Raw genomic sequence first — 107,655 nt, forward strand, 5'->3', positions numbered from 1 at the left:
CACTGAGCGAAGTTACTTTTGGAAATGTGTAGTCCTTAAGTCCAAAGGTATGGTGCGCTCCTGGAATCCCAGTGCAGGCAAGGGGATTACAAGCTTCAGGTCAGCCTGGCTACATAGCAAGATCATGTCTCAAAGTACTGAAAAAAAAGCCATTCACAATAATAATTAAAAAACTATAAAGTAGCATAAGTTTTTTTTTTCCTCCAGTACTGGGGATTGGATTCAGCTCCTTGCTAGACAAACGCTGTACCACTAAGCTACACACCCAGGCCATTTTAATTTTTTTGTCAAACTTTGAGATGTTCTCATTAAGTTGCTCAGGCTGGCCTCAAACTTTTGATCCTCCTGCCTAAGCCTTCCGAATAGCTGGGATCATAGTACTGCACCACCATGCCTAAGTACCAGAGAATTTACTTAGTTAAGGACATATAATAGCGGGGCTGAGGATTTAGCTCAGTGGTGCCACTGCCTGTCCCGCAAGCGCAAGGTCCTGAGTTCGATCCCTGGTACCAAAAAAAAAAAAAAAAAAAAGAATATATAATAGCTTTAGGAAGTAAACTTAAAACTCAAAGTTACACACAAATGATCCAAATAAATTACAAGGCTCTCTGCTGCCTTGGGTAGAATGGCTGGATAACTGCATTAGTCAGCTGCTTCTGGGACAAATGGTGTGACACCCTTGAGCTGAAGCAGGAGTTTCCCTTGGCTCACGGTACCCAAAGGTTCAGGCCATGGTCACTAGCTGCAAGGTGGGAACAGTACTGTGGAAGGGTGAGGCAGAGTACGGCTGCTTACCTCATGGTGCCAGGAAGTAGACTGGGAAGAGCAGGAAGAGAGCCTCAGTGAGAGTGGAGAGGAGAAGGAGACAGATCTCATTTCCAAAGTCACCCTATGTTCCAGCCAGAGACACTGGCTAACCGCTAGGTGTCTCTCACTCCCGTCATCTGACAACCCGATTCGAAGTCAGGATCACTGACTATATTAGTTTTCCCTGTTAATCCACGCACTCAATGGAATCCCAAATCAAATCCACGAGGATCTTCTGAAAAATGTAAAAAGCCATTCCAGTCTTTATATAGAGAAATAAATCCCCACAGTTAACAAAGCTGACATAATAAAAGAATAAAGAGTGGGGCTTTCCTTGCCACATATTCAGACATACTTCAAGGCCACAGTAATCAAAAGAAAAAAAGTACAGGGGCCAGGGATTTAGCTCAGTGGTGCTGCTGCCTGCCTCACAAGCGCGAGGACCAGAGTTTGATCCCAGGTACCAAAAAAAAAAAAAAAAGACTATGGTACAGGGTTAAGAGCAGAGACTAATACAGACCCTGACTCATGTATGTAATCTAATATAGGCTGTTTATGCAGCATTTGCCAGAATCCCAGCACTCTGGAGGCTCAGGTGGGAGGATTGTTGACAGTTCAAGGTCAGCCTAGTCTACATACTAAGACTCTGTCTCAAAAAAAAAAAAAAAAAAAAAAGGGCCGGGGATTTAAGAATGAAGGGCTGTCGCTAGGGATGGAAGAAGGCCTCAAACTTCCTTTTTTGTTTTTTGGAAACAGGATCTTGCTATGTAGCCCAGGCTGGCCTTGAACTCATGGCAATCCTCCTGCCTCTGCCTCCCGAATGCTGGGATCACAGGTGTGCACGCCTGGCTCAAACAAAAATTCTAGAGAATGAACTATTGTTGCAAAACACTGATGATTTTGATTTCATAAAAATTAAGCATTTCCCAGTGATAGCTGCAGAACACCGAATATACTAAAACCATGGAATTGTATAATTTAAATGAATGAATTGTACAGTGTATGAATTATATAATAAAGCTACTTTAAAAAAATTGAAAAAAAAAGTAAGCATTTTTTCCCTCAGGACACTTATGAGTTGCAGAGGGGAAAATGGTAATTTATAGTGTTTGTCCCTGGCAGATGCCACCTTAACCAAGCAATTGAAGCAAGTGTCCCTGGAACTGGGACAAACTGCCCCAGTGCCCCTTGACAAAGCAGCCGGCCTCGGGGTCCTACGCGGAGTGCTCACCTGGTTCTCATCACTAGCAAGCGCCAGAGTGCCCCAGATTAGTAACCGTCCTATACTCGTCCACAATGTCAGGGTTGTGAAAGACAGGGGAAGAATGTTCCAAATAACGGGGGCCAGAGAGATGTGAGGATTAAATGCAATCCGGGGTTCTGGGGTGGATGTTCAACCAACAAAAAACATTTTTTGCCTTTTTCTATAAAGGAAACTAATGGTATAATTGGTCAAATTTGGATAAACTCTATAGGTTAGATACTACACTGTATCAATGTTTATTTATTTAGTTTTGGAGACAGAGTCTCCCTATGCAGCCCAGGCTGGCCTTGAACCCATGGCGATCCACCTCCCTCAGCCTCCCAAGTGCTGGGACTATAAGTGTGTGCCACCATGCCTAGTGAAAGGAATATTTTGTCTATAACTTACTCTCAAATGATTTAGTACTGGGCATGGTGGCACACGCCTGCAATCCCAGCACTCCAGGAGGCTGAGGCAGGAGGATCACAGTAAGTTGGAGCACAGCTTGGGCTACTTAGTAGGATCATGTCTTAAAAAAACAAAAAACTCAAATGGTTAAAAAAACCCCAATAACACCAACACACACACACACACACACACACACACACACACACACACACACACACAAAGCAAATAGGGCAAGGTGTCTGCATTTGGGGAATGTGGCTAAAGACAAAAGCAGAATTCTTTGTGGTAGTGTTTCTCTAAAACTAAATAACTAAAGTTATTTCAAAATAAATTGTTAAAATAATTAAGGATTTCTGTCCAGCAAAGGACACTGGACAAGGTTAATAGCTGGCACAGTAAGAGTAGGTATTTCCATACACATCATTTTCCAGCTTTGTCTTTGTGACTCTAGATAGGGTGTGCAACGGTGCATATGAAACTGACAACAATGGTTACTTTAGGGAGGGGTCTAGAATAGAGGAGGGGGATAATAACGTCTCTCTCTCAGAATCTTGCTATGTAGCCCAGGCTGGTCTTGAACTCCAGCCGATCCTCCTGCCTCAGCCTCCACAGTGCTAATTTTACAGGCCTGCCCCACCACACCTGGCTATATTAGCTCTCTTTGTTGGATTCTCTTCACTTGTTACACTAATGTGTTACTTTTATATTTAAAAAATTGAAACAATCCCAAACATACTGAAACACTAGAACCCAGAAGAGACTTTCCTTCAGAGCCACTTACAGGTAAGGGGCCTGTCTGATGCCCATCACCCCGAATGACCCCAGTGTGAGTGCCACAAAAGGGGCACCACCTACATAATCACCGCACCAGGCCCAAATGAGGAGAGCAACAATGAAGCACTGCTGCTAATCCCAACCCCTCGTTTTGCCTGGTACTTCAGTAATGCCCTTTATTTTATTTGTTTGTTTGTGGTAGTGAGGTTGATCTCAGGGTCTTTGCACTGAACTACATCCCAGCTGCTTTTACTTTTTATTCCTTTTTTTTTGGTACTGGGGATCAAACTTGGGACCTTGCACTTGCGCGGCAGGCGACAGAACCACTGAGCTAAATCCCCGGCCCTTACTTTTTATTTCCTGAGATAGGTTCTCCCTAAATTGCCCAGGCTGGGTTCAAATTTATGATCCTCCTGTCTCAGCCTCCTGAGTAGCTGAGATTATAGGTGTGTACCAGTGTGCCTGCCTCAATAATGTCCTTTAAATTTTTTTTGTTTGTTTTTTGTTTTTGGTACCAGGGATCGAACTCCGGTCCCTGCGCTTGTGCAGCAGGCGGCGGAAACCACTGAGCTAAATCCCCAGCCTGAATGTCCTTTAAATTAAAAAAAAAATTTCTGGGCATGGTGGCACATACCTGTGATCTCAGCACTGGGGAGGCTGAGGCAGGAGGATCTCAGTGAGTTCAAGGGCAGCCTGGGCTACACAGTGAGATTCTGTCTCAAAAAAACAAAATAACTACAATGACGACAAACCAACCAATCCATGCATAAAAATTTAAAAATCTGTATCTGTATCTTCAGTGCAGATTTCATTATGCTTTTTCTGGGTTGGGGGAGAGCAGCTCAAGTGTTAAGAGCACCTGCCTAGCATGCAGAAAGCCCTGGGTTCAATCCCCAGTAGCAGCAAAAAAAACCCAAACAATAACTTTGTTTTTTAAATTAAATCTTTCATCACTTTTTTAGCCTGGAATGATTAATCAGTCTTTTTTTTTACTTTTGTGACCTCGAGTTTTAAAATTTTTTGAGATAGGGTCTCACTCTGTAACCCAGGCTAGCCTTGAACTTGCAGTGATTCTCCTGCCTCAGCCTCCTCAGTGCTGAGGTTACAGGGATGTGCCACCACACCCGGCACAACCTGACCTTTTGAAAGAGCACATTGTGTTCATTTGTAGACTGCTCCTCAGCTGGGCTTGTCAGATTCTTTGCAATTAGAGCCTACGTCTGCCTCTTGGTAGGAGTACTGCAGACACAGTGCTGTGTTCTGTCTCCATCAGGTGACAAGGCGTCGGTCCATCCATCCCATTTCTGACTCTGTTCTCTCCAAGGTAGCATCTGGCAGGTCTCCGCGCTGTCGCCTTTCCCCTTCATGATTAATAAATGTCTGGGGTGGACACTTACAAAGTGTGCATTGCCTCGCTCAGTAAACAGCAGTGTGGACATGTGGTTGCTTATGACAGCCAGGACTGGAGCCCATCGCTGTCCTTGTCCCCACGGAAGCCCAAAGTGCCCCTGATCTGGACAGCAGGACCACTTCAAGCTGGCTTTTCTGTCCTTTCTCTCGCCCCTATCATTCCTTCCTTCAGTACTTCTGTGCTTTGTTTTGTAGAACTGGGGACTGAACCCAAGGCCTTCTCACTGAGCTACGTGCCAGCCCTTTAAAATTTATTTTGTGTTTATTTTGTGGCAGGGTCTAAGCTATTAAATTGTCCAGACTGGGTTTAAACTTGCAAACTTCCTGCCTCAGCCTCCTATAGGGCTGGGATTACAGGTGTCCAGTGCTGCTCTCAGCTACTTCTTTGCTATCTACTATAAGATTGTGGGTTCATCTTGCAATTTCTTTCTCAGCCTTAGAACCAGCCCTTTCCCTTGGCACCCTGGACCTTATAGTGTTTTGGAATTGAGATTTGGGGACAGGCTTGCCTATTGCTATTGGAAGGGCTGGGGTCACTTCTCCAGACCTCTTGAGAGACAGAGCTGGGACAGAGCCATATATGCTTTTTTTTTTTGGTACTGGGGATCAAACTTGGGACCTTGTGCTTGTGAGGCAGGCGGCAGAACCACTGAGCCAAATCCCCAGCCCTATGCTCTTAATACTTATTTCTGAATCTATCTCTTTGTGGGTTTTTGAGACAGGGTCTTGCTTTGTAGTTCAGGCTGGTCTTGAACTTGCTATGTGTACCAGGCTGGCCTTGAACTCATGGTGATCCTCCTGCCTCAGCCTCTAGAGGGGGGATTCCAGGTGCTTGCCACCATGCCCTGCAATTTCTATATCTGTCTCTTTGTATTAAAAGCCAAAATTCACATCAGCATCTCTGATTTTTATCCAGCACCACAGACTTCTAGCTTTTGCCCTTTCGGGTTTTTGTTTTTTCTTCTTCAACTGTGAGTTCTGGCTTTCCTGTTGTCCTGTGGTGGCCACCCTTGTCCACACTCAGAGCAGATGCCTCCTGTCCCTGCTGGGGCTCTCTCTGTCCTCAGGGGCTGTGCTCTGCCCCCATCCTCCCTGCTGCAGGATCACCCTGTGGTCAAATGTCCTACCCAGGCCATACATGACTTGCAATCCTCCCTCAGCTTCTCAGAGTGCTGGAATTACAGGCGTTCACCACCTGGCTATGATCAGCATTTATTTTGTACCTGCTGTATACAAAGCTTTTTTTTTTAAACCAGTGTTTTACGTACATTGTCTCATGTAATTGTTATGTCTGGTATAAGTTTTTTAATTCCCATATCACTAATTGAAAACTCAGAGGCACTACATAACTCAGGGTTGTGGAATTTTCTGAATCTAGATTGAGTTTCATCACTGGGAACAGAACAGGGGATTGAGAGGGAAAGTCTCAGCCTCAAGCACAGACATTTAGGAAGTGTCAAATCAAGCCAGGTGTGGGGACACACGCCCGGAATCCCAGCATGTGGGAGGCTGAGGCAGGAGGATTACAGAGTTTGAGGCCAGCCTGAACTACAAAGCAAGACCCAGTCTTAAAACAGCAAAAAAGAGGAAATGTCAAATCAGATGGAATGCTCCTCTTTCCACATATGCCTGACGGTCCAGGACCAACCGCTCCTGCTGTCCCGTCATGAGCACACCAGGGAGGGTCCTCAGTGACGGTGCTCAGACGGCTCCAGGGAGAAGCAGCCTGTGTCAAGTGGGAGCAGCAATCTGATTTTCCAGGGCGCTGACACCCAGATGGCATAGAGCAGGAAAGAACTTGGGCGAGGAAGCGCACTGAGGAGCATCTAGTCCTAAAGGGCGCTGTCTGTCTGTCTGTGTCTCTCCCAGGCTGACCTTGAACTTCGAGTCTCAAGAGACCTCCTGAGCGTTCCAAGTGCTGGGATAACAGCTGTGCACCACCAGGCCTGGCCCCACGCAAAATTTTTATGGAAATATAATAATCACTGAACAAATTAGGCTCGTGTTACACTCTCCAGACACCTGGTGGCGACTCCCAGGCAGGCAGCTCAGGTGTGGCCCGGGGTGGAGGTCGCCAGGTAGAGCGGTCCACACCGCCTCCCATGGGGGCCTCCCTGTGACCCCACTTCCAGCCCCAGCTAAGTCTCACAGGGTGGGCGGACCTGGGTCTCCAGCTACAGGCTAATACACACCTCACTGATTTGCTGTTCATTAACTCTTGTAAAATGCAAAGAACAAGGCTCTCTTCATAGGGCTCAGGAAATTATTACTGCTCAAGCTCGGAAACTTGTCTTACACAAGTGAAACTCAGATGAGATGTCACTTTATTAATTCAGCATCAGAAATGCAGCTGGCCTGAAAACCCATCTCTCCCGGTCAGGGCATCCTCTCAGGGTGTGGAAGGCCACCTAAGGAGCCAGGTGTGGTGGTGGTGGTGTACTCCCAACTCAGGAGGCTGAGGCAGGATCACAGTGGGTTCTGGACTACACAGCGAGACCTTATCTCAGAAAAACAGAAAGCCCTGGCATGGTCTGACAAGTATTCACTCTAATTTAGGGTTTCAAAGGCCTGTGTAAAGCAAAGCAAAACAGAAATCACTTCCAAACTATCCACTGGTCGAACACAAAGCCAGAAGCCTAGAATTACAGCACGTGACCTGTGCGTGTATCAGAAGGGGTGTAAGCTGCAGAAGGGCAGCCTCATGCAGAGGCCTGGCTCGCAGATGTGGAGGCAGGATGTGTGCGTGTCCCTGTGGGCAACTGTCTCGAGGGTGGCACAATGTTTAGTCAGGCTACCAGCCCCTGGACCCCTGTGAAATAACCCCTTGGATCTGTGGGACGTCACAGCTTACACTTCTTAGTCACTGTACACACAACCTTGTCTAATCAATCCTTCCAACTGCCCAAACAGGCAAGCCAGCCCTGTGGGAGCCAGGTGCGGTGGTGCACACCTGTGGTCCTAGCACTCGGGAGGCTGAGGCAGGAGGATTGTAACAAGTCTGAAGCTAGCCTGGGCTACACAGTAAGATGCTTTCTCAAAAAAAACAAAAACAAAAACAAAAACAAAAAACGGACAACCTGTGTGATGCCCATTTTATGGATGTGGACAAATTATTGAGGAAAGGTAGACATGCTGGCCCCTAGACCAGCTGGGCTGATGCTAATGAACGACTTTCTCAGCAGACTATGAGCTCTGTACCATTTATTCACTAGCACCTGGCCTGTCTCAGCCGCCGTGCCAGGGGCTCCTGCTTCCCACCTCTCCCAAGGGCAGCTCGTCCGAAGTTCCTGCCCATGCAGTTCACGAGGAGGATAAAGAGGTTCAAAGGCTACGGCTACTCAGCACTGCACTGCCCTCGAAAAGCCGTAGCCCAATGTGGTGGGCAGTGTAGTGTAGCTACAATGGCAGCCTTGAATCCCAACCCCACCACATCAAAAGCTGCATTTCCTCCTCTATAGCAAAATGGGGATTAGGTGGGAGTGGTGGTGCATGCCTGGAACTCCAGCACTTAGGAGGCAGAGGCAGGAGGCTTGCCAAGAGTTCAAGGTCAGCCTGAACTACATAGTGAGACCTTGTCAAAAAAAAAGGTTGGCTTCTAGTTTTGCAGCTCCGTGGCAGAAGAGATGTAAAGCGTGTGTGCGTGGCAGTGCAGGCCTACACTGCAGGACGCTGGTATGGATGAGGTGCAGAGGCTAAAACAGACCTGGCTTTTGGAGATGAGATTGGCAGGAAAGGGCTGTCTTGAGGGATGGGAAAGGGCCACGTAGCACAGCACCAAGGACTCCACCGGGCAGGGTGAAAGTGGTTCCTGGTGGCTCAGGTAGCATTGGCTGCTCAGCTGCTGACAGCGGGCCTCCAGGCCAACCTGGAGCTGGCCAGCCTGGGCAGCTTCACAGACACCTTTGGGTGGCAGGCTGGGCCCATGGGTCCCTATCTCGTCTGAACTGTTCCTTGGCACGTGACGTTACAATGGAGATTTGGACCTGCACAACCGCTGGCCAGTTTTCCCAAGGCAGCCCAGCTCTGCATCAGGCCCGAAGTCAGCCTTCGGGGGAGGGCAGCCCAGGCTGCAGGGCTTTCACAGCCTGGCTGCAGGGTTTCAGACAGACTCTCACAGTTCTAACCCGTTCCAGGTAAGATTCCGTTGCACTTTTTTGCTTCATTATGAGGTGCAGGCCATCTTTAACATCATAGTTCCTGCCAGGCATGGTGATACATGCCTGTAATCTTGGCTACTCAGGAAACTGAGGCAGGAGACTCTCCTGTTTGCGGCCAGCCTGGGTAACTTACTGAGATTCTGTTTTCTTAAATGGCTGAGGATGCAGCTCAGTGGTGGAACACTTGCCAGTGTGTGAGGCCTTGGGTCTAATCCTCAGTACCCCAGAACAGTGGGCTGCAGCTCCTATGTGGCTCCGGCGTGTTCACCTGTTTCTTCACCTGTCACGGCTGTGCCCGTGTTGCAGGCCAGGCCCACTTGTGGAGTTGGGACAGCTCTGCAGCTGTCTGGCCACTGTTCTCCCTCCTGACCCCAACTCCGTAAGGCTGCAGTTTGGTAACTGGCTCTTTGTCTCTACTCTCTCTCCTTTAAGATCATTCTCTGCTTTTTTTCAAATTTATCCTCCTGAGCTGGGATGGTGGCACATGCTAGAACCCTAGCCCCTGGGGAGGCCACTGAATGCTGCCTTGTATCCTGAAGAGTGCACTAGAACCCACTGGGGCTGCAGTCTCAGGGCGGGAGCTCTCAGAAGGCAGCCCAAGCTGCAGAAGCCCGCTTTCCTTCTGCCTGAGCTGTCCTGCACCTAGGGCCACTCTCCCATACACAGCTCTTCAAGTCAGATCTGTCATACAGCAATCACTTCCTGAATGCTTATTAGCTTGTGCTTTGGCAGCAAATCTTCACAAGTCTCAGAAAGAAACTGAGTAGGTGCCAGGCACGGTGAGGCAGGAGGCTGAGGCAGGAGGATCACTGTGGATTCCATGTCAAACTCAACATAGTGAGACTGTCTCAAAAACAAAACAAAACAAAAACCAAAAAAAGGGTCAGGGATATAGCTCCACCACAAAAACCAAAAATGAGCAAAAGGGTAAATGGTATGCTGTGGCTACCCCAGTTCTGTTGGTGGCCCCTTCTCTTACCAAGAAAAGCTGAGTTTCCTTTACACCCAACTCTAACTCCCATGCTCCTATAGGGGTCCATGAGCACAGACAGGCATAGGCCCCATGGTGGTGAGAACAACTAGGCCGAGAGCAACTGGAGGATGGCCGAGGGGGGACATGGCAGGTTTGGCCACAGCAGCACCACCTCCAGGAGGCTGGGGACTGTGAGGCCACCAGACCTGCTCTGTGGGCAACAGGGGCCCCATTTTTTCCCTCCATCACCCCTGACTAGGCTTCTCTCCTCAGCAGCTCAGAGGTAAGGTTCCTCAGTTGAGTTTTGTGACCGGAATCTCCAAGGGGCTGGCCAGTTGCTTCTTCTGACTCTGGTTCCTCCACTGTCATGAGAGGAAGGTCTCCATACTTCGTATAGCAACTAAATCCTCCAGAGGTAACATTTATAAATCATACTGGTAAAACCTTTTCTTTGTAGAAAGGGTATCACTATGCTGCCCAGGCTGGCCCCAAGCAGCAAACACCCTGCTTCAGCCTCCCAAGCAGCTGGGACCAGACAAGTGTGCCACTGCTCCTGGCTTCCTCTCTTAAGATGCTTAATCTGAAAAAAAGTGTTCTATTTCTTCTCTTTTTTTTTGTTCTGGGGATCGAACTTGGGTCCTTACGCTTGTTCAGCAGGCAGCGAAACCACTGAGCTAAATCCCCGGCCCTCTATTTCTTCTCTTTAGCCACTGTTCTCAATTCCCCTCTTCCCAGGGCTAGTGCTTAAAAGAAACACAAATGTGAAACCATTCAAGCAAAACAGGAACAAAGATGATTTCCCTTGAGTCCTAAGAGTCCAGAGAAGAGCGTGGGGGAGTCTGGGCCAGAGACCCCAGGAGAAAACGGGGAGCCATGTGTGAGGCCAGGCCCCAGAATCAGTTCAAACTTGGAAGCCGTAGGGGCTGAGACAGCAGAGCCCGACCTGTCAGCCTAGGCCAGTGGTGGCAAACTTACGGCATGCATGCCAGAGTGAACTGTCTGGATCACTGAAAGCTCTACCAGGTTCGCCATTGCTGGCCCAGGCCCAGCCCAGGCTGGGTTGATGATTTCTTTCTTTCTTTTTTTTTTTTTTTGGTACCGGGAATCGAACTCGGGACCTTTCGCTTGTGAGGCAGGAGGTGGAACCACTGAGCTAAATCCCGGCCCTCCAGGCTGGGTTAAACATCGCAGCAATACCGAGATGCTGTCCTTTCCTCGCTCTGCCCACCACAGTGCAGGCTGCTGCTCTCTCTGTGCCCCAGGCCTGGACGTCTCTGCGCAGGGTGAGGAGGTTCCATAGGGAAACAAATGCCCAGCAGAGCCTGAGCCTCAGTAGGTGGCCAGCGGCTGGCCAGGCAGCAGCCAGAGCAGGCAGATGAAGAAGTTTAATTTACATAGCAGCCACGTGGGGCCCAGCTGGGGTGGGTGGGGCTGAGCAGACTCTGAAACCCCAAAAGGTACCACTTCTTCCCCCTGGACACAGTCCTCATGGACCCTCGGATGAGGGCCCCTAATTGTGCACAGGATGCTCCAGTCGAAAAGAGCAGAGATTTGTGCAGAAGGCTGACCCAAGTCGGGGAAGGCCACAGCCGGCAGCCGGCAGCTCACTCGGTGTTCTGGGCACAGTCCCTACAGCCCACTAGGGCAGCCTAGAGAAAGCCCTCCCGGCGGAACTGCTCCTGGAGGAGGGCTCGGTACTGGTCAAAGCCCCCCTCGACCCTCGTGACATTGCCTCCTTCACACACCCACAGCTCGCGGCACACCAGCTGGATGAAGCGCTCATCATGGGACACCAGGATCACGCCGCCCTGAGACAGGAGAGCAGGAGCTGTCCGAGGCCTGTGGGGCGCCAAGGCTGGGGAGGAGCAGGGCAGAACAGGCCAGGGAGGACACTCACCCTGAAACTGTTGAGTGCGTGGCCCAGGGCCTCGATCGTCTCCATGTCCAGGTGGTTTGTGGGCTCGTCCAGGATGTAGAAGTTGGGGCTGGAAAGCAGCAGTGGGCATTGATGGGACGAGAGTGTGCAGATGAAAATGAACCTCTTTGGCACGAAGAGGACAGGGCAATCGGGGACTCACCAGGGCATGGTCATCTGAGCGAAAGCCACCCGGCTCTTCTGGCCTCCAGACAAGCTGGCAACAGGCCGCATGGCCAGCTCCCCCGAGACACCATAGCGGCCCAGCTGGTGGCGATACTCCTCCTCCGGCCGGCCTGCGAAGGTGCCAGTGTCTCTACATGCCATGTCCCGTCCCTGGGGTGGCTATTCCACACTGACCCCAGGGAGGCCTCCTGCTCAAGTTGCCCCTCACGCACCTGGGAACTTGCGTGCCAGCAGCTCCACAGCGCTGACGTTCAGATCCAACTGCTCCACATGGTGCTGGCTGAAGTAGCCAATCTTCAGATTCCTGTAGGTGGAAGCGGAAGCAGCAGTGGTGGCAGTGAGGGCTGCAGGAGGTGGGTGTGCGGGAGCATGCGCACGTGGCCCCCGCCTTACCTGTGGGCGTGTCTGATACCTCGGACAGGCGCCAGGTCCCCCATGAGCAGCTTCAGCATGGTGGACTTTCCCGTCCCATTCTCCCCAACCTGCAAGAAGCAGTAAGGGGAGTGTGTGTGTGGAGGATAAAGGGACAGACCAACCACCAAAACATGCCTAGGCGACTATGCAGATAAGCGAGCCAGAGATGCCCAGGGGCCAAGTGCTGGGGACTGACCTGTGCCCATTACCACGCAAGGCAGATGTTTCCTCCCTTTTAAGGAAGAAGAAAGTGCTTGGTAACCCGGCAGGGGATGGTACAGCCAGGACCCGAAGTCTCACCCCGAAACCAGGCTCCTGCCTCAACGCCACGTAACCGTGCCCAGTAAGGTTAAAGTGCTGCTCTAGTATCTACAAAGTGCCCACGGCAGGCTTCTCCTCTGAGGGTGGTCCTGTGGGCCCAGAGGACAGGCAGGGCAGTGTCAGGGCAGCACTCGCTCTCTGACCGACTCTTATTCCCGGGCCCCTCTTCCTCCTAGGACCCAGCATCAGCCCAAACCACACCCAGGAAACACACAGCAACCATACCACACATATGCGAGACTCTAGATCGGCAGAGACCGACAGGCGACTGAAGATGATATGCTCAGGATTGTAGTAGAAGTCCACCTCATCCAGCTGCAGAATTGGCGGTGAGAACTTCTCAAACCCATCTGGGAACCTGTGGGCGGTGTGGATGGGTCTGGATGTGGCCAGAACAAGGGCTTTCCCCACAGCCCCTGGCTCAGCACTTACTTTATCACCACCTCCAATTCCTTGTCCACTGGCTTTAGCTCCGGTCTGAGGGGAGAGATGGGGAGACTAGGTTTATGACTGCAAACAGAAATGATGGCCAGTCGAAGTCGGGTGGCTGCCTCAATGGTAGAGCCCTTGTTAGCATATGTGAGGCCCTGGGTTCCATCCCCAGCATCCCAACAAATAATGAAAATGAAAAAACTTAAAATCCTCTTGTGCGAGTAACATAAGCTCAAAGAGAAAACTTAGAAAAGGCTCGCTCATGCTCCTCCTATCCAGGTAATATTATCCTCCGAGTACACTGTTTTAGTTTACTACCTGCTGAAAAAGATAATCACCTTTCTTGTAGCGTGTTAAAAGTTTTATTCTTGCATGCTGGGAATGGAGACCAGGGCCTCATGCACGACAGGCAGGCACTCTCCTGCTGAGCTACTTCTGTGTAGCTTTTCACCTTCGGCTAATATACTGTGGCGTTCCCATGTCAGAGTTCCAAACTGTGTGAAGTTCATCTCCCTCCCAGGACTCCTAGAAGCTGCTTCAAGATTAAACCCCCAGGGCCGGGGATTTAGCTCAGTGGTTCCACTGCCGGCCTCGAAAGTACAAGGACCCGAGTTTGATCCCCGGTACCAAAAAAATTAAATAAATAAATATTAAACCCCTAATGTGCAATATCATTAGCCATTAAGGGAGGGCCAATTAATTGAAGCGACAAGATCTCACTGACTGTGAGTGACACATGGTAGAGCACACCTGTAATCCCAGCATCTGGGAGGCTGAGGCAGGAGGAATGCCGTGAGTTTGAGGCCAGCCCTGGGTTCCACAATGAGTTCAAGGCCAGCCTGGATGACATAGCAAGTCCTTGTCTCCAAAAAGAAAAAAGAAAACGTCTCACTGTGACCATTTCACACCCAAGCCGGACAGCTAAAACTTTAAAGCGTTAAGACCTAGTACTGACAAAGATGTGGAGAAAATGCAACTCTATACAGTACTCAGAGGAATGTAAAAATAGTGCCTTTATTTTTCTTCAGGTTGTTTTTTTTTTGGGGGGGGGTACTGGGGATCAAACTCGGGACCTTGAGCTTGCACAGCAGGCGCCCGAACCACTGAGCTAAATCCCCAGCCCCGTAGTGCCTTTACTTTTAAAAAGTAGTTTGGCAGAGCCTCAAAAAGTTAAATATGGGGCCAGGGATTTAGCTCAGCGCTGCCATTGCCTGCCTCGAAAGAGCAAGGGCCCAAGTTTGATCCCCAGTACCAAAAAAAAAAAGAAATTGCCATATATATCAGCAAATCCACGCTTAGGTGTGCACCCAGATGAAAAGAAAACATATGCCCATGCAAAAACTTGTACACAAATGTGCAGTGTTTTTTGGAGACAGGGTCTAGCTTTATAGTTCAGGCTGGCCTTGAACTGAAGGGCATCCTCCTCCCTCAGCCTTCTGAGTGTTGGGGTCACAGGTGTGCACCACCACGCAAGGCAAAAGCATTTTTCTTAACAAGTAAACTGGGAACAACCCAGGCTCATCATCTATGAATCAATGAACTAAATGCTACGTAGCCACACACTGGAATGGAACACACACAGCCACACACAGAATGATGTACTCAGGCGCGCCAGACGGACGACCCTGGGAACATGAGGTGAAAGAAGCCAGACACCAGAAGTCACACACTGCCGATTCCACTTCTATGCAAAGTTCACAGTAAGCAAACACACACAGCAGACTGGTGGCTGCCCAGGCAGGCTAACCTCCCAGGAACAGCACACAGTAGTCTGCTCTCTAAGGGAGGGGGGCATCAAAGCAGGCTGCTAGCCAGGGGGACCCGGAATGGGGTGGGGCAAGAGGTGGCCTGCAAATGCAGGAAGAAATGGCCAGGTGCTGCAGTGCACACCCATAATCCCAGCACTCCGGGAGGCAGAGGCAGGAGGATCATAAGTTTGAGCCCAGCTCAGGCAATTTAGTGAGATCCTGTCTCAAAATAAAAAATAAAGGCCAGGCCAGGCACAATGGCACACACTATACTTCTAGCACTTGGGACGCTGAGGCAGGAGGATCGCTGTGAGTTCCAGGCCAGCCTGGGCTACATAGTGAGCTCAAGGGTAGCCTGAACTGCAAAGCAAGTCCTTGTCTCAAAAAAAAAAAAAAACTTTCACAAAAAATAAAGGCTGAGTATGGTGGCGCACACCTGTAGTCTCAGCACTCGGAAAGCTGAGGCAAGAGGATCATGAGTTCAAGGCCAGCCTGAGCTACACAGTGAGACCTTGTCTCAAAAAGCGGGGGGTGGGCCGCTAGTGATGTAGCTCAGTGCAAAAGCCCTGGGTTCAATCCTCAGTACTCCCAAAGGAAGGGAAAGGGAAAGGGAAAAAGGGAAAAAGGGAAAGGGAAAGGGGGGAAAAAGAAAAAGGAAAGGAAAGGCAGAAGAAATAAAGAGAACAGGAAGAATCAGAGCCTGTCCAAGGGCTACTCACAGCCTCTCGAGCATCTTGAGTTTACTCTGCACTTGAGAGGCCCTGTTGGCATTGTAGCGGAAGCGGTCAATGAAAACCTGTGGGAGGAGGGAGGCCTTGGTCAGGCTCCGGCAGCACCCCAGCTCCGACACCCACAGATGGGATCCACAGCCCTGCCGGCCCCACACCTGGATGTGCTGGCGATACTGCTGTTGTGCTTCATACTCGCGCTGCTGATTGAGCAGCCGCTCCTGCTTGCTCTTGATGAAGGTCTCAAAGTCTCCCCGGTAACTGTCCAACCGCTGGCTGTGCAGGTGGATGATGTCTGTGGTGATGGCATTCAGGAAGTTGCGGTCGTGAGAGACGACTAGGATTGTGGAGGGCCATGTCTGAGGGGTCACAGGATGGGAGTCACTCCCAGGCCCTCAAGGATCTTGGAAGCTGACTTTCCCCAAACCCACTCCAAAGCCTTTCCTGGAACTTACCTGCAGATAATTCTCCAGCCACAGGATGGCCCTGATATCCAGCATGTTTGTGGGTTCTGGAGGAAGTAGGAGAGCTTGTGTTTGGGATTGAAGAGCCGGAGAACTCGGAAGAAGGCTAGACCCCCTCCCCATTTAAGAGCCAGGGTGCCCCACTTTAAACTCACCATCCAACAGCAGAAGGTCTGGCCTACAAGAAAGAACACGTAACATGGGTCTTAGGCCAGAGGCTCAATTTTGTGTTCCAAGGGCTATCCTGCACAGGGCTCCCTACACAGGCCCAGGAGACTCACCTAGCAAACAGGGCCCGGGCCAAGGCCAGTCTCATCCTCCAGCCTCCTGAGAACTCCCTACAGACAGACAGACAGACGGACACACCACATTAGGGGTGGGTGGTTCACCAGGGCAAACAAAAGCAGAGTCAGCAGTGTTCAGAGCCAAGATTGACCAGGGAGACTCACCGGGTGGGCTGCTGCTGCATTTTAGGGGTAAACCCAAGCCCAGCAAGAATGACTGATGCCCTAGGAGTAAAGAATTGAAAGATGCAGTTGGCACAGTTTACAGGATGGACAAGGGGAAATCTGACAAAGAGGAGGGAAATCTGAAATACCTGGCGGGTGCCTTGTCGGCCTCAATCTCCTCCAACTTGGCGTAGATTTCAGCCAGCTGTGCAGCTTCTGAGCCCTCTGCCCTGGGAAGGAGAAACAGCAACCAGGCTAAGTCGGAGCCATCTAGGAGGATGACCTATACCCCATAAAGATAGCAAGCAGGCCACTGGCTGCTTGTTGCCAGGACAAGAATAGAACACAGAAGGACTTGCCCAAGGAGCAAGGCCAAAGGGCACTCTGCTGATTACTAGGATGGCCATGTGAATCACGGGCTGTGAATGCATGATGGGCACCCTGTGAAGGACACTACTAGGCATTCCCCAACCCGGAGCCCGGAGCCTGGAGCCCGCACCTGCCCGCAGCAATCTGGGCACTGAGCTCCCGCTCCCGCCGCAGCAGGTCCTCTCGCACACTGTCGCTCTCTAGTACGCTCTGCAGGGCAAGAGTTTCATCCCCGGCAACCTCCTGCTCCACATGCAGCAGGGAGATGTGGGCTGGAACCCGCAGGCTCCGGGTGGCCAGCATCTTCAGCAAGGTCGTCTTCCCCAGCCCATTCCGCCCTACCAACCCATAGCGGCGGCCCCATGCCAGGTTCACATCTGCTCCAGCCAGCAGTATCCTGCAGGAGTGGCAGAAAGGAGACGCAATCACAGCAAGCTTAACAAAAGAATCCTAACACTGTTTTTATCTCTCCAAATCCTCCCTTAACTGGTCAAAGAAAAAGCTCCCCCCCACCCCCCGCCCCCGTTATTCCCTCACCTATCACCAAAAGACACATCAAAGTTCTCAATTCGCACATCATAGGACTTGTTCTTGCCAGATGATTCTAACCGATTCTCCTTTCTGCTACCTGCCTGGCTGGCTGATGCCTCTTCTAGGACTCTTAAAGGGAGAAATGGACAGATTTTAGTGCTCCCAGACCCTTCTCTCCTGGCAGTGACTGCTCTGTTCTCTGGTGAGCCCTTCTTCCTGAACTCACAGAGGGTTGCTGGTCTTCAGCGGGTCTTTCTCTGAGCGCTTCTCCTGTTTGGCCTTCAGTCGAGCCTCAGCCTTCTCCAGCTTCTTTGCATTCACTGTCTAAATGAGTTCCAAACACAACCATTTACTCTAGGGTGCCGGCTCAGAGAAAACAGCTCAAGTAAATCCTCACCACTTACCCGTGCCAGATAGATTCAGAGGTTCAGGGAGAGACACAAACCAGCAATCCCCTCCTCCCCAAAGATACTCCAACCTCCACCACAGATACATTCCCCTCCCTCTCTCCCTTCTCCTCACCGAGGACTGTTCCCTCTTTAGCAGCCCTGGAAGTCTCATGTCACAGTCTGAAAGTGATTTAAAAAACAGCCGTCACCTTCTCCCTGAGGAAAAGGAAACTAGGATTTTGACTAATAAGAACCAAGCGTACAGAGAGACATTTTAAAGAAAGTGTTACAATCCTGGGGATTGTAATCCCAACCCCCTCCCAAACAAACACAAAAAACCCCTCACATATAAGGATATAGAAGTTGAGGCACATGAACAACTTTTTTTTTGGTACCGGGAATTGAACTCTGGACCTTGTGCTTGCCAGGCAGGTGCAGCACCACTGAGCCACATCCCCTGCCCCTCACAAACCAGTCTTGCAAGTTGCAAAACCAGGGGTGGAGGGTATTAAGCTAAGTTTGTCCATCTCCAAGGCCCATATGCTTCCTACCATAATACTCAAGAACTCGAAAAATCCTCCACCCTTCTTCCCTTCATCATAGGCTCTTTGCTCTCGTAAACATGTCAACTGGCTCCTACAACCCTTGTCCCGAGCTGCAGGGGCAGGTGACTGGGCGTGGACGCTGAGGAATGGACGGAGTGCAGCTAGTTCAATCTCCACTCACTCTTACCATAGTTCTCCGCTATCTTTGACAATTGGATGGGGGCGTCCAGAAGAACCTGGCTGTGTCCCTGGCTCTGTGGCTCAGCCCTACGTGGGTAGGGACAGAAGGAACAGTTAGGACCCGAGGGAAAAGCTCTACGACCATCAGACTTTGTCCCCCACCATCGGCCCCTACTCCGGGCGCGTACAGGCGCAGAGTGTTGTACATGCGCTGGCACACGGCCCTGATGCTCGCGTCATCCTTGCTGTCCCCGGACACCTCCTGCAACAGTTCCCCCACGGCTTCCACCAGGTCATCCACAGATTCGAAGTCCGCACTGCCGCTGTGCAAGACGCCTGGGTCAGGAGTGGCGGGACGAGGAAGGTACCGGTTAGGGCGGACAAACAAGCACTTTCAGTGCCCGAACCGCGTAACGGCCCCTCGGGACAAGAGGTCACGCAGAGGAGAGGCCTGGCAGCGGTCCCCAGCCCGCCCTCTCGGAATCTTTGCACCCGACCTCCACTTAGGCCTCCACAGCCCGTAGATTAGGTTCGGCTCACCGGTCACGTAGTCGAAGACCTGCCCGTCAATTTCCGGGAACTCGCTCCGCAAGATCTCGGCGCAAGTCGCCATGTTCCAGTCAGGATCCCGTCCGCGCAATCGCCTTGAGACTTCGGCCGAGACCCGCCCCCTGCTCCCCGCCGCGAAGCTCGCTCCTCCTTCCAAAGCGCATGCGTATCGGTGACGTAAGAAAAGCGCGGAACCCGCCAGGCTGGGTGAACGCGGTTGGCCGAGCTAGGCGCAAGCGCCGATCAGTCTAGTCGGAACTGCTTCTTCTGCGCCTGCGCGACCCTTGTTCGGAGGCAAGATAAACCACAGGTGCGGTTCTCAGTGCCTCCTGGGCGGCGCAGATCCCGAGGCAGAGGGGTGGGGAGAGGGCACTGGAAGTTTATCAGGGCGCGGACGCGCGACGCCTTAATGGTCCCGCGGGTGGTAGCCCTTCCAGAGGCAGGCCGGTAGAGTACCATTGGCTTTGCAGGGTTTTAGGCGCTCACTGGAGGCCCATCTGCTGCAGCCCGCGGAGTGCTGTGCTGACTCACTGCAGCCCCTGAGCTCAGACGCCCGGGACTCAGGCCAGTGCTTCCTCTGGTTTTGTTCTGGTCCAGTTTCTGGTCTCAGCCCCCACCCCGCGCCACTTGGGCTGTCGTTTCACACTTTCATGCCAGCCAGCCAGGTACAGCCAATGCCGTGTAGTCCTTCCACCACGAAGAACGCAAACTCCCGCTGCCAGAGGCCACAAACCCAAATAGACATCTTGGCCTATGTATATTCCCTGTCTACCCCCAAAGCTACTTCTCTGCATCCCAAATTCCTGTCAGTAAAAGACCTTTCCCTAAATGACGCTGCTTTATTACATGACTATTCTTCCAACAGGTTCTAAAATTGGGGTCTAAAATTACATTGTTATCCTTTCAGATTAAGCATTGCCACAGCAAGGAACCAGTCCTACTATTTAAAATTGATCTTTTTGATATAGAGTCTTGCTATGTGCCAGGCTAGCCTGGAACTTGTGATCCTCCTGCCTCAGCCTCCCAAGTGCTGGGACTATAGGCATGCCCCACCACACTAGCTCCTGATAGTTAAAGTTTAAAAAGCTATTGGTGGGCCGGGGATTTAGCTCAGTGTTTTCGCTGCCTGGTGCATAAGCGCAAGGACCCGAGTTCAATCCCCGATACCAAAAAAACAAACAAAAAAGCGCTGTTGGCCCTCTAGATCTAATAACCATTTCACAGGAAATGCACGTAAAGAGGATGATGTTAAGTGACTTCAGAGGAATCCAACAGGCAAATTCTGATGAGGAAACTACACAACTCCAGGAACAAAATTTTAAGAGCTGAAGAGAAAGGTATGAATTAAGATGCATTAGCCACTCACAGCGGACCCTATTTGGACACAGGTTGCTGAAAACTTCGTAGGATTCCTGATTAAGGGAAAACAGTGGATTCAATGATAAGGAACTTGGCCCTAAACTGATCGTGCTGAAGTTGGTCGGTGGGACATGGGTGTTGTTATTCTGCTCCTGTTTATGTTTGAAATTTTCTAATAGGTTTGTCTTAAAGAGCTGAAACCAAGCAAGGGTAAATTGTCGAGGGCAAATCTGCTCTTTTATCTGTCCCAATGTACTCCCCTCAGGTCCTAGCTCACTACTACATTTTTCTCTGGAGATGTAGAAGTATCCACCAGAGGTTTTCTAAGCACCATGGGGGAAAATAAAATTTCCCTCTCCCCCAAGACTGGAGGAAGCCTGGCTAAATGGGAAAATAAACTGAGTTCAGCTTCTTAGGATGGCTGCAAGACCAAATGCCAAATGTAAACCTTGACTTATGGTAATTAAAAACTACAGTGGACCCCTGACTTACGAACTCCATTTGTTCACAAGGGCTGGTTGTAACTCATGTTGGTCAGTGAAGGCTCACATCCTTCAAAGTCTCTCTCCAGTTTACAGGCAGATCTCAGTGTCCTTAGAGACATTATCGTAGGATTTCTCAACCCCACACAGGAAAGGATGTTTTAATGTTCCTTCCAGAACTCTTTAAGGGTTAAGTCTGTATCTGAGACCATCTGGGAGCACAAGGAGCCAGCATTCAGGTCATAACTCAAGGCTTTGGTTGTAAGTTAAAACTAAAATTCTGGTCGTAAAGGGCCCACTGTACTTCCAAAGAGTGGGTTAGAGAAAGAATCAGCCCTCAGGAACTTGGGCTGGGTTGGGGCTGATTGCGCTTGAGGCTCTTTTCTTAGAGGACCCAGGAGACCTGGGTCAACACTTCTGAGAAGGGATTGGATGGCCTAAGAGGGGCCTAACTGGGACAAGATGAGAGAACTTGGACAGCTCTCATGATGGAAAATTCTACTCAAAGCAGGCCCCATAAGAAAGTTTTGGGAAGGCATCCCATTGGTTCCCCGCCCCTGCACCTTCTACATCAACACTTAGCCAGCAACTCCACTCTACAGTTTATTGGGTTTGTAACTGGACGAAGTCACACGTGTACAAAATGAAGCTCACACTATCCCAAAGCAGAGTAGGGACTGAGGACTGGGGATCTGTTACTGGCCTTTGGGGGGGGCTCTGAGGTGAGGGGCAGCCAACCCTCCCACTCCAGAGGTGTGGCCACAGGGGTGGGGAGGAGAGGGGCCCACCTGGCTTTGGTCCCAGAACTCAGAGCCTGGCACTGGGCCAGGACAGACGATAGATAGAAGGGCAGGAGCCCCAGAAACCACCCTGCCGAGGAGCCCAGGGACTGCTCTGCCAGTCCCGCTTTCGATGTGGTTGGTCCAGACCTAGACTTGGGGGCTGGTGCAAAGGGAAGGTAGCAAAGCAGGAGGGAGGAGACACTGATGCGTGGTGACCTGGGGGCACCTGGACCATGGAGGGTGGGTGGGGAGGTGGGCTAGCTGTTTGCTAGGCAGCTAGCAGCGGGTTTCATAAATGCCACTGCGGCCAATGTAGCGCACCCATTTGATGACGTCATGGTCGCTGTAGTTCAGCTTCGGTTCAAACACCTTCAAGTAGCGCACCTTGAGGCCAGAAGGCGCGAATGGCACCTGGGCAGGGGACAGCTCGTTAGGGATGTGACCTTCCTCCCACCGCTGCTCTGCTCTATCTCAATCTACTGCAGGTGTTTGGATAGCTAGGGTCCTGAAAGAAGCTGGGGAAGCGGGGGTGGTGGGGAGCCCTCTAGAAGGTTACTAAAGAAGCAAGTATAGGGCCAGGGATTTAGCTCAGTGGCACCGAGCCTGCCTCACAACCACAAGGTCATGAGTTTGATCCCCGGTAAACCCCCCCCCCCCCAAAAAAAGAAGCAGGTATATCCAAGAGTAACTAGCAATCATCCGGGGTTTAAAGTCAGGCCTGCCTGTGATGACTTGAATCAATTCCTTTAATCAGCAGGATGCAGCAACTAGAGAACTGCCTTAGAACATACTTATCTTGCTCAATATTATGGATTTGAAAAACAAGGTGGAGAAAATTGTATGTCTAACTGCTCAAGGCAAAGTCAGCTCTTTGCCCTGTCTGTAAGGAAACTTGCTATCTCACCTGGCATTCTACTTAAATTTTTCCATAGAACTGTTTTGTGGCAAGCCAAGAGAAGTCAAAGTGTTTCTCAGGGTGATCAGTAATTTCTCTTAAGAGGCTTGAAGGGAAAAGAAATGGGTCTGAATTAAAGTCACGCCCCTATTCTAGCCTCAGTGTCCTCATCTCTAAGGTGCAGAGCTCATGTGAGCTCTGTCTCAGATCTTTCCCAACATACCCTGCCCTGGTGCTAGGTCCCTCTTCTGCCGTACCTCAAAGTTCATGGAAATGGGGGGTCGAGCCCATTTCTTCTTGTCATTAGTGGGCAGAAGCTCAATCTCTGCGCTGATCTGTGATTCCTTCATGCCTGCCATGCGCTTGATCCTGGAAAGACAGCAAGTGCCTGTGGTGGTTTGGATGAATTTGGGGCCGAGAGGGGTTGTCCATTTCAAGCAGGGAGAGCCCAGGGGCTTCAGAGAGGTGCTAGCACATGGAAAATTAGTCAGGACCCTGAAAACCACCTGCTGTGGAACCTTAGGTCTGGTACTTACTCCTTTGGTACTCTGGGCTGCAGTTTCTGCTTAGATACATAGACAAGCTATCTCTTGGCCTGTGTCTGCTTCATAGATACATCACAAGGATGCATGTGTGAGCCCCAGTGCAGGCATGTATATGCACGCATGCACACACACATATCAAGGCTGACACGGAAGCACACTCCCCCTCCTGCCCTCCAACCCACACTAGGGGACAAAGGGTGGAGAAGGTACACTGTGACATCTTGAGCCCTGCCATGTCCCCCTAAAGGAAAACTCACTTCCACACAATGGCGTTCTCGCTGGCCTTGTACTTGGCCTTCCCCTTCATGCAGATCACCTGCACTCCACTTGTGTTCAGGGGGGTTGGGATCCTCACCTAGGAGTGACACATGGGAGCTGTCAAGGCCTGACACAAGCTGCCTTTATTCCTAGAGAGAAATTCTTCCTCCTCTCCAGTCCCTTCATCCTCACCTCAATCTTCTGAGCCAGCAGTGAGGGCTTGAAGTTAGATTTGATCACTACCTTGACCTCCAGTTTGGTGCGTCCTACTTCCCGTACAAGTGGAATCACCCGGAAAGGAAGGATGATGTCCTTGGTGGTACGATACCTTTGGGGGTGGAGAGCAAGGTTGGCAACACACAGCGGGTCCCACTCCCTCTCCCTGCCAGCAGCACCCCTGCCTCCTCACAGCCCAGAGGCACCTCATGAGCTCAAACTCCCCATCTGGTGGGATGAAGCTGATACTGCGTTCTGAGTCAAACTTGCTGAGTCGCACACACTGGTGGAAGGTGCAGTCATCAATGGCAATTGATTGCTTCCCGCTGTGGGCAGAATCAGAAGACCACTCTTGGTCAGTATGGGAACGGCAGGTGTCAAGCTGGGAGACCGCCCCACCCCAGGCTGGCATTGTGGGCTCTGGAAAGCTGCCAGAATGCAACTGTCTGACTTGGAGATCCCTGCCCCAGAGTTCAAGGTGAGGGAGTTTTACAAGCTCATCATTTCTTGAGATTCCTGCTGCATGCTATGCAGATGTTTCTGGCTCACTAGGCCGAGGCCATCAGTCTGTACAGATGAAGCTGTGGTCCTAGAGACTAAACAATGAAGCTTGCTCTCTGAGGACAGTAAGTGAATAACAATCCCCTCTTCCCTCAAATCGCTGACATCAAGTGCAACCAGCCAAGTACACACTTGGAAAAGGAAATCTGCAGTCACCACGGAAAAGCCAGAAGGAATCTGTGCTTCACCAAGGCCCAGTGAACACTCCAAGGCCCACCCACCAAATCCCCTCTGTCAGGCACCTCTTGCTTGTTTCATCAGCTGTGCCTTTGCCCTGCTTTTCAATGACAATCTTGTCATTCATCCCAAATTTGCACTCAGGCATGCCACTCAGGTAGCTCTTCATCACAACCCGGCCAGACACGTGGGCACTCAGCACCTGCCCTGGTGAAAGAAGAGATGAAAAACGAGCAGCTGGCTAAGCATGTGGCCACGGTCCTGCAAAGTCCCCGCCCCGGGTTCATGGGAGGACCCTCACCCTGTGGGGACATGAGCAGGTTCACGCTCTCCAGCACATCCAGGAAGAGCTCATTCCGGCGATACTTAATGCCCTCTCGCCGCCAGCCGATCTGCCCGGTCACCTGGCTGGTGATCTGGGACTGCTCTTCTTTTGTCTATATGGGGGTGGAGACAAACAGCAATGGCTTCCCTCTTCTGCCCCTAAACCATCCTGTCTCTCCCGCTCCACGCTTCTCCTTTCTCCCTTCTAGTCTCTCCCAGTAACCCTTCCTTCCCCTCAGGCCCCAAGGGGGCAGGGCCTGGAGAAAACAGCAAAGCTGCAAGGATAGAAGCAAAGAGAACAACTTACCTGATGCTGGAGACCAAAGGACCGATGACGTTCCCACAGGAAAAACAGCAGGGGAGAGAAAAGGAGAAGGCCATGAGGCCTGGATCATAAAGGAAGACCCAAGTGCTCTTCTGAGCAACAGGCAGAGCAGCCCACACCCCCTGCCCCCAGTGTAGAGGAAACTGCTTAAGCTATATTCCTGATAGGAGATGCTGAATCGGCTGCTTCCGGGGTGGGAGGGCCACACACGGAGAACAGGCCTGCAGTCATGGCAGGAGGCTCAAGCCAGCACTTCCTGCAGGGGACCTCATGAGTCAGCCTGGACAAGGCCAGGGGCCAGCTGGATGAAGGGAGGTTGGGCTCCACCCTGCCTATAGCCAGCCTGTAAAATTCAAGTACCTGACTCTTGATGCCTTGTTGGGTGATGAAGGTTTTCAGTGCACCTGTCTCTGAATTCTGGGGGTAGCCAAAGTCTAAGATCTCTGCAAAATAAAGAGAACCATCAGCCCTGAACAAAACTGAAGTTCTTTCATTCTAATCTTTCCCCTGGCCTGGACAGGTCTGGCCCGCACTGTGGGATTGTGAGATCTGCAGCATTTACTTTGTGATTTATACTTCGTAGGAAAACAGATCATTTATTTTTCTCACATAGAGAAATCACAGAGTCACATGGAAAGTGAGTGAGGCCAAGAGGTCCTGGGTCTTTTCTTTTTCTAGAAAATAGATGCTAGGAAAGTGGAAGGTCTCACACATCACAGAGGAACAAGAAAAGTGCACCCTGGGCTGGGGATTTAGTTCAGTGGCGCCGCACCTGCCTGGCAAGCGCAAGGTCTTAAGTTCAATTTCTGGTACAAAAAAAAAAAAAAAAAAAAAAAAAAGCGTGCACCCAAGGGGTCTGTGAGCACCACGCAGGCTCTGAAGTAGTTGCTATGATGGAAAGCCAGAAGATAGTAAAGGAATCATGGCCCAAGGCACAAAGGTGAAAGGATGAATACTGAATGTTTAGCCACCAAACCCCAGAGTTAGGTTCCCCAGGAAAGGCCAAAGCTTCCCTACCCCCAACAGCGGGCCTATTTATACTGTGCTCCATTTCAGAGCAGCTTTCAGGTCTGGATGTGAACGGACCTTCTCAGGACCTTTCTCAGGCCCAAAGACCAGATACTCAGGAACAAAGCTCAGTATACACAGGAGCCGCAACCCAGTTAAGTTCATCCCCACCCAAGCCCCGACACTCTGCCTGCCTCACCATCCAGCAGCTCATATATGAGCACAAAATTGTTCTTGATGTTCTCCTCGCTGATCTTGCCAAAGTAGGCAGCCATTACGTCACACATCTTGTAGAGGAATTCAAAGACCATAGCAGCGTTGACATTCTGCTTGGTGACAGCTGCCAGCCAGATGTTGGACCGCTTAACATGGAAGAAGCTGGTGCGAGCAATGTTGGTGACAGGGCTGCGCACCTGCTGCCGTGCATGGATAACATTGACCCGAAAGGCATCCACTGCATTCCTCCTGAGGGAAGAGGGTGCAGAGGCTGCTCAGCATCTGTGCAAACCTCGACCCCTGGGGATCAACCACAGATGCTAACAGCCCCACCCTCAACACTACTGACATATGACACACAGTCTAAAGCCAAGGCCTAAACCACTAGGGTGAATCCCTTCTTGTGGCTCCAAGTTTGGGAACAGGAGGGCCTGAGCCATGAGAAATAGGAAAGTCAACTGGCAGTGACGGAAGGGCAGATATAACCTCAATAAAGTGAAACTCATCAGGTTTAGAGAAGCCTGGCCCCAATTTCCCAGCTATGCCCTCAGCTACCACCACTCTGGCTTCCCAGTAAATTCCAGGGTGTGTGTGTTGAGACAGAGAGAGAGGAAGGGAGGGGGAGGGAGGAAGAGAGAGAGAGCGCGAGAGCCAAAGAGCTAACTTGCTTCTTCTCCAGTCCTCCCACTAGTGAGCCCACTGGTAGGGAAGGCTGCCTCCTCCTGAAGGTGGACAAAGCCTTAATCTACCAGTTAAGAAGTGCCAAGGGTCCTGGAGCTGTGCCACCCATTCTTGACCAGGATCCAACTTCAGAGCAAGTTCAAGGGAGGAAGAAGGATGAAGGAAATCACTAGCTGGGGAGGCAGGGGCCCCCACCCACCTGTACCTGGGCAGCAGCTTGATAGGCCGCTTACCTATTGCTATGTCAGCCAATGAGATGGGATGAGAGAAATGACGCCAGCAAGAAGAGGAGTGACAGCAAGGAGAGAGAGGGTTAGACACACGACATATCAGGAAGGGCAGCACACACCGTGAGATAGGAACAGACAAGACACGCAAGGGGTGGCGAGCTCAGCAATACATGCAAGGTGGCAGGTCCCTGCACTGGCTCAATCAGGCTCACCCAGGGGAGGGGAACACTGGAGGATATAGCTAGCAAGGTTCAGGCAGGCCAAGCACTGCCACAAGTCTAGCTCAGCCACACCACCAACCAATGGACAAAGAGCGACAGAGTCCAGCCCAAGCCAACCCATCAGCCAGGGAGCCACGAAGCCAGGGGCACTGCAACAGGCCCATGCTATTGATCTCAAGCTCTTTGAGGAAGAAAAACAGCAGCAGGAACCAGAGTGACCTAATCTTATTAGAGCTGCTAAGGCAAGGAGAGGTCTCTCAGTCAGCAAAGAAAGATGGCATGCAGGGTGGGGCAGAATGAGAAGGCTGTGGCTCCTTGTTAAGGTCTGAAGGACCCAGGACACAGAGCTGTCCAGGTCTACTCAGAGGGGCCAGAAAGAGCAGCGTGACCTCCCTGCCTTTCTGTCAGTGACCCAGGAGTACCTCAAGCTTGCTCACAACCTCTCCTCCAGGAGTGCCCAGAGGAACTGAAAATAGCAGAGTCAGCAGCCTGCCTCCAGAGAAACGGAGTGGGAGAGGATTTGGCAGCCTGGAGAGGCTTTCAAGAGAATCCCATGAAGGCCCTCAATATGAGAGGGCTTTGAGAACAGGACTTAAATGGATTAGTACCTCCAGCCCGGCACTAACTCCACCCGCTGGAGACAGAGCTCCATCTCCTGAAAGGAGTAATCAACCTGCCTGGTAAAAGCACTCATCTCCAGCAGCCAGCCCTATAACTATGCGACACAGTGGGCAGGAAGGATGGGAGCTCCTAAGGCTGTGGGGCCCTGCCACTCCAGGGGCCCTGCCACTCCAGAGGTCCTGCCAGGCAGCCAGCAATTGGCTGCTAGGGCAATGCCACCAGTTCTAAAGGGAACCAGGCTATGGTGGCTGAGCCCAGGATGCAGCAAGGGGTGTGGCCCAAATCAAGCCTCTGTTGGAATAAAACCTGGTCCTGCATGCTGAGGCTGGGGCGATGGGACACAGCTGGTTCAACCAAGGGACTCACCCGATGTCATCTCGGTAGACCCGGGAGATGAGCACCTCCCCCTTGTGATTATAGATGAATAAGCCTCCAATCATGGCGGCAGCTCAGTCTCCGAGGCCCATTGCTCTGAGAAGAGACCTAGGACAGGCGGGGGAAGGGAAGACTTCAGAAGTCCTGCCAGTGTCCCCTGTGGGGCAGTACAGGTCACTGAATCTGACACCCCCCCCCAGTCCTTTAGCAAGTGACCCTGCAGCCCTCTCAGACAAGCCCCTCCCTTCAGCCAGGCTCCAGTTCCTGTTTATCCCACACTAGATAGAAGAAAGAGGACTTGGGCCCAGGATTCTGAGGCCACTCTGACCCTCCCCTTTCTGGGGCTGAGCCAGAGACTAACTCCCCTCCCACCCCCTCTTCACAGTGCTGAGCTAAGCAAGGATCCTTTCTGGCCCCCTCCAGTGCAGACTCTCAGTCAGGCTCCAGCCAGTGAGTCACTGAGAAGGCCCGCCTGAGGCTGCAGGAATGGCACGGCGGTAGGAATTACACCAGCTGGCTCAGGCCTGGAGCCCCCGGGCACAACCTTTAGATCACCCAGTCTCTCAGGCTCCACTCCCCTAATACGAAGGCAAGCAGGGCCCAAATCTCCAGAAGTCTACACATTCCAAGAAAGGTGTGCAGCTTTCAGGGCTGAAGGGAAAGAAGGGAGGCCTTGGGCCCTGACATGGACCCATGGAGTGTGGCCTAAGCAGGTACATCTTTTCCAGGCAGTCAGATAAGGTAGTCAGGCAAGGAAGGTAGCAGAGGAGCAAGGTCCCAGTGCTGGCAAACTTACTTCAGTGATCCAAACTGCCTACTATGGTTATTTCTGATCAACCCCTTTCAAAAAGCTTTGGAGTACAATAAATAAGGAAGGGTGTGTATGCAGGTTTATAAAATTACTAGATCTGTCCTGCTGAAATTCTGATTCCAGACCCACCAAGTAACTCACTTCTGGCGCGAAGGGGCAGGGATGTTAGATTGCCTTAATTACCCAAATTATTTGGGTCAAACTAATTTAGATGGTTTAAGAGAAAAGGGGGGTAAATTTGATTCTAGATTTCCTGGATTAGCCCTAGTATTAATTTCACAGGAGGTAGTTCAGGGGACTCTCAAGAAGGTGGAAACATTCTCACTCTTTCTTCCCGAAGAAGCTGGGAGAGGAAATGTAAAATGGAGGTAGAGTCCTGGGCAAAGAACCAAGTCCTCAGGTATCAAGTGGTAGGTAGGCAGCTCGGGGCCCCAGCAAACAAGAAGTGGGGCCCTAGGCAGGAATGGAGCATTTTGTTAAGGGAAAAGACTGGCAGCCACCACCAGCAAGCAGCATCCTTAGGGAGCCCACAGCAGAAAACAGGGCTGGTGGAAACCCCTAAGCAAAGAGGTTCCGTTGCGGCTGAGGTCAGGGCTTTGACGAGGGAAAGCAGGGAGAGACGGGCGGTGGTAAATAAGGGAAAGTGGGAGACATGGGACCTGCTTTGGGGTTCAGGTGCACAGGCATGAGGTGGGGGCTCCAGGTCCGGGGAGGAGTCGGTGTCGGGGTGCGGGGGCTGTCACAGGTCAGAGAAGAGCCGCGGGGTGTCGCTGAACTGGGGGAAGGGGGCGCCGCACGGAGAGGCCCGTCACCGTCCGAAGAGGCGGCACGAAGCATGTCACCGTCACGGGAGATGGGGGAATTGTCTCTTCGCCGAGGAGGACGCGCCGAGGGCTGGGGGTTGTCACGGTCCCAGGGAGGGGTTGCAGAGCGGTGTCCCGGTTCCGAGAGGATTCTGGTAGGTCTCGCCCTCACAGGAGGAGCCCCGCAGGTCAAGTGGAGGGCACCACTCCCCGCCCGGCCCGCAACCGCGCCCCGGGCGCCCCCTCCCCGGAGTCTGCTCCCTCCGGAGTCTGAAGGCTGAGGCCACTCCCGCGTGTGGGCAGCTTTCCGCCCAGTCCAGCGCAGGGCTGGGCAAGACTGGGCACCGGGGCAAACGACCCGCGGCGTCCTCCCCTACCCGGTAAGATTCGAATCTCTAGCTCACCTGACGTCCGCGGCCCCTTCCTCAGCCGGCCCGGCCGCTCTCCAGATCCCAAGATGTCCGCCCGCCCCCTGCTCGCCTGCCCGCTGCCTCGGCTTTCACTGCAGTGCCGCGGCCCCGCCCAGGCCTCAGCTGCGCTTGCGCACCCGCCTCCCGCGCCGACTACAAGTCCCGCCAGGCCCTGCGGCCTTCTCGCCGACAACTGAGGACTCCAGGTTTATAAAACTACAACTACCGATGGCCTTAGAGAGACCACCCCTCCCAACTTCCTGGGTGGACGTGACCTTAGAGTGCCCCGCCGGTAATCCCTGCACCGCCCACTCCACACACACGGTTTCTCAAGCAGCATCCCGGGAACTGTAGTCTTTGTCTTTGTTGAAGCCTACCTGTTAACTTTGGATTGCTGTAGGCCTTTCCTATCCCGAGTCTGAAAAGTGGCTTCTTCATCTGTGACCTCTCGTTCGTTCTCTCTCCCTCTCTCTCCCTCTCTCTCTCTCTCTCTCTCTCTCTCTCTCTCTCTCTCTCTCTCACTCTCTCTCACACACACACACACACACACACACACACGCTTGGCAGAGGTGTGATACTCCCAAGTTTTTCTAGTATGTTTTTTCCAGACTTATGCCTTTTCCCAAGAATCAAGACCCAAGGGGGGAGCAGGAAGGGAGAAGACACATTCTTGGAAGAAACTAGATAAAGCCTTTCATGACTTTATCAGTATTCTCAGCTATACCAGTAACTGTACACCTTCTACAGGCAAATGTTTCTTAGAAAATGGTTGGTGAGTTGAATTTTGTTGGACATGGGATTCAAAATCCTTTCTCTGATTAACAGAATTAATCTTTACATTGAAGTTAAGAAGAAGAGGCAGATTAAATCCATGAACACAAAAGGCTACCTGTTTCTTGGAGGAGCTGAATAAAATATGTTGGCTTTTCTAGTTTTTGTATGCAGCAATATCCTGTTGCTTTCACTCAGTAGGCTTAAGACTATCATGGCAGGAAGGCCAAATCTGTTTATGAACCTTACTGTCCCTAGTAGCCCACTACCAGAAGCCAGGATGCAGCAGGATGAAGATCTGGCCTAATCTGTGGTCACATCCTGATGCCATTTAGTGACAAAACAGGCATTTCTAAACCCTGAACCAGCATTCAAAGATTTAATTCTACCTTTGCAAAAGCTTTATCTTCCAAACACCTTAAATGACTGTGATTTAGAGTAAATAATAATAATGGCTAATATTTATTGAGCACCTACTCTACTGTGTGCCAAGCACTGTGCTAGGCATTTTTCGTACAATATGTAATTTAAATCCTCACAACAACCCTGTGAGGTAGGTATCATTATCATCTTACATACAAGAGGACTGAGGCTCAAAGAGGTTAAATAACTCTCCTATCACAAAAACAAAAAGTAGTAGAGCTGGAATTCAAACCCAGACCAACCTGACTCCAAATTTCATGCTCTGGTAAATTAGAGACAAAGGGGAAAGGAAGGGCCAAATTCCAGAAAGGTTGTGGGAGTGGAAAGGATGAAATATGCTAATAAGATACAGAAAGAAAGAATTTAAGCCCCTAAATGTTTCTAGCTGGTGAGCCTATGTAGATCTGTGATGAAGGTCACCAGGACAGGGATTCAGGAGGAACACCAGTCAGGACATGAGTTGAGTCCATATGGACATGTCTATGGAGATGTCCAGTGGGTAATACAAATACAGATCGAAAGTTTGAGGATGGTGAGGTTGGAGCTAGAGATGGGAATCACCAGCACATCAGCAGCAACTGAGGACATCAGGATAGGTGACAATGTTTTGGGAGTAGAGAGGAAAGGGAAGTGGACCAAAGATGGAACAACGGAAATACCAACCCCGAAGGCAGGAATGTAGTAGAGGTATTCTCAAGAGTTGGACAAGGCAGAATCAGAGAGAAAAGTACAGGAAGGAGGTGGCCCTGTAGTGGTGGCTAGAAGCCATGGCCTGGGTTTGGGAGGAAACCCAGATAGGCAGGACTGAGTCATACTTTCAACACAGGCCCTTAGTCACTAAAACGTCAGGAAATACTTGTTAAATGAATGAATGCTGAAATGTCCCTACTTCAGTTTGCCCCAAAACCTGGGCTAAGGACTTCATCTCTCTCAGTATCCTAAGCCTGCAAATATGGGAGTCTGGGTGAATCAGGAGAATTTAGAGTGGAGGCTTAAAGAGAACATCATGATTTGTTTAAAGTGGAGAATGAAGTTGAAAAAACAAAAACAAAGACAAACAAAGTAGAACTCTGGAAGTCCCAGAAGTCCTTTTGCCTAACTTCAACTGGCCTGCGGGTTCCTGTCGTTGTTCTGGGTGTCATGGTAAGTGTGAAAAAAGGGAAAGATGGGGTGTGTGTGTGTGAGAATGACCTGTCAGTCACCTGCAGAGTTCTCTGCTGAGCCCATCCTGAGACCTAGCATATGGGCTTTTTCCAGGTGGGAAGAATTTGGGGACACATGCGGGAGGCTTGAGGGCTCTGAGGAAAGGGACAGGGAAGTCAGGGGACCAGCCCCACTGTCTGGAGAGGGTCCAGCCCTCTGTGCAGGGACCAGCCCTGAAGCTTAAGTGAACTTGCATAGGCACGTGTGTGTGTGTGTGTGTGTGTGTGTGTGTGTGTGTGATTGATTTTCTCTGCAAAGAAACAAGGTCCTCCGTGCATGGGTGAAGCTGGAGCCCTCCCCAGAAGCCTAGTGACCTGGAAATGTGGCAGTGGGGCTGGCATCCTTGGGAAGCCCCCAAGGGCTGCTGAAGCAGGGTTCTTGGTCTCCTCGGAGGCTGAGCCTCCCATTGCGGGGGTGCTCACAGAAAGTCAAACAGCCCGAAATTCTTGGCTGCTCCAGGCCCAGGGAAAATTGGGGGAGGAAAAAAAGAAAGAAAAGAAATGTTTCAGGCCCAAGGTGAGATAAGCCTGCTGGTTAGTAGGGTTAGGGTCTGGAGGAACCAGCACACAGGCAGCACAGGGACAGGGGGTCCAGCAGAGGTGCTCCCTTGAGTCAAGAGCTGCTTAAGCACCCAAGGGGGCTCTCTGGGATCGACAGCATGAATGGCCAAAGGAGGGGGCTCCGGCACTGGGGTGCAGGACTGAGGCAGCAGGCAGGACACAGGAAGGGCAGAGGAAGAGGCCTATTTTGGTGCCAGTACTGTGGGGGAAATCAAGAGGTTTGCACTCATGCTTGGAGGGGTGGGCTTAATGCAGGGATGATGCAGCTGAATGAATAGCAAAAGGATTCCGAGGGGCAAAGGGGGCGAGCACCCCAGGCCAGCTCATGAAGTGTGTGAGGGTGAGCAGACCAGAGTAAGCACCAGCAAGTCTGGACCAGACACTCAAGTCCTGGGAAGCCCCACGCAGTGTTAGTGGGCAGGGGGCGAAGCTGGGCCAGAGGCAGGTTAGGGGCTGCAGAGCCAATCACTAGCTGCACCGTGCCCTCGCTGAACCCAGCGAGCAGGTAGCGCGTCTGGGTTTAGTTCCGTTTATTTCCTTTTCAGGTACCAGACAAAGTAAAAAAGGCGGAAGGATGGAGAGGGACGGCGGGCGGGGGCGGGGCAGGACGGCAGTCGGGAGGGGCCCTGCTCACATCACATCCACAAAGAACTCACTGGGGTTTCCCATGGCCATGCGGAAGGACTGTCTGCTGGCGGTCAGTTCGGGGGGCACGGAGGCCAGGTCGCGGCCTGGAGGGGCTCCCGGGGGCCCCATGGCTGCGGGCGGCGGGGGCATCATCAGCACCGGGGGGCCGTACAGCGGGGGCACTCCGGGGGGGCCGTAGCTGGGGTGCGTGTGGTGGCTGCGCAGGCTGCTGGCCAGCGAGTGGTGGCTGCGGTGGCTGTGCTCGCTGGCGGCCGGGCCCGAGCGCTCGCTGGGTGCGCGCTCCCGTGGCCCCCGCAGACTGCTGCGCGTCGTGTGGTCCGATTCGCTGCCGCTGCCGCCCGACTTCGAGTCCCCGGCCTTCGGGTCCTTCTCCTTGCGCCGATCGCTGCCACTGCGGTTGGAGCCGCTACTTCGACTGCCTGTAGGGACACGCAGGGCCAGGGCGGGCACTGAGAGTGGGCATGGGAAGCCGGGGCTGGCCCGGGGCTCCCTCTGTGCGCGGCTCCCCTTACCTTCGCTGTGCTGGCTGCTGGCGCTGCCCCCGCCATAGCTGTAGCCCAGCTCCGGGAAGCCGGGGTGCGGGTTGTAGGGGTGCGGGGGTGGTGGGTATTGGTATGGGAAAGCCATAGGCCAAGGCGCGGCCCCCGGGTGAGGCAGAGGGGCCAGCGTGTCCTGGTCGGAAGCACCACTGGAGCCGTCGTGGTCGTGGAGGGACAGGTTGGCCATGTCTGTGGAGGAGCCAGGAGAGAGGTCCTCAGCCTAGGTCGGGTGGTAGGCAACTGTGGTAGTTTCTGGCACAGCACTGGCCAAAGAGCCCACTCCTTCTGCAGACCCCTTTGGACACCACAAGAGACAGTGGGAGACCCTGGGAGACCCTCCAGGGAGGCTCAGCATCATCACTCGCTCTCAGCCAATCTTCACACCCAGCACCCAGGCCCTCCAGGCCCAGGCCAAGCTTGGTGCTCTCTCCTTCCTCCTCAGGGGGCAGGAAGAAAGGGCAAAGCTCTTACTCTGCCGTCTTCTCTAGTGTTCACTCAGCAGGTGCCTGTCAGGGAATGGGGAAGGCAGCACTGCCAGGCAGCCTCCAGGGCCTGCACCCTGGGGCTCAGAAGACACTACACAGTGCTCGGTCTCCTAAAGAAACGCCACAATCCCCTCACTTTCCCAGGGGAGGGAAGTCAAGTCCAGAGGGGTTAAATGCGCAGCCCGAGGTCAACCTAAACTGTAAGCAGAACAGAAGCTATGCACTGCTTTCTCTCCTGACCTTTCCAGATAGGGCCATTAGAAGCAGGGACCGGTTTAGAGGAATTTAGGTGAAATTTTTTACTCCCTCCCCTCTGGAACTGAAAAAATATCCATTCAAAGCCCAGGACGAGCACAGGCCTTTCAGAGCTTGCCTTATAGGAGGCCCCTGTCCTGACCACATTTCCCTGGTGCTGCTGGGGAGGGTGAGGATGGGCTGGGACGCGTCAGAGAGAACAACTTGGTGCTTCCTCTGTGCCCTGCACCCATTCTCAGCCAGGTCTGGCACCAACTCAGTCTATCAACACCACGGACTTCATGACTTTGGCTGTCCCCAGAAATGCTACGCTCTTTAAGGGCAGGGCTGCCCCTGTCAATGCTGGGGCTACTGGTAGGGACTCTATAGGGCCACCAGGACCCATGACCTGCCTGGGACAGCCTTTGCTCACATGCCACCTGTACCAGGCCCCAGGGCTCTGAGAGAGCTGGAGCTGCCCTGGAAGAGGGAAGCAGTGGGCTGCCTGACTTGTCCCAGAGAGCCGCTGATGACTTTAGCCTGCAGGCTGTCGTCCTGGGAGTGACTGTGTGATCCTTCCTCCCTCTGAGCCTGCCACATTCCCAGCTGAGGACCCTGGCCAGTGAGAAGGAAGAGGCTCTTCTGTCAGCATCACCCTGACCTGGGTCTTGGGTGGCCTGGGGTCTGGATGGGAGACCCAGATGGACCCATGGAAAAAACAGTATCTTTTTTTTTTTGTGGTACCGGGGATCAAACTCGGGTCCTTGTGCTTGCAAGGCAGGCGGTGGAACCACTGAGCTAAATCCCCGGCCCAGAAACAGTATCTTTTTTTTTTTGGTACCAGGGATCAAACTCGGGTCCTTGTGCTTGCAAGGCAGGCAGGGGAACCACTGAGCTAAATCCCCGGCCCAGAAACAGTATCTTTTGAACAAAGACCATAGCTGCCTTGGAAGCTTTAGGTGTCCTTGGAGGTCTGGGGCTAGGGCTGACTTCTGCCAATGATGACAATGATACACATTTCATTAAGTCTAAGAAGCTATTGATTGTAACATGTACCCCAGTCTCACGAATACTTTAATGTGAAAAGTGTATCTCATTAAATATATGAACAAGTAGTTTTTATAGAACACTTACTGTGGTTCATGTACTGTATTAACAGCGTTATATAAATTATCCTCAAAACAGCCCTGTGAGACAGGTTCAACTCTTATCTCCATTATTTTTTTTCCAACCCAGAACCTTGCACTTGTCAGGCAGGCACAGTGCCACTGAACTTAATCCCCGGCCCTCTCATCTCCATTTTACAGACCAACAAGTTGAGGACTAAGAGGCTACACATTCATTTTCACACAGTAAGGGTAGGGCTAGGATTTGAACTTAGAAGTGTCAACTTCCAAAGTCCTATGCATGTATCACTGCTCCACAGGGCCATGCTGAAACTGCTGAGGGCCAGGACACACCTTTCACCTGGGTCTGTGTTCTGCAGGATCAGCCATTCTAGTCCCCGGAACCCAATCTGAAGCACTTTACAAGTCCGCTGTTAGAAACCAGACAGCACCACTGGACTGAGGGAAGGCTCCCTCAGGCAGACAGGGCGGCTGGGCGTGGGCCTGTGCAGAGAACTGCTGCCCTGTCCTGAGGACTCCCCATCCCAAGGGATGTGCCCGGGCTAAGGAGGAGAAGGGAGTCCCTGCAGACCTCTCCTGCTAGTAGCCCTCATGACCCTTTTAGACTGCTTGGCACAGCTTTCAGGGTCTTCTGTGACCCCAGCCCTGGCAACTTTTTCAGCCTCAGGGGTCTGAGGAGGACCTGGAGTATCTGGCCAGCCTCAGGTCCTGCCCTGGAGGGACCTGCTTGGTTCAGGGACCAAAGGCAAATACTCTGTGCGGCTGTGCACCGTATACCCAGGCCAGCCCCAGGCACTGGAAAGAGCAAGAGCTGGGTCCAGGGCACAGCTCCTCTCCTCTCTGTGTGAGACTCGGGTAGACTGTCTTATGCTCAGAACATAGAGAGTAAATCTCCCCATGCCGGGATTGTGAGCATCAAGTAAGACGGTACTTAGGAACAATCAGCACTGTGCCAGGTGCAGAGTGTGCACACAGAGAATGCCAGACTCAAAAGGGAAAAGTAGGGCAGGGGCAGGGTCTAGGTTGGACTGTTTCCACTAGGGAACTCTCAAGGCTAAGCCGGGGCCCCCAGCTCTGCTGTGCCTCATCTGAGTTCCTTAGAGTCTGCTGCCCCATCCCTGGGCACCTCCCCACTCCCAGCTCCCCACCACCAGTCAGGGCGAGGAGATGGGGGAGGCACATACTGCCACAGAGGTCTCCAAAGATGTAGTAGCACTGCTCAGAGAAGGTGATCTTGTTGACAGTGTGGCGGATGAAGCCGGCTTTTAGCAGGTTGCTGGCATACTTGCGGGCCTCCCGCCGGTCAGTGAAGCCTTCCACGTTGTGGTACAGCCAATCCACCACATCTGAGCCTGGGGAGAAGGCTGCCAGGTGACTGGGGGGCCCAGCTGATCTGAGCTCCTCTGGTCTCACAGAAACTCAGAGGAATGGGCCAAGGGGGTTCTCGGGTCCCTCCCACCCAGCGTGCCCTGTCCCCTCACTCCCCACCCTGTCCTTCATCCCACCATGGGGGTCTCTCACCGATGAAAGCATTGGGAATGGTGATCTTGAGCCACATGCGGTCTCGGACCTCCAACCCTGATTCAGGGGAGGCCATGGCTTTTACGATGGCGGCCATGTCACTGTGAATGGATAGGTGGAAGTCGTCTAGGCCTGGGGGTGGGAGGCAGAATGGTAAGGCAGGAAGGGGCTTTAGGGTTAGGTAGGCAAGAGTTTACATTCCAGCTCTCCCACCCACTAACGTTGGGCCCAGTGCTGCACAAATCACTGATTTCTTGGACCCTCAGTTTTCCTCTCTGTAAAAATGGCCATTTTAGTATTTACAAGGGTATTTGAAGAAAGAATTAGTGATTAAATGAAGGTGCTTAGCACAGTGTATGTGTGCAGGTTATGAAAATAAAAATGGCAGCTATTTACTGAGTGCTTACTTTATGCCACACAGTGTTATCTGTCACTGGTACCCTCTTATTAAACCCACTGGGGCCTGGTAAAGCACATATCGACAGCCCTCTTTCATAAGAGGACACAGAGGCTCCCTAGGTGCTCAAGACCAGGTCAGCAGCAGACGATGCTCAGTGAGGACTGAGTGCAAACTGGGGGATGAGCAGTCCCCTCTCTGGCCCTCCTGCGGGCTCAAGCCCCTCACCTGGCCTTGTTTCTGGGCCCAGGGCACAGGGTTGGACACTCACGCTCTGTGTCGGGGATAGAGCTGGTGATAGAGGAGCTGGTGGAGGTGATGGTGCTCAGGGAGGGGCTCATGCCGTAGGCAGGGAAGGTGCCCGTCATGGCTGCAGTGTGGGAGACCCAGGCCGCAGGGTCGATGGGCCGGATGGGCTCGCCTACAGGGAGGATGTGGAGTCACCAACAGGTAGGTGTGAGGGCTCAAGGTGACACGGAAGAAAGGAGGGACAGGGCTCATGTATGCAAAGCACCAACTCCAGGAATAAATGCCTCATCCACTTACTCCTAGGTAATGTGAAGCAACCACGTGGACTTGGGTCCCAGCACTTGGCTACGGTCAGGGTGATGGGCCTGAAAACAAGGTTGTCCTAGTGAGGGAAGGATGAGGGGAGGCCAGCCCCAGTTGCTTGCCTGACAGCCGGAAATGCTGCCCCAGACTCCCCCAGGCCCCATTCCATCCATACCCCGGCTTGTGCACAATCTCCCGCAGTACCCGGACAGCGTCATCATTACTCATGTTCTCAAAGTTGATCTCGTTTACCTGAGGAAGAGGACCAGGTGTGGGATAATGGGCTGTGCCAGGAAGAGGGGCAAGGGAGCTGGGCCTGGGGGTCAGGAAGCCTCCTCCAGAGGGCAGGGATCCCCTCACGCCCACCTACCCCACACTGGGGGGAGGCAACGCTACCTGTAAGAGCATGTCCCCGGGCTCGATGCGTCCATCGGCAGCCACGGCCCCACCCTTCATGATAGAGCCAATGTAGATCCCGCCGTCACCACGCTCATTGCTTTGGCCCACAATGGAGATGCCCAGGAAGTTATACTTTTCTACAAGGAGTAATTTAACACCTTGAGCGGGGCCATGTCCCTGCCCAAATTCCCATCCCCTTATTAGAAAAGGGCAGAGAGGGACAAGAACTGACATTTACTGAACCTGAGCCAGGCACTGTGTACATTCTTTTTTTTTTTTTTTTTTTTTGGTACCAGGGATCGAACTCAGGTACTTGCACTTGCAAGGCAAGCGATGGAACCACTGAGCTAAATCCCCAGCCCCGGCACTGTGTATATTCTGCTTGAACATGCTTTCATGTAATCCCTGCTGGCTACGAGATGTCGACATTCAGTCCCATTTTAGAAAACAGGCAAGTGAAGTTTAACGAATTTAGGTGACTCCTTAGGCCAGTAAGAGGCAGAGCCAGGATTCAAAATCAGATTTAATTTTCCAAGTTGGATTCTTATCACATCCAGCTGTCTCCTAAGAGTCCCTAGGGCAGTGGTGGCAAACTGATGGCATGCGTGTTATTCTTTTTTTCAAGACAAAAAACGTTAATGCATGAGTTGTCTTTCTGAACTAAACCCTTGGTATTCAGGGTTAATTGCAGTGTTGGCACTCTGCGATAAATAAGTGGGTTTTGGGTTGCAGTGTGGGAAATTGTCTCTAAAAGCTTTGCCGTCACTGCCCTAGGGCAGAAATCAGAGGGAGGATGCAAAGGCTAAAGAAGGCAAGGGGCAGGGTGCGAAGAAAGCCCTTCCTTCCTCCAGGAAGCCCTCCCTGGTGTGTCCTGCCTCCACAGCATTCTGTGCTTGTGTGTTACAGCCCTGGCCATGAGATACTGATGTCAGCAGTTTGTCAGCTGTTGTTTTTGAGACTCCTTGAGGGCAGGGAATATACCACATCCCCGCCTCCCAGACCCCTCTGCCCACCCAGGGTCTGGCGCTGGCAGGTGTGCGCACTCACCCATGTTGAGAGTGACAGTGATGATGTTGAGAGACATGGTGGAGTCTGTGATGCTGCTGAAGGATGAGGACTGGAAGAGATGGAGTCCTGAGCAGCAGGCAGGAGCGGCAGGAACTCACTGCCGCCACCTGGCTCCTTCTCCATGCCCCACCCTCACCTACTGCGGTTCTAAACCCTGAACCCAAGGGAAGGGCTTGGAGGAAGAACAATCTGGGAAGGGCTTCTGATCTACCCGCATCCAACCAGCCAATCCAGACCCCATACCCGCTCAATCCTCGAGATCTTCTGCTTCCGCCGCCGCCGCTTGTGTCTTCTCATCAAGCGGGAGGCACTGCTCTGCTCTGTGGAGCTGCTGAACCTGTGGGGCCCAGAGTCTTTCCCCACCAGGCTGCCCAGCCCTGCCCCATGAGAGGCACTGCAGGGCCCACATCCCCAACCCAAAGCCCGAATCCCTCCCGGGGCTCAGCATCCTGCTGGGTTCAGGGCTTCTCAGCAGCGGCTGCCCTCAGTACCCATGGGACTAAAGCCCCACCTGCTGGTGGAATCATCCTCGTCGGAGTCGAAGAAGCTGGTAGTCTCCAGTTCGCTGCTCATGAGCGTGGATGAGCTGTCATAACCGCCCGGCTCTCGCCGCCGCTCCCCCTTTGCTGTTCCATTTAACCGGGTTGCTGCAGTGGACAGAGGCAGCTGGGGTCACACAATGCCCAATGCAAAGACAAAGAGACCGGTCCAGGCATAGTCAGAGGTCGGGAATGGGGTGCAGGGGGCAGACACACCATGCTCTGGGCCGTCCCTCCGACGTGGCCGTTCCCGCTGGGCAGACACCAAGGAGTCCGTCTCTGTGTCATTGTCCAGGTTCTCCTGGCTGCCCCCACTGGCATGAGGGCTGCATGGAAGAGAGGATTTGGCAGGGGAGGGGGCAGGGGGGGAGCTCCCTCCTCAGCCCTGGGCTGAGTGGACGCTGCCCTTCCCCACGGGCCCTCCTGACCCTCAGGTCACACTCACTGGAAGGACGGGGGTCGTGAGTCCCCGATGCCTCCTGTGCGCTCCATAGGTGGTGGCAATTCTGAGGGGTTGTCAGCACAGAAGGGGGCAGGCTCCGGATGCGAGCCTTCAGCTGACACCAGCTGATGAAGAGAAAAGGAGTGGGTACTGTGTCACAGGGGGCACCGGGGAGAGAGGGGGAGTAGGCTTTTGGCGGGGCAGCAGAGGTGAGGAGCAGCCCCATGCCCAGGTGTGTGTGTGGGGCCTGGGAGGCATGCATTGATGAAGCAGGTGGGGGCAGGCAACAAGGGTCAGTAGTCCCAGACGAAGGTCCCAGGTGACAGCAAGTCTTGATGAGCATTGGAGATGGTTTATCTCTACTGTGTGTTTCTCTCTCCCTTCCCACCACTCTCCTACTTTTCATTAAAGATTAAGAATTCTGGGTAAAAAACAGTTCTGTTAGAAAACTACAGGAAGATCCAGATACTAGAACCTAAAACCCTCAGCCACAGTCTCAGCAATGCCTTTCTGCCTCCAGCAGCAGGACGCAGGCAAACGGAGGCGGAGGGCTCCTTACCCAGGACACCACGCGGCCATTGAAGCAGGGTAGCTTGGCATTGTCGTCAGAGATCTCCTCCTTCACCACTCTGCAGGGAAAGGGGCTGTCAGAACTTTCTAGTGTGGACCTGGAGGGGCCTCACAGCCCCAACTGTCCTCTACCCTAAAGTGGGGATAAAGTGACCAGAGTTCAAATGGTAGCAGAGAAGGTGACCCAGGGACGGCCCTTCCCACCAGCCCTGAATGTGAACCAGCCACCTTCCTGGGCATCTTCTCCATCATCAGGTGATCCCAAATTACAAGGAACAGACCGCTGCCTCCATGTGGCCTCTAGAGGCTCCAGAGGGCGTTACCCAGCCCCAACATGGCTTTCCTGGGCTGGACTCTCTTTCCTTCTAAACCCTGAGTTGGGGAAAAAGTACATAATTATTATTGCTCTTCTCTTCTTGGAGGAAATTAGGAAAGAGAAGGGGAAAAGGCATTTACTGAACAGCTTCCATGTACCATGAAAATAATTAATAGTGACAACCACTCTCATTTACTGAGTAAGCATAATGGGTCAAGCACTATGCTACTCACTTTACTTGTATCAGTTCATTTCATAGTCACAACAGTGCTATAAGGTAGAGCAGATAGGGAAAACAGGCTCAGTGTGTTCAGTAATTCTCCTAAGCTCATACCACTAGTAAGTGAAAAGCCAGCATTTGAATCCTGGTCAGCCTGACACTAAAGTATGTATTCTTACCTATTATACTATCTTCCACCCCCGTGGTTAGAACATATACTCTTCATATTAGCCTCATGAGGAAGACAAAAGGAACTGCCTTTCATGGATGAGGAAACTGACAAGCATTCAGTAACTTGTGCAGGGTCACAAAGCTAGGAGATGGCAGAGCTAGAATTCAACTCCAGGCTAGCCTGACTGCAAACCTCATACTCTTTCCACTGTACGTCACATTCTTTTCTGTCTGCTGACAGAGATAATGCGGGTCAGGCTGGGTGCTGGGGGGACAAGGATGCGGGGCATGAGGGGTACAGTATGCAGTCATGGCATGTAGTTTGGTCTAGGGAATGCAGTAAGGCAAGAAGTCTGATACTGACTAAGGTCTGGGGCCCGGGAAGGGAACGGAAAAGTCTGAGGACTGTCAGACTGTCAAACACCCCAGGAACACAGAGCTGGGAAGACGTGACCATGAGTGAGAAAGAGAACAGCACACGGGCGATTTAGCTCAGTGGTTCCAGCGCCTGCCTTGCAAGCGCAAGGTCCCGAGTTCGATCCCCAGTACCAAAAAAAAAAAAAAAAAAAAGATAACAGCACAGGTCTAGAGTTCTGATCAGAGGGAAGACAGCAAGGGAGGAGACTGGGAAGTCCAAGCAACCTTGTTCTGACAGCAGCTTCTGCCCAGAGTCAGGAACGTGCTTGGCTCCTTGTGATGCTCACATTCTTGGACTCACAGCCAAATTCGCAGGCCAAGTCTGCCCTCCTCCCTCCCATCCAGCTCTGGCTCCCACTCTTTCCAACCCCACAGTGACCCTGAGAAAACAGCCCAAATCATCCTACTCAGGATCACGATGGCAGAAAGCCTAGAGAGAATGGGTGGAAAGAAACAAGAGAAGTAGCTCAGACTCACCAGCTGGTCTGGCCACAGGGTAACCTGGGCTTGCAGCCCTGCAGGGCAGCCAGGGTTCAGAGGCAAAGGGACTCATGGGCCACATGGCAGACGACATGCTCTGCTTTGGAGAGTGTCTCTGTGGTGGGAAACTGCTGCTAAGTCCCCTCACCACCCCTAGCAGGCCCCACCACACTGCTCCACACTACAGATGTTTCCTCTCTTTCTGGGGGTCACCAACAGGTCGCCAAGACTCTGCTAACTCATGATGATCAGCTGATCTTCAGCAGCCCTGGAGGACCTCAGACAGGCCATATCTTTCCATGGTAAAGCTGAATGGCTCAGGGCTCCACAGCATGCTCCCAATCTCTCTAACTCTCTCTCTCTCTCTCTCTCTCCTCTCTCCCTCTCTCTCTCTCTCCTCTCTCCCTCCATCCCCTCCCCCCTCTATCTTAGAGGAGTCTCTTAACTTTCCAAGCCTTTGTCCCATGCTCTTATAACAAGGTCTAAGTTTCTAAGACCCGGATCAAACAAATCTCCTCATTCCTCATCGTTTGTCCAATTAAAAAGCTTTTTCGAGAGCCAGTGGGTTTCGGTCCTGAGCTTGCCATGGCATGGACTCATCAAGTGTCAGGCCTAGAGCCCACCTTGCACTCTGAGAGAAACATGTAAGTGTACGGCAGGTGGGGAGAGGTTGAAGCCAGAAGAGCAAGAGCCATGGAGAGACATTACTGAGTGTCACTTAGGGGTCAGGGTCTGGTTAGAACTGGGTAGGGAAGTAAGGACAGAGGGATAAAGTGCCATGATGACTCTCATGCAAAAGTTCCACCTGGAGAAGAGGAGAATTTGGACCTGGAGGAGACAGGGGAAGAAGACTGCTCCAAGTAGGAGGCCCAAAGTTAGGATAGTATGTGACATGGAGAGGTAACAAGTGACCTAACTTGTCACGTTGCCCCCTGCTTTAGCTCAAGGGTAGAACAGCAGTGGCTATTTAGTTCTTCCATCTTAGTCCCACCATCTAATGCTGAAGATGTTTATCCTTCTTCTATTACCCCAAGCTTGACAACAAGGGGACCACATGGGACCGGGGCGTCCTCAGGCCTCACCCCCTAAAACTCAGAGGGACAGCAGCCATCTCCTTCTCTGGTGCTCCTTCCCTCCTGTCTGGGCTTGCATAAGTGTCATCCCTGTCACTTCCCCAGTTTGCCAAGGGCTACCGTCTCCCTGGAGAGTGCCTCTGTAAAAGGCTGATAACCATCAAGCCTCCAACTGTGTGATTAGGGCTTTAGACTTTGGATCTAGATTCCTAAAGTGGAACCAAGCTCTGTTACTTACTAGCAATGTGATTTTGGGGAAGTAACTTAAGCTTTCTGCCCCCTCACTTGTAAAGTGGGGCTATTACACCTATTTCACAGGGCTGTTATGAGGATTCTGTGAGTAAAGATTTGCAAGCATTTGGATCAGTGTCTGGCACACAGTAATCACCAAAGCGTTTGAATGAAATGCTTATTCACCAAATAAATGAAACATACTGTGTGCATGCTCCTTGGCTATCACTGCTCTATGACAAGATAGCCCTACCACCAGGTCACCTGCTCATTTATCCTTCTGGGAGTAAAATCAGTCAATCTCTACCACTCCATTTTTAGCATTGTTCTTAACCCTGCCAACTCTGATTATTTTGCAAAGAGTGTTTCAAGTACCACTGATGTGTGCACAGTGACTTCAGGTGGCACATGATAAATGCTGCTGTTTGATATTTATTTGTAACATTTGTATTTATTTATAGTAGGGATAGAACCCAGGGTCTTGGGCATGTAAGCAAGTGCTCTACCACTAAGCTACACATCCCCAGACTCTTTTATTTTTTTATTTTGAGACAGGGTCTCACCAAGATGCCCAGGCTGGCCTCAAATTTTAGATTCTCCTGCCTCAGCCTCTGGAGTAGCTGAGATTATAGATGTGTATCACAGTGCCTGACATTATAACATATTTTAGAAAGAAATATAAATAAAAAATCAGACCCAGGGTTGACTTCATATTAGTTGAGTTAAACTAAAAAAAAAAAAAATGAGTAGACTGACAGTAGAGTTAAAAAATATATAAAGTAAACAGTAAGTGGATGTAATGGGGGCTTTCTTATAACTGTAGTTAGGCTTAACTCAATAGCCACCTTCGAGAGTGGGAGGGGCCCTGGGAGGTCTGCTTAGGAGGCAGAAGCAAGGTGGGGGATGGACACAGACAGACACAGACATATCCTCGCCCTTCAGTGTAGCTGATGTTCCCCTAGCCCATTTCCTGTGGCAGTCTCTTGGTCCCTTCCCACCCTATTTTCTCTTGCCAGACAGAAGCACCCACCCCCCTTCCAGATGGATGCTCCTGAGAATCTTCCAATCAGGCACTGACACCAGACAATCATCACCACCCTAGGAGTCTGCACTCCAGGCCAGGAACAACAACAGCATCAAGAGTACAGAGGATCCACCTAAGGTAGCACTCCCTGCTGTACAAAGCACTTTCACAAACAGGACTTCATGGGCTCATCCATGCTGAGTGCCGGACAGAAGGTGACAGCAAACATGCTAGGCGGAAGACAGAAGGTGCTTGCCTCCTGGGGCCAGGAGGGCTGGGGTCTTGGAAAAAAAGCCAGACTGATGAACACTGGGAAGAGAAGGGCTCCCCTCCCATCTCTGGGGCCTCAGCTGCAAAAAACAGGGCAGGCCTCAGGCTAGGCTGGAGCGGCTGGCCGCCTGCAGGCCTGGAGGACCCAGCAAGGCCTTTCCCCACCACGGCCTCCAGGCCCAGCGCCCAGTCAGTGTAGGGCAGGCAGTGTGGGGGCCTCCCCTCCCCCAGTCCCTTGGGAGTTGGGGGTGTGTGTGTGAGGGGATCAGCCAGGCTCCCCCTCCCAGGCCAGCTGCTACAGAACCTTCTGGCTCCAGCATTCCAACCCCTCTTAAAGGGGCAGTGGCTGCTTCCAACATGCCTTATAGCTGGGTGGAAGGGAATACCCCACCAGGGAAGGGGAAAATGGACAATATCAAGAGACTCTTCCTGGCCCGCCCCATCCAGGATTGATGGTTCTTTCCTACGTCTCCCCCTGGGCCATTATCTGGAGGGAAAAGGTTCCACTTCGGAAGGGAAATCAGCACCTGGGTTAGTGGGGACTCTCAAGAGTCGGATGCTCTGCTCCCTTGACAACACCGCGATCAGCCCACAGGGAAAAGGGGCGACAGTTAAATAAACACCAAGTCTGCAGGTCCTCGCTCCCAGCCTGGCTTGGGGGACCGAACTTCCCCTCCCTCTGTTCAAAGTCCCACAGCACAGCCTTCAGATGCACGATGCTCCAAATATGGCTGAGTTGTGCAGCAGACCCGTGCCAAACACCCCAAGTCTACGGTGAGAAAAGGTGGCTCCTCGGGAGGAGGAGGGTTGGGGACAGGGTGGAGGGGGTGTGTCTGTCTATGTGGGCCACTGTTCCGGGGAAGGGAGGAGGAGGGGGCTCGCCTGGGAGAAACTCTGATTGAGGACTGGGGGAGCCCCAGTCCTCCAAAACCAGGGGGCAGTAAGGGATGAACGGAGAGTCCCTAGAGGGGCTGGAACCCCTGTTCCCGAGGAAGCCCTGGGAAGGGGGCACCAGGGCCGCGCGGCCCTGCGAGGAGGGGAGACGCCAGCGCAGCGAGGGAGGTGCTAGGAGCGGGGCCGGGGCTCCCGGGGGCGGGGCGGGGGCCACCCTCACCCGAAGTCGTCGTCCATAGACTTGAAGAAGAACTTGTAGCTGGGTCGTTGCAGCACGCCCTTAAAGTCCGCCAGGGTGACCCGCTCGGCGGGCAGGGGCAGCTTCACCAGGTACGGCGTCTCCTGCCCGTCCAGGTGGTAGATGATCTTGGTCTCGCCCATGGCTCCGGCCTCGGGCCCGGCGGCCCACGCACGGCCCGCTCGGGCGGCCGGGCCGGGCCTCTCGGACGCCGGCTGACGGCGGCAGCGGCGGCGCTCGGCGAGGCCCAGAGGCTCAGCCCCGCTCGGCGCCCGGCCGCGGCGCCAGATCCCTTGTTCTCTGGCCGCCCCCGGGTCCCAGCGCCGCCCGCCGCCGCCGCTTCCGCTGCCCACTCTCCCGGCTCTGCTGGCGACCGCGACTCTTCCGGTGGCCGCGGCCCTACCGACTCTGGACTGCGGCGCGCCCGCGCCCCTCCCCGGGCCCCGCCTCCCGCCTCCCGCCCCCCGCCCCGTACAGGTCCCGCCCCCCGCTCCTTGCGGCGTTGGCCCAGGCCACTTCGGAGGCGGAAGCCGAGGGCTCACCCAGGTGTCTGCGTTCTTCGACCCTTCTGGCCCCTGACTCTGGACCCACAGGGGTGGGTGGCGGGCCCCCTGCAGCCTGGGAGGGGTGAATACCCGGGGCGCTAGGGTCTCCAGAAGGAGGGTGGATCCTGGGAAAGCGGCCTCAGTATGGCCCTTTAGGGTCCACAGCGGCTGTCATCGAGTTACTAATCTGAAGCCAACACAGGATCGCCTTCTGATTCGTCTTTGTAACCTCAGCGTCCAGGTGCACTCATACATTTGAGTGAAGAATAAGTGACTGGACATAAGTCTCAAACCAGACCTCTTTAATAAATATTCAGTACCTACTAAGTACAAGGCATCCTGCATGAGACAGCAGGCGCAAGACAGACGGGGCTGCTCTCAGGACCTCCACTCCACTGGAAGAACGCACACAGGCTTGTAACCAGGTAACCTCAGAGTGACACAGGTGAGGGAGAATGAAGTGATGTGATAGGGGCGGGAAGAAAAGACCTCTTCTGGGAAAGAGTATTCCAGGCAGAGGGCACAGCTGAATGGAAAGGCTCGGAGCAGAAATAAACTGGCTACCTGTGAGGACCAAAAAGCGTATTGTGATTGGAGGGAGTTATATTCGAGCTTAGAAGGGCAGGGGGGCCAGATCATCGGAGTCGCTGAGGCTACAGTAACAAGTGTGGACCCCTCCCACTCCACTTTATACACTGTCGCCAAATTAGCATTCACTGCACATTCCCCAAACGCCTTCCAGAGATCCTGAGCATGGTATTCAAAGCCCTTCATAATAATCTAACCTCAAACTACCTTTCCAGTCTTTTGTCACATTATACCCTGGCCAAATTTTTGACTTTCGGCAAATGAACCCACTCGTTAGCTGCTGTACACACCTTATATATTTTCACTTTATATCTTTCCCTTTACTTTTTTTATTTTGGTACTGGGGATCAAAATCAGGTTCTTGTGCTTTCGAGGCAGGTGCTGGAACTACTGAGCTAAATACCTGGCCCCTTTCTTCTTTTTTTTACGTTTTTTTTTTTTTTTTTGGTACCAGGGATAGAACTTGGGTCCTTGCGCTTGCGCAGCAGGCAGCGAACCCACTGAGCTAAATCCCCGGCCCTCTTCTTTTTTTTAGTACTGGAGTTTGAAACCAGGGCCTCACACTGAGCTACATCTCCAGGCATTTGAATTTTATTTTTTTTGGTACTGGGGATCGAACTCGGGACCTTGTGCTTGTGAAGCAGGTGGTGGAACCACTGAGCTAAATCCCTGGCCCTTGTTTTAGATTTTTTTTTCTTTTTTTCATACCGGGAATCGAACTCTCCTCCTTGCACTTGCACAGCAGGCGGCGAAACCACTGAGCTAAATCCCCAGCCCCTTTGTTTTAGATTTTGAGACAGCCAGCGGGACAACAGAGTGAGACCCTAAGAAAAGGTGGAGAAAAGGAAGAAGGAAAAAAGGAAAGAAAAAATTAAGGATCTATCTAAAGTCTAACATCAAATAATAGTAACAAGTTACTGAATTCCCCAGGCTGGACTTAAACTGTTGATCCTCCTGCCTCAGCCTCTTGAATGCTGGGATCACAGGCATACACCACATCAGCTTGCATTGTTTTTTGAGATGGGATCTCACTATCTCATCCAAGCTGGCCTTGAACTCGTGGCAATCCTCCTGCCTCAGCCTCCTGAGTGCTAGGACTACAGGCCTGCACCACAACCTCCAGGTGCCATTATTTTCACTATGAGTACTGTAAATGTATTTTTGTTTTTTTGGTGCCGGGGATCAAACTCGGGTCCTTGCACTTGTGAAGCAGGCGGCAGAACCACTGAGCTAAATCCCTGGCCGAGTACTGTAAATGTACATTGCTAACCCACTAGTGTTTCATGATTGTTTCCAACTTTTTGTTTCTCCTAGCATTAATCATTACTTTGCTCTTTTGCTTTGTTCTTCAAAATATACCTATCATTAATTCTTCCCACATAAAGTTTCTCAGTACATACTTTATTCACTTCGTTGCCTCTATTAGGTAATTCATCACTTCCATTTTCCCCTGAAGCATTCTTTTTGTCTTTTCTTTTGTGGTACTAAGGATTGGACCTAGGGCCTTCACACTGAGCTACATCCCCAGCTCCCCCTCTTAAAAAAATTTTTTTTTTCAGTTATGGGGATTGAACCCAGGACCTTGTGCAAGGTAGGCATGGCACCACTCAGCTAAATCCTTCTTTTAATTTCTTGAATAATATCCTATTATTCCTATTCTTTCTGCAACTCCTGTTTGATGTTAGACTAGATAGATCCTTAATTTTCTTCTTTCCTTTCTTCCCTTCTTTCCTCCCCCCTTCTTTTCTTGAGGGTCTCACTCTTTGTCCAGCTGCTTTTCCTCAAACTTGGACTTGGGATCCTCCTGCTTTGGCCTTGGAGTGCTGGAATTATAAGCATTTTTCACCATGCCCAATTGGTCCTTGATTTTCTTATCCTTTTTTCCTCCATCATTCATTTCTTTTTACTTTTTAATGATTTCATCTTTTTGCAAATCTTATTAACATGTACAAGTCTTCCAACCATTTACCCATCCAACTTATTTATATATACTTATAATCATTTAGATAATTTATTGGATAGGTAAACTATCCATGATTTAAAATCCAAGAATCTCATAAAAACAGAACTGCAATGAAACATCTCTGTCCAGGCTGGGGATGTAGCTTAGTGGTAGAGCACTTGCCCAGTATGTGTGAAGCCCTAGGTTCAATTCCCGGAGCTGAAAAGAAAAATCTCTCGTACATTTGGTTCTCTAGTGCTCCAGTTCTCAGTAGGATACAAATTTGCAATCCTGTCCCAGCCTCCCACTTGGCTCCAATTACAGGTGTGGCCTCCACAGCTGGTTTATTTACTAAGTTCTCTTTATTCTCAATTCCTTTTCATAGTATTTTCTTCAGTTATCTTCCTCAAGTTTTGAGAATCATAACTGTACCTTTACCCCCTCAACACGCACGCACACACACACACACACACACACACACACTTTGCCATCATTTTCATGGTTTCAATTTTCTTTGCTTGCTTTGACATCTGCTTTTCCTGCTGGAAGCTTCCTCAAATGTTTGAGGGACCTCTGCTCTTTTTCACATGTCAGAGTGAGAAACTGAAAAGCTGCCAGGAAGCTCTATGTACAAGGCTTATTAACTAAGAGGATTCACTCTCCTGTAATAAAGTGAGGGGAAGACACCCTCCCACCCCAGGAACAAGAAATGGCAGCATTTATAGGCCCTTTCTCCCTATAGTTGTTCAGTTTGTTCAGAGGGGTTTGTCAGTGTGCCAATGTTCAGTCCTGGCATTTATATACTGCTCTATTTCCTCCCTACCATTTCTGTAGACTGAATCTCCCATTTCTTTTTTTGGTACCGGGGATCGAACTCTGGTCCTTGCGCTTACGCAGCAGGCGGCGAAACCACTGAACTAAATCCCCGGCCCTCTCCCATTTCTTATAGAGAACTCAGGGTCATCCCTTGGCTGGATCTGATGACGGAAGGGGGACAACTTATTTTACACAGATGTTTGTGCAATTTCCCTTTACTGCAACCGTAACCCTTACAACTCCCCTGAGGTGCTGAGCCTTTTCTTGGTTCTTATTAATAACCACTCCAACAGGTAGGACATAACTTACTCTAAGGCACCTTCTACTCTCCCATTTTCCAAAATGTTTGATCTTTCTTATTCCTTATCACCTCATTTTCCTTGACTCATGTGCCTTTTTAGAATCCCTTGACTGGCATTTTAATGGGGTTTTTGGAGGGAGCAAAACCCCTTAATTTTCCATATTTAATTGCCAATCTTGTGCTACTGTGTGGAGGATCGAACGTAGGACCTCCCACATGGCAGCCAAGTGCTCTACCACTGATCCATATCCCTAATCTTTTGTATTTTTTGAGACGGCTCTAAGTTGTGCGGGCTGGCTTTGAACTTGTGCTCCCCAAAACTCCGCCTTGCAAGCACTGTGAGATTACAGGTGTGCACCACCATGCCCAGCTTGGCTTTGAATGTGTCCTTCTAAGCTTTTTCAGGCCACCTCAGTGTCACTATTTGGTGAAGCCTTCCCTACTGAGGCCACCTAGAAGGAATCTTTCCTTCCTAGAAAGTCCTATGGGTCCTTTTTGATCTCTGCCACCAAAGATGCCTTATAATTACTTTAACTGCCCTATTAGGTCCAGGCCATAACCTTTATATGCTCCCTAAGTATTAGATCCTATACTAAGCCTCAAACTTTGGTTTACTCAACAAGAAAATTCAGCCCATCCCTGGGCAGCCTGTTTTTCCTCTACAGAAATGCCTTCATGCCCCCAAGTAGAGCTAGGTATCTTCTCCTCAGGCTTATTCTTTTCCGCTCAATGAAATGAAGGCACCCATTTTATCTATCATGTCCAGGGACAGGTGGCACTTGTTACACAACAATATTTGCTACCGTTTGTGTCAACAGAGGAAAAAAATCACCAACTCATTTTATATGAAGGCAACCAAGAGCTCACAAGGGAGACGAAGGGCATGTCTCAGGGCTGAGGTTAAAGGAGACAAGACAGGAAGGTGACACACTGTCAAGGTTCAGAATCAAACACCAGCTCTACAGTGGCCAGCTGTGTGACCTCTCTGAGCTGCAGGTGCCTCATCTGAAAAATGACGAGATCCACTGCACAGGGCCGACTTGAGAGTTAAATGAAGTAACACAACATCATATTTAGGAGAAAGCCTGCTGCACATTAGACTCTCAATGCTGAGGGAAAGCACATTTAAAAGCAGCCCCTCCCTGCCTTCTTACTGGCTTTAGGTTTTACTGGCTTCCGGGGGCAACTTCCTTCATGGAGACACAGATGTGGAAGCAGAGTTCTACACTGAGGTTTGAGTCCTTAGCTTTACCCTTCAAGAAGCAGAGACCTTGAGCTCATTTCTGTATCTTCAAGACCAAGCGTGGCCCAGCTTCCCTGATGGGACCAGTCCTGGGTCCCCTGGAAAAGGCGTGGGAGAGGGACCGGTGAGTGCCAATAGGCTTGCAAGGCCTGGACACGGGCCTCAGCTGGGACTGGCTATGGACAGGCTCAGGCACCGCACCAGGACAACTGGTTCCCCCGTGAGGCACCACAGTACCACCTAGTGGCCACAACACCCCCGCTTCCTCTCCCCAGGGCTCGGGCAGAGCTGCCAGGTGAGTTCACACACTTTACAGCTGCTGTCGGGGCTGGAGGGAAACCAAACATACCTCTGTCTCTTTTTTTTGGTACCGGGGATCAAACTCGTGCTTGCGAGGCAGGCGACGGCACCACTGAGCTAAATTCCGGGCTGTCTCTTTTTAATATTGACAAAAGCAAGCAGCAGAGAGGGCCAGCTGCTCTCTACTGTCCCTGAGGGAAACCAGAGCAAAGCTGCGCCTCCGGCCTTCCTCCAGCTGCAGGGGCTGCCTCTCTCCTTAGGCAGGAGCTTGGCTTCGGCCCCGCGTCCCTCACCCCAACTCCCCAGTTAGGGTGGAAAGAATACTGTCGTTCCAGCCTCTGCTCCTTCAGGCCCACCCTGGATGGTGCTCACTCTCCTCCTGCAGGTCCTCACGTTTCAGTCCTGGGAGTGAGGAGGGCAACAATCACACATGGGAGCGGAAGTGTGACTTCAGTCATCTTCAGACGACTCCTCTTCTGCCTCTTTTAGCCACTGGATGAACCTCTGCAGCTGGAAGGAAGCAGAGGGGAGCTACTGGGGGTGGGGCATGCTCCGCCTGTTCCCCTCAGTGGATAAACAGCTCCAGTCACCAGGGTCCTGGAGTCGGGTCCAGGGTCAGGGAACCAGACAACTGCCTCATGAAAGGGCAGCCCAACTCACTTGCTGATTCTTGCGCAACTGCCGGCCCTTGTCGGTTATATCCCTTTGGGTGAACCAGCTCAGGATTGTCTCCTCAGCCAGGATCTCCAGCTGATAGAAAGCCATCAGCACCTGCAGAAGGCCGGCAAAGGGATCTCAGGGACTCTGCAGGGTGCAGCGGGACACAGTGGCTAACAGGGAGAGGAGGCAGGACCCTGGCACCTCTACCAGGCCCTCACCATCCTTCACACCTGGAGCAGCCTCGTCCTCCAGGGACACTCGAGTCAGGTCTAACTTCTGCAGCGACTGCTGGGTAGTGCTTCATATACCACCAGGGCAACACCCAAGCAGCTACCCTACTAGTACCTGCCTGGCTCTAAGCAAAAGTGCAACAACATTTGGCATATGGTGCTGTGAGCCAAATTTGTGCTGAGTTCACGTTGGCCTGGGGGTCACCAAGCCCTGTTTGAGAGCAAATGCAGGAGCATAAGGTCTGAAGTGGTGTTCACCTTGGCCATGGAAGTTCCGAGAGCTTCATGCCCCAGGAAGAAGTCCTCAATGGCTGCCAATGCTTCCAAGTGGTCAGTTGCACGCTTTATGTAGTTCCTAAAAACGGGGCTCCAGCCCTTGAGCAGCTATGGAAGAAAGGAGACTCGAACTGCAATACATTCTGAGGTGCACTTATACCCGTGAGCACAACCAACGTTGGTAACATGGGTTTTTCATGACATGGGAACACAACAGGGAATAACACAGGCCCTGTGGAATTACAGAGGGAGGAGGGAGTTGTTGCCAGTCATGGCTGGGGAAGAGATTCCCCAGGGAAGGTGAAAGGGATCAGATGCTGTAGGCTGCCTCTAAATACCCATTCCCAGCCTTGAGGTTGAACTTGTTCTGGGTCAGCTCACTTTCAGAGACCCAAAATCCAGATCTATTCATTGTTGTTGATTTTTGTTTGTTGCTTTGCGTTGGAGGTCTCACTATTGTTGCCCAGGGTGGCCTTGAACTCCTGATTTTAAGTGATCCTCCCACTCCAGCTTTCCAAGGAGCTGGGACTATCAGCCAAGCCAAGCCTAGCACCCAGATGTATTTCTGAGTATCCCTTTGGGGCCCTTGTGCTGTCTGAATTCTCCAGTCTCAAAGGTCACTCAGTGTTGAACCCAACCTAACTCTTTAGGACCAGCCAGGGCTGCTCTGGAATCCAATCAGCTTCCAGAGGCAAGGAGAAAGGAAGCAGAAATAACACAACCCACAACAAGATCATTTACCCTTTGACTTTACAGTCAAGCATAGCAACAATGTGTATCTGCCTCCACCCAGTCCCCTGAGCCCAGCCCCAGGCTTTGCTCACAGGAAGCAGTAGAGCACAGTATTGAGTCGGGCTGGGTGGCGAATCCATCTGCTGCAGGGGGAACTCCAGGACCACATGGCTCAGGACCTGCATCACTTCCTTTAGGCTTATGTTGTAGGCATACCTGTGGGGAGACTGGTGTGATGCCAGGGCCTTCGACACGAAGTGGAGAGGAGGTCAGAGAGAAGAACACGGAAGGGGAGTCTATGTTAAGGTAGAGCCGAATGTTCTCCCTGCCCAAATACTTCTGGCCCTTTCCCTTTGGGACCCTGGCAGAATAGGTTTGTATCTGGGTAAAGAAACAGTGGGAGAGAATCTATAAGTGCCTAGAATTACCCAGAGGAGAGAACAGGCAGGGGATCCTCTTACTTAAGAGAGTTGATCTCCAGGACAAGATTGTCACAAGAAATGTTTTCCTCGTTCCCTCGCTGCAATGTTCCCAGGACCTCATTCTGGAACACTAAAGAGAAAGAATAAACTCACAGGTCAACATCAGCCCAGAACGCTTTGTTTATGTCAGTCCTGACATCATGCCAAACCCTTTCTGGGAGGCATGCGAGCCTCTGGCCAGGTGACACAGGTGAAAAATAAACTGGAGGTTGTCCCTGTGCCTAGCCCGCTACTCACCTTTGATGTCATCCAACTGAGGGGAGCCTCCCCGGCTGTCCAGCCCCTCCGAATCCGTGCTTCTCTCACTTTCAGTCTCACTCTCTTCTTCTGTGTTGATCGTGAGTCCTGAGAACCCAAGAAAGGCAAGAAAAAGAAAAACTAAGGGAAGCCGGGTGTGGTGACACACACCTGTAATCCCAGCACTTGGCAGGCTGAGGCAGGAGGATCACTGTGAGTTCGAGGCCAGCCTGGGCTACATAGTGAGTTCAGGGCCAGCCTGAACTACAAAGGGAGACCCTGCCTCAAAAAACCAAAAAGGAAAAAAAAGAAAAACTAGGGGAGAGTAATTGTTGAGAGCCCTGTACCTGCCCTGTCAGCCAAAGCAGAGGAATGAACAAGTGATCTGACTCCAAAGTATTCGCTACCTTTCAAACTACTGAGCATTAGCTTACCCCACAGACTCTGCCGCAGTTCCTCTTCGTCCTCTACATTCGTGTCTGCAGCTTTCCAGAAGTAGCCCTGGCCCGCGTTGCCCACCTCTGCTGGGTTGTAACCTGGGAAAGGCACCGATTTTTAGACTGGGGCCAGCAGAAGTGGAATCCTCCAGAAGCAAACAGTGGCTTTCCTAGGGGGCAGGGAGATGCAGACGCCCCACACCTGTCGTGCCTCGCACCTTTCAGCTTCACTTTCTCCTTTTCCTGGTTGGCCCCGGAATCGTCACTGAACTGGCTGTCATCCTCATCTTCCTCTGCGTCTGGAGGGTGCAAGGAGATCACCGAGCCCTCAGGCAGCGTGATATTGGGACCTACTACGACCTAGGGGAGAAGAAAGGAGCTTGTGACAGACCCATCCGCATGCTGAGGAAAGTACATCCTGACAAGGAGAGGTAACGAGACCACCAGGTTAGGATTCTCAGGGGGAACAAGGTCGTTTTTCAGGGCTTGTGCACAGTACGAAGCAGGTCTCACCTGGGAGGTGAGGACGCAGTGTGGCTTCAGGATGACTCGTTCCTTGACCTCAACATGGTCACAGAGCAGAGACTGATGGATCTGCGCTCCAGCAGCCACTCGAACTCCCCGCCACAGGTAGGCCTGGTCCAGGACCACACTGTCACCTGGCTCGGGTCGGGGAGGGTTCCTGGTCATTCACGCCTCCATCTCCAGCCCAGTCCTTCATGGAGGATGAGGCTGATGGACACCAGCCCAGCTCCCACTGGCTGAGACGCCAAACCCCAGGGCATCAGAACATCGCTCACCCTCTGCCATCCAGCCTGACTCTGCTCTGCCAAATTTAGAACAAGTTTGGACTGTTCACAAGGCTTAAGAATCTGAGAAACTTCCAGATTTCTGGGGATGAACTTAACCACCTTATGAGAATCAAATTATAACCTATTAGTAGAGCTATAACCTTATTAGTAGAATCAATTCCATCTCTTCTTGAACATTTTTTTTTTTTGGTACCAGGGATCAAACTCAGGACCTTGTGCTTTTGAGGGAGGCGGAACCACTGAGCTAAACCCCCGGCCCCTCTTCTTGAACATTTTAGAATCCGAAATTTAACTGTTATTCTTTTAAAGGGACAGTGCTGGGCGGGGATTTAGCTCAGTGGTTTTGCCACCTGCTGTGCAAGCGCAAGGACTGAGTTAGATCCCCGGTACCAAAAATAAAATAAAATAAAATAAAGGGACAGTACCATTAGAAGCATCACATTCCTACAGCCAAAGTGAGTTACCAAGAGGTTAACCAGGTAGTTATGGGAGAGCAAAAAGAACGCTGGACTCACAACCACCCAGAGTTCAAGGTAGCACTGTCTGTCCCCACCCACCCTCTTTTTGTTTTCTTGAGACAGAATCTCTTGCCTTGAATTCACTAAGTAACCCAGCCTGGGCTCAAACTTGTGGTGATCCTCCTGTCTCAGCCTTCTGAGTGCTGGGATTACAGGTGTGCACCACCACACCTGGTGGTACTGCCTCTTTATCAGCTATGACCTCAGGCGAGACAATCTCGAGGTGAGCAGCAGGTGAGCATCAGAACCACTGAGCTAAATCCCTGGGCTAGGTGAGACAATCTCTTTGAGTCAGTTTGTACAGTAGGGATAAATAATAACTACCTCTCAAGGTGTCTGTGAGGATTAAATAACTAATGTATGTAAAAGCCCTTTGTAAACAGTGATGCACTAAACAGAGGTTATTACTGCATGTTAATTATCCACTTGGTCCTGAATGTAAATATGGGGTACCCTAAAAGACTCATTTAGTAGGAGACTCACAGGGCACAAATTAAGGGATCAGGGGCCGGGGATTTAGTGCAGTGGCACCGCACCTGGCTCACAAGCACAAGGTCCTGAGTTCGATGCCCGGTACCACCCCCCCACACACACACCAAAAAATTAAGGGATCAGTTGTCAAACTCTTGTTCCCTCTTTTTTTTTTTTTTTTTGGTGGTGCCAGGTATTGAACTCAGGAACTTATGCTTGCCAGGCAGGCATGGTGCCACTGAGCTACATCCTCAGCCCTGTTCCCTCCTTTTTAAAGGTAGTTCTACTGTAGTTTTTTATTACCGAGGACACCCTTGTGTGCCCATCCTTGCTTCTAGAAACAATCCAGGCCCCTGGCTCCTGCTCCTAGAATGGCTGGCGTGACTGCCCTCCTGTGCTCACCAATATGGCAACCGGGGCCAATGACACTGTTGGTGATGGAGCAATTGCTGCCGATGACAGTGCCAGGGCCTAGGAGCACATTTTCCTCCAGGATGCTGCCGTGGCCCAGGCTGACCTCAGGCCCACGGTAGATGTTGTGTCGGGAATGAGTGCAGCTATGGGTGGCGCTGTCGGTGAAGTTGGCTTCTGGGGTGAGGGGGTAGACCCAGCGGCGGATGACGTCGGCACAGACAGCCGAGTACATGTGCAGGTTGGAGACCCGGGCACCATATTCCCTAGCTGTTACGTGCACGTGGATCTGGTTCCCCAGGATCTGAGTGAGAAGGAAGGAGGTCACCTGAGCTAGCAACACAGAACATCCCCAAGTACTGTACAATACTTTTCTAAGCCTCATCAGTTTCCTCTGCCTTTTACTGTTTCAGCCAAAGAGCATGCAGGTTTTCTTTGTGGACTGTTTCCTCCAGCCCCCCAGCTATTTTTTTCCCTCATAAGGCTCAATGAAACCCGAAAGGGATAAAAGATTACCAGAATGAGATAAAATGCAGCTCCAGCCTACTCTTCCAAAGAGGCTCTGGAAGCTTTTTCTTACCTCCTCATTCACCAGCAGGCCTCGCACAAAATCATCTCGAGTTTGGTAATCAAAGTTGTCTGTGAAGAGCTGGGCCACCTGTGGGTGGAAGTGTGCTGGGCTAAGGTTAGATGCTATTCTCCAGAAGCAATGATAAGTCAGTACCTCAGGGACCTATCAAACCCAAGTCAGGGCTGGAGCTGAAACTCGGTGGTAAAGCACTTGGGCAACATGCAAGAACCCTAAGTTCAATCCTGTGTTGCAAGAAACAAAATAAAACAAGGGCCGGGGATTTAGCTCAGTGGTTTCACTGCCTGCTGCGCAAGCGCAAGGACCCAAGTTCGATCCCAGGTACCAAAAACAAAACAAAACAAAACAAAACAAAAAAACCCCCCATGACAGCTGAACGAGGCCAGAACCCGAGAGGTTCCCAATATACCAGGGATAAGATAATAGCATCATTTTGTCTTACAACAGAGAAGAAAAGAGAGAAATATACTCTGGCCTTCTGGGCAGACAGCAACAGACCCCCGGAGTTCTACTCTTTGGACATGTGGGCCTGGCCCTGAGAGCTCACTTGGGGAGAGCAGATGCTGATGTGACAATCCAGTAAATCGTATCGAATCTCTACTCCATCTCCACTGCCTTGGAACAGACTCTGTGGGGAGAAATACAAGGACTTGAACCTGCCTCCCCTTCGGAAGCTGGTTACTTTCCCACCTTGGGTTTCTTAGGTACCCACATACCAGAGGAAATGAGAAGCGCCGGAGGCCCTGGGTTTTCTGGAAATGCAGAATCCGGTTTGTGGCACTATCCACAGCTACCACCACGTTGTCCTCATGGCAACGAGTAGGGTGGCTGGGGGATGACTCCTTGAAGATCATTGTCATCACAGATACATTTTTTTCTAGCTTCCGCCTCAACCTATGAAGGACAGGAGGGAGAGAGCTATAAAGGGGTGGCCTTAGGACACACATGTGTAAATACTGAATAGTTTCTCTGGCGTGAAAAACTAAACGTGTAAATAAGGATCAAAATGTATAATTGATGTGACATAGGAAGAAAAGGTCGAAAGGAGTAGGGGAAGTGGGAGGGGCAGGGGGAAGGAAGGAAGGGAAAAGAAAAAATATGAGAAAAGGAAAAATGGAAACAAAGTCTTTCTAAATAGGGAAGGGTGGAGGGGGTGAGGGGAGCACAGGTAATGGGGAAAAAATAAAAACCAAGATACATCATGTAAAGGTACAATGAGGAATATAACTCTATTATATACCTAAAATGTACCAATAAACTTAATGGAAAAAAAAAAGAGCGGCCTTAGGGTTCTGCAGGTCCCTAACCTTGGTCCCTGCCACTTTCCCATCCTGACCTGTGCTCCTCCAGGGCTCTGGTAATGTTGATGTTTGAGATGACGTCTCCATACACCAGAAGGAAGTCAGAGCGCACCAAGGCCTTGGCGTCAACATCACGGAGGACATCTCCCAGCGATCGATACAGCTCTGATGTGATTATTCGAACCACATTGAGGGATGTAGGGCGGTACCACTTGGATTTCCTACAGGAAGGAAAGGGTGAAGGAAATGAGTAAATGGATCATAAAGATCATGCGGACCTTCCCTACCTGCCACCATCCAGCATTCACACTCCTTTATGGCTTTTTTGGGTTCCAGCCAGCGTCTTCAACTTCAGAGAGATTTATGAACTATAATTAATGCTTTCAGCATTCTATGTCATTAGTTCTGTTTTATGGGTTAGAGAAATATTTCCTCTCTATGCCTTGACCTCTGTCTCCAAATCCTGCTGAAACCTAGGGTATAAAAGAACTTTGGGAACATACTTTTCATGTCATCTTTACCCTGAGGTCCATATCAAATTTAGGAACTGTCTGATGGCGACCCTACCAATAGCTAGTCTTTACTTCCTAAGCTTCCACAAATTCTGAGATGTATTCTTTCCTGAGATTTTAGCAAACATTTGTGAAGGGTTTTTATCTGTATGGCACTACACTAGGCAGCGGGAAAACAAAGATGCAAAAGAGCTCATTCTTGTCCTTATGGGGAAGAACAGATATTTGGAAACTCAGTGGAAAAACAAGCTGTTATTCTAATAAGTTACATATTAGAATCATTAAATGAAAAGCAAAACCCAAGTAAGATTCAGATAAACCCAAGCATCTTTGAGGTTGGGTGCGGGGAGAGAGAGAGCACTTCACTACATTTCCCAGGCTCGTTTTGAACTCTTGGGCTTAAGGGATCTCTTCTTCAGCTTCCAGAGCAGTTGGGACTCCAGGCACCACCTCGAACAAGTGTTAGTCCAATTTTTGTCATAAGAACCTCCAAATGGACAGATACAGAGCTACAGCTCCTCAACTCAAAAGTGAAGCAAACATCCTTAGACCTTACCACGGGATCTACAGAGACACATTGTTTTCCTCCTAGCATTTCCCCTTATTCAGTCACATCCATCCTGAAAAACTACAGAGAGATCATAAAACATGGAAAGAAAAGTCACAGGGCCTTACAGTAAATGTTCTTTGATTTGAGCAGCCTTCCAACAGCAAAAGACAAAGGTTTCCTGTACACCCGTGGCTGTCAGGAATTCCAGAGTGTAGTCAATTAATGCCACGTTGGCCAGGGGTAAGAGGACCTGCAGGGCAGGATATGAAAAAAACTTTTGAGGTCTTGAATCCATGAGGGTCCTTTGGGTACCCAACTGCAACAATTTTCACTCATCTATCAGTGTTTCCAAATACTACAGTTTTACTTCATCTTTCTAAACCAAAAATAAATAGGTTTCTGTTTTTGTTTTGTTTTGTTTTAAGACAGGGTCTCACTTTGCAGTGCAGGCTGGCCTTGAACTCACTATGTAGCCCAGGCTGGCCTCAAACTCCTGCCTCAGCCTTCTGCGTGCTGGGATTACAGGCATGTGCCACTGTGCCCAGTGGTTCCTGCTTTTGATGTTCACAGCATGTGCTAAGTTTGAGGCTAATGCATTTTAATTTGGGTACAGTAACCACGGAATCTATTTGTCTAGTATCAGACACAGAGTTTCCAGGTTTTACAAAGGACAGTACTGGACATTAATCACATATCCAGAACTCTAAGCACTATTAAGGTCTTCTTTGGCATAAAATTTCCTTCTTTTATTCTTTCATCTCTCTCTGCCCTTTCCTCTCTTGTTTAGTACTGCGACTGAATTCGGGGCCTTCACAATGAAGCTACATACAGCCCCAGCTCATTTTCTTTTTTTTGGTACCAGGGATCAAACTTGGATCCTTGTGCTTTCGAGGCAGGCAGTGGAACTACTGAGCTAAATCCCCGACCCCCCCAGCTCATTTTCTTTCTTTCTTTTTTTGTTTTTGGTACCAGGGATCGAACTCGGTTCCTTGCGCTTGCGAGGCAGGCGGTGGAACCACTGAGCTAAATCCCTCCCTCATTTTCTATTTTCTGAGACAGGGTCTCATTAAGTTGCTAAACTGTCCAGACTCAGCTCAAACTTGCGGTTCTGCCTCAGCCTCCCAGACTGCAGGGATTACAGGCCTGTGCCACCAGGCCTGGCTCCTTGAGCCTTTTCTAAGTCACCGGCTGGCTGCCCTTCATCACTTGTCAAAAATGAACAGCCATTAGGCCTTCTGGGGGATTGTTAGGGAAGATTTTCCTGAATTTCAATGAGTTTCCTCTGTTAGATCCCAGGACTAGCTCAGTCCGAATTTCTATTTTTAGATAACTCGGGAGCTAAAAGCAACCAGCCACTAAACCCATTCTGTTCTCCTTCAGACAGCAGTGGTGGTTATTAAAACATAGAAGAGGGGGAAAAAAGTACACTGCCTTGAGCTCTAGCCTGTTCTTTTTAGGCACACTGGTTATCCTCTCAGAGGCCAAGAGAGGCGTTGCTCCTTTCCAACTAAGCATCTCTCTTCCACAGGGTTAGAGGCAGTGCAGGGTCCTCTGGGGCCACTGACTCCCATTGTGAAGGCTTCCCTCCCTCAGCACTAGTTCTGCCTTTAACTCTCTCCATCCTTCCAGACCTGGGGTGGACAACCCTGAGGGCTTACACCTGCAAACCACTCACTTGGTCAAGCAGTCATGAGGTTTCGACAGCCCCTCTGCTTTCCTCCTAGCCGGATAAACCCCACTTTACAATAATCAGGGGACACAATTCCTTCCAGGGCGTGCTTCACTTGCCAGCCGTAAGGACAACCTGCTCCTGAACCACCACCCTCCCGGCCCGCATCTGCTTCCATGCCGGCGCTCACCCGAGGCTGGTCCTTAGAGATCGGGAAGAAGCGACGGTTGAAGCTATCAGCCACAAGAACTGCTTGCAGGGGCGGCGGCGGTTCCTCCTCCGTCGCCCTGTTTCCCCCGCCAACGCCGCGGCTGCCTCCTCCGCCTCCGGGGCCCTCGCCACCTCGCTTGTTGGCCCTACTGGCCGCCGCACCAGGTGCTGCCACCACAGTGGCCGCCATCTTCTTCCCTTACGGCCACCACTTCCGCAGGGAAGCCGACACCGCACGCAGTAGGGGACAAAAAGCACCCAGCACTGGAAACGCGAAGGACCGACGGAAAGAGGGAGACGGGGGAGGGATGAGTGCGTAGGGGTCCCTCCTACGGGCCCGCCCCTCCCCATGGGAGGTCTGAGCAGGGAGGCGTGGCGCAGGGCCGGGCCTTCCAGAGCGGTGGGAGAGCAGGGTGTGGTGGGGTTCCTTGGACTGCAGCTCGGTCAGCAGGATTGTAGGCCTTCATTTGTACGAGAGGAAACGGAGAGTCCTGCGGCGTGATGGGACTTGTGGTTGCCGCGAAGGAGACGGAGCCTGGTGGGATCTGTAATCGTCTGGCAGTTTCCCTGCCCGAGCGCCGCAGTCACCGTATGGCACCGCGGCTGGGGCAGCGTGGGGGCTGCGGCCGAGCCAGACTCCGGCACCGCGGGGCAGCTCGCGATCCGCTTAAACACAGAACGTGTGTGTGTGTGTGTGTGTGTGAGTGTGAGATTCTCTGGAGCGCGGATGGTGGGCCTGTGCCATACAAGCATTAGCTCAGTTAATTTCGTCACACCTCTCTGCGAGGGACCTTATTTCTTTTATTCAATAAATCATTCTTTCCTCCTTCTCTTCCTCCCCCTCCCCTTCCTCCTTCTTTCTTTTTTCTTCTTCTTTGATGCTGGGAGCAAACTTTTCTTTTCTTTCTTTTTTTTTTTTAGATAGAGTCTTGCTGCATATCCCAGGCTGGCCTCGAACTTACAGCGATCCTCCTGAGTGCTGGGATTATAGGCGTGTGCCAACATGGTCTGGCAGCAAACATTTCTTGAACTTTTTCCCCCCAATTTTAATTTTTTATTAGTACGCGTTTGCAGCACACACGATTACCTTCCTCATGGGGTGTTGGTGCATGTATACAACACATCTTCTTTCTTCCTCCCTTCCGCCCTCCATCTCGTGGGCCCTTCCTATTTGCAAAAGATCTGTCTTCCTATTATCTATCCTTTATTTTGCTCTTTTTTATATTTTGAGTTTAGTATACAAGAAAGACCATGCAGGGCCGGGGATTTAGCTCAGTGGTTCTGCTGCCTGCCTCGCAAGCACAAGGTCCAGGGTTCAATCCCCGGTACCAAAAAAAAATTTTTAAAAAAGACCATGCAATCGCTTCTCGGCCTTTTGCCTAAGATCAAGTGAAAGACCATGCAATATTTAAGCCTGTGTGTCTGATTTATTTCATTTAACATTAGGGCTTCAAGGTGCATCCATTTTCCAACCAATGACTCAAGTTTATCCTTCTTTGTGGCAGAGTAGTACTCCATTATGTGTAAACACATTTTCTTGATCCATTCATTTGTTGATAGACACGTAGGCCATTTCCAAGATTTAGCTGTTATGAGCTGTGCTGCTATAAACATGGGCGTGCATGGATCACTGTAATGTGATGCCTTGAACTCTTAGAAAAATGAAAAAAGTACTCCCTGCTAGTAAGTGGAAAACTGGTACTGGAACCCGAAATCCCTGACTTCCTAGTTAGTTCCACAACCTTTCTGCCAAGTTATGTGGGGATAAGGACTATTTTAGCATTCGTTCTTTCATTCATTCGTTCGTTCATTCACCCTTATTAGACTACGCTGTGGCTTAAACCCAGGGGAGACAGGCTGGGTCCAGATCGGGAGGAGTGGCAAGCTCCAGGCCCGACTCCGAAGGGCACTGCATGTTTGGAAGAGACTGGTGGCTGCAGACAAAACCGATCCCACGGTAGGGGATGCGAGGCGGCCGAGTCACCGGGCTTCCTGTTGTTTCCAGCCCGACTTTACTCGCTCTCGGGCGCCCTGCTCTTGGGACCAGAGGTTGTTCTTTCTTCCCTCCCCCGTTCATGAGGGCGCCGAGTGAAAACCACTTGATTTTGGAAATTTTAGTCTGGATCAGGAAAGGGAGAAAGCAACTCAGTAAAAGTTTTCTATTAATTGAATGTCCTTTGTAGAGGAGAAACATTAAATAGGTGATTTGCACAGTGCACGCGCACTCGCATGCAGGGCGAGTCCGGGTGAGGCTGCGAAAGTAGGTCCAGTGGAAGGTTTTCTTTAAGGCAGGTCTGCTCCCTCAGCCAATGGTAGAAATTTGTAAATGATTTCCGTGACTTTGGAAAGGGGCGAATCTGCTTCTAAGGCGTCAGTGGGAGTGGCAAGTCCAGGCCGAGAATTCTGTAGACGGACAGCTGGACGGGTGCTTTTTTACTAGATGGGCTGGAGGAGGCTCTCAACCCTCTGCTGAGGTCTCTGTTTCAGCACTTTCCTGGAAGACTGAAAACCACACATACATAATCCTGCCCCATATATAAAAATAAAAATCGGGCCTGGGGTTTAGCTCAGTGGTGCTGCTGCCTGCCTCGCAATGCAAGGTCCTGAGTTCAATCCCCGGTACCAAAAAAACAAAAAGATTTGACTTACTTTTATTTTTGTCTTTTTTTGATACAGGGTCTCCGTTGTTCAGACTGACTTCGAACTCACTATATAGCCCAGCCTGGCCTCCAACTTGCAGCAATCCTTCTGCCTCAGCCTCCCGAGTGCTGGGATTATTGTGTACCACCAGGCCCGCCTGGACTTATCCATTTTTGACTTTACAATAGTACAAAAGCTATGTGCACTCAGTGAAACTGCACTTTGAATTTTGATTTTTTTCCCAGGCTATGGAGATGCAGTATTATACTCTAGCAGTACCTGCCTCTGCCAAGCCCTGGATCATGAAGGCAAGTGACTGCTACTCTTTGTTTGTATATCTCCATCTGGAGACACCTGGCCACAGGTACATATTCAAATGCTCACAAAAAAAAAAAAAAAAAAAAAAGAGATAAAGTCTCAAATGCTCACACACGTCCAAACATAGAATTATGTTTGAGACAGTGCACCCTGTGATTATATGCTGGTACTCCAAGTCAGACTGCCTGGATTCCACTCTGGGCCTAGTCATTTCCTGGCTGGTGAATCTCTGATGCCTGGACTCTTTCATCGTTGAAGTGGAACAAGCATAGTACCACGTAACGTTGTTGTGAGAAGTCAGTGAAGTAATATGTGAAAAGTCCGCGGAACAGCGGTCGGCACATGTAACTGTTATTAACGTGATGCATTGTGTTGGCAACTTGATTTTAATATATGGTGGAATGCAGACAAACTTAGCTGTTTTCAGTGATTCTGTAATAGCCATAATTTATCTAACCACTTCTTCATTGTTAAATGTTGAGATTGTTTGCAGTTTTTGTGCTTGCAAATAATGCTGCGACAGCCATCCTCATAAATATATGAGGAGATATGTTTACCAATTTGTATTTATTTCTTAGAATCCATTCTCTTTTATTTTTTGTCTCTTTCATTTTGGCCTTCTCTTTTTCTTTTTTGGTGCCAGGGATCAAACTCAGGGCCTTACCCTTACTGGGCAGGCGCTGCACTGCTGAGCAACATCCTCAGGTTGGAATTTATTCCCAGAGCAGAGTAACTGGTTCAAACTGGATACAGTTCCTGAAGCCTGCCCAGGCTCGGGAGGAAGCAGTGTCGGCCATATCACCCTGACAGGTGAGGAACAGTGACTGCCCGTCCCTCATGGCCTCATGACCAGAGTATTTTGTCAACAGTTTGGACTTTCTACTAATCTATGGGTGGATAGATGTGTGGTTTAAATCTGCTTTTCTTTTACTTTGAGTGAAATGAAGACATCTTTTCATATGTTAAAGGATTGCATTTATGGTCACCCGTTCTGATTCTTTTTGTAAATTAATATACAGATGCTCCTTCACTTATGGGGTTATGTCTTGATAAACCCATCATAAATTAATAATATAGCAAGTAAAAAGTGCATTTAATACTCCTAAGCTAACCTAACACCATAACTTAGCCTAGTTGACCTTAAGCACATTTATATTACCCTATAGTTGGATAAAATCATTTAACACAATGCCTATTCATTTATAATAAAGCATTGAATATCTCAGATATTCACACAGATGGACTTTTTTTTTCTTGAGACAGAGTCTTGCTATGCAGTTCAAGCTGGCCTTGAGCTCACCATGTAGCCCAGGCTGGCCTCAGACTCTCAGAAATCCTCCTGCCTCAGCCTCCGAGTGCTAGGATTACAGGCCTGCACCACCACACCCAGCATAGATGGACATTTTGTAGACTTGATGGATGTCGAAATGCAGAACATAACATTCAAAACTGCTGGCCACCCAGCCACTATAGAGTATTATTTACCCTTGTGCTTCTGCTCCCTCCCCTTGCCCAGCCCCGTGAGAGAGGACTGTATTGCAGGTCACTGGCCTGGGAGAAGTTCTAAACACCAAATTCAAAGTATGGTTTCTACTGAACTTTTTTTTTTTTTTGTACTGGGGATCGAACTAGGGACCTTGCACTTGCAAGGCAGGTGGTGGAGCCACTGAGCTAAATCCCCGGCCCTCTACTGAACTTTTGAAGATGGGCACACACCTGTAATCTCATCATTCAGGAGGCTGAGACAGGAGGATCCCTGTGAGTTCAAGACCAGCCTGGGCTACACAGTAGGTTTAAGGCCAGCCTGAACCACACAGCAAGACCCTGTCTCAAAAATCCAGCAAAACTAAAAACTAAACTAAACTAAACTAAACTCAAACCTTTGTAGGTGGGGACCATCTGTATCTGCATTTAGATTTCAAAACGGGTCTTGAAGGTCAATCAGCCCTGAAGGTAAGCTCTGTGAAAATCTGAGCTGTTTATTCTCTGTTGTATCCCAGGTGTTTCGATGAGTAACTGGTGCTCAGCAGATACTCAGTAAATATTTGTTAAAGGACTGACTGGCTGTTACTAGTTAGTGACTGAAAGTCTGATCAACTTTAGGCAAACAAAAGTAATTTTGAGTTTTCCCAAAGTGGAAGCTCATTTTCTTTTTAAATTGTAGCTAAAATTCAGATTACATAAAGTTGCCGCCTTAACCACTTTTAGTTTTTTGGTTTGTTTTTTCTTTGAGGTAGGCTCTTGCTTTGTAATTCAGGCTGGCCCTGAACTCACTATGTAGCCCATGCTGGCCTCGAACTCACAATGATCCTCCTGCCTCAGCCTCCCGAGTGCTGGGATGATGAGTGGGCCACCACGCCTGGCTACCTACCACTTTTATCTTTTTTCTGCAATTTTTTTGGAGGGTACCGGGGATGGAACTCAGGACCTTGCACTTGTGAGGCAGGCAGCGGAACCCCTGAGCTAAATCCCTGGCCCTGTACCTACCACTTTTAAATGTACAGTTCAAGCCTGGCAAGATCGACCACGCCTGTCATCCCAGCACTCGGGAGGCGGAGGCAGGAGGATCGCTGTGAGTTCCAGGCCAGCCTGGGCTCCATAGTTAAGAGTTCAAAGCCAGCCCAGGGGATTTAGCTCAGTGGTTCTGCTGCCTGCCTCACAAGTGCAAGGTCCCGAGTTCGATCCCTGGTACCAAAAAAAAAGTCTTTTCCTTAGGGGCCAGGGATTTAGCTCAGTGGTTCCGGCGCCTGCCTCGCAAGCGCAAGGTTCCCAAGTTCAATCCCCGGTACCAAAAAAAAAAAGCCAGCCTTATCTACAGAGCAAGACCCTGTCTCAAAGCAACACAAAACAAAAATCTCTCCACAGTTCAGTTGAAACAGTTTGAGAATTTTCAGAAGAAATTTAACTCAAAAACAATGAAATTTTCAAAAAGGAAACCTAAGTCATTAACAAGCAACACCGCCTGTGGTTGCGTGGCCATGAAAGAAGGATGGTGGTGTGCGGAGTTGGGCAGCAGTGTCCCCTGCAGGTCATCGTGCGTCAGGCGGAGCTGGGTTGGGCGTAAGCAGCCTGCCCGGAGGAACACGGGCACTGGGCGGGGGAGCCGGCAGGGGGACCCACTGTCCCCGCCGGCCCCGGACGGTCCCAGTCTCGGCCTGAAAGTCCTGTGTCCTGGATGGAGAGCAACCCCGAGTCCCTGCACAATAGAATTGTTGGTCACCTGCCAAGCTCTGCTGGGGGAACTCCCTGCGGGAGAGCCACAGGCTGCCTTTCCCAAGGCCTGCGCCGGAAGGGCGGAGTCTAGGGTGAGCCGTGCTAGTGTTTGCTGCCCAGGACAGAAGACCGGAGGCAGAGAGAGTCTGTCTAAACGCAGCCCCAAAGAAAATACCTGTTGCCTAAGAGGGGACAAAAATTAGATTGATTTCAGTAGAACAAAAATGGAAGCCAACAGAGAATGGTGTAACATCGTCAAAATATTGAGAGAAAATGGTGTCAGCTAATTATCTTTCAAGAACAAGAGTAAAATAATTTTCAGATAAAGACGAGACAGTCCAACACCGGTTTTGTTTTTGTTTTTGTTTTTAACTTTTCTAGGTCCTTTGTACTCCTACATAACTTTTAAATTTCAATATCCAATTCTTCATTTATAGCAAGTATACACAGACCTGAATTTTTATATATACCTTGTGTTTTCTAATCCTGCTAAATTCAAGTACAAGTTCTAGGGGCTCCTAGAGATTTCTTAGTATTTTCTCTGTAGATGATCATTTCATCTACATATAAAGATTTTGCTTCTGCCTTGCCAATCCTATCCTAGTTGTGTCATTTTATTGCCAGACTATTTTGGTGGGGCCTAGGTTTCAAAGTTTAGTGGACAGATGAAGAGTAAGCATATCTGCCCTTGTTCCCCACCTTAAGGAGAAAGCATTGTATCTTCTCCATTCATATAAGGCGTTCTCGCTGGAAGTATGGAGTACATGTCTTTAATCTGTTGAGAAGGTTCTGTTCTACTTCTAGTCTCCTGATAGCTTTTACCATGAACAGCTGTGGAATTTAGTCCAATACTTTTTCTCCAACTAGTGACAGGATCATATGGCTTTTTCCTTTCCTCTGTTAAAATGATGACTTTTGGGGGTAGATCTTCCAGTGCTGAACTAACACTGCCATCCCTATAACAAAACCACTTTCTACATCCTGCCAGATCTGACTTCTTATAGTTTGTTTTGTCAAATTTCTATCTATGTTCATACTTTTTTCTTCTATTATCTTTATCCAGTTTTAGGATTAGCACCATGTTGAGTTCCTAAAATGAGGGGAGAAGTGTTCCTTCTTTTTTCTACTTTAATTGTTTGATATAATTTATCAGTTAAAATGTTTATGAGCCTGTTGTTGTCATATAGGTAGGTTTTCAAGCTAGGAATATACTTTCTTTAATAGGTGCTATTCGAATTTTATATTTCCTCCAGAGTTAGTTTCATTAATTTGTCTTCCAAGTTACTTCTTAGAAGTTGTCAAATTTATTTCAAAAAAGATTTTTGTAATATGCTTTCTATATCCTTTTAAATTCTGTAAAATCTGTGGTAATGTCTCCTAGATCTTAATATTGTAATTTAAAAAATGTATAACTGATATTGTGTAACAGGAAGAAAAGGTCTAAAAGAGCAGGGGAATTGGGAGGGGTAGGGGAAGGGAAAAAGGGAAAGGAAAAAATATGAGAAGAGGAAAAAAATGGAAACAAGATCTTTGCAAATAGGGAAGGGTGGAGGGGGTGAAGGGAGGACAAGGGAAGAGGAAATAAAATAATAACCAAGAGACTCATGTAATGGTACAAGATCCCAGTGATGAATGTAACTGTATTGTATACCTAAAATGTACCAATAAAGTTAATGGGGAAAAAAAAAAGAAAAAAAAAGGACTGAGACAATGGACCATCAAAAGACCTTTACTAAGGAAATCTCTCTCCTTCCTTCTTTCCTTCCTTCCCTCCTTTTATTTCTTTCTTTCTCCTTTTTAATATATATATTGAGAGTGGGTCTCACTATGTAGTTCAGGCTGCCCTTGAACTCACTACGTAGCCAAGGTGGGCCTCAAACTCGTGGCAATCCTCCTGCCTCAGCCTCCCAAGTGCTGGGATCACAGGTGTACGCCACCACGCCCAGCACTCCCCTCCCCTCTGTTTCTTTCTTTTCCTTGCTAGGGATTAAACCCAGGGTCTTGATCAGCTAAGTGTAGACTCTACCACGGAGATACACCCCTCAGCCTAAAGGAACTTCTAAAGTTACCCTGCCCAGTGTGGTAGCCATTAACCACATATGGTTATTTAAATTTAAATGATATAAAATTAAAACTCCAGCAATGCAGCCATATTTGCCACATTTCAAGTACTCAGTAGCCACATATGGTTGCTGTGTTGGACAAGGCAGATAGAGAATGTTTCTACCACTGTAGAAAGTTAAAAGATATCCCTCAAGCAGAGGAAGAAAATTCCAGAACCATGATCTGAGATGCAAAGAGGAAGATCTAGTAAAGAAAACACCAAGTGGTTGAGTAAATGTAACCAAACATTGATGATATAAAGAATATTATATTTTAGGTCTAAAATGTCCCCCACAAGTGTCAGGTTTGTGGAAGGTGACTGGGGCACTGTGCTCATCAGTGGGTTCATTTGTGGTGAGTTCATGGCTGGAGGTGCTGTTAGAAGATGGTCTGGGTGGAGGTGGTCACTGGGGAATGACCTGGAAGGGTGTGTTCCTGTCCCCAGTTCCCCCCTTCTCTCTCCACTTCCTGGCTGCCTTGGGTTGGGCATCTTTTCCTCTGCCACACCCCCTGCCATCCTATTTCTGCCCTGGGGCTGGCGGACCATGAACTGAAACCATGAGCTAAAAAAACCTTTCCTCCTTGAAGTTGCAAGTTTCAGATGTTTTGTCCCAGCAATGGGAAAGTGGCTAAGACAGATATTAATGTCTCAGTTGGGAGGTTACAAATATAAAGTGCTAACTTATGTATACACATAAGTCAGGAAAGGAGGTGATTAGAGTTAAAGCACCCTATGATCTTTTTAGATCCATTTAAAGACTGGCCCAAGAAATAAAATTCAGCAGCCTACTGTTTACAAATGACACACATAAAACAAGGATCCAGAAAAGCTGAAAGTAATAAGATGGAAAAAGATGCATCAGACAACTGCTTCTGAAAGAAATCTGTTGGTAAACTTTACTAGAAATAGGGCCAGGGATTTAGCTCAGTGGTTTCGCTGCCTGCTGCACAAGTGCAAGGACCCAAGTTCAATCCCCGGTACCAAACAAAAAACAAACAAACAAAAAAACTTTACTAGAAATTGAAAATTTCACTGTGTGATGTTAAAGCTTCACTGGGAGGATAAAGTATTTTGAATTTGGTATATCTAAAAATGAAGCTTTGGCCGGGTATTAAGCTCAATGGTTCTGCCGCCTGCCTGCAAGCTCAAGGACCCGAGTTCGATCTCTGGTACCACAAAAAATAAAATAAAGAAAATAAAATAAAAATGAAGCTTTAAAACATAGGAAGTAAGAACTGACGACTCTAAGAAATAATTGATAAGCCCATTGTCATAGTAAGACATTTTATTTATTTTATTTTATTTTATTTTGGGGGGTTTTTTGAGACAGGTATGCTATGTAGTTTAGGGTGGCCTCAAACACTATATAGCTCAGGCTGGCCTTGAACTCATGGCAATCCTCCTGCCTCAGCCTCCTGAATGTTTGGATCACAGGCATGGGCCACCATGCCCAGCAAGACATTTTAAATATGTCAGTATTTGGTAGATCAGGCAGATACCAAGTGAGGATACAGAAATACCACAATCATCTTGATCCAATGGATTTATAGAGAACTCTGTAGTCATTAATTATATGATATGCATTATTTTCAAGTGCTTATGGAGTGTTTGTGAACATTATATTGTCTTAGTCTGTTTTCTGTTGCTATAACAACATGCCAGAGACTGGATAATTTATAGAAAATAGAAGTTTATTTGGCTCATGGTTCTGCAGTTCTTTTTTTTTTTTTTTTTTTTTTTTTTGGTAACAGGGATCAAACTCGGGTCCTTATAATTGTGGGACAGGCGGCGGAACCACTGAGCTAAATCCCCGGCCCTGGCTCATGGTTCTGGAGGCTAAGTCTAAGTGCATGACCCTGGCCTCTGGTGAGGGTCTTCTTGCTGCATTTTCTTTTTCTTTTTTGGGGTTATTTTGTTTTTGTTTTTTGAGACAGGGTCTCACTATGAAGTTCAGGCTGGCCTTGAACTCATTGTGTAGCCCAGGCTGGCTTTGAACTTGCAGCAATCCTCCTGCCTCTGCCTCCCCAGTGCTGGGATTATAGGTGTGTGCCACCACATCTGGCTCTTGCTGCATTTTAACATGGAGGAGGGCATCATGTGGCAACATAGAGCAAGCACACTAGCTTGGGGTTCCGTTTTCTTCTTCCACCTCCTCCTCCTCCTCCTCTTTTTTTGTAGTACAACCCCTTTAAAATTTTTAAATTTTGAGACAAGTTCTCACAAAGTTGCTCAGGCTGGATTTGAGCTTGTGATCCTCTTCTTTAAATTTTTATTTTTTGTTTAAAAAATTCTTTTTTGGAGACAGGGTGTCACTGTGCAGTTCAGGGTGGCCTTGAACCCACTGTGGAGCCCAAGCTGGCTTTGAACTCACTTCAATCCCCCTGTTTTAGCCTCCCAAGTGCTGGAATTACAGGTGTGCACCGCTACACCCAGCTTATTTTTTTATTTTGAGACAGGGTCTTGTTAAATTGCTAAATTGCCCAGGCTGGGCTTGAATTTGTGATTCTTCTGCCCTTGCTTCCCTGAATACTTGAGCTACAGGTGTGGGTTAACCATGCCCAGCTCTCTTCCTCTTCTTTTTTTTTTTTTTGGTACCGGGGATTGAACTCAGGTCCTTGCGCTTGTGAGGCAGGCAGCGAAACCACTGAGCTAAATCCCCGGCCCTCTCTTCCTCTTCTTATAAAGCCGCTCATGCCACCAGCCCCAAGACTCCAGGCCTCATTGCCTCCCACCTTCAAACACCACTGGCACGGCTCTAGGGAGCACATTCACAACATGTGAATTCTCAGGGCGGAGGACACATTCACACCGGAGCAGTACAGAGTGACAAACTGGAGTTGGTGTTGTAGATAATATAAACCCTTCACTGGAAGTGCGGTCGTGGAGCAGCAGCAGCCAACAGCCCATTAGGGACGCAGAAGCCCAGGCCATCTATGAAGAGTGGATAAGCTGTCGATCTGGTAACAAAGAGTTCAATGCAGCCAGGTGAGGCAGGGGTGGAATGCACCTGCAGCCCGGCCACTCAGCCCTGCTGAGATGGGATACATTTTCATGTATCAGTGTAGCAATGAAATACATAAAAGTACAACTACAACTACCCAGAGAATTTGACTAGAATACTTCTAAGTTTTAACAGACCAAGTACACAAAATTAAGCCATAAGAGGATTTTAATAATGCAATTAATAATCTCTGTTTAATAGATGGACATTAACTAGACAGTATATACTTTTTAATGTCCTGAAACTGTTATAAAATCAATCTTGTATGAACTTAGAAGGAAAGCTTTATTAATAAAAAATTTAAATGTAAAGACCATAATATCTGATCATAAAGACTCTGAAAGTTAACCATGAAAAGCTAACAATAATAAAAACCCTAGCTGGGGATTTAGCTCAGTGATGCCACCGCCTGCCTCGAAAGCACAAGGTTCCAAGTTCAATCCCCAGTACCAAAAAAACCCCCCAAAACAAAACAAAAAACCCCTTATTCATGGATACTAAGAAACACTCTCCTAGCTTTTAGATCAAAGAGGAAATAAAATTGAAATTGGGAATTGCCTACAATGTAATAAAAGGAGAACACCTTATTCCAAGTCCTCTGGACACAGCTAAACCTGTTCTTGCAGCAAAATGTATAGAAATACTAAGAATACTTCAACTGAGAATTCAGCTTAGAAAATAAGAGAAATAAAATGAAAAAAGTAAATTAGGAGAGCAGTAAGATAAAATCAGTACAAGATAAGGAAAAAGATGAATGAAAAGAATCCACCAGCAAGAAAATATGCCTTTGAGTATAAATGAAACAAATTAACATATATCTTAAAATATTTGAAGCAATGGAATAGATAATTCAGGAAATTGTTTGAACTTCTTCCTACTTCCTACTTATCTATCTTCTATTTTGCACCCTCTTTGTCTCTCTGTCTCTCTTTCCCTTCCCCTTTCTCATAAGAGAACCTATATTTAAGCTTGTGTGTCTGACTTATTTCACTGAACATTACGTTCTCAAAGTACATCCTTTTGCCTATGAATGCCTCAAGTTTGTCCTTCTTTATGGAAGGTACACCATTGTATATAATTACTACATTTTCCTTATCCATTCATTTGTTGATGGACAGATATGATATTTTCAAGATCTAGCTATTGTAAATTATGCTGCTGTTAAATGGTTATACATGTACCCCTGTTTCATTTATAGCACTAGTTTTTCTTTGTTCATTAAAAAGAAAGTTTTATACTTTCATTTGTTTGTTCTTTCTTTGTGTCTTTTTCGTCTATGCCCTGTACTCTTTTTTTGGGGGGGGGGGTTACCGGGGATTGAACTCCGGTCCTTGCGCTTGGGAGGCAAGTGGCAGAAGCACTAAGCTAAATCTCCGGCCCATATGCCCTGTACTCTTGAGTAACATTTTGGCCATTATTTTAAGATCATGATACATATTGTATTAACTATTCTTATTCTCTAATTATTTTGTTATGAAATTTTGTTTTATTTTTTCATAAAAGTAAGACAGTGCTTTTTATATTTTCTCTATCAATCTCTACTCATATTACATTAAAATTTTTTTTTTTTTTTTTTGGTTCTGGGGATCAAACTCGGGTCCTTGCTCTTGTGAGGCAGGGAGCAGAACCAATGAGCTAAAGCCCTGGCCCCTACGTTAAAATTTTTAAAAATTGAAAAAAAAAGAAAAAGAAAACATGTTTTTGAAAGGAGTTAAAGGAAAACAAGTTTTTCCCAGCCTTGGGCAGCCTCCCATCATCCCCTCTTCCCTTGTAGCTATAACTTTTTGTTCTGGTCCAGATAATATTGGCAACAAAGTTTATATCATCTTCTCAGAAGATTCACAAGGCTCTGTCTTCTTTCAAGGCTAAATTACAAAACCGTCTGCCCTCATCCTGTTTCTATAAACTCGCTTGCCACGTCACTAAAAAGACCAACCCCTTTGACCAAATGTATGAAAACTAAAACTTCTCTTTGTTGAAAGCTCTTCGTTTGGACATTAGTCCATTGAGCTGGTGTTCACCTAAACCTAGAATAAAATCCTCCTGTTTCCCAGTGGCCTCTCCTGTCTCTTAAATCCCGCAACACTATGACACGACTAAGAGCCAGAGAGGTCTGCAAAGTGATTTACTGGGGCCATTCGTGGGGCAGAGGAGGGGACCCAGATCACGCAGACCGGTGGAGGGTGCTCGTGAGATGCAGGGATGTGGTCATCCTGGAGCATGTGGCAGACAGAAGGCGCGGACCTGGCTGGTGCCTGGAGGTCAGAGGCATCTCGGAGTGGGCACACAGCCATCAGGCCTAGGTGCTTCAGAGGACAATGACGGAGACGAGGGAGGAGGCCAGGAAGAGCAGGTAGAGGCGGAAAAGCAGGGTGTCCATCAGATGGCCGAACCGCACCCACAGCTCCACCACCTCCTGCTCCCTCCGGGCGCCCCCCGATTCGGGGCACCCACTGGGCTCTGGCTCTCCCGGCTCTTTCAGGCCTGCGGAGAGGACAGAGACTCAGCGCTGGGCTGCAGAAGGCACGGGGAGGGAGGGAGGGAGACAGAAGGAGGGCCCGGGAGGAGGCGCCCTCACCTGGTAGGCAGGCGCGGGACTGACCCGGGCCCTGATTCCCGTGCGCTGGGTGCAGCAGGGCGGCCTCTCCCGGGCCCGGGACGGCGCAGCAGCAGGGAGTGGAGGCGGTGGGGCACGGGTGGGGGCGGGGTGGGGCTCAGGTGCAGCAGGTGGGTGATGCAGATGGTCTCCAGCAGGCCAGTCACCATCAGGGACAGACACAGGGCGAAGTAGACGCCTGCGGGAAAGGCAGCCTGGAGTCTGAACTTTCTGCAAAGTTCTTGCCCAGGTGCAGTCTTTCCCTCAGAAGCCCTTCCCTCCTGAGGGGGAGCAGGGCCTGGTCCCCCCTCCCAGCCGCCTTTGCTTCTCTGGAGAGTGGGAGGGGCCGTACTGATGAGAGGGCCGCCACCGAAAGGGAGTAAGTCGTTCATCAGGAGCAGGAAGACAATGTAGGCCAGCAGCAGGGCCGTCTTGAAGGGGGTGAGATTCACGTTTTCTGTCGGCAAGAAGAAGCTGAGGGCGTCGATGGCTACCAGGAGGCCACTGGGCACGAGGAGGTGTAGGACATAAAACCGGAGCCTGCGTTTGATGGCCACCTGGTGGGGAGGACAGGGAGGGGAATAAATGTGGGGTGTGGAGAAAACCCCAAATTCAGGAATAAGTTTGCTGCCAGGACTGACAGTGACTGTTTCTTTTTCCAGGGTCAGCTGTCACCCTGGGTTCTGGAGTGGTGGGGAGTACAGCACCTTAACCTGGTATTGAACCCAGAGAGAGAGAGAGAGAGAGAGTTAGCTGGCCCCATGAGCATTATGGAGGAGAGGGAGGCTGGGCAGCAGGAGAGAGAGTTTTGAGACACCCTGAAAGCTGGGCACTACCTGCTTGGTGGAGATTCTAGGCAAGGGTAGAAGCAAGGAAGGAAGCAAAAAGCAAGGACCTCCGAGCTCACATAGAACACGATCTGATCATGCAGATGGGTGTCTGTGGAGAGGGTGTTAGCCAGAGAGGCTCCATTTTGAATCTTACCCTCCATTGTATAAAGCAAGTAGGCTATGTTATGAGGAACCGCATCCTTGCCGAATTAGATTGCCCTGGAACGTGATGAACGTTCTGTAACCCCGAGAAACAAGCCCATGAGGGTGGGGAATTCCCAAAGAACTAGAAAACAAGGAAGCAGGTGTCTCTGGATAAGGATCATGATTAACAACCAAACTCACCTGTTGTATAAAAGAGAGGAGAAAAATAAACTTGGGCGCTCGGTCTCTGGGAGCCCTCCCGACTCTATCTCTTTGTCTTTATTTTTCTTCATCCTCACTCCCCCATTCAGGTACTGTTCGACAAGTGACAGCGGGCTCTGTCAGGGGTCCATGGCCGTCTTTGGCGTGGCCTTGGTGATGCTCAAGAGCTTCCATTCCCCGTGGACAGGAACAATGTTCTGGGACGCTGCTGCCATTTCCCACACTTCTTTCTCCATGCCCAGTATCAAGTTATCTGCTGAAAGGGAGAACTACTCAGGTCATTTTCCAAGGACATAACTTGGAAGACTGGGGGCTCAGCTGCACTCTGTTTCCACTCTTTCATTCAACAGATATGTTGGGGGTATCTACAGTATGCCAGGAACTTTCTAGGAGTTGGGGATGGCGATTAACAAGACAGATTTGGATCCTTTGTGGAACATATTTAAGCATCCATAGAGCCTGACTCTGCTCCACTGCACTTCTCAGCCACTCTTTACTCAAGGTTTCTTTATATTTTGTTTTCTATTGCTTTGTTAGTTGCTCTCATTTGTGGTCTTCCTCCCCTTGGTGGGGGCCAGGCACCCCATGTCTGCGACTTACCTGTGTAGAGCCGCGAGCAGAAGGTAAGAGTACAGTTTTGCTGGTCAAAGGGGAAGTAGAAGATGTCCAGGTTGCAGAGACTGGGCACCTTCATGGGTTTCTTAAACTGGATGTGACCTTCATTACTTACAAATGCTGTGAGCCCTCTGGGGGTTTTCTCCTTCTCTGTGCTACAGGAAAAATGAAGTGGGAGGCACGTGCTGTGATTTTTCTTATTGTTTGGGTTGTTTCTCTGTCATCTAAGACCACTTCTACTCTACTGGTGAGCTCTACTGGTACTAGGAGATGGGGTTTCCTCCTGGCTTTCCACAGCCCTTAACACGCACAACTCAACGATGAAAATATCCGGGAGCCACAGGTTCCTGGCCAACACACTCATCTTCCTGATGCCCTCACACTCCTCCGGGCTCCAGCGGATCAGGGGGTTGTCCCAGACCTAGAGCCCAGGTGGGAGATGGGCGAGAGCTTGAGACACATCAGGGTTATTTTCTCCTGCCCTTTGCTTTTTTTCTTTAAAAGTCGCCAATATTTCAAGAAAATAGAAAAGTCCATAAAATAACGTAATAAACATCTGTGAATCTACCACCTGAACTTTGTGGAGTCTCAATATTTTGATATATTTACTTTTTCTTCTAAGAAATAAGAATGATAGGGCAGGGGATTTAGCTCAGTGGTTCCAGCGCCTGCCTCGAAAGTGCAAGGTCCCGAGTTCAATCCCCGGTACCAAAACAAAAGAAAAGAAAAGAAATCAGAATAACTAAAATTCAACCTCTCTGTATGTATTTCTCTATAAAATGTGGTGCCTCTGCTAGGGCTGGGGGTGCAGCTCAGTGGAAGGGCACCTGCATAGCACACACAAGGCCATGGATCCAGTGCTCAGCACCACAAAACAAAACAAACCCACAAATCTGGTCCCCTTGCTTTAGCACTGCAGTGGGAAATCACTGACAATGAAGGACGACCTCTCCTTTTTGCAGTATGAATGAGAATCAGTGTCAAACAATCTGTAACTCAGCCTCTCTGAGCTAGAAATTCCTTAGTGTGAAATAAGACTGTCGGATGGAATAGGGCACATGAAAGGATTTTATAAACTGTAATGTTGCTGGGGGTCTAGCAAGGTCTTAAGTGTCTTCTAAGGACCTTTCACCAGCCTTTATAGCAAGGAGACCTTGAACAAGCCTTTGGTTCTTGGAAAAAAGAGTCCTTGGGCTCTCCTTTCCATGGCTGGTAACCCTCTCTGAAGAGTGTTACCAAGGATTGTCTAACAGGGTGGGATTATCTGGTCTCAGGATGCTTTCAGTGTTAGCAGCAGCAGTTTGTGGAGCCACAGACAGAACAGGGCTCTGTGTGTGTTAAATAAAAGTTTGTATGAGATCCAGCTTCACTGTGTATATAAAACATCTGGCGATCATGATGAAATGCAATTCCAATTCAGCAGGTAGGATGGCTAACTCATCCTGGTTTGTCAGGAACTTGCTTGGTTTAACATTGTCTGTCCATGTCCCATGAACTCTACACTTTGGGGCAGGCTGGGACAGCTGGTCACCCTAGGCAGAGTGTGAAATCCAGTACATTTCTTGGGACTCAAACCCAGAGTTTATTTTTTTGTTTTTTTGTTTTTTGAGATAGGGTCTCATTCTGTAGTTCAGGCTGGCCTTGAACTTACTATGTAGCCCAGGTTGACCTCAAACTTGTAATCCTCCTGCCTCAGCCTTCTTAGTGCTGGGATTATAGGGGTGTGCCATCATGCCTAGCTCTCCAGTGCATTTCTTTTTTTGGTATCAGGGATCGAACTCGGGTCCTTGCGCTTGCACAGCAGGGGACAAAACCACTGAGCTAAATCTCCGGCCCTACAGTGCATTTATTTTTTTGGTACCAGGGATTGAACTCCAGTCCTTGTGCTTGCGAGGCAGGCAGTGGAACCACTGAGCTAAATCACCGGCCCCTCCAGTGCATTTCTAATAAGCTTCCAGATGGCACAATGGCCCAGCACTGTCTGTCTGTCGAATTTGGAAGGCAAGGTTCAGGATTGTTACCATCTTTCCCCAGCTTCTTCTTTCCCTCCAATCAGGCTTTTCAAGTTGGAAATTTAATTAAGTTAGCTTCATTTCCTACCCTCCCACTTTTTTTTGGTACCAGGGATCCAACTTGGGACCTTGCACTTGCAAGGCAGGTGCCGGAACCAGTGAGCTAAATCCCTGGCCTTCCTCCTACTTTGTTTTTTAATCCATTCCTTTAAGATGTAAAATTTCCAATGAGTTATGCATTGGCTACATTCCATAAATTTTCATATGTAGTGCTCTTCATTTCTAAATAGTCCATAACTTCTTCTTCTTTTTTTTTTTTGGTACTGGGGATTGAACTCAGGTCCTTGTACTTGGCACAGCAGGCAGTGAAACCACTGAGCTAAATCCCCGGCCCTTCATAACTTCTATTGGTTGTTTTATTTTCTCCTTAGTGCAAAATATTTGGAAGTTTAATTTTAAATTCTCAAGACACAAGGTTTTCTTGGTGAGGCAGCTACCCTTTTGTAGTTAGTTTATATTGTTTTATAGTCAGAGAATGTGATCTAGATAATTTCTTTTTCAATTTTTTTCTTGAGGCTTTCTTTTTTTGGTATCAGGGATTGAACTCAGGACCTTGTGCTTGCAAGGCAGGCAACAGAACCACTGAGCTAAATCCCCGGCCTACTTGTTTGTTTTGTTTTGTTTTGCTTTGTGAGACAGGGTCTCAGTGTGTAGCTCAAGGAGGCCTCGAACTCATGACCCTCCTGCCTCAGACTCCCAAGTAGCTGGGTTTACAGGTTTGTACCACTGTGCCCAGCCCTATTTGATTTTTTTTTTTTTGGTACCAGGGATCAAACTCAGGTCCTTGTGCTTGCAGGGCAGGCAGTGGAACCACTGAGCTAAATCCCCAGCCCTATTTGATTTTTAAAAGCAACATAACAAAGCCTCTCACCATTATTACAGATTTTTCAGTTTCCCCTTCCAGTGTTCCAAAACTATATTGTTGGGTACATAAAAGGTCACAGTTACTGCATCCTTGTTTACAATCTTTTCTAAGTCCGCTGAAAGGAGAGAATAAAGTGTTGACTGTACCATTTCTAGCCACAAGAATGAGGTCATGAGCTGCAGCTGTTCATCCTGCCAAAAAAATTTCCTGCTTTCAGCAAGCTGCCTGTAAGATATGTGCCTGGCCCCCACCCTACATTACTCCCTATTTTTGTTTATTAATCCCCCAGGAATATAAAGGCAATGTTATGATCAAGGCCAATATATGTATGTGAGTGTGTATATATATATATATACACATATATATGTATATATGTGTGTATATATTTATATATGTATATATATTTATATATATGTGTATATATATTTATATATGTATATATTTATATATATATGTATATATGTTTTGTTGTTTTTGTATTTTGTCTTTTTGAAAAAGGGTCTCGCTGTATAGTTTAGCCTGGCCTTGAGTTCACTATGTAGCCCAGGCTGGCCTTCAACTTGCAGCGATTCTCCTGCCTCAGCTTCCTGAGTGCTGGGATTACAGACATGTGCCACCATGCCTGGCAAGGCCAATATTACAGCTCAAGGACAAAAGCTTGATCAAAATAAATCTATTAGGCTGTGGGCAGGAAAGTCCCTGGCAGACTAGCGTAAGCTAGTGCTTCTTAAGCCTTGGTCCATCTTGGAATAACCCGAGGAGCCAAAAAATATGAAGATCTGGACTCGAGCCAATCAGAACCTGGGGGAGAGGGTGGTGGACCCCAGACATTGGGCGAGAAAACATTCTCTTCCGTGTGCTACTGTGTCTCACCCCGATGAGGGGCAAAGAGTTTTTGTTGTTGTTTTTTGTTTTGTTTTGTTTCGAGATTCTCTCTGTTGGGGAAAAGCCACATAACAGTGTGGTGAAGGGCTTTCCGTTTGGTTTGCCAGGGGCTGAGAAAACACTAAAGACACCAGAGGGGACAGAAGGATCACCACTCACTACATCTAGGATGGCAGTCGTGAAGGAGATGTTGACTTGGACGCGGACTTCGAGGCTGATGACTGGGTGGAAGGCCTTTCTGTTCAACATTGAATCCAGAACAGCCGGCTCCACCCTGGGCTGGCCAAACCCAGAGCAGTTGATGGTGAAAGAACGGCCTTGTCCTGTAGTAGACCCAGTGTGTGAGGTTATACACAGCTAAGCTAGTTAACAGTATCAAGTCAGAGGGGGACTGGGCCTTCAAAGAAATCAACACAAAAAAGAAAGACATCAGAATTGTGACTGAGGCGCATCTGAAGAAGGCCAGGCCTCAAGATGGAGAAGAAGTGGCCAGGCCCTAAGGGATAAAGAGTAACTTGAGATTATCCTGTAGTTAGCACCACCTGGTCCAGGACATCCGGATAGGCTTCTGTCGCCCACCTAGGTGACCAGAGCATCTGGACCCATCGCCCCCAAATGCCTTTGTTTTTCCATGCACCCTTGCTATGTGATTCATTTCCCTGTTGGATCAATGATAACTAAGTGGCTACACTTGTGATCCTATAGGCTGATGCTAGTTTGACCCACACTTTGCGCACAGTGTGACTTTGCTGTATAAATTACCCCTCACAAATGGCCTCTCTTGGTGGCCACACCCCTAGGGACCCTTCCTAGAAACCCAGGAGCTCTTCTTCTTATTTCCAATAAAACTCTCCTAACTTGTTCCTTTGGCTTGCACCTTCATTCCTTGATGCTGTGGGACCGAAAACTCGGCACCTTTGTCATTGAGTGGGTTGGAGTGACATTTCTCCTCTCTGCATGGCAAGGCCGTGATGAGCACTGATAGGCACTGCTCTGGTCAGGCGTGTTCTGAGTGCTTTAAACAGATTACTTCCTTCAATCCTCCCAACCCCCTGTTAGATTTTGTTTAAAAAAATCACTTCATAACATATTTTATATCCAATTATTTTTCTTTGGTACTGGGGATCAAACTCAGGACCTTGAGCTTGCAAGGCAGGCACGGTACTACTGAGCTAAATCCCAGGCCCTCTAATTTTTATACTTCAGTGCTACACTTACTAGCAATTGCTTTTTAAAAAATATTTAGCTAATTCTTATGGAATCTAGAGTGACATTTCAATACATGTATACAATGTGTAATGATCAGATGGAGGTAATAGCATCTCTGTCGCTTCAGACACTTATTATTATTTCTTTGTGTTGGTAACATTCAAAATCCCCTTTCCTGGCTATTATGAAGTATACAATTAATTATTATCTTACTGTGCTATAGAACCTTAGAAGTCATGCCTCTGATACAGTTGCACCCCACCCCCAGTAACCATCCTCTGTGTCCCTCCCCCACCTCCTCTCAGCTCTGGTAACCGATATTCTATTCCCCACTTCATGGGAGGGTAAACACTATTTTTATTCTCATGTAATAAATGAGTTCCCACTAAGGTGCCAGAGGAAGTAACTTCCCAAGGCCAGAGAGCTAATAAGAGGCGGAAGCTGGGCCTGATGTGAGTCGGGTTTGTCTGCAGCTGGGCTGTTTGGCCCGTGAGGAGACCAGTGGGGGATGGGTTCGCTGAGAGAGGTCCAGGAGCTGGACACTTCCTGCCAGGGCCAAGGAGGATGGGCTAGGCTGGAAGGCAAATAACGGAAGCTACTGTGGTGAGCTGAGTCAGGCCATCGGCCTACTTTCTAATACTTTGTCTCTGTGCTTTGCATGCCCAAATTTGCATGCAAACTGAGCCCTGAGACTGATGGGTGTCAGATGGGGGTCACAGTCCCTGGACCCCAAATCATCTGTTTTCACCTGGACTGACCCTACCTTCCAGATTCCCTACTTTGCTGCTCAACCCTCCTATCAGCTTTCTCAAGGCTTTTGAGGTACTGCCTGCCCCCCTGTTCTGATGAATAAAGGCTCCAATATTTCTGCCATTGGGAATGTGTTGAAGGAGTAACAACCTGGAATGAGAGAGATGGTTGGTGACCTCCCTACCAAGGACACCGGGCCTTATCCACTCCCAGAGTCACTGGGCTCTCCAGATTAATCCATGTGTCTTCTATCAGAAGCAAATATTTGTCAGTCAGTATTTCCAAGCACCCAGAGAAGCTTTTATGTCCCTAGTTTCTAGGCCAGGTGTCCCTGTACTGACCTTCAAGGCTACCTCTGGTTCAGTCCTCCTCTGTGGTCCCTTATCAAGAAGTCATGTAGGGCTGGGGATTTAGCTCAGTGGTTCCGCCGCCTGCCTCGAAAGCACAAGGACCCAACTTTGATCCCCGATACCAAAAGAAAGAAAAAAAGAAGTCATTTGATCACCAAAGGGGCAGGGACGCGTATCAGAAGCAGGCACTGTGCAACACCCTTTTTCTCACTGGATCTCCATAACCTTCCAGGGTGAGTCCTATTTTACAGAGGAGAAACTGAAGCTCAGTTTAAGCCACTCACTAAGGTCCCACAGCTAGCAAAGTGAAGGACCAAGATTCCAACCCAGCTCCATCTGTCTCCAAATCCTGAGTTCTTTCCACTGTACCTCGTTACCTCACTGGAAGAGAAGCACACTGCCTTCACCCTCGGTGTGCTGGCCCCTGGCATCTTACCCCAGAACATCTGGATCTAGCAGGTCACAGGACAGTTATGGCTAAAGTAGGTGGGCACGTTGTGACAGTGGGGTGGCTCTCATAGTGCAGTAAGAATTACACTGCTGGGTAGAAAGGTAGACGGGGTGAGGGGCTAAGTGGAAGAGAAGACGACTGTGGAGGACACACGGGAAGAAGAGAGCAGTGCTCTCGTGCATGGATTTCCTGCTTTTCAGAAAAGGAAAGTCTTGGGCATCATGATAATACAGTATCATTATGAGAAAACTGTCCACCTCAGACCTCTAGGAGCTGGAAATTTGGAAGAAGTTACTCGATGACCTATTGGAGGGAATCCGGCCCCTGTCATTGTCCCCTTCTTACCTTGAAGCAGAAGATGGAGAACAAGGCAGAAGGGAAGTCTCTCCCTGGGGAACCAGCTTCCTCCCATCTTCCTGGTCCAAATTCTCCCCCGAGCCTGTACCAGGACCCGGATCAAAGGTGCACGGGCCACACCGGAGGCCAACTTTGAATGCTGACAGTCTGGCTGACCGCTGACAGTTGCGGCCTCTCAGAAAGGAGTGTTCTTGGTGTCTGGTTCTTGCCACTGCTTGTGGGTCAATTTGCTTTTCAGACTTTCTCTGAGTCTTAGCTACTTCACCATGGCGTGTTTGGTTACAGATGATGTGCAGTGATCATTTTTAAACTGTGGTCTGATCCCTGCTGAATATTCATCTCTGCAGTTATGGAAAATTTCCAGCCATTAAAAAATATTGTATTTCTTCTCTTCTTTCTCTTACTAGACACACATGGGGGTAGTTTCCTTCTGTTTCACCTACCTTTTAGTCTCTTTTTATGAGTTACTGACTACAGTTGTCACAAGTCACAAACTTGGTGGCTTAAAGAAATACAAGTTACTTTGCAGTTCTAGAGGGTAGAAGTCTGAAACGGCTGCAGGGTTAAAATCAGTGCTGTCAGGGCTGCATTTCTTCTAGCAGCTCTGGAGAGAATCCCTTTCCTATTCTTTCCTTTTCAAGCTCTTGAAGGCTGTATGCACTTCTTAGTTCATTGTCCCATTCTTCCATCTTCAAAAAAGTTACTTGAAAGTTTTAGTTTTTAAATCCAAATTCACACGAGTGTAAATTACAAGACTAGTCTACCAGTAGAGAACAAAGAATAAGTTAATTCTACCTTTTGCACTGTGCTTTTCCAGTATTTCAGGACAGGGCTGGGGATTTAGCTCAGTGGTTCTGGCACCTGCCTCGCAAACACAAGGTCCCAAGTTCGATCCCCAGTACCAAAAAAAAAAAACCCCAAAGATGAAGTATTTCAGGACAAATATGTATAATGGAATAATATTTAAAAATATGAAACCTATGGAGCTTTAGCCCTCCCGTGAATACTCTATCTTTGTATAAATCAGTTTCCTCTGTAACTCTTCTGCTACAGCCCAGGGGGAAGGAAAATGCTACCCCCAGAAGGACATGACTTATGGAAAATTTCTGATGTAGTACAGGAGAACTAAATCCTGCTCTTTCTGGCTCAACAGAATTCGGGACAAAGGAGGGAAGAGAAAGAGAAAGGGAAGGAAGTAGATGATTATACTAGTGTATAACACAGCACACACTTTTTTTGTTTGTTTGATTTTTGGGGGTTTTTTTGGTACCAGGGATCAAACTCAGAACCTTTCTCTTGCAAGGCAGGCGGTGGCACCACTGAGCTAAATTCCTGGCCCTCTGCACACACATTTTTTTTTTCTTTTCTTTTTTTTTGGTACCAGGGATCAAACTTGGGTCCTTGTGCTTTCGAGGCAGGCAGCAGAACCACTGAGCTAAATCCCCGGCCCCTAATTTTTTTTTTTTTTTTTGGTACCAGAGATCGAACTTGGGTCCTTGCACTTGCGCAGCAGGCAGCAGAAGCACAGAGCTAAATCCCCGGCCCAAAGGAATGGTTTGTTTGTTTGTTTGTTTGTTTGTTTTTGGTACCAGGGATCGAACTCAGGTCCTTGTGCTTTCGGAGCAGGCGGCGAAACCACTGAGCTAAATCCCCAGCCCCCCTCAGCACACAGTTTTGACTCTGTGCTTAAATCTGAGCACCTGTGTGTGTGTGTGTGTGTGTGTGTGTGTAGGGATTACATATGTCAGGAGAAAAAGCCAAGTGAGGTGGTGCACACCTGTAATCCCAGGAATTGGGAGGCTGAGACAGAAAGATCAAGTTTGAGACTAGATTGGACAATATAGTGAGTTCGAGGCCAGCCTGAACTACATAGCGAGACTTTGTCTCAAAAAAAAAAAAAAGAGGAGGAGGGGGAGGAGGAAAGCTAATGCAGGTCGGGTTGTGCTTCACTACTCATTTGGCACCCTGGGAAAGGGATGCCGAGTGCTTAGGCAGAGAGAGGACCGGGCTTGCATCCTGCACCTCCCTTAGTCCCTTGAGATGTGGAAAGGCACCCGCAGTTCTGCATGTCCTGCCTGGAAGGGGGATGAAGGCTGCACTTAGGGTCTACAGACCTGAAGCCGCCCTGGAGGGAGGCTGTGGAGGGAAAGTCGAGGCCAGCGGGAGGCCCTGCAGGAGGCAGCAGCTGTGGTTGCTAAGTGGAACCCATGGGGTGGGGATCAGAGCCGGAATGAGACTTCATCAGTGGCTCAGGTTAAGCCCCAGTGATAAGGGCCATCACCATGGGACAAGAGAACTGGGAGGGCTCACAAGGACCTGCACCCCTCCACTCCACCGCCATGAGACTCCAAACACACCCTCCCCTTGAGAATCTAACAAAAGCTAAAGGACGAATGACAATTTCAACAGTTTTTGTGCCTAACCTCGGCCCCAACACACCCATTACTACTTTGAGAATCCAGGGCAGGCAAAGAGGTGGTTCATCCAGCTGCTGAAAACAACGTCCATAAGGACTAAAGTTTGCATATAACTTCAACGCTTTCACGGGCCGTGGACTCCGGGTTAAGAACCTCTTCTCAGCCCGGCGTGGTGGTGCATGCCTGTCATCCCAGCACTCGGGAGGGTGAGGCAGGAGGATCACTGAGTTCGAAGCCAGCCTGGGCTACATAGTGAGTTCAAAGCCAGCCCGAACTGCATAGTGAGATCCTGTCTCAAAAAACAAACTCAGACAAAAAATATATGTAAAAAGCAAATGGGGTCAGGTGCATTTATTGGGCTCAATGAACCAGCAACCACTGTGCTGTGCTGTTTGTAAGTCATCTGTTTAGGATTCTATTTAAGAGGTCTGATCAAGATTGAAGTCAAACTTTATCAGTCTAATGTTTTCAAAATCAATCTTTTTCTCCAATTTTAGGAATCAAGAAAATGTTAAATATGTTCATCAAATACCTTTTCTTTCCTCTGTGATTTTGGGAACATTACTAACTGTGGTTCTGAGATTACATCTGCAAGGTCTTAACCTTTGAGGGAACTCATTTAGACTTGGAGATATAGAATCTTAAATTAGCTACACATCCTCTTCCTTTCTCCTTTTTTTGGTTGGCATTAAATTCTCTTGGTCATATCTCTTTTTGCATATTCCTCTCTAAATCACTGAATTATTCTACTTAGTCGAAAAGGCAAGTATCTTTTCCCCAAGGATGAATCTTTCTTTGAACGTATTCTGTCCTGAACAACACAGAGGGGAAAAGATTGAACTTAGAATTGAAAGACATGGATTCAAATCCTTGTTTCCATCATATGCTATGTAATTTTTGGGCAGTTTCTTAAATCTGAGCATTTTACCTCATTCACAATATGGGAAACACTATGTCTACACAGATTTTTGATGGTGATTAAAAGAGAGAACATTTGAAAACCAAGTTAGCACAGTGCAGGGCATTTCCTAGGTACCAGGTGTTTCCTTCTTCTCTTCAGTGTTGCTCTTGGGCATCAGCTTATCCCAGCCCTTGGTCCTCCCACCCACATGTTCTTACAAGTTCATATTTCTGTGCCTGTTTGTCTCTGCTTCTCTCTTTTGCATAAAGCCACAGCGCTTTTTTGCTTGTAAAGCATAAGAGGTCCAGTGTACAGAGCCTAAGAGAGTTCTCCTGGCCTATTAATGTTTGAGATTTGGGGGGAAATGTTTTGTTTCAAAATATGAAAAGAAAAATTAATAAACATTTGTTTAAATGTCAAAACATTTAAACAGTGTTAGCCAGTTCAACTCTCACATAGTTAGAAATGGGCCCCCAAGTCTTTATCCATAATTCTGCAATTCAAAGAGTTCTGAAAATAAAATTATTTCCTCCTCCTCCTTTTCTTCTTTTTCTTCCTCTTCTTTTCCTTTTTGCTGTGTGAATTTATTTGGAATCACAATGAAACCTGAACTAACACGAAGCTATTTATGATCTGTATTTATTTGCCTTAGTATGAATATTCATATTTTTCATGGAAATAAAAGTGTTTTCTTTTGGTTGAGGATACAGTCCCACACCCCATGGAAGCATTGTATTATTTAATATATGGTAATGCAGCCCATTATGGTTCTCAAATCTGAAAAGTTCTGAATTCCAGCAGCATATCTGCCCAAGGGGATCAGACAAAGGATCGTATCCTTGGGTAAATAATATGTGGGACGGGAGTATCTTTTCATATTTTTGCAATAATGTGTGTAGGGTGAGATTCTACACATGTCCCTGTGGCCTACATAAGGCCATAAAAGGAGGGTAAGCCAAGCGGTGCTACATTCCCATAATTCAGCTCTCTGGGAGGCCGAGGCAGGAGGATTGCAAGTTTGAGCCTATGCTGGGCAACTTAGTAAGACCTTATCTCAAAATAAAAAATGAAAAGGGCCTAGGATGTAGCTCAGGGTGAAGGCCCTCAGTTCAATTCCCAGTAACTAACACACACACACACACACACACAGACACACACACGTGCATGCACGTGACACACACACACGTGCATGCACGTGACCCACACACGCAAGACATTAAAATTCCCTCAAGTGCCCAGAGCATGGAAAGTGATTTTAAGAGACTCACATCCTCTTGATAGGACCTCTGATTAATACATGCATGAAAAAATGCTCAACATCATCGGTCACTAGGGAAATACAAATTAAAACCACAGTAAGATACAATTGTATTCCCACAGAATGGCTATAAGCAATAAGATTAACAATAACCAATGTATATGAGAGTCAGAAGGAGTTAGAACCGTCATATATTGCTAGTGGGAATGTAAAAATGGTGGACACACTTTGTAATGCATCTTGGATATTCTTCAAAGAATTAGATGTAAAACCTCTGGACAATCCAGAAATGTGACTCCTAGGTGTCTGCTCAACAGAGAGAAAAACATATGCACAGCGAGATTTGCACATGCGTGTTCATAGTGAAATTATTCATGTTTTGGTGTGTGGGGTCTAGCCCTGCGGTGCTGTGAGACTAGAGAAAGATAGGCAACCAGACCGCAGATCACACGGGCTGCCACTCACTAGGGGACTTACAGCCAGAAGCCTGGGCCTGGGGAGCAGCAAGACTACACCTGAGCGGTCCAAGTGCCAGATGGGTCCTTGCAATTTGGGAAAGGAAGCAGGGTATGTGTGTATGACGAAGGGCAAAAGTGACTTCATCTAAACTGGAATGCACCTGGCTTATCTTAAGCTAATAGAGTGAGGCACTTCCTTGATCCAAGGTCTGGTTACAAAGTTCCACATGCCATTCTAGAGGTTTTGTATAATTATGGTTTTTCTGAGCCTAGGGTTACTGTAGCACAATCATGCAAGTTGTGACTCAAGATGTCCGCAGTCCTGTCAAGTGGTGCTGTTCTAAACGAATTATAATAACCTGCATCTGGAAACAGTATCCACCAAATGGAAGTGCATAGACCAAGTGTGACATATACATATAATGGAATGCTATCCAGCAATAACAGGAATGAACTTCCTGATATATGCTACATCACGCATGAACCTGTAAGACATCATGTTACAATAAACAAGAGACTACATATTGTCTCATTCCACTCAGATGAAATGTCTAGAAAAGGTAAATCCATAGCAGCAGAAAGTCAATTAGTGATTGGGTCTGAGTTTGGGACATGGATAAATTATAAATAGGCATGCGGGATCTTATTAGGGGAAATAAAAATGTTCCCAAACTGATGCATGTAATTGTAGCACCATTCAGTGAAGTTACTAAAAAATCAGGGAATTGTACACTTGGAATAGGTGAATTTAATGATACATAAAATACCCCAAAGTTTTAAAAGTGCTTCTTAATGGTGGAGGGGAGGGGAAAATAAAGGAAAGATGGTTAACAGCTACAGGGGTGGGGTCAGATAGGAAAAATAGCCTATAATATTCTAAAGCCCAAGAAGGTGTCTACGGTTGACAACAATTGACTTAACATTTGAAAATAGCCAGTTGGGGGGATTTTGAATGTTCTCAACACAAAGAAATGTCTGAAGTAGTAGATAGCCGAGTATCCTGATCTGATTGTTACATATTGTATACATGTATTTAAGGTCATACTACACCACATTAATAAATATAATTATTGTGTCAATTGAAAATTTAAAATAATTTTAAAAATGTTTCTTAGTCTAAGAGATATAATCAATTAAAATTTACAACGAAGGATGCAATGGTCTTCCTGATATATTTTTCCTTCAACCATCTAAAGCCTCAGTTTCCTAATCTGCTAAGTGTGTTTAATAATTATACCTACCTCTCCAGGTTAGTGTGGTGATAAATGAGATAAGCTTGTGAAGTATTTAGTGCAGTGCCAGGAACAAAATAAAAAGTGAATAAATACTGGCAGTAGGAAAAGTTTTATGTTTCCATGAAAAGCTAGTCATCATCTACAGCATGCCCGTTAGGGCTGTCTGGTTCTAGCCCTGATTCTTGCCTTGGAGTTTTTCATCTCCTTTCATAGTTGTAGGCAACTGATAGACGTGTGAATTCTCTCTTGTCTGGTAGAGATTTAGTTGACTTCCTTTCTCTCTGTGGAAAAAAAGTCAATTTTGTCTCCATTTGTAATTCCTCTCAACAGTCTTTCACTGCACACACATTTGTGGGTTTTTTGTTGTTTTTTTTTTACATTTGTGGCTTTTTGATTTTTTTCTCTTGAACTGATTATAACATTTGGTCGGTTCCTTCTTATTGTAGGAGTAAAACAAGATCTTTAATATGTTCACCTTTCTATCTGTATAAGAGTTATGATTTTACTTTTTTCTGAAATCAGTTTTTCTTTTTCTTTTTTTTTTTAAATTAAAATAGGATCTTGGGCCAGGGATGTAGCTCAGTGGTGCTACCACCTGCCTCACAAGCACAAGGTCCAGAGTTTGATCTCTGATACCAAAAAAAAGGTAGGATCTTGAGATGTAGTTCAGGATGGCCTTGAACTCAGCATGTAGCCCAAACATCAATCCTCCTGCCTCAGCCTCTTGAGTGCTGGCATTATAGGTGTGTGCCACCAGGTCTAGCTGAAACAATTTTTTTGTTTGTTTGTTTTGTTTTGGAGACAGGGTCTCACTTTGTAGTTCAGGCTGGCCCTGAATTTATGTAGCCCAGGCTGGCCTCTCCTCCTGCCTCAGCCTCCTGAATGGCGGGATTACAGGCATGCGCCACCACGCCTGCCGGAAACACTTTTTTAATAGTGTGCAGTGTGGGTGTCCTCACCAAGATGGCCAGTTCCAGGCAGGAAAAACTTCATCAAACTCCTGGGCAGCTTCATTCTGGCTTTGCTTGACTAGCTGTGTTGAAGGCAAAAAGATAATAGAACTTTGTCAGCTCTGCTTTTCCAAATTTAATTTTGCTCTCTACTTATTTTCTGTCATTGTTGTTTTTGGTGCTTTTGGTACTGAATTGGACCAGGGCTTGGCACACACTGGACAAGTGCTCTACCACTGAGCTACATCCCTGGGCCTTTTAATTTTTGTAATTATTATTTTGAGGTAAGATCTTGTTAGGTTGCCCAGGCTCACCTTGAGCTTGTGATTCTCCTGCTTCAGCCTCCTGAGTAGTGGATTTACAGACATGTTCCCCTGCACCTGGCTGTTTTTGGTTTCTTTATGGCTGACAAATTGTTCCCTATTAGAAATTTGATTTTAGGGTCTGATAGTTTGGTGATATCTGGATGATACCTAAATCAACCGATGGTTGTAGATATCTTGTCCCTGTCGGGTGAAGGAAGACAGAGTCTGGTTTATGAGTCTTTTCTGTTTGTTTATCCATGGTTTATTTCAAGCTTGAATCAATAACTATCTACTGCAAAGAGAACAGGCTACGATATGGAGCACCAAGTTTGGTAATCCTGTGCAGACTCGACGTGTGGATGAGATTTTACAGTTTAAACTGTGAACTCTTTGCTTGGTTGTATTTATGTCTGTAATTCAGAGAGGACTTTACCTCTCATTGTGTAAAAATGGAACATTTTCTGGGGTATTAACAATGCGGATTGTGAATTGTCTTTAAGGAATTCTGTTCTGCTGGGCTTACAGAAATAAATGGGACTTACACAAACAAAATATTTCTCAAAATTCCAAAATATAACAAAATCGAACTTTGGATACTTTCAACGTGCAAGATTGAAAAAGTATTCTTACAAAAATTTGCAGTTGTTATCTGGGCGTGGTGGTGAACACCTGTAATCCCAACAAGAAGAAGGCTGAGGCAGGAGGATTTCTGTGAGTTTGAGGCCAGCCTACATAGTGAGACTCTGTCGCCAAACAAACAAACAAGTTATAAAGCATATACATGAATGAGTCTCTTCCAGGACCAACAGGGCAGAGAGATCCTTTGGAGGCAGGGAATGAGATGTGTTCCTCTTTATCAAGGGGAGGAAGAACGGTTACATCCTACAGTAAAATGGCAGCTTGTTTTAGAATAAGCAACGGCAAAGGACAGAATTTGGATAGACAAACAGCGTTGTAGGAAGTTTGCAAAAGAGAATTTTATTTACCTTGGATTACAGCATGTGCAAGTAACAAGTCTGAAATGTTGTGAAATGTGTTAAAATCTTAAGCAAAGTTTGCTCAACTTTGTGACTCGCCTCTTTGGTTTACAGTATTCAGCCACATACACAGGGTCTGCTTGCTTTCCAAGTGATCTGCCAAGGTAGCAAGGGTTCTGTGTTCTACCAGAATCACTTCCTATGGCTGCTGCTGACTTTATTTTACCTGTCATTATTTAAGAGAACAACATTTTCTCATTTAGAAAAAAGTTAAAGGTCTTTACAGTCGTGTTACCGTCTGTCCTAGTGACTTTCTCGTTGCTGGGACACAGTACCTGACACCCATAATTTAAGGGAGGAGAGGTTTATTTTGATGCACAGTTTTGTAGAGGTTTCAGTCCATAGCTGGCTCCAAGGCAGGGCAGCATGGTGGAGGAGAAACTGCTCAGGGCGGAAGGGGAGAGAGAAAGAAAGCACACTCGACCCTTCCAGGCCATGCCCCTAGTAAGCTGCCTCCTGCGCCAGGCCTCACCTCCCAACCTCACATTAGCTATAAACTCATCTGACACCAATGGGCATCACACCCCTGTGATCCAGTCACCTCCCAAATCCCTGCCTATGAGCACATGAGGCTTTGGGGGACATCTAGATACAAACCATAATATCTTCTCTTTTTGTAAACCATAATACCTTCCGTGTTTCTTTTCTTTTTTCTTTTTGGTACCGGGGATTGAACTTGGGACCTGGTGCTTGCGAGGCAGGCGGCAGCACCACTGAGCTAAATCCCCAGCCCCTATTTTCTAAATGTCACTTGGACATGAGTAGCAGGATGTAGGACTGTTTCTCATAGAGCCAACCCTTACGTGCTCAGGGCAAATCTCCTGACAAGTTCTTTTCCAGTTTTTACAAATGAAGGTATACTTTCTGTACAAAAAAAGTTCACCATCGTTAACACTACAGTTGTGAGGGTTTGACAGAAGTACATACTGCATAGCCACTGTTGCAATCAAGGGCTCTCAACCTAGAGAATCCCCCCACGAGCCTCTCCTGATGCCTTGCGACCTCTGCTCTAGCAAAATAAAATTCCAAACATAAAATTTTAAAAAATAGAATTTTTTGGATTTTTTTTGCTCCTTAAGCTGCCTTTGAGATTTCCCAGAGGACTCCTGGAAATCACTGAGAGGAGTTAAAATAATTGTGTCTATTTGTAAATTGCCATGGATGAGCTGCCTGGGGAAATCTGTGGAATTACAAGAGACATTGTGCCTTCCTTAGGTTAAGTTTGTAGGGATAAAGTGTCTTGGGCTTTTTGCCTGAGGATGAGGACTCCACACTGAGCCACGTACAGGGTGAACATTTATTCTGCTGTGTGAATATGCTCCACCCAGAATGGGGAAGTTTCTGATGAACCACACAGAAAGAGCCCTCTTGAAGTTGGAAAGAGTACTCAGGCTTTCCCAAAACCGGGGACAATTTTTGTTGTCTGGGGAGAAAGAATTCTCAAATTTTTGTGGGAAAATTTCCCTCAGTTTTGAGGGAAAACTTGCCATGATTCAGGAGTATGATTGTATGATCTGCGAAAGACTTCCCACCTCTGGGCAGCCTTCCTCTCTTTTTCTTTTTGGTACTGGGGATGGAACTCAGGACCTTGTGCTTGCGAGGCAGGCGTGGTGCCGAGTTAAATCCCCAGCATTTTTTTCTTTTTTAGAAACAGGGTCTCCCTATGTAGTCCAGGCTGGCCTCAAACTCACAGCGATCCTCGTGCTGGGATTACAGGCATGCGGTCCCACGAGCAGCCCTTTCTCCTCTCTCCCTCTCACTGGAAATCTTGGACAGAGAGAGTGAATTTGCCCTATGCTTTTCCTTTTCTAAGATCTTTTCCCAGATTTACTCCCAGCATCCAGAGCAAAAACGCCTCTGTGTCTGTGGGTTCAACCAACCCTTTGTGGTGTTGGTCTAGAGCCAGGGTCTTGTACATGCTCAGGATGTATTTTACTACTGAGCTCAGAGAAGGAAGAATTGCATCTATACTGAACATGCATGCACTGACTTTCTCCCCCTCCTCCTCCTCCAAACAATGCAGTATAACAACTATTTACTCCGCCCCATACCGGGGATCGAACTCTGGTCCTTGTGCCTGCAACTGCAGACATCGAAACCACCGAGCTAAATCCCCGGCCCCTATAACAACTCTTTACATAGCACTTATAATGTAAATGTTTTTGTAATGTGTTTTGTTATTTATAATATGAATAGTATATTATACATTTGGATTGTGTTGAATATGTAGATGAGTTTGAAGAATTTTCATAATAGTAAGTCATACAATCCACGACCATGGGATAGCTCCCCATTTATCTAGATATTCTGTAATTTCTTTCAACATTTTTGAAGTTTCAGTATAACAGCGATACCTTGGTTCACTGTGTAAGTCTTGTACTTACTAAGTTAATAAGTTGCCCAGGCTAGTTTCAAACTTCCAATCCTTCTGCCTCAGCCTCCCAGAGTGCTGGGATTACAGATATGTGCCACTATGTCTGGTTTATTCTTTTTGATGCTGTTGTAAATGAAATCACGTTGGGTTTTGTCAAACACTTTTCTGCATCTACTGAAGTGCTTATGAGGTTTTTGTCTTTTACTATGAATATTGTATATTACATTAACAGATATTTGGATATTAAACTAGGCTTTCGTTTTTAGTATTAGAGACAGCTAAGTTAGATAGAAATTAATAGGCAGTCAGAGAGGAATCTGGTCCCCAAAGGAGTCAGTGCAGAAAATGAGACATCAAAATGGTGACTGGAGGTGAAATTTGGAGCGACCCAGGCCTCAATATGGAGGCTGATGGCCAGGCCTGTGCACCTCCCTAGAGATGAACAGCAGCTGGGGATTGTACTGTAATAGCACCACCTGGTTCACTGAGCCCAGATAGGCCTCAGACTCACGAGTGGGTGACCAGGACACCCTGACCCACACTCCCACCCCTTTCCAGAATGTCTTTGATCTTTGTGTGTTAGAAGTTGTAGATAAGCTAAGGTTAATGATGCTCAGTGCTGTACCCTCGCTGGAGCCTCCCCTCCCTACTGCACCAATATTAGCCAAGCCACTGTACCTGTTACCCTACAGGTTGATTATAGTTTGACTGTAGCTACCCAACTTGTGATTTTGTGTGATAAAAATACTCTTCACAAAGAGCCTCAGCAGCCACCACGCATCTGCACCTTTTTTGTTGTTGTTTTGGTACCGAGGATTGAACTCGGGACCTTGCGCTTAGCAAGGCAAGCGGCAGAACCACTGAGGTAAATCCCTGGCCCGGCAGCCACCACTCAGAAACTCTCCTGGAAACTCAGGAGCTATTTTCCTTCTGATTTCCAACAAAACTCTCTTAACTGCCTCCTTTTGGTTCGAAGCTTTGTTTCTCAATGCTTTGAGATCATGAGCTCAGTACCCATGGTAACGTCACCATCTCTCCTACTCTGTACACGTGGTTAGATACGAGTCATGCCTGAGGACAGGACACAGCCTGCCCACCCCACCCCCAGCTTGACCAGGGTCACACTGGGCAGGAAACTCTGCCACCCTTGGGAAAAGCCATTACAGGCAAACTTGGCACTGGCGGGAAAGCCATCACCTCCAGCCCTCGGTGGCAAGAAACATCTGTACCATCGCCCCGTTCGAGGACCACAGACTGCCCTATCTTTGCCCCCAGACTCAGACCGTGAATCCTCAGCCTGGCAACCACCTAGCAACAACTCACTACTTAAATCTGTGCTCTCCCCCCATTCTACACTGATTCTCGCTTGGAGTCAGCCCACCTGTTTGTGCTTGAGGAATAAAACAGTTTCACTTGCTCACACAAGGCAAGCCTAGGTGGTTTCTCTGCTCTTTGGGTCTCTGCTACAATATGGTTTGCTAATATGTTCTTAAGGATTTTTACACTTCTACTCACAAGAGATATTGGCATGCAGTGCTATCTTTGTCTGTTTTTGGTGTTGGGGTAATACTGACGGAGGGATGATATAAGAGATGAAATAGGACCTCCAAATGATATAAAGAAAATATTATAATCCTCAACCTGTTAGATGTCTGATATGCTGAGTTCGTGTTCTTTAACACTGAAGAATGAATTCTAGGAACAACAGAGGTAAAGAGTAGGAAATGTTTATTGAGAGGATAGCTCCTAAGAGGCAGGAGAGGACCTGAATGGGTAGCTGAGGACCCCACTTTACAGGGAATAGAACAAAACGCTCTTGGGTACAACATGGGTTAAAGCTATGATCAACCAATAAGGTTACAAGTATAATAACTTAAGTAATATTGATCCACTGGGGAAACAAGTCATGTAACAAGGGTTCATGGAAAGGAACAAAGACTTTTTCTGGGAAATGATGGCTCCAGAGGTCTTGGTCACCCAGTGGGGTGACTGATATCTGTCTAGACTTCATTAGGGCCTGTGTTACCGCTTTTCTTGTCCTTTGGGAGTATGCAGGCCTGGTCATTTTGCTTTTATCTTGAGGCCTGGTCTCCAACAGATGTGCCTCCAGCCACGGTTGTAATGTGTTTTTATGTTTTGCACTGACTCTGTAGAGGGCCCAGCCCTATCTGACTGCCTGTAATATTTCCATCTAACTTAGCTCTCTATAATAATACTGTTCTCGTCTAAGAGGTGGGAAGTGTTTTTGAAGAGTTTATGAAGGATTGATGTGGATGCTTCTTCACATGTTAGGTAAAATCTACCAGTGAGGACTTCTGGATTTCTTAGTTTTGGTTTGCAGGCCATCAAAGCAATGAAATATTCTTGTTAGTTATAATTCTTGTCATTACAATTCTTGTCAGGAACTCTTGTCAAATCTTTTATTTTTGAAAATTATCATGAAAAGTTGTAAGCTAACCATAGCTACGTTAAGCCTTTTTTCATATATATACATATATATGTTTGTTTGTTGTTTTGTTTTTGTTTTATTCTGAAGCTTCCTTGGAAGTTCACCAATCAGCTACAGGTCAGAGCACTTTGTTGTCCACAAAGGACTATTCCAGAGACCAGTGGGAAAGATTTCAGGATGTAGGTTCTGACAGCCTCACTTAAGCAACTCTGAGACCATCCAAGTAGTTGAAGTCAGGATGCCAGTGAGCTCAGGAGCTACCAGAATCCAGAAGAACAAAATCTGCTAACCCAAAATCCAGTGGGATAAGAATTAGTTAGGACTGAATGCATGCATGAGAAATTATCATAGTTTTTGCTTAGAACATTGTTGATGCAATGTTTTAGTTTTCCAATGGAAGAGGAAGTCCCTCTCCTTCCTAAGATGTCTATAGCTCATAACAATTTAGTGGAGTCTGCTTTTTCAAACTGAAATGCAATTTTTTTTTTTTTGGTACTGGGGATCAAACTCAGGACCTTGCACTTGCAAGTTAGGTGGTGGCACCACTGAGCTAAATCCCCGGCCCCTGAAAGGCAGTGTTAATAAATGATATCTTATTATCCCTGCCTGATCCTTCCAGGATTCAGAAACTCTTGGTGAATAGCCTTATTTTCATGACCATGTCGTTATGGTACCAGTTCCTTTTCCCCAGGACATATTTGGAATCTTGGTTGCACAGCAAGGCCTTGCCTGCAATGACATAGTTGAAACTGGTGTTAATGTCATCAAATACTGTCAGGTCCTATTAAGGGATGAAGGTTAGAGCCAATGGTTGTAAAGCCCTGCCAGGAAGACTGGCTCTCATTTACAGGATTCCCACATTTATAAATGAGTAAGGAAAGGTATTTGCTGGCAGACCAAAGACTCTTAGAATATTTCATCTAAACTTAGGGTCCTGCAAGTACAGCCTGGTAGAACATTTTTGGTGTGGCTCCATAGCCTCAAGAGACTTTAAAAAGTTCAATCTGAGAGCTGGGGATTAAGCTCTGTGGTTCCTGCACCTGCCTCGAAAGCACAAGGTCCCGAGTTCCATCCCTGGTACCAAAGAAAAAAAAAAGAAGTCAATCTTAGATTCTTAACAAAAACTTCCCCCAACCTTCCAGGTGTGGTGGCGCATGTCTGCAATGCAAGCATTTGGGAGGCTGAAGCAGGAGGATCTCTATGAGTTTGAGGCCAGCCTAGGATACTTAGTGAGTTCCAGGCAAGCCTGAATACATATCGAGATACTGTATCATTAAAAAAAAATCAGACCACATGTAATGAAACCAATCTTTTTTTTTTTTTTTTTGGGGCAGGGTCTCGCTGTGTAGTTCAGGCTGGCCTTGAACTCACTATGTAGCCAAGGCTGTCCTCAAACTCATGGCAATCTTCCTGCCTCAGCCTCCCAAGTGCTGGCATTACAGGCATGTACCACCACACCTGGCCAATGAAACCAATCTTATTTTGTTCAAAAATAATATTTCTTTGAGATTATTTTTGATCAAAAGAAGGGAGATTGCAAAAAAATTGTGTTTCAATGGAAAACTATGCATTACCTACAGTACACCCTTCAGGGATCTCTATTTCCTTCCTATGTATTGTCCTTGAGCTAATTTGAGACTACTTTGTCTTAAAGTAGTTACCTTCTAGTTGCTGGGACAAAACACCCAACACTGGCAGTTTAGAGGAGGAGAGGTTTCTTTCCGCTCACATTTGAGTCCATGGTTGGCTGACTCCAAGGCAGGATGGCAGGGCAGAGGAGGGGTCAGGAAGCAGAGAGAGGACAAGTTGGAGCAGGGGAGGGAGACAGACCCGGCTGGGCCGTGCCTCCCAGCACCACATTTAGCTGTGAGCTCATCAGGACTAATCCTCTGCTGGGCCTAGCGCCCCTATATTCCAATCACCTCCCCAAAGCTCCACCTATGAGCACATGAGGTTTTGGGGGTTCATCTAGATATAAACTATAACATCCTTTGAGAGTTGTCAGTAACTGATATATACACAATTTCTGTCCTGTCTAGTAGAGATTTAACAGACGTGGAAAATTCCAGTGGTGTTTCTATTTGCAAGTCATCTCTCATTTCTTTATTCCCTCTAAAGTGTACTCTGTTCAGTTTTCATTTGAATTTGTTTTAACTTCGTCTGGTTGTCTCATATCACGTTAATGTGGGAATGATATCAGACCTAAAATATATGGGAAATGTTATAACTCCCAACCTGTTAAATATCTGAAGAATGAATTCGAGGAACAACGGAGGTTAAGAGTAGGAAATGTTTATTGAGAGGATAGCTCCTGAGAGGCAGGAGGGGTCCCGAATGGGTAGCCGAGGACCCCACTTTACAGGGAAGTTTTATAGAGCAAGATCCATGTGAGTGCAGTGTGGGTCAAATCTATGATCAACCAGTATGGTTACAAGAATAGTCGCTTAAGTAACAGTGATCCAGTGGGGGAACAAGTCATGTAACAAGGGTTCATGGAAAGAACAAAGACTTTTTCTGGGAAATGATGGGTCCAGAGTTCTTGGTCACCCACTGGGGTGACTGATGTCTATCTAGACTTCATTAGGGCCTGTGTTACCGCTTATCTTGTCCTTTGGGGAGTATGCAGGCCTGGTCATTTTGCCTTTATCTTGAGGCCTGGTCTCCAACAGATGTGTCTCTGGCCATGGTTGTAATGTGTTTTTATGTTTTGCACTGACTCTGTAGAGGGCCCAGCCCTGTCTGACTGCCTGTAATATTTCTATCTAACTTAGCTGTCTATAATAGTATTAGTAAAATCTTTGACATCTGGTCATTTTTTGAATCTGTAAGAAAGTGATGATTTTGCCTTCTTTCAAAATTCTCTCTCTCTAGCAATACTGGATAATGAACCCACGACCTTCACACTGAGCTATATTTGCAGGCCCCCTGTTTAAAATTTGTTTTTTAAAATTTGAGGCAGAGTCTCCCTAAGTTGCCCAGGTTCAGCTTGAACTTAGGATCTTCTGGCCTCAGCCTCCAGAAAGCTGCAGTTACCAGCGTCTGCCATCATGCCTGGCCTGAATATCATCTTTTAACATAGTTATCAGTGTTATTTCTCTCGGCCAATCTCAATTTCACTTTTCCAACTTTTCTCCCCTTCCTCCATACCCACACCCATTAGTCACAACAAACTTGGCATGGTGGGAAAATGTATTTCCCCTGTGACATTTGAAGTACGTCAGAATTTTGAAGAATACTGCACCAAGGGGGGAAAATCAGATTTAAAGCCAGGAAACAAAGATTTTTATAGAGCGTAGATTTTTTTGTTGTGGGAGAACCAAATGCTGGCCACAGAGTAGCCTGGAGGAGGCAGCATACAGGTAGGAAGAGTGGCGGAACTTTTCCTCCTTAGTGTGGGAGACTTTGCTTGCTTGCCCAGCTGGCCGGGTTGGAAGCTCTCAGGTGGGCTCCATCCTGTCCCCCACTGGCTCCTCCCTCACAGTGAAGTGCTGGTGGGGGTGGAGTGACTCACATCTATCTGGGGTCACAAATGCAGGCCCTGTGAGCTGGAGACAACCCACCTCCCTCTCGCTCCTGCCCCTGCAGCCACGGGGCATGCTCTTCCAGAGGTCACCTGGGACTTTGCATTCACAAGTGATTGAGCAGTCTTTGAAAATTCAAACGCAGCAGGGCCTGGTGCTGCTCACCTGTAACCCCAACACTTGGGAGGCTGAGGCAGGAGGATCAACACGAGTTCAAGGCCAGGCTGGGCTATGTAGTGAGTTCAAGGCCAGGGTGAGCCACATAGCAAGACCCCCCATCTCAACAAACCAAGATGGGGAGGAAAAAAATCATTCAGTGAGTGCCTAGTCCTTTTCTTCCTTCTCCCCTTCCTCTTCCTCCTCTTCCTTCTTTTCCTCCTCCTCTTCCCCTTCCACTCCTTCCTCCTGCTCCTTCCTCCTCCTCCTAACAGATACTGTCAATATCCCTATGGTTTTAGCGAGAGGAAGCAGCCAAGAAGCAATCAACATAAGAAATAAATCATCAACTAGTTTAGTGGATGGTAAGGGCTGCAGGAAAGGAAATTGAACCGGTAAGTGGTGTCAAGAGTGCTGGTTCTGGTGAAAGGGTGGTGATATTAAACAGAGTATTCAGGTGAGGAATCCCAGGAAGGCAGAGGCACCCACCAGCTGAAGGGACCTGCGATGTCCTCCCATGCCCTTCCTGCTTCTTGAAGCTTCAAGTTTATCGCTTAGGCTGTGAGGTAGATGGTTAAATGTGCCCCAGGATGCAGTTTGTTCTTTTTTTTTTTTTTTTGGTACCGGGGATCGAACTCTGGACGTTGCACTTGCGAGGCAGGCGCTGGAACCACTAAGCTAAATCCCCAGCCCAGTTTGTTCTCATTGATTTAGAAATATTCAAAATTGGGAAGTCTGGGCAAAAGACCAAAGTACACAGGGGAGCTCTGAACTTTTGCAGTTTTTATGTAAATTTTAAATCACTTTAAAATAAAAAGTAGAGAGGGGACAAAATGAGGAAAGGAGGAAGGCAGGCAGGAGGAAGGGAGGAAGGGAGAAGAGAGGAAGGAGGAAGAAGGAAGAGGAAAGAAGAGAGAAAGAGGGAAGGAGAAAGAGCGGAGGCAAGGAGGAAGGAAGGAAGAGGTCCAGAGGTTCTGCAAGCCTCCTCTTCCTTTGAGCCAGAACTACACTGGTGTCCAGGAGAGGGCAGCAGATATCCGCCCATGTGGTTGGAGCCTTGGGCTATAATTGTAGTTATTTCTTTTGAAGGTTAACAAGGTCATATTTTTACCTTGTGAATTTGAATTTAGCGTCTTCTAGGCCAGAAGTTTTCAACTCAGGATTCTGATTGCTTATGCATATATTGTTATTAATATACAGATGTTTAGAATTTAAGACTCACTGAATCTCCTTGCTGATATGTTCTTACTATAACCTTGGTTTATTTATAATGTAAAAGTCAGGATTATTGACTATCTCAGATTTTGTTTTCTGTAAAAGTTATATTTATCCCTTTTTAGAAATTAGACGTAATATTTACTCTTCTTTTAAAATAGAGTTAACTACTATGACTTATTTTGTCTAAACCTTTTTTGGGGGGTTGAGTTTATTGTCGTTTTGATTTTTGCAGAAACAACCAAATTTACTTGCAAGCCATAAAGTATGGCATTCTTATAAGGAATTCTTACCAGTTCTTCCATTTTTGAAGATCATCAGTAAGAAGGGTAAGTTAAGCACAGTCATTTTAAGTCTTTTGTCATCTACAGAGTTTTTTTTTTTTTTTTTTTTTTTTGTCTTATTCTGATGTTTCCCCAAAAGCTCAACAATCAGCTACAGGCTGGAATGCTTTGTCTTCAACAAGGGATTGCGTAAGAGTCCTGTGGAAAAGGACCATGGCGGATACTTTGGCCAGACCACTTAAACAACCTTAAGGCTGTAGGTGAAGGGCGCCGGATTCCAGAACTTCCCTAAGATACCAGTGGGTTAGGGGTCTGCTGACCCAAGGCCTAGGCCCACAGTGACGATGAACCTTTTAGAACTTTTAATGACACAAACACCCCTCTATGGCACGCGTGCTGTAGGGTCACCACCACTGGTCACAGAGTTCATTACACAGGACTGAATGAACTAAGGAGGGATGATGGCAGTTTCTGCTTCACAATTCAGTAATTATAACTCTGCTTTTGTAAACTGAAATGAAATATTTGTAAATGATATTCTCACTGCCCGACTCCTACAAGATTTGGATACTCTTCTTGAATATTCTTTTGTTTTGTGGTACCAGGGATCGAACTTGTATCCTTGCGCTTGCGAGGCAGGTGTCGGAACCACTGAGCTAAATCCCCAGCCCCTTAATCTCTTGACAATATAATTATTGTGTTTTTATGACAGTGTAGTTATTGGCATAGTTTCAGTGAGAATCTACCCTTCCTTTTTAACAGGATATATTTGGAAATATTGGTTGTGCGACTAAAGCCTTGCCTAGAATGTCATGTAAGGGAATGATACTGGTAAGTGAATGTAGTCAGACACTTCTAAGGAACTAAGGTCAACATTATGGGGCCAAGGCTATGAAGCTCTTCTGGGAAAACCGGCCTGGTGTCTCTCCTTCAGCACTTTTTCCCTGAGTTGGTTCAAGCGAGCCCAGGAGCCCTAGGATAGTTTAGGGGCTTCAAGAAGAGAGGAATTAATCCAGGTTTAAGGAGCCTGCAGATGAAATCTGTAGTGGATCCTTGGTGTGGCTACTTTGTCTCAACAGGCTTTTCAAGACCAAACTTGAGATTTTTAGAAACCTTCAGCAAAGCAATTTTTTTTTTCAAAGCAAAGAAATCTTAAGAAGGCCTAAGGAGTACATTACCACTCTTAACTGCACCCATGCTAATAATGAAGCCAAATGTTATGAGACACATTTTATTTTGTGATTGTCTTATTTTGAAATTAAGAAAGATTTTAGAAAAAGAATATTATACTGTACTTCAATGACAAGTTATGTATCAACTATAGCAATGATTCCCAGCTGTCTGATTCTAGCCTATTCACTATCTTTGACCTACTCTGCAGCTCTTTTCAAATTGCCGGTAACTGATTGTCAAAGGCAAACCCTAGCCAGTTAAGAAGACTGACTTTATTATTCAGGCTACTGTGATAGGGAGCACACTCAGGTCAGAGTGTGTGGGCAGGGTGCTTTTGCCTTGGACTTTTACAGGAAGGTGTAGACATGTTATAAGTGTGAGAAGTATCAGTCAGTTAGTTGAACAGGAAATGTTTACCTCTGTATCTAGGAAGTTTCAGGGACAGACTTTTCTTTTTAGTACCTATATTTTCTTTCTTTCTTTCTTTCTTTTTTGGTACAGGGGATTGAACTCAGGTCCTTGTGCTTGCACAGCAGGTGCCAAAACCACTGAGCTAAATCCCCGGCCCAGTACATATGCTTTCATTCCTTGTGTGGGGTTGGTACCTGTGCACAACACATTTTAAATCCTTTTTCAGCTCCTCCTCTTCCCCTCCTGCCCCCTCCCTTCATCCCTTGATCCCCTTCCCACTTGAGAAAGAGCTATCTCTCTACTTCCTGTTAGCTTTTATGTTGCTCTTTTTTATATTTTAGATTTTTTATATAAGAGAGACCATGCAATATTTAAACTTGTGTGTCTGATTTATTTCACGTTACATTATGGTCTCAAGTTGCATTCATTTTCTTACAAATGACTAAAGTTTATTGTGGGGGACCACCCCACTGATTATGCCCAAAGCAGGCTGTAAGCAGTGCAGGCTGTAAAAAGTTAACTGCACAACTGGCTTATTTTAAGAAGTGAGTCTGACCAAAGGTTATGAGGTAACATACAGCTGAGGTCAGAGTAACTCTTACTCTAATTCTGTTCCCAGCCTAACACAAAAATGCTTTGTCTCTTTTATAAGCCTTGCCTGCATCAGCAACATATCCGTAGCAACCACACATAGCCCCTTCCTGTAGCCTCTTTACCCCAATTTAACAATGATTGTGTCACCAATAAATACCTGTGGTTCTGGCCATTTGGGGCCTTTGCTTGCTCAAGCACTAGTCTTCCCAGATCCTCGTCTCTGTTTAATTCTGTCTCTAACTCTTTCTTCATGCCATGCATCACAGCACTGAACAGGAGATTGAGATCTACTGCAGGGGACCCTGATAGTTTATCTTTTTTTTTTTTTTTGGTACCCAGGATTGAACTTGGGACCTTATGCCTGCAAGGCAGGCAGCAGAACCACTGAGCTAAATCCCCAGCCCTGATAGTTTATCTTTATGGCCGAGTAGTACTCCATTGTGTACTCCAATGTGTAAATACCATTCTCTTTATCCATTCATCTGTTGATGGGCATAAAGCCTACTTCCCAGATTTAGATATTATGAATTGTGCTGCTGTAAACATGACTATGAAGCAGGGCATGGTGTGCCTGCCTGTAATCCTAGCACTCAGGAGGCTGAGGCAGGAGGATTGCCATGAGTTCAAGGCCAGCCTGGGCTACATAGTGAGTTCAAGGCCAGCCTGAACTACAAAGTGAGACCCTGTCTCAAAAACAAAACAAAACAAAACAAAAAACAACTGTGGACAATAAATTTTACCTAAATTATATGGAGAAGGATGGTTTTCCACAGTAAGCCAAGTAACAAAGCAGTTCTCACTCGTTTTTTTTGTGTGTGAGACAGGGTCTTATTCTGCAGTCCAGGTTGGCCTTGAACTTGCAGTGATCATCCTGCCTTAGCCTCCTGAGTGCTGGGATCGAAGGCGAGCACCACCACACCTGGCAAAAGGTATTTCTTAACCATTCCTGTTTCCTGAAGCAGGAGACTCAGGTAGTTTGATATTGTCCATATGCAAACTCTCTCTTGTCCTGTAGACTAAAAACTAACATCTCCACCCCGCACTGTGGAAAAAACTGTTGTGCTCATGTTTGCAATTTAATATCTTGACACCATATAAATTTGGACTTCCTCTGAATGATAAGGCATTTGCCTGGTTCTCTCATTCTACAAATTCAACCAATTCTTAAACATGTCTTCCTTTCTCTTTTGTGTGAGAATCATAGCTTATTTATTTATTGAGGATACAATCTAGGCCCTATCATATACCTGGCTACTGGTCTACCAGACTAAGCTCCACCCCACATGTTTTTTCCTAAAAGCTATCTTTTAACAGCACCACTCAAAGGGTCTATTGAATTTTAGCAGTTATGTATGCTCT

The 107,655-nt window shown here is 48.3% G+C and overlaps 5 protein-coding genes and 2 long non-coding RNA genes across 17 annotated transcripts; 2 read left to right on the forward strand and 5 right to left on the reverse strand.

Moving 5' to 3' along the window:
• Positions 1 to 6,949: 6,949 nt before the first annotated feature.
• Abcf3 (ATP binding cassette subfamily F member 3) lies at positions 6,950 to 19,221 on the reverse strand. 8 transcript variants are annotated; one of them, XM_087186789.1, is made up of 22 exons: positions 18,984 to 19,159; positions 18,632 to 18,779; positions 18,451 to 18,530; positions 17,852 to 17,898; positions 17,556 to 17,653; positions 17,336 to 17,458; positions 16,929 to 17,195; positions 16,579 to 16,659; positions 16,430 to 16,489; positions 16,262 to 16,318; positions 16,136 to 16,185; positions 15,972 to 16,027; positions 15,675 to 15,875; positions 15,508 to 15,584; positions 13,791 to 13,898; positions 13,041 to 13,085; positions 12,834 to 12,966; positions 12,267 to 12,355; positions 12,086 to 12,177; positions 11,851 to 11,983; positions 11,670 to 11,757; positions 6,950 to 11,580 (listed from the first exon to the last, which is right to left on the reverse strand). In XM_087186789.1, exons 1-22 carry the CDS (start codon positions 19,054 to 19,056, stop codon positions 11,422 to 11,424), a joined length of 2,265 nt encoding a protein of 754 aa, XP_087042915.1. In that variant the 5' UTR covers positions 19,057 to 19,159; the 3' UTR covers positions 6,950 to 11,421. The 8 variants fall into 8 exon arrangements, 7 of the variants coding, with proteins under 7 accessions (XP_087042915.1, XP_087042916.1, XP_004834957.1 ...); XM_087186790.1 differs by having other exon boundaries at positions 16,136 to 16,158; positions 18,984 to 19,158; XM_004834900.4 differs by lacking the exon at positions 13,791 to 13,898 and having other exon boundaries at positions 16,136 to 16,158; positions 18,984 to 19,158.
• Positions 19,222 to 21,423: 2,202 nt separating this feature from the next.
• Ap2m1 (adaptor related protein complex 2 subunit mu 1) lies at positions 21,424 to 30,450 on the reverse strand. The gene is made up of 12 exons (XM_004834902.4): positions 30,287 to 30,450; positions 28,260 to 28,376; positions 26,124 to 26,389; positions 25,277 to 25,359; positions 24,899 to 24,904; positions 24,569 to 24,704; positions 24,333 to 24,474; positions 23,736 to 23,855; positions 23,506 to 23,641; positions 23,313 to 23,410; positions 22,768 to 22,879; positions 21,424 to 22,026 (listed from the first exon to the last, which is right to left on the reverse strand). Exons 2-12 carry the CDS (start codon positions 28,331 to 28,333, stop codon positions 21,892 to 21,894), a joined length of 1,308 nt encoding a protein of 435 aa, XP_004834959.1. The 5' UTR covers positions 28,334 to 28,376; positions 30,287 to 30,450; the 3' UTR covers positions 21,424 to 21,891.
• A 1,056-nt stretch (positions 30,451 to 31,506) lies between these two features.
• Dvl3 (dishevelled segment polarity protein 3) lies at positions 31,507 to 47,515 on the reverse strand. Of its 2 annotated transcripts, XM_087186794.1 has the most exons (17): positions 47,087 to 47,221; positions 41,999 to 42,142; positions 41,760 to 41,829; positions 41,204 to 41,325; positions 40,975 to 41,084; positions 40,731 to 40,866; positions 40,463 to 40,556; positions 40,199 to 40,268; positions 39,149 to 39,288; positions 38,928 to 39,004; positions 38,747 to 38,814; positions 38,472 to 38,621; positions 37,804 to 37,935; positions 37,467 to 37,634; positions 34,410 to 34,625; positions 33,906 to 34,316; positions 31,507 to 33,139 (listed from the first exon to the last, which is right to left on the reverse strand). In XM_087186794.1, the coding sequence occupies exons 4-17, from the start codon at positions 41,248 to 41,250 to the stop codon at positions 33,108 to 33,110; spliced, it is 1,851 nt and encodes a 616-aa protein (XP_087042920.1). In that variant the 5' UTR covers positions 41,251 to 41,325; positions 41,760 to 41,829; positions 41,999 to 42,142; positions 47,087 to 47,221; the 3' UTR covers positions 31,507 to 33,107. The 2 variants fall into 2 exon arrangements, with proteins under 2 accessions (XP_087042920.1, XP_004834960.2); XM_004834903.3 differs by lacking the exon at positions 41,999 to 42,142 and having other exon boundaries at positions 47,087 to 47,515.
• Positions 45,642 to 59,105, forward strand: LOC147825428 (uncharacterized). Its single transcript, XR_015441058.1, has 2 exons — positions 45,642 to 46,746; positions 47,884 to 59,105. It is a non-coding gene; the product is annotated as an uncharacterized LOC147825428 (long non-coding RNA).
• Eif2b5 (eukaryotic translation initiation factor 2B subunit epsilon) lies at positions 52,958 to 63,126 on the reverse strand. Its single transcript, XM_004834906.4, has 16 exons — positions 62,917 to 63,126; positions 61,183 to 61,307; positions 60,031 to 60,216; positions 59,411 to 59,588; positions 59,242 to 59,322; positions 58,686 to 58,763; positions 58,097 to 58,409; positions 56,407 to 56,552; positions 56,112 to 56,253; positions 55,891 to 55,992; positions 55,457 to 55,564; positions 55,199 to 55,289; positions 54,830 to 54,953; positions 53,988 to 54,113; positions 53,500 to 53,610; positions 52,958 to 53,349 (listed from the first exon to the last, which is right to left on the reverse strand). Exons 1-16 carry the CDS (start codon positions 63,124 to 63,126, stop codon positions 53,290 to 53,292), a joined length of 2,181 nt encoding a protein of 726 aa, XP_004834963.2. The 3' UTR covers positions 52,958 to 53,289.
• A 222-nt stretch (positions 63,127 to 63,348) lies between these two features.
• On the forward strand, positions 63,349 to 75,404 carry LOC110348665 (uncharacterized). Of its 3 annotated transcripts, none has more exons than XR_015441056.1 (3): positions 63,349 to 65,884; positions 66,538 to 67,847; positions 68,760 to 75,404. It is a non-coding gene; the product is annotated as an uncharacterized LOC110348665 (long non-coding RNA). The 3 variants fall into 3 exon arrangements; XR_002394101.2 differs by lacking the exon at positions 68,760 to 75,404 and having other exon boundaries at positions 63,349 to 64,893; positions 65,613 to 65,884; positions 66,538 to 68,748; XR_015441055.1 differs by lacking the exon at positions 68,760 to 75,404 and having other exon boundaries at positions 66,538 to 68,748.
• Positions 75,405 to 76,511: 1,107 nt separating this feature from the next.
• On the reverse strand, positions 76,512 to 93,145 carry LOC101717686 (5-hydroxytryptamine receptor 3E). Its single transcript, XM_087185989.1, is given in 9 exon segments — positions 76,512 to 76,696; positions 76,855 to 77,365; positions 77,716 to 77,757; positions 78,142 to 78,260; positions 78,605 to 78,774; positions 78,931 to 79,040; positions 81,703 to 81,747; positions 82,601 to 82,798; positions 93,092 to 93,145. Coding segments are annotated over 9 exon segments (1,434 nt in total).
• Between the last annotated feature and the right edge of the window lie 14,510 nt (positions 93,146 to 107,655).

This window comes from Heterocephalus glaber, unplaced genomic scaffold (assembly GCF_053883595.1).
Source record: "Heterocephalus glaber isolate CG9 unplaced genomic scaffold, H.glaber_assembly_v1.0 deba00001504, whole genome shotgun sequence".
NCBI classification, from domain to species: Eukaryota; Metazoa; Chordata; class Mammalia; order Rodentia; family Bathyergidae; genus Heterocephalus; species Heterocephalus glaber.

Excerpts from the sequence above, each read along its gene's own strand:
- Abcf3 (XM_087186789.1), bottom strand. The coding sequence starts at position 19,056 with ATGGCGACTTGCGCCGAGATCTTGCGGAGCGAGTTCCCGGAAATTGAC. Across the intron at positions 12,178-12,266 it reads GGTATCAGACACGCCCACAG|GAATCTGAAGATTGGCTACT; the intron begins GTAAGGCGGGGG and ends TTCCACCTACAG. Across the intron at positions 11,984-12,085 it reads GCTGGCACGCAAGTTCCCAG|GCCGGCCGGAGGAGGAGTAT; the intron begins GTGCGTGAGGGG and ends GCACCTTCGCAG.
- Ap2m1 (XM_004834902.4), bottom strand. The coding sequence starts at position 28,333 with ATGATTGGAGGCTTATTCATCTATAATCACAAGGGGGAGGTGCTCATC. Across the intron at positions 23,411-23,505 it reads TGCTGGCTCAGAAGATTGAG|GTGAGGATCCCAACCCCCCT; the intron begins GTGAGGATGAAG and ends TGTCACTCCTAG. Across the intron at positions 22,880-23,312 it reads GAGAACGCCATTGTGTGGAA|GATCAAGCGCATGGCAGGCA; the intron begins GTGAGTTTTCCT and ends CTGTCTTTCCAG.
- Dvl3 (XM_004834903.3), bottom strand. The coding sequence starts at position 47,247 with ATGGGCGAGACCAAGATCATCTACCACCTGGACGGGCAGGAGACGCCG. Across the intron at positions 41,085-41,203 it reads TCACGACCCCCGTCCTTCCA|CCCTCATGCCAGTGGGGGCA; the intron begins GTGAGTGTGACC and ends TCTTCCATGCAG. Across the intron at positions 40,269-40,462 it reads AGATCTCGAGGATTGAGCGG|TCCTCATCCTTCAGCAGCAT; the intron begins GTATGGGGTCTG and ends CATCTCTTCCAG.
- Eif2b5 (XM_004834906.4), bottom strand. The coding sequence starts at position 63,126 with ATGGCGGCCACTGTGGTGGCAGCACCTGGTGCGGCGGCCAGTAGGGCC. Across the intron at positions 61,308-62,916 it reads TCTCTAAGGACCAGCCTCGG|GTCCTCTTACCCCTGGCCAA; the intron begins GTGAGCGCCGGC and ends CCTGCCCTGCAG. Across the intron at positions 58,764-59,241 it reads TCAGCATCTGCTCTCCCCAA|GTGGCCCAGCTCTTCACAGA; the intron begins GTGAGCTCTCAG and ends TTCCACCCACAG.